The sequence below is a fragment of the Hypanus sabinus genome, chromosome 12, assembly GCF_030144855.1.
Source record: "Hypanus sabinus isolate sHypSab1 chromosome 12, sHypSab1.hap1, whole genome shotgun sequence".
Taxonomy (NCBI): domain Eukaryota; kingdom Metazoa; phylum Chordata; class Chondrichthyes; order Myliobatiformes; family Dasyatidae; genus Hypanus; species Hypanus sabinus.
Genome location: NC_082717.1, coordinates 5,324,262 through 5,468,440, shown reverse-complemented (window position 1 = coordinate 5,468,440; position 144,179 = coordinate 5,324,262). Strand labels below are relative to the sequence as shown.

General features: G+C 42.4%; 2 protein-coding genes across 2 annotated transcripts; one reads left to right on the top strand and one right to left on the bottom strand.

Annotated features, from left to right (window-relative positions):
• The first annotated feature begins 30,705 nt into the window (after window positions 1–30,705).
• On the top strand, window positions 30,706–44,042 carry LOC132403309 (uncharacterized). The gene is made up of 7 exons (XM_059986761.1): window positions 30,706–30,970; window positions 32,608–32,955; window positions 40,164–40,283; window positions 40,423–40,496; window positions 41,687–41,731; window positions 41,822–41,864; window positions 43,824–44,042. The coding sequence occupies exons 1-7, from the start codon at window positions 30,706–30,708 to the stop codon at window positions 43,850–43,852; spliced, it is 924 nt and encodes a 307-aa protein (XP_059842744.1). The 3' UTR covers window positions 43,853–44,042.
• A 13,090-nt stretch (window positions 44,043–57,132) lies between these two features.
• Window positions 57,133–93,621, bottom strand: LOC132402437 (uncharacterized). Its single transcript, XM_059985288.1, has 5 exons — window positions 93,331–93,621; window positions 83,329–83,473; window positions 76,082–76,125; window positions 75,557–75,600; window positions 57,133–58,300 (listed from the first exon to the last, which is right to left on the bottom strand). The coding sequence occupies exons 1-5, from the start codon at window positions 93,593–93,595 to the stop codon at window positions 58,184–58,186; spliced, it is 615 nt and encodes a 204-aa protein (XP_059841271.1). The 5' UTR covers window positions 93,596–93,621; the 3' UTR covers window positions 57,133–58,183.
• Window positions 93,622–144,179: the final 50,558 nt, after the last annotated feature.

Here is a 144,179-nt window from a genome sequence, read left to right as displayed (position 1 = left end):
GGGAGCTGAATGTCCAAGGTTACGCATTACATCGGAGGGATAGGAAGGCAGGCAGGGGGGTGGTGGGGCTCTACTGGTAAAGAACGGCATCAAATCAGTAGGAAGTTGTGATATAGGATTGGAGGATGTTGAATCCTTGTGGGTTGAGTTAAGAAACTGCAAGGGTAAAAGGACATTGATGGCAGTTATCTACAGGCCTCCACCTAACCAGTGGCTGGGAGGTGGACCGCAGTTACAACAGAAAATGAAAAAAGGCAAGTCAAACGGGCAATATTATGCTAGTCATGGGAGATTTTAACATGCAGGTTGATTCAGAAAATCAGGCTGGTAATGGATCTCAAGAGAGTGAGTTTGTTGAATGCCAATGAGATAGCTTTTTACAGCAGTTTGTTGTTGAACCTACTAGGGGATCAGCAATACTGAATTTGTTGTTGTAATGAACTGGAGGTGATTAGGGAGCTTAAGGTAAAATAACCCTAAGGAACCAGTGATCACAATATGATTGAGTTCAACTTGAAAACTGATGGGGAGAAAGTAGTCTGATGCAGCAGTATTTCAGTGGAGTAGGGGAAATTACAGTTGCATAAGAGAGGAGTTGGCCAAAGTAAATTGGAAGGAGCTGAAGGCAGCAATGTCAGCAGAGTAGCAATGGTGTGGGTTTCTGGGAAAAATGAGGAACGTGCAGGACATGTGTATTCCAACAATGAAGTAACACCGAAATGGTAAAATAGTACAACTGTGGTTGACAAGGGAAGTCAAAGCTATTGTAAAAGCAAAAGAACGGGCATACAACAAAGCAAAAAATTAGTGGGAAGATAGAGGTTTGGTAAGTTTTTAAAAAGCTACATAGCAACTAAGATCATTAGAAAGAAAAAGATGAAATACGAACACATGCTAGCAAATAATATCAAAGTGGATAGTAAAAGTTTTGGAAGTATGTAAAAGTTAAAAGAGAGATGAGAGTGGATAAAGGATCACTGGAAAATGAGGCAGGAGAAATAAAAACGGGGACAAGGAGATGGCTGATGAACTAAATGAGTATTTTGCATCCATCCTCACTGCGAAAGACACTAGCAATATGTCTGATGGTGTAGTGTGTGAAGGAAGAGAAGTGGGTGCAGTTACTGTTACAAGAGAGAAGGTGCTCAAAAAGCTGAAAGATCTAAAGGTACGTAAGTCACCCGGACCAGAGGAACTGCATCCTAGGGTTCTGGAAACTGCTTGAGAAACTGTGGTGGCATTAGAAATGATCTTTGAAAAATCTTTGGATTCTGGCAGGGTGCCAGTGGACTGGAAAATTGCAAATGTTACTCCACACTTTAAGAAAGGAGGAAGGCAGCAGAAAAGAAATTATAGGCCAGTTAGCCTGATCTCAGTAGTTGGGAAGATGTTAGAGTCAAGGATGAGGTGATGAAGTACTTGGTGACACAGGACAAGATAGTATAAAGTCAGCATGGTTATCTTCAGGGAAAATCCTACCTGATGAACCTGTCAGAATTCTTTGAGGAGATTACAAGTAGGATAGATAAAGGGCATGCAATGGATGTTGTATATTTGGACTTACAGAAGGGCTTTGACAAGGTGCCACACATGAGGCTGCTTACCAAGTTAAGAGCCCATGGTATTACCGGAAAGTTACTAAGATGGTTAGAGTATTGACTAATTGGTAGGAGGCAGCAAGTGGGAATAAAAGGATCCTTTTCTGGTTGGCTGCCAGTGACTAGTGGTGTTCTGCAGGGGTTGGTGTTGGGACAACTTCTTTTTATGCAGTATATAAATGATATAGATGATTGAATATTTGGCTTTGTTGTCAAGTTTGCAGATGATACAAAGCTTGGTGGAGGGGCAGGTAGTGTTGAGGAAACAGTTGGGATGCAGATGGTCTTAGACAGATTAGGAGAATGGTCAAGAAAGTGACAAATGAAATATAATGTTTGAAAATGCATGGTCATGCACTTTAGTAGTGGAAATAACTGTGCAGACTATTTTTTAAACGGGGAGAAAACCCAGGAATCTAAGATGCAGAGCGACTTGTCCTTTGTGTAGAACACCCTGAAAGTTAACTTGCAGACTGAGTTGGTGTTGGTAAATGCCATCTTAGCATTCATTTCCAAAGGTCTAGCATAGAAGAGCAAGGATGTGATGCTGAGGCTTAATAAGGCACTGGTGAGACCTTACCTTGAGTATCGTAAACAGTTTTGGTGCCCTCATCTTAGAAAAGATGTGTTGGCATTGGAGAGAGTACAGAGGAAGTTCACAAGGATAATTCCAGGAAGGAAATGGTTATCATAGGGAACATTTGATGGCTCTGGGTCTGTACTCACTGGAATGCAGAAGGATGGGGGGGGGGAGGGGATCTCATTGAAAACTTTTGAATGTTGAAAGGCCTAGACAGAGTAGATGTGGAATGAATTTTTCCCTAGGGTGTTAGAGTCTGGGATGACAGCGCACAGCCTCAAGGTTGAGGAGGAGACTTAAAAAAAGGATCAGCCATGATGGAATGATGGTGCAGACTTGATGGGCCAGATGGCCTAATTCTGGTCCTATGTCTTATGGTCTTTTGGAAAGAAGCTGGAGATCGAAGAGTACTGTGGGTCATGCATTCACTGCATATAGAGGAAGATGTTGCCTAGGAGGTCCACTCCGTTATCCCATTTGCAGAGAGCAGGGCACCGTGACCTGGTGTGTATTAATTTCCTGTCAATCGAGCCAGATGCCAGCAACATGGTGAATGTCTTGGTCATTATGGATCGCTACATCAGATAAGTGCAAGCTTTCCCTACCAAGGATCAGAGGGTGTCCACGGTGGCCAAAGTGTTATGGGAGAAGCATTACATTTATTATAGCCTGTGTAGGCAATGATCACAGTGATCAGGATTTTGAAAATATGATCGTACATGAGCTATTGAGCATGCGTGGGGTCGAGAAGTCTAGGACTATTCCTTATTACAGTAGGGTAATCCCCAGCCTGAGAGGTTTAATTAGACCTTGCTAGACATACCAGGAGCCTTTGAAATCAGCAAGAAGAAGTGGAGTCAACATATTGGACAACTGGTCCACTGCTACAACTGTATCTGAAATGAAGCTACCGGGTACTCGCCATATTATCTGATGTTTGATCTCAAGCCAAGGTTACCCAGCAACCTTTGTTTTGGGGCTGGCAAGGAAGACCTACACCAAAGATTTATCTGAAGTATGTGTCTGATATGAGAAGGGAGTAGAAAAAGGCTTATGAATTAGCTGTGGTCATGGCTGCCAAGCAGAATCAAGGAAATAAGAGGAAGTACGATCAAAATGTTAGTTCTCCCAACATGCCGGGAGACTGACTCCTCATAAGGAATTTTGGTTTACCTGAGGAGCATAAGTTGGCTGACTGCTGTGTGGCTACGCTTTATGTAATGGAGAGTCAGATGTCAAATGTACTAGCTTTCCAGGTGAAACCAGAGAATGGGAAAGGTCCTGTCAAGAATCTCCATCGGAACCACTTTCTGCCTCTGGGAGGTGAGGTGTGGGTTGACCCGAGCCCAACCTGGAGCCTGCACCTGGTAAGAAGACTCCACAGCAATACAGAGTGACTGAAGAACCAACAGCAGGAGATATTAGACTGGCCCCCACCCCTGAATGGGATGCAGTCTCGAAGGATGAGGAAACGGGGAGTGGGGGATATGCTGCATTCTGCTAATTCCCGACTGATTGAGGAAGAGATTCCCAACTCTTGTCATGCTGAGTCTGGTGAAATCGGGGGGTGGGGGGAACTATCTGTGGGCAGGCTGGGTTTCAGCAGGACCGTGAAAGGGATGAAGTGGGGCTCAGTCAATGGCCAGAATGATTCAAGTTACAGGAGGGCACGAGCGATAGACTGGGAGGGGCCTCATCAGATAGCCCAGCAGTACCTCATGGAGGGTTGGAACCTGAAGTAGATGACAGTGTGAGGAGGTCTCAGAGAATCAGGAGTCCCCAGACAGTCTGGCCTATGTAGCAATGGGGAACAGAGTGCCACGGCTATCCCCCTGGTGAGATATGTCACTAGCCTTTACAAATGGATTGGAGGTGCTGACATCACAAAACTCCTCTGAAAGCAGTGGTATTATTTCAAAGTCATTGAAACATGACTATTTTGGTGGGGAGAGAGTATAATGCCCTGGTTCATATTTTTCTCTGTAAAGCTGTTCTGTTCTGTGTACGCAGCTTGTTTGGTTACTGTTGAAGATTAAGGGATTGGAGAACTGTATCCCATCCAGTTAGGATGGCTGGATTTAAGGGAGGTTTCTCTGGTGAGGGACAGGAAGGCTGGGCTTGGAGCTTTATTGGGGAGAAGGGAGAAGGCAACAGAAGGAAGAGGTCATAGGAATCGACCCGGAGTGGGGCCGTGATTCAACAAAGCCCGGGAAGATTGAAGGAAGGTTGGTGAAGGGGAAACTGTCGGCTCTAACTTGTGCACATTAGATTGTTTCATTAAAATGGGTCCTTTTCCTTTTTGGCTTTTTCTTTATTAACTCTTTAGGCAAATGAATTATAAAGCTAAATCTTTTAATTTTATGAGGTGTACTGTCTGTTATTTCATGGTACTTATCTGTAACAGGGTAATGAATCACACAGCATCTACACAAACAAGTTGATTTTGGGGCTCGGTCTTCAATCTGTCACATTTGGTTGGTCCGGAGATTGTCATTCCCTGGGCTTGCGCAGCCAGCGGAACCAGAGTGTTTCATAGCCTTATCATGAAGAGCCCTACTGTCTGGAAGGGGAAACAGTTCACTTGGCTTGTTTCTCACCTTTGAATCTGATATTATGGATATAAGGAGTGAGTTTCAGTAACAGACATGTAAATGTGGATGAAAACATTCAGCTACTCTGCTGTTTGTTGGTATTTTATCAGCAGTTTTCACTGGACTGCCCACTTTCCCCCATCACTTCCTCTTCATACCCTGTGCCTTTGTGTTGCAGGGAAGTTGAAGAGGAATCAGTCACTTGTGAAATACCGACGGAGAATATTTGGTCTGAATGAGAAGAAATTCAGTTTTTAAAAAACAAACACGAAGAAATGTTTACAGCAATAATGGCAACCTTGACTCTGTCTGTCTGTGCAGTGGGTAAGTAAATTCCCAGAGTGGGGTCACCCAGTCTGAGATTGGTTTCATCTGCCTTTGAGTTTAATTGACCAGTTGTTGGTAATGGTACTGTGTACAGTTTTGATCATCCTGTTATAGAAAGGATGTTATTAAAATAGAAAGAGTGCAGAAACGATCCACCAGAATGTTGTCTGGTCCTGGGGGTCTGTGTCACAAGGACAGATTGGGAACTGTACTTCCCTCAATCACAGGACTCTGCAGAGAGTGGTGCAGACAGCCCAATGCACCTGTAGATGGGACCTTCCCACTATTCAAGACATTTACAAAGACAGGTGGTTAAAAAGGGCGCGAAGGATCATTGGGAACCTGAGTCACCACAACCACAAACTGTTCCAGCTGGTACCATCTGGGAAATGGTACCACCAGGACCAACAGGCTCTGGGACGTCTTCTTCCACCAAGCCATCAGACTGATTAATTCACATTGATACAATTGCATTTCTATGTTATATTGACCATCCTGTTTTACATACTATTTATTACAGATTACTATAAATTGCACTTTGCACATATAGAAAGACGTAATGTAAATATTTTTACTTCTAATGTATATGAAGGATGTAAGTAGTAAAGCCAATTCAATTCAATTCTGATTGTGTACACTAGGAACTTCCATCTTAAATATACCCATAGACCTGGACTCCACTGCAGTCTGTGATAGATTCACTACTCTCTGGCTAAAAATATTCCTCCTTATCTGTGTTCTAAAAGGTCGTTACTGAGGTTGTGTCCTCTAGTTCTGGATACCCCACCAAAGGAAACATCATCTCCACATACACCCACTCTAGTCCTTTCAACATTCAGTATGTTTCAATGAGATTGCCTTGCGCTCTTTAAATTCCAGTGAGTACAGGCTCAAAGTTGGTAAATGCTGCTCATACCTGAAACCTTTCATTCCCAGAATCATCCTTGTGAATCTCCTCTGGATTCTCTCCAATAACAGCACATCCTTTCTGAGACATGGAGCCCAAATCTGTTGACAATACTCCAAGTGTGGCCTGACTAGCGTCTTATAAAGGCTCAGCGTTATTACCTTGCTTTTATATTCTATTCCCCTGGAAGTAAATGCCAAAATTGCATTTGCCTTCTTTACCACAGACTCAAACTGCAAATTAACCTTCTGGGATACTTGGACAAGGACTCCTTAGCCCCTCTGTACCTCTGATGTCTGAACCTTCTCCCCATTCGGATTATAGTCCACATTATTGCTCTTTTTACCAAATATCGTTGTCATACATTTCCCAACTCATTCTTCCAATTTGTCTAAGTCCTGCTGCAATTGCATTGCTTCCTAATCTTTGTATCATCTGCAAACTTTCCACAAAGCTATCAATTCCATTATCTAAGTCTTTGACAAACAATGTGAAAAGCAGCGGTCCCAAAACTGACCCCTGAGGAATACCACTAGTCACCGGCAGTGAACTAGAAAAGGCCCATTTTATTCCCACTTGCTGCCTCCTGGCTGTCAGCCATTTCTCTATCCATGCCAGCATCTTCCTTGTAATGTCATAGGATTTTGTCTTGTTAAGCAGCCTCATGTGTGGCACCTTATCAAATGCCTTCTGAAAATCCAAGTAAAGGACATCAACTGCCTCTCCTTTGTCTATCCTGCTTGTTACTTCCTTGAACCTCCCTACATATATTAACACAAAAAAGGCTTATAAAGGGGTCAACTCACATCATATGAAAGTGTTGAATAAAAGTCTGATCAAATTTAATAGGAAGGTCATATATAACACTTCTAAGTTTAAACATATCATAGTTTGAGAAAACCAATGAAATATGGTGGGAGGATTCGTCTCCTTCCAATTCAACAAAATTGATCTTTTAGCCATTAAAGTAAGAAATGCAATCACTCTTTCCACCTCTGATCCCCCGATGAAGACTGGCTCATGGACCTCTGTTTTCCTCCTCCTGAAGTCAATAATCAGCTCCTTGTTTCAAAGTTTCAAGTGCAAAGTTCAAAGTAAAGTTTATTATCTGAGTACATACATGTCATCACGTATCAACCCTGAGATTCTCTTTCTGCAGGCATGCTTAGCAAATCTATAGAGCACTAACTGTAAACAGGATCAATGAACAACAAACTGTGAAAAAGCAATGTAAATAAATAGCAATAAATAATGAGAGCATGAAATAATAGTGCTGAGGAGGTTAAGTGGTGTGGTTCTATCATTGGTAAACCAAAAATTGCCGTAATAGGATGAAGTTGTAAATTAATATTCAAAACTGTTGAAATAATATCAAAGATTTCTGCCCAATATTTTTTCAAGGTGGAACATGACCAAAGCATGTGAGTTAAAGAAGAAAACTCAGAATGACATCTGTCACACATTGGATTTATATGAGAACAATAACGAGCTAATTTATCCTTAGACATGTGAGCCCTTTGCACTACTTTGAACTGTATCAGCGAATGTTTAGTACATATAGAGGATGAATTAACTAATTGAAATTTTTTTCCCATTTTTCAGTAGGTAAGGTAAGCTTAAGTTCCCTTTCCCAGTCATTTCTAATTTTATTAGATGCATCTGAACTGATTTTCATAATTATATTATAAATAGATGCTATTGATGCTATGTGAAGGATTTAAATCTAATTTTTTTTTCCAAATTATCTGTAGAGTATATATTCAGGAAAGTAGGAAGGATGGTATTTAAAAAGTTTCTAACGTAAATATCTAAAAAAACATGAGATCTAAGTAAATTATATTTATTAGATAATTGTTCAAATGACATGAAACAGTTATCCAAAAATAAATCACAAAATCATGAAATACCTTTAGTGTTCCAAATCAAATAGGCTTGATCTATAATAGAAGGATAAAAAAAATAGAAATAATAGGACTTGCTAGAACAAATTGATTTAACCCAAAAAATTTCTGAAATTGAAACCATATTCATAAAGTATGTTTAACTAATGGATTATCTAGTAGTTTATGCAATTTAGAAAGAGCAAAGGGAAGTGAGGTCCTCAGAAAAGAACCCAACAAAACCCCTTGTACCGACTTACATTCAAGGTTTACCCAGGGATGGCTTGAAGTTCTATCCAAGTCCCATAACCAAAATTTCAAATATCTAATATTAATTGTCCAATAATAAAATCTGACATTCGGCAATGCCAATCCACCCTCCTTTTTAGACTTCTGTAAATATTTTTTGGCTAACCTTGGATTTTTATTCTGCCAAATATAAGAAGAGATTTTAGAATTAACACTATCAAAAAAAGATTTCAGAATAAAAATTGGTACCGCTTGAAATAAATATAAAAATTTGGGTCATATAATCATCTTGATAGCATTGATCCGGCCTATCAATGACAAAGATACTGGTGATCAATTAGTAAATAATAATTTAATCTCATCAATTAAAGGTAAAAAGATAGCCTTAAATAAATATTTATGTTTTTTGGTAATATTAACCCCTAAATATATGAAATAATCAGTAACCAATTTAAAAGGCAAACATCCATATATTGGAACATACGGATTTAAAGGAAATAATTCATTCTTATTATAATTCAGTTTGTATCCCAAAAAATTACTGAACTGATCCAATAAAGATAAAACTGTGGGAATGGATTCCTCAGGATTAGAGATATACAATAATAAATCATCTGCATATAATGATAGGTTATGTATCTCATTCCCACGGGTAATACCAAAAATAAGAGATGATTCCCAAATAGCAATTGCTAAGGTTTCCAGAGTAATATCGAATAGTAATGGACTAAGAGGACAGCCTTGCCTAGTACCCTGAAATAAACAAAGAAAGGGAGCTCTTTGATTATTAGTATTAACCAAAGATACTGGGGTAAGATATATCAATTTAACCCAAGATATAAATGTCAAACTAAAATTAAATTTCTCAAATGCAGTAAATAAATATGGCCATTCAACTCTGTCAAATGCTTTCTCAGCATCTAATGAAATAACACATTCTGGAATGGTACATGAAGGAGTGTAAATGATATTCATTAATCTCCTAATATTAAAAGAAGAGTACCAGTTTTTAATAAATCCAGTTTGATCCATGGAAATAATTTGAGGTAACACCTTCTCCAACATAATCACCAATATCTCAGAAAAAATCTTGAAATCTACATTCAACAAGGATATCGGTCGGTATGATGCACACTCAATAGGATCTTTATTCTTTTTTAATATTAAAGAAATAGAAGCCCTATTATATAATTGTGGTAATTTACCCAATGTAATTGCTTCTTTAAAAACTCTGCCTAACCAAGGCGAGAGAATAGAAGAAAAACAGTTTTAAAATTCTGTTGTATAACCATCTGGACCTGGTGTTTTACCAGAATACATTGAACGAATGACATTTTTTTATTTCTTCATCTCTAATAGGAGTTTCTAACATTAAACGTTCTTCAGGTGATAATTTTGGTAAATTCTATTTTCTTAAGAAGTCATGCATAGTATTAGCATCATTAGGAAAATCAGATTTATACGAAGCAGTATAAAAATCTTGAAAAGATTTGTTTATTTCATCATGATTAACTGACAAATTATCATCTTGTTTATGTATCTTAAAGATTTGGCATTTAACCGAGGTAGTTTTTAATTGATTAGCTAATAATTTACCTGATTTATCACTATGGATGTAAAATTCACTTCTGGTCTTCATTAATCGGTTTTCAATCGAGGAAGTAAGTAATAAATTATATTCCATTTGAAGCTCGACTCTCTGTTTATAAAGTTCTTTACTAGGAAGAATAGAATATTTCTTATAGATTTCTTTTATCTTACCAACCAATAATGATGATTCCTTCTTGATATGTTTCTTCATACCAACAGAGTAAGAAATAACTTGTCCATGGATATATGCCTTAAAAGTTTCCCAAAGTGTCCTGCAGGAAATTTCTTCTATAAAATTAGTTGAAAAGAAAAAAATTTGTTCGTTCTTAACCTCAACAAAATCCGGGTCTTCAAGCAAATTGGAATTAAATTGCCATTGTCTGATGGTAGATGGTGTATCCATTAATTTGATCGAAAGTTTCATTGCAGCGTGATCGGAAATGGTGATAATGCCATAATTACAGTCAATCACAGATAGGATAAGGCGAGAGTCAATAATAAAGTAATCAATTCTAGAGTAAGAATGATACACGTGAAAAAAATGAAAACACTTTGTCCTTGAGGTGTAAGAATCTCCAAATATCCAGAGTTCCAGAGTCATTCATGAAAGAATTGTTAAGAGTAGCTGACTTGTTCGGTAAGACTTGAGTAGATATGGATCTGTCCATCGAAAGGTTCAAACAACAATTAAAATCACCACCCAATATCAGCATATATTCATTAAGATCAGGAAAAGCAGTAAATCAATTCTTTAAAAAAATTGGGGTAATCCACATTCGGAGCACAAACATTGACCATAAGCACTTTTTTATTAAAAAGTAACCCAGTAATAAATAAAAATCCACCATTTGGGTTGGAAATAGTATCACGATGAACAAATCTAATTGAGGGATCAATAAAAATTGGCACACCTCTTACTTTAGCCTGACAATTCGAGTGAAACGGAAATCCCTTCCAAAACCTAAATAAAATGCTCTTTCCTTACATGAGTTTCTTGTATAAAAATATTATGAGCATTTAGTCTTTGGAATACTTTAAAAATCTTCTTTTGTTTAAGTGAATGGTTTAAACCATTTGTATTCCAAGAGACAAAATTAATATTCAGAGCCATAATTATATAAGATCAACCCTTTGGTTTATAAAGAGTTAAGCATAATTCAAATTCCTGAACCCAGAAAAGGAACAAAAGCTCTGGGAGGAACCAAGGGTGACGGCACTGTATACATCTTTGCAATTCTAAATCAGCCCAAAAAAGAAAACTAAAAGAAAACTCATTCTCCACCCAGAAAGTTCCCAGACTAAGCCTCAAGAAGGCTAAAACAAGAAATGATACTAATTCTACCCCTATTTCTCCAGAAGGCAAATCCAAAAAAATATGTTGAAATAAGGACCACCCAAAATCCCAAAAAAAGACTAAAATATAACAACCATCATAAAATGATTTTTAAAAACAGAAAAAAATAAACGTCCACGTGTATTATAATTCAAAAACCAAGACACAAGGAATTAAAAATAGCATTTCAAAAAAAAAAAGAACCAAAGGCATTCTGGGAAGGAAAGTATAAAAAGAGAAAAAAAAGGCAGAATGGAAGAGCAAGAATATGGAATCAGAACAACGAACCGCCATCTTAATTATACAAAGCTAAAAGAGGACGAAGATATTCCTCTAAAAAAAATCCCCTTCGAACCATTAATAAAAATGACAAAAAATCAAAAAGATTAAACAAAAAATTATGAAATTTAAAGGGAGAAATGTAAAAAATAAGTATTTCAATTAAAAAAAACTGTAAATTAAAAAGTAAAATATCACTACTCTAGTTTATAAAGATCAAACTTTATAGAGAACTTATAAACTTTTCTTTTTTTAAAAAAAATAGAAAGGCACACAAGCACAGAACCAGAACTACATTACCATAGATTAATTAAAATTGAATGACTGATACTGATACATGTTCATGCAAAAAGCTTTGAGTGGCGGTGTAGTGAGGAAGACATGGCAATGCCCATCAGTAGTTGTGATTCTAAGCCACGCCTTATAGAGTAGCGTTGGTTTGGATCCCTTTTCATAATATTCTGACATCAGAGGTTTAAATGTAATTCGTGTCTTCATTACTTCTGGGCTGTAATCTTGCACAAGACGGAACTGGTAATTTATATAGTGGATCATACCTCGCTGCCGAGCACCTTGGAGAACATATTCTTTAACATGGACGTAATGGAACCGGACAATTACTGCTCTCAGTTTGGCCCCAGAGCTCAAATGTCGGGGAAGAGAGTGATATGCCCTTTCAATCAATGGAGGCCCATTTGGAAATACAGAGGTAAAAGCATCTTTTAAAATTTGAGAAAAGAATGTTACCGGATCTCCTTTCTCAATATCTTTGGGAAGTCCAATTATACATAGATTCTGTCTTCTGGATTGATTTTCAAGATCGATGATCTTAGATTTGCAACCCTCCAACTGTTTAACTGTCAAAGACAGAGTTTGTTACAAAGAATTGGTTTTTTGATCTTTCTTCCGAGCGTCGTCCCGTAGTTCTATAATATCAGTTTGTTGTTGTTTAGCTTCATGGTCGAGCGCAGCCAGAGAATCCTGAAGTACCTTAAGATCTTCTTTAATATTTTTTTTGTAGTTCAACAGATCCAACTTTGTCTCGTAAGTTAATTCAGGTTGCTTAAGTTCACCTCTTTTCTTTTTACTGTTTCTGTTAGAATCTTTCCCATTTTTGGAATCAGCCCCTTTAGTAGTCATCATATTCGATTCTGTGCACGATTCTTCAAAAGTTCTCAAAGTCCCAGAGAAAATTAAAACTAAGGGTCTTCTAGTGTAGCTAAAAGTGGGTTATATAAGAGTAATCCTGGGTTAAGAAAAGTAATGGTAATGGAGAGAAGCCAGATCCAACTTCACCCCATGAGTGCCTAGTGGAGGATCATGGTTAGGTTAGTTTTTTTGGGTGTATTTTTTTTTATTTTTTTTATTTTTCTTTTTCAGTTTTTTCTCTATTTTTTGTCTTTTTGGATAAATCATTTTTTTTCTTTTTTGTTAACTTTACATTTGTATTTTGAACATCCATGGGAGGTTTAATTCTTTTGCACTAACTGAATATGTAATTATATATGTCTTCTGTCAGCAATGTAATTTTAACAATTATTTACCAACACTATGTATATTCACTGTTTTGATAACAATAAAAAGATTGAAAAAGACTTTTGGATAGATACATGGAGCTGAGAGAAATAGAGGACTATGGGTGACCCGAGTAATTTCTAAGGTAGGGACATGTTCTGCACAACTTTGTTGGCCGAAGGGCCTGTATTGTGCCGTAGGTTTTCTATGTTTCTATGTTAACTTGTTGCTCTGTCTGCATTGTCTTGTCCTTCCTTACATTCCTGTTACATTCATTATCTACTTTTAAACCTGCTGGCTCATCCTCAGCTCTATCATACTGGTTCAAGTCCTTCTGCTATATTAGTTTAAACCACTCCCAAATGCTCTAGTAAATCTGCCTGTGAGAACATTATTGTGTCAGCTTGCAGTTATGGTGTTTTGTTTCTTTGAACATTGGGTGTTTGATGGTCTTTTTTGTTTATTATTTTGTCCCCTTAATTTTAATGGACATGATGTGTTTTTTTATTCTCTGCACATTTGGCTTCTTTGTTTCATGGCTGTATGTTAGGAGTTGAATCTCAAGGTTATATAATTCATACATACTTTGATAACTCAATCTACTGTGGTGAGCACTTGGTCCATAATGACAGACGAGGAAGCTCTTTAACTCAACAACAGTTTTATTGTGATAAGCGCAAAGAGTCTGGGCACCATGACCTGGAGGATGAATCCAACCACTCTCACGCAGACAGGACGTGACTTTCACACTCCCTGGTTACATTTATGGTGACCCACAAATACCACAAGCAAATAACTCTGTAACCCAAGCTAAAATGTAACAATAAACAAACTGGAACTTCCCACCATAATCCCACAAAAGCATTTTAAAACAAGAACAATAAGTAATACTAGTCATTAGAGATGCAGGCAAGGCTGTTAACACACCCCACCTAGAACGTCACAGTAGTTGAAAATTTTGACATTTTAGCAACATGTAAAAGACATCTAGAGAAGTACATGGATAGGAGAGGGTGAGTGGTCTGTGGACCAAATGCATGCTGGGTAACACAGTCTCTGTGAACAAGTTGAGCCAAAGGTCTTGTTTTTGTGCTGAACAATTTCAAGTGTCATGTGAAGCTGAGTTTGCAGTTTAAACATTGAGAGATGTTGGGTTTTTCTTGGCTCACACTGAGCTGAGACACTGAAGTAAAATCTTCTACAGTTCCTATTCAGCATGATAAACAGAGGTTTTACTCCCACTGATGTACTTGCTGCACACCTGTGACTGGAGCTCCAGTACCAGATTCAAGTTTGCTGATGACACCGCGGTTGTAGGCAAAGCCAAAGTGGGTGATGAATCAATATACAGATAGGACACTGAAAATCTGGTTGAGTGGTGTCACAACAACAACCTCTCACTCAACGTCAGCATGACTAAGGGGAGGGATTGTAGACTATCGGAGAAATCCACTCATCGGAAGAAAGAGGTGGAGAAGCTCATTGACTTTACATTCTTTGGTGACACTATCTCAGAGGACCTGTCCTGTCCCATCATATAAATGTAATTGCAAAGAAAGCATGACAGTACCTTAACTTCCTGAGAAGTCTGCTGAGATTCGGCATGTTAACAAAATCCTTGACAAGCTTCTACAGATACGAGAATGATTCCAGGAACGAAAGGGTTACTGTATGAGGAACATCTGGCAGCTCTTGGGCTGTATTCCCTGGAGCTCTAGAGAATGAGGGAGGATCCCGTAGAAAAATTCCGAATATTAAAAGGCCTGAACAGATTAGATATGTTAAATCCAGGACAAGAGGCCACAACTTCAAGACATCCATTTAGAACAGAGATGAGGAGAAATTACTTTAGTTAGAGATTGGTAAATCTCTGGAAATTGTTGCCATGAGCAGCTGTGGAGGACAAGTCATTGGGTGCATTTAAGGCAGGGTTAGACAGGTTCTTGATTAGCTAGGGCATCAAAGGGTTTGGGGTGAAGGCTGGGGAATGAGGAAGGCTGGAGGAATTGGACCATGATTGAATGGTGGAGCAGACTCGATGGGCCAAATAGCCTACTTCTGCTTTTATATCTTATGGTCTTATAGTCTTATGTGTGGTGAAAAGTGTTCTGACTGGCTGCATTAAGGCCTGGTATGTGAACACCAATGCCTTTAAGTGGAAAATCCTACAAAAGGTAGTGGATGTGACCCAGTACAACAGGTGTAAAACCCTATGAACCATTGAGAACATTTACACGAAATGTTGGTGTAGAAAAGCAGCATCCATCCATCACCAAAGTTCTTCACCAATCAGGGCATGCTCTTTGCATGCTGCAACCATCAGGTTAAAGGTACAAGAAGGCACAAGTGCCTCAGGGCTCTCACCACCAGGTTCAAAAACAGATACTACCCTTCAACCATCAGGCTGTTGAACAAATGAGGATAATTACACTCATTCTACTTCCAGTGATTTCACAAGCAATGATCTCGTGTTCAGGAGTCTTTATCTTGGTATTTATTGCTACAGGTGTCCCTCGCTTTATGAATGTTCGCTTAATGCTGCTTCACTTTTACAAAAGACATACATTAGTAACCTGTTTTTGCATTACAAGGAGAATTTTTGCTTTTACAAAAATTTTCCCATATAAATTAATGGTTCTTTGCTTTATACTATTTCAGCTTAAGAAAGCTTTCATAGGATGCTCTACCTTTGTAAGGGGGGGGGGGGAACCTGTATTTACTTATACTTGCATTTCCACACATTGTTGTCTTCTGTACTCTTGCACTTTCATTGATCCTGTTCACAGTTACTTTCCTATAGACTTGCTGAGTATGCACAGGTAAAAGAATCTTAGGGTTGTATATGGTGACATGTTTGTACTCTGGTAATATATTTTACTTTGAACTTTGGAAAGATTTCTCCAGGTTCCACAGATGTGAGCACACAAAACCTGAAGTAAAATTTCCAGCGGGCAGCGGAGTGAGAGGCAGCAGAGTGATAGAGCATTGGCTCAACGGGCTTAGGCAGTAACGAGTTGATGTAGGTTAACCTGGTGTAAACTGTGGAATGGAAGTAGTATGTGTGTGAGGCTGGTGTACTGTTCTCGGTGTCGAATGTGGGAGGTCCTGCAGTCTTCTAGTCTCCCAGATGGCCAGATCTCTACCTGGTGTGTCGAGCTGCAGCTTCTAAGGGACCAAGTTAGGGAACTGAGGATCCCGCTTGATGACCCTCGCCTGGTCAGGGAGAGTGAGGGGGTGATAGAAAGGAGCTATAGGCAGGTGGTCATACCGGGCCCACAAGAGACAGACAAGTGGGTCACAGTCAGGAGGCAGATGGGGAAGAGTCAGGTACAAGAGAGTACCCCTGCAGCTGTACCCCTTGAGAATAAGTACTCCTGTTTGAGTACTGTGGGGGGGGGAACAGCCTATATGGGGGAAGCAACAATGGCCATGCCTCTGGCACAGAGTCCGGCCCTGTGGTTCAGAAGGGTAGACAAAGGAAGAGTAAGGCAGTAGTGATAGGGGACTCTATAGTTATGGGGTTAGACAGGCGATTCTGTGGATGCAGAGAAGAAACTTGGATGATAGTTTGCTTCCCAGATCTTGTCCAAGATATCCCACAGGGCAGGGAGAACAGTCAGAGGTTGTGGTATGTATTGGTACCAATGACATAGGTAGGGAAAGGGAAGAGGTCCTGAAAAAAGACTACAGGGAGTTAGGAAGGAATTTGAGAAGCAGCACTGCAAAGGTAGTAATCTCTGGATCACTGCCTGTGCCACGCGACAGTGAGTGTAGGAAAAGAATGAGGTGGAAGATAAATGCATGGCTGAGGGATTGAAGCAAGTGTCAGGGATTCAGATGTCTGTATCATTGACACCTCTTTTGGGGCAGGAGAGACCTGTACAAAAAGGATGGGTTGCACTTGAATCCCAGTGGGACCAATATCCTGGTGGGGAGGTTTGCTAAGGCTACTGGGGAGAGTTGAAACTAGAATTGTTGGGGGGGGGTGGTGGGAACTGAACTGAAGAGACTAGGGGAGAGGCTCCTGGCTCACAAATAGAGTTATCTTGGAGACAGTCTGTGAGGGAGGATTGGTAGGTGATAGAGAAGGGATGCGCTCAGTCCAACGGTTTGAGATGAGTCTATTTTAATGCAAGAGTATTGTGAATGAAGCAGATGAGCTTAGAGTGTGGATCAGTACTTGGAGATATGATGTGGTGGCCATTACAGTGACTTGGATGGCTCAGGGGCAAGAATGGTTACTTCAAGTGCCGGGTTTTAGACATTTCAGAAAAGACAGGGAGGGAGGCAAAAGAGGTGGGATCATGACACTGTTGATCAGAGATATTGTCACGGCTGCAGAAAAGGAGGAAGCCATGGAGGGATTGTCTATGGAGTATCTGTGGGTGGAAGTTAGGAATAGGAAGGGGTAAATAACTCTACTGGGTATTTTTTATAGAACATTTAGAGAGGCATAAGATGATTAGGAATTGTCAGCATGGCTTTGTCAAGGGCAGGTCATGCTTTATGACCCTGTTTGAATTTTTTGAGGTTGTGACTAAACACATTGATGAAGAAAGAGCAGTAGCTGTAGTGTATATGGATGGATTTCAGGGGTAAATTTTTTACGTGGAAAGTGGTGAGTGCGTGGAATGGGCGACCAGCAACTGTGGTGGAGGCGGATATGATAGGAACTTTTAAGAGACTTTTGGATAAGTACACGGAGCTTAGAAAAATAGAGGACTATGTGTAAGCCTAGTAATTTCTAAGGTAGGGACCTGTTCAGCACAACTTTTTGGGCTGAAGGGCTTGGATTGTGCTGTAGGTTTTCTATTTTTCTATGTTTTTAAATCTGAAAGATGGGTAAAGAAACTAAAGAGAGAGAAAATGTCTGATATCAGCAATGTATGTAAGGAGGTAAACCTCAGGGGCCTTAACTTCTCAGATATATTTTAGTGACCAGATGCAGAAATGAGGAGTTGCATATAAAAGTAAATTGTCATTGACATTGTTATTTAAAGTAAAACTGCACTCTTACATTTCTAAACCCGTCAGCACGTGGCACTGGTAGCAATCCTGAGATTGCCGTGTGACGTGTAAGAACCTGTGTTGAAATTCTATGAATCTGAGAGACCCATCAAAATCTCATGTGATGTATCTCAAGCAGGCTTAGGGGCAGTATTAATGCAAAAACATGACAAGGAATGGCTACCAGTGGCACATGCATCTCATTCATTATCCGATCCAGAAACAAGATATGCCCAAGTTGAAAAGAATTGCTCAGCATTGCTTGTGACAGATTTCATCAGTTTGCGCCAGGGCAATCTATTGATGTTTAAACTGAACATAAGCCTCTGATGGCATTGTTTCACCAACCTTTAAGTGATTGACCTTTGTGAATTCAGCGAATGATGATCAAATTGCAAAGATATGCATTGAATGTATCATACACACCTGGAAAATTTATGTACATGGCTGACACACTTTCCAGAGCTGTGGATCCAACAACAAAAGACAGTCACAGGGACGCTGTTGATGTTCAAGCTTTTGTTGTTATGATCATAGAAACTGTACATGTTGCTGCCGACAAGTTGGAACTATTGCATCTTGAGACAGAGAAAGACAAATTTCTTAGTCAGGTAATACAAGTGGTGATGGATGGATGGCCAGATAATAGGCATGACTGTACCTCAGAAGTAAAAGAATATTGGAACCACAGATCAGAGCTGTCTGTTGTGGGTGGGATATTGTACAAAGGTAACAGAATTGTCATTCCTAAAAGTCTCTAGAAAAAACTGCTTGAGAAAATTCATGAAGGTTGCCTAGGTATTGAAAAATATAAGAGAGGGGTGCAGGAAGTGAGGTTTTGGGCCAGGATGAATCAATAAATTGCAGAATTGGTGTACCAACCTAGCAACCCTAAGGAGCCTCTGCATCCACATCCTAGTCCTCAGAGACCTTATCAGGAGGTAGGCGTTGATATTTTTGTAACTGACAATAAAGATTATCTGTTAATAACAGATTACTACTCATTGTATTGTGAAGTGTGTGGTTTGAGCAGAACAACAGCAGAGAATGTAATTACATGCATGAAATTAGTTTTTTCCAGACACAGTGTACCTGATGAAGTTTTCACAGACAATGGTCCACAATTCAATGGTGAATGCACAAGACATTTTGCTCATAAATGGGGCTTTGTTCATACAACATCTAGTCTATTTTTCTCTCAGTCCAATGGATTAGTTGAGAAGTCGGTAGAAATTATCAAGAAACTTATGCACAAAGCAAACGATAGTGGAGGTGATTTTTATAAAGCTTTGTTAGCCTATCGCAGTACTCCACTTGAATGTGGATTTTCACCTGCTCAGCTCTTGATGGGATGCCATTTGAGATCCAATATGCCAATAGATGAGAGCCTTCTGAGAACAGAGGGAGGTGAACAAGTGAGAAGATGGAAAGATGAACACAAAGCGAAGCAGAAAGCATACTTTGACAGATGTTCTTGTCCATTTCCTTAACTGCACCAAGGAAATGAAGTAAAGATACAAGACAAAATAAACACATGGACACAGAAAGCTACAGTACTTGAAGAAGTACAGCCCAGATCATATATGCTCCAAACAGAAGAAGGATCAGTGTTAAGAAGAAATTGCAAAGAGCTCAAGAAAGAGCCAACTTCAGAGTTTCAGTTAACTGATGCAGACCAGACAAAACATGGAAATAACAGGAAAACACAAGAACTGTGTGAACCACTTAGAAGATCTATTCATGTTCATACACCCCCAGAGTGACTGATACAGACATGTAAAATTATGTATTTGCTCTGGTCAATGTTGCTAATTGTTTTTCTTTTTAAGGAAAGGAAGATGTGGTGATTTGATATGTAAGAACATTATTGGAGAGAGTTCTGAGCATGCACAGGAATGATAGAAAGACCAAGAAAAAATGGTATTGTAAGAACGTGTGGTTGTTGTTAAATAAAAGTTATATTCTTCCAGAATATGGTTCTTTATTAGTAACCCACGGTACATATTAATATAAAGAACACAACAACAACAAAGCAAAGAACAGTGAGGATTGGGAAGTTTTTAAAACCTACAGAGAACAAGTAAAAAAAATCATTAGAAAGGAAAAAATGAAATATGAAAGCAAGCTAGCAAATAATATCAAAATGGATAGTAATTTTTTAAAAATACGATAAAAATAAAAGAGAAATGAGAGTGGATATAGGATCGATAGGAAATGAGGCAAGAGAAATAATAACGGGGACAAGGAGATGGCTGCTGAACTAAATGAGTATTCTGTATCAGTCTGCACTGTGGAAGACGCTAGCAGAATGCCTGATGTTGTAGTGTGTGAGGGAAGAGAAAAAGATTCAGCTACTGTTACAACAGAGAACGTTCTCAAAAAGCTGTAAGACATAAATGTATGTAAGTCACCCAGACCAGATGAAATGCACCTGGATTCTGAAAGAGATAGCATTAGTGATTGTGGTGGCGTCAATGGAAATTATCTTTTAAAAACCTAAGGTATTACAATCTAAGATACAGAGGAACTTGGGAGTCCTTGTGCAGAACACCCTGAAGGTCAACTTGCAGGTTGAGTTGGTGGTGAGGAAGGCAAATGCCATGTTAGCATTCATTTCAAGGGTTCGAGAACACAAGAGCAAGGATGTGATGCTGAGGCTTTATAAGGCACTGGTAGAACCTCACCTAGGGTATTGTGAACCGTTTTGGGCCCTTCATCTTAGAAAAGATGTGCTAGCATTGGAGAGGGTTCAGAGGAGGTTCACAAGAATGATTCCAAGAATGAAAGGGTTATCAAAAGAGGAACGTTTGATGGCTCTGGATCTGTACTTGTTGGAATTCAGAAGTATAAGGGGGCATCTCATTGCAACCTTTTAAATGTTGAAAGGCCTTGACGGTGTAGATGTGGAAAGGGTGGTTCCCATGGTGGGAGAGTCTACAACATGAGCGCATGGCCTCAGCCCAGAGGGGCACACTCTAAAAACAGATGTGGAGAAATTTCTTCAGCAAAATGGTGGTGAATTTATGGAATTTGTTGCCACATGCAGCTGTGGAGGCCAGGACATTGGGTGTATTTAAGGCAGAGACTGATAAATTCTTGATTGGACATGGGATCAAAGGTTACGGGAGAAAGCCAGGAACTGCGGTTGAGGAGGAGATAAAAAGAAAGGATCAACCATGATTGAGTGGCGGAGCAGACTCGATGGTCCATATGGCCTAATTCTGCATCTATGTTTAATGGTCTTATGATAGCTTTCCTCGTTGTCTGCTACAGCCCCAATCTTGGTGTCATCCACAAATTTGCTGATCCAGTTAATCACATTATCATGCTGATCGTTGATGTATATGACAAACAACAAATGACCCAATACCAATCTCCGTGGCACACCACTAGCCACTGGACTCCAGCTACCATCTACTACCACTCTCTGTCTTCTCCCATGATGCCAATGTCTAATCAAGTTTACTACCCTATCTTGAATGCCAAACCACTGTACATTCTTGACCATCCCCCCTTGTGGGATCTTATTAAGTGCCTTATTAAAGTTCATGTAGACAACATCCACTGCTTTGCCTTCATCCACTTTGCTGGTAACTTCCTCAAAATACTCTAGAAGATTTGCCAGACATGATCTAACATGCACAAAGCCATGTCTATCTAAATACTTACACAGTGCCAATAAAAAATATTTACCTTGCTTGGAAATGTTCATATTTTATTCTGCTACAACATTGAATCACAGTGGATTTTACTTGAGTATTTTTGACACTGATGAACAGAAACAGACAGACAGACATACTTTATTGATCCTGAGGGAAATTGGGTTTTGTTACAGTTACACCAAGAGTAGAGTAGAAATATAGCAAAAAAACCCCAGAAATAATTAAATAATAATAAGTTAATCATGCCAAGTGGAAATATGTCCAGGACCAGCCTATTGGCTCAGGGTGTCTGACACTCCGAGGGAAGAGTTGTAAAGTTTGATGGCCACAGGCAGGAATGACTTCCTATGTCGCTCAGTATTACATCTCGGTGAAATGAGTCTCTGGCTGAATGTACTCCTGTGCCTAACCAGTACATCATGGAGTGGATGGGAGACATTGTCCAAGATGACATGCAACTTAGACAGCATCCTCTTTTCAGACATCACCGTTAGAGAATCCAGTTCCAGCCCCACAACGTCACTGGCCTTACGAATGAGTTTGTTGATTCTGTTGGTGTCTGCTACCCTCAGCCTGCTGCCCCAGCACACAACAGCAAACATGATAGCACTGGCCACACAGCCTCGTAGAACATCCTCAGCATCATCTGGTGGATGTTAAAGGACCTCAGTCTCCTCAGGAAATAGAGACGGCTCTGACCCTTCTTGTAGACAGCCTCAGTGTTCTTTGCCCAGTCCAGTTTATTGTCAATTTGTATCCCCAGGTACTTGTAATCCTCCACCATGTCCACACTGACCCCTTGGATGGAAACAGGGGTCACGAGTGCCTTAGCCCTCCTCAGGTCCACCACCAGCTCCTTAGTCTTTTTCACATTAAGCTGCAGATGATTCTGCTCACACCATGTGACAAAGTTTCCCACCGTAGCCTTGTACTCAGCCTCATCTCCCTTGCTGATGAAACATGGCAAAAAACATGGCAGAGTCATCAGAAAATTTCTGAAGATGGCAAGACTCTGTGCGGTAGTTGAAGTCCGAGGTGTAGATGGTGAAGAGAAAGGGAGACAGGACAGTCCCCTGTGGAGCCCCAGTGCTGCTGACCACTCTGTCTGACACACAGTGTTGCAAGCGCACGTACTGTGGTCTGCCAGTCAGGTAATCAATAATCCATGACACCAGGGAAGCATCCACCTGTATCACTGTCAGCTTCTCACCTAGCAGAGCAGGGCGGATGGTGTTGAACGCACTGGAGAAGTCAAAAAACATGACCCTCACAGTGCTCGCCGGCTTGTCCAGGTGAGCGTAGACACGGTTCAGCAGGTAGACGATGGCATCCTCAACTCTTAGTTGGGGCTGGTAGGCGAACTGGAGGGGGTCTAAGTGTGGCCTAACCATAGGCCGGAGCTGCTCCAGAACAAGTCTCTCCAGGGTCTTCATGATGTGGGAGGACAATGTCACCGGTCTGTAATCATTGGAGCAACTGGAGTGTGGCATCTTCGGCACAGAGACTAGGCAGGACGTCTTCCACAGCACAGGAACCCTCTGGAGACTCAGGCTCAGGTTGAAGACATAGTGAAGTACTCCACATAGCTAGGGGGCACAGGCTTTGAGCACCCTGGAGCTGACACCATCCAGGCCTGCAGCCTTGCCTGGGTGGAGACGTTTCAGCTGTCTTCTCAAAAAAGACCCTTTCATGTCAAAGTGATAGCAAATCTCTACAGTGATCTAAATTAATTACAAATGTCAAGCACAAAATAATTGATTGCATAAGTATTCACACCCTTTAATATGGCACACCAAATCAACACTGGTGTAGCCAATTGCTTTTAGAAGTCACATAATTAGTTAAGTGGAGATCACTGTGTGAAGTTGAGGTGTTTCAATTGATTGTAGTAAAAATACACCTGGATCTGAAGGCCCAGCAGCTGGTGAATCGGTGTTCTGACAAAATCAACACCATGAAAACAAAAGAACACTCCAAGCAACTCCATGAAAAGGTTATTGAAAAGCACAAGTCAGGAGATGCATACAAGAATATTTCCAGGTCATTGCAGGACAGTTACGTCAGTCATCCAGAGGTGGATGGAATATGGCACAGCTGCAAATTTGACTAGAGCAGGCCATCCTCAAATCTGAGTGAGCGTGCAAGAAGGGGACTGGTAAGGACCTATGACAACTCTGACAACAAGGGACCTATGACAACTCTGAAGGAGTTACAAGTTTCAGCATATGATATGGGAGAGACTGTGAATACAACAACTGTTGCCTGGGTTCTTCACCAATCATAGTTTTATGGGACTGTGGCAAAGAGAAAGCATTGTAGAAAAAAAAAACACACCTGAAATCTTGGCCAGAGTTTGCCAAAAGACGCTGAAATCAGCTGGAAGAAGGTTCTATTGCCTGATGAAATCAAAATTGAGATTGTGGCTATCAGATGAAATGTTATGTTTGGCATAAGCCAAACTCAGCACGTCATCAAAAACACACCATCCCTACCATGATGCATGGTGGGGGCTGCATCATGCTGTGGGGATGCTTCCCTTCAGCAGGCCCTGGAAGGCTTGTGAAGGTAGAGGGTAAAATGAATGCAGCAAAATTCAGGGAAATCCTGGAGGAAAACATGATGCTGTCTGTAGGAGAACTGCAACTTGGGAGAAGATTTGTTTTCCAGCAAGACAATGCCCCTAAGTATAGAACCAAAGCTACATAGGAGTGGCTTAAAAACAACAAAGTTGACATTGTGGAGTGACCAAGTCAGGGTCCAGATCTCAAACCAATCGAGACTTTGTGGCTGGACTTGAAAAGAGATGTCCACTCACAATTTCCTAAATACTAACTTGAAAGGATGAGTAATAATGCAATCAGTTATTTTGTGTTTAATAACTGTAATAAATTTAGACCAATTTGCAGAAATTTGTTTTCATTTCGACACAAAAAAAAGTCTTTTCTGTAGATCAGTGTTAAAGGAGCCAAATTAAATCCTCTGAGATTTAATGTTGTAAAACATGATAAGTTCTAAGGCAGGGCATGGGGTGAATAATTTTTATAGGCACCGTATATTGATCCCTGAGAATACCTTCCCATAACTTTCCCTCAACTGATGTCAGACTCACCAGCCAATAATCTCCAGTTTCTGTTTAGAGCTTTAACCAGCAGAACAACATTTGCTATCCTCCAATCCTCTGATAGCTCTTCTGTCACTAAGGATGTTTTAAATATCTCTACTTGGGCCCCAGCAATTTCTGCAGTTGCCTCCCAAAGGGTCCAGGGAAACTCCTTGTCAGACCCTGGGGATTTACCCACGCTCATTTTCTTCAGGCTAGCAAGTACCTCCTCCTCTGTAATCTGTAGCAGTTCCATGAAGTTGATGCCACTTTGCTTCACTTCTCTGTGTCTGTCTCCCAAGTAAATACAAATGCCAAAAAGACATTTAAGATCTCCTACATGGATTAACATTCTGGACTTCCAAAGGACCAATTTTGTCACTTGGAATCCATTTGCTCTTAACATACCTGTAGAATCCTTTATGGTTCTCTTTCACCTTGTCTGCAACTTCATGCTTTCTAGTAGCCTTCCTGATTTCTTTCTTCAGTGTTCTCTTGCATTTCTTATACACCTTAAGCATCTCATTTTTTTCTGCCTGCTAAACACCCTTTTTCTCTGAACCAGGGCCTCTATATCTCTTGAAAATCAAGGCTTCATTTACTAGGGTCTGTGGCATTAGTCACAGAGTAATAAAGCACAGGCACAGGCCCTTCATCCTGACTGGTCAATGCTGACTACAGCATCCTCCCTGCTGGTCCTGAATTTTGACCACAAACCTCCAAGCACCTATTGAAATTACTCAGAAATTGCAATTGTATTCAGTTTGACCTCTTCCTCTGACATCTTGTTCCAGGTACTAAGTACCCCCAATGTAAAGAAGTTACCCCTCATGTCTATTTTACTGCCTCTTATCTTGTACCTGTCTCTTCGAGGTTTGGACTCTCCAACTCTGGGGAAAGAACTGTGACTGTCCATATTATCCATACTCCTCATGATTTTATAAAGTTCTCTGAGGTTACTTTTCGTTCTCTGGTTTTCCAAGGAATAAAGATCAAGTGTGACCAATCTCTCCCTATAACTCAGGCCCTCTAGTCCAGGCAGCATCTTCATAAATCTCTTCAGCACTGTCTCTAGCTTGAGATGTCCTTCTGCTAACAAAGTGACCAAAACTGTACACAATACTACAAGTCTCACCAATAATTTATACAAGTGGACCATACTCTGTTAACTCTTACTCTCAATGTCATGGCTGACGATTAAGCACTTTCTTCATCAAGCTGTCTACATGTGACGCCACTTTCAAAAATCTATCCACTTGTACTCCAAGATCCCTCTGTTCCATGACATTCCCTGGTGCTCTACTGTTCATAGTACAAGTCCTCTGCTCCATTACTCTCCTTGGCTCTCTACTGTTCATAGTACAATCCTCGCACTTTCCAAAATACATCACTTCACCCTTATCTAAGCTGAAGTCATAGGTTCAAAGTTCAAGTACATTTGTTATCAAAGTACGTATACATTATACAACCTTGAGATTCCTCTCCTAACAGGCAGCCACTTAACAAAGAAACCCAAAAGAAGCAATTTAAAAAAGACCGTCAAACACCCAATGTGCAGAGAAAACAAAAGATATCATGCGAACAATAAATGCAAACAAATAGTGTCCTGAACTGGTCTACAGAGAGAGTTTGTTCTTGGTCCCTTAGTTCAGCACAGAGCAGAACAACGAGCTGAATCTGCCCAACTCTCACCTTGGGCACAGACAGCCGGAACTTTTCAATGTGGCCCGGCACCTAAATCACCATCCAAACATCAGTTTCAGTCATTTTGGTATACTCCAGTACCTGGACCACAATGCCCCGATTTGGCCTGTACCCAACCTTTCTGATTTATCGGGTTTACCACCATTCCTCATCCCATCACTGACAAATCAGATCTCCGTGCAATCAATGAGGATCCGATTATATAAGTGCCAGTGCTGTGTAAATTACAGAAACAGTGTTTGGAGATCGGCTGGCCAAGTGTGTTTAGATTTACTGTATAAATTTGAATTGTAACCTTACGTTGCTGGAGACATTGTGAGGAACAGATCCCTTTAAATTTATGAATTATAGGCAATATCTAGTTTTGAGGTCTTTGCCTGCTCTGTGTTTGATCAGTACTAAAATCACAGTAATTCACTGTAATCTGCTTCACTATTAACAAGTTCCCTTAATTTAGTATCATTAGTAACTTTGTTAATCAGAATTCAGTCGGAGAATTGACCTGCAACCGTCACCCTCTACTTCCCATCATTGCACCAATTCTGAATGCACCTCACTAGCTCCCCCTGAATCCCATGCAACCCTACCTTTCAAGCCATCCTGATTTGCAGGAGCTTGTCAAAGTCCATATGGACAACATCCACTGCCCTACCTTCATCTACCATTTAAGTTACTTCTTTGAGAAAGAGCAAAAATTTTGTTAAAACATGACCTCCCATGCACGAAAACCATGCTGACTATTTCTGATCAGACCATAAAACCATGAAACATCATAGCAGAATTAGGTCACGGAGCCCTTCAAGTCTGCTGATAGCTGATCCATTTCCTGATCTGGCCTCAACAGCAGATTTGATAGAGGTTTACAAAATTATGGGGGGTATAGATAGAGTAAATGTGAGAGATAAATATGAGAGGACATGGCTTTAGGGTGAAAGGGGAAAGGTTTAGGGGGAACATTAAGGGGAACTTGTTCTCTCAGAGAGTGGTAGGAGTGTGGAACGAGCTGCCATCTGATGTGGTAAATGTGGGCTCACTCTTAAGTTTTAAGAGCAAATTGAACAGGTACTTGGATGGGAGAGGTCTGGAGGATTATGGACTGGGTGCAGGTCAATGGGACTAGCGGAATAATGTTTCAGCACAGACTAGAAGTGCTGTGATGTTCTCTGGTTCTATTGTTCTATCCAAGAATATTGTTCTATTCTATGTTGTGCCTTACTCTCCTCTTCGATCAGACCCGTCTTCCTCAGCTCTCTAGCTCTTACTCCCATCACCCAACATCCCTCTCAACTGGTCTCACGTAATCACCTGCCAGCTTGTATTCCTTCCTCTTTGACCTTTCTATTCTGGCTTCTTTCCCCTTTTTTTTCAGTCTTGCTGAAGGGTCTCGGCCTGAAATGATGACTGTTTTTTCCTCTCTGTAGGTGTTCTCTGACCTGCAGATTTAATCCACCATTCTATGTGTTGACACTGAGAATTCACTTCAGTAACTTTCCTATTACAGAATTCAGGCTCATCAGCCTGCAGTTCCCTGGCTGACCTTACTGGCCTTCTTGTAAGAACGGACCAACTCTAGCCACCCTCCAGTCTTATGGAACTTCACCAGTAGCTAAAAATAAAGCAAATATCTCTACAAGGAACTGATATATTCAATGGGTTACAGTGTAATTCCCCTTCATTCTTATAAATTCCTGTGAGTACATGCCCAGAACCATCAAATGTTCTTCGTATGTTAACCCTTTCAATCCTGGAATAATTTTCATGAACCAGCATTTCCTTTCATAAATAAGGGTCGTAAACTGCTCACCATATTAGAAACATAGAAAACCTACAGCACAATACAGGTCCTTCAGCCCACAAAGTTGTGCCGAACATGTCCCTACCTTAGAAATTACCTAGGGTTACCCATAGCCCTCTATTTTTCTAAGCTCCATGTACCTATCCAAAATTCTCTTAAAAGACCCTATCATATCCGCCTCCACCATTCTTGCCGGCAGCCCATTCCACACATTCACCACTCTCTGGGTAAAAAACTTACCCCTGCCATTTCCTCTGTACATACTCCCCAGCACCTTAAACCTGTGCCCTCTTGTGGCAACCATTTCAGCCCTGGGAAAAAGCCTCTGACTATCCACATGATCAATGCCTCTCATCATCTTATCCACCTCTATCAGGTCACCTCTCATACTCTGTCATTCCAAGGAGAAAAGGCCGAGTTCACTCAACCTATTCTCATAAGGCATGCTCCCCAATCCAGGCAACATCCTTGTAAATTTCTTCTGCACCCTTTCTATAGTTTCCACATCATTCATGTAGGGAGACAACCAGAACTGAGAACAGTATTCCAAGTGGGGTCTGACCAGGGTCCTATAATAGCTGCAACATTACCTCTAAATTCAGCTCCACGATTGATGAAGGCCAATACACCATATGCCTTCTTAACCACAGAGTCAACCTGCGCAGCTGCTTTGAGCGTCCTATGGACTTGGACCCCAAGATCCCTCTGATCCTCCACACTGCCAAGAGTCTTGCCATTAATACTATATTCTGCCGTCACATTGACCTACCAAAATGAACCACTTCACACTTACCTGGGTTGAACTCCATCTGCCACTTCTCAGCAGGGTTCTGCATCCTATCAATGTCCACCTGGAACCTCTGACAGCCCTCCACACTATCCACAACACCCCCAAACTTTGTGTCATCAGCAAACTTACTAACCCATCCCTCCACTTCCTCGTCCAGGTCATTTATAAAAATCACAAAGAGAAGGGGTCCCAGAACAGATCCCTGAGGCACTTCACTGGTCACCGACCTCCATGCAGAATATGACCCATCTACAACCACTCTTTGTCTTCTGTGGGCAAGCCAGTTTGGATGTACAAAGTAATGTCCCTTTGGATCCCATGCCTCTTTAATTTCTCAATAAACCTTGCATGGGGTACCTTATCAAATGCTTTGCTGAAATCCATATACACTACATCTACTGCTCTTCCTTTATCATTGTGTTTAGTCACATCCTCAAAAAATTCAATCAGGCTTGTAAGGCACGACCTGCCCTTGACAAAGCCATGCTGACTATTTCTAATCATATTACACTTCTCCAAATGTTCATAAATCCTGCCTCTCAGGATCTTCTCCATCAACTTACCAACTGCTGAAGTAGGATCTGAGAGCAGTTTGACCAATGTCCTATACAGCCTCAGTATTGCATCCTTTGACTGAATGTTGTGTGCAGCTCTGGTCACCTACCAAAGGAAATATAATAAGGCTGAAAGGATGCAGAGAAAATTGGAACATATGTTGCCAGTAGTTGAGGACTAAAGTATAGGGAAATGTTGAATAGGTTGGCTGCCTCTATGCCGTTGTGCTCCGTGACTCTAAGTCAGGTTGCTGATGTATAAATCTTTAGTCAGATCCACCTGACATATTGCAAACTGTTCCCATTGCCCTGTTGTGGTGAGGAAGCGAAGACTGGAAAGACTGCAGACGAGGTTCACTGAGACGCTGCCTGGATTGAAGGGAATGAAATACAAGGAAAGCTCGGTCAATCTCGGGTTGCTCCCACTCATGGTCAAACAACTGACATGATTTTAAGTTTAGAGCAGGTTTTAAGTTTAAAGGTCATGTTGTGTGTATGTAGTGAACAAAACAGTTCTGAATTGTCTTACCACTTATTTCTCAACTATCAGTGTCAAAACACTGCTTTTTGAACAAAAGCACATGCTTTGATGCTATTTAAAAACTATTCGCTTGAAGCAGTCCTGTCCCAATTAAGAGTCACAGTGTCCCAAATAAACAAAATGAATGCTGACTATTTTCTCAATTAGTTTTTGGTATTTATCAGATGTCCCAAATGAGTGGCTCCCTGATTAACCAATGGTTGAGTGAACCGGAATCTACTGTATCTGCCTGGAACAGGTTACTGGTTAGTAGTGGAGCAGGGAGTTTGTTAGACTTTAAGAGGATTTTAGATAGACACGTGATTACAAAGGGAATGGAGGAGTATGAATGATACATTGGAGGATATTAAACATAAATGAGCATCAATGTTGGCACAACATCAAGGCCAGATGTCCTGTCCAGTTCTGTACTGTTCCACATTCAATTCGAAGTGGATGGTGATCACTTGAAGCACATATTTATCACCCATCATTGGTTTTATCTGAACTCTGTAAACTTGGGAACAGCTGGAACATAATATTAACATTAGAAGCAATAAAGTGTTTGTACTTTCACAAGAGGTCATGTAACAAAAGTTTTCTGCTTCAAGAGGGGGTTGAAGTGACAATATTCTCCCTTACAGGTGCAGATGTTCCTGTCCTTATCCAGTCCCCGAGCATACAGCGTGTCACTGAGGGTCACACAGCGTGGTTATGGTGTACCATGAGCAAAGCCAGGCTGGAAGACACCGACGTCCACTGGTATCGGAAACTACCTGGGCAGGACATGGAGTGGGTTTTAACACACAGGGCAGGAGGCAGATCAGAGTTGGGATGGGGTTTCACTGGGAAATTCCAGTCTTACAGAGACACGTCCAACAGCAGCTTCATCCTGACAGTCACAGACGTGGTGCACAGTGATTCTGCTGTCTATTACTGCAGAGTGTGGGGGAACATCGATGGGAACAGCACCCAGCTCATCGTAACCAGTGAGTACAAGTTCTATTTATTCAGCAGTGTGTTCCTGCAGTGGGAGTTATTCCACCACCACTCACTTCCCCTGGCTGGGCACATTATAGTGAAGAACACACAGTGTCATACTGGAGCCCCGTCACTGGGACACGATCCAGAGCACTGTGCCCCCTAACTCATGGGTGGGGAGCACCAATATGGTGACTGACCGTCTGCTCTGTGTGTCCAGTTGGATATTTGAAAATAAATATCAATGTGGAATGTATCATCACAGGACAGAAAAGGAGAAACTTTTCAGTGTTCCGAGACATATATCAGGATCTCTTAAATCTAAACCTCTTTCAAAAGCTCCAAAAGTGTGGAATTCAGACCTGAAACAATAAGGGTTGTAGAATCAGTTATCACTTTTAACTGCCAGCTAAAAAAAACTATTTATTTAACCATTAACATCTTTACAAATTTCAAAGGAAATTTATTGTCAACGTCCATATATGTCACCATATTCAACCCTGAGATTCATTTTCCTGTGGTCATGCTCCATAAATCCACAACAGAGTAATCACCATTGTAGAATCAATGAAAGACTGCACCAACTTGGTCCTGGTTGCAAAATGGTGTCAGAGAATCATGATGACGTTCTCTGGGTTATGTGCAGCTTTTTGTCTTTAATTATAATGTATACTTCTATTTTTTCATTTTATTGTCATGTTTGCCCTTTCACTGTTTTTAAAGCGTTTTGAACTACACCATCTTTATGAAAAGTGCTCAACGAATAAGTTATTATTTCTATTACAGCTCAGCACTGTACAAAGGTGCCTGACTAAAAGTCTTGGTTGGTGATAGATTTAAATGAACCAACTCAATTTAAGAGGAGATTAGATAGATTTTTGCATAGTAGGGGAACTAAGGGTTATGGGGAAAAAGCAGGTAGGTGGAGATGAGTCCATGGCCAGATCAGCCATGATCTTCTTGAATGGTAGAATGGGTTTGGTGGTCTAGATGGCCGACTCCTGCTCCTTTTTCTTCTGTGTGTTAATTCTCCCTCCTCATTGAAACTTATTGATAATTCTATCACTCACTGAACAGAAATCTGGAAGTTGTTTAGGGACCACTTCCATGGGGTTCTGGATAGCTTTGTCCCACTGAGTCAGGGAAAGGGCAGCGTGAAGGAACCATGGTTGATGAGAAATGTGGAACATCTGGTCAAGAGGAAGAAAGAAGTACACTTAAAGTTTATGAAGTAAAACATCAGACTCTTGAGAGACATAAGGAAGGATATTCATTTGGGATCTGGGAGAGCTGGAAGGAGCCTTGGGAATTAGGAATAAGGAAACCCTCAAGATATTCTACACATACCTGAGGAACAGGGGAATGGCTAGTCTGAGGGGTGGACCAATCAGGGATAAAGGGAGAAATATTATCAACTGATGCAACATGCTCTTCAGAATTCTCTCCAAACTATAACAGCCCCCATGACTGTAGGGCAGCCAAACCATCAGAACCAGCCAGGTATAATTGAGCAGTAAAGAGGGTGTAAACTATTCTTGTGGTTACCATTAATTTAAATTTTAGAAATTGTAAAATGCTAGGGAAATATACTGCGTTGTATTGATCTCCATAAATATACATTAATATATCCATATCCAACACACAGATCCCGCAGATGATCCCGTCCTTGTGCAGTATCCACCGGTCAGCAAGGTGCCAGAGGGAGTAACTGTCCAGCTCCACTGTGCCTTGTATAACGCCAGTGTCAATGTCACCGATGTCCACTGGTACCACCAGCAGCCTGGGAACAAGAGCCAGTGGGTGTTGAGTCACTTTGTGAATGACTCGGTGAGCAGGTCCGGGGGTATCTCTGACCGTTTTCAGTCTCACAGGAATGGCGTGAGTAACAGTTACATTCTGACCATCAGCAACACATCTATTAGTGACACTGCAGTGTACAACTGCAGTGTGTGGAATTACATCTACGGAGGAGGAACGCAGCTCAATGTAACTGGTAAGTCAACGTCAGTTTACACTGACAATAACAGCATCTCAGTATCCAACCTTCACACGATGACTGTCAGACACAGGGGTTTCTGTAATGTCCCCAGTAGAGCAGAGAGTCGGATGTTTTCCCCTGGAGTGTAAACTGGTAACAGTTGGGAAATGGAAAAGTGGGAAAGGACAAGCACTCTGGAATAATATAGAAAATCTTGGCAAATCATTTTGCGGATGAACAAGTCTTTCTCTGGACCTCTGTACATGTGACGATAATAAACCAATTTACTGAAAGTTTGCCCTGTGGGTGTGAGTTGTCAGAACTGGACGATGTTCCAAAATGGAAAAACGGTCAGAACAAGTGGATGGGAGAAGAGGATAAAATGTTATGTGTAAAAGAAATAGACTGGCCATTCAATTCAAAGTAAGTAAGAAAATACAATTAATGGCAGAAGGAACATTATTAGAAGTCATCCAGTCATAGAAAATATAGCACTGAAACAGGCCTTCAGCCCATTTGTCTCTGCATACCCCAATCATCCAAACTTATCCAAATTTCTCTTAAATGTTGATATCAAATTCGCATGCACCACTTGCACTGGCAACTCATTCTACACTCTCATGACCCTCTGAGTGAAGGACATATCCCTCATGTTTTCCTTAAACTTTTCACCTTTCACCCTCAATCCATGTCATCCAGTAGCAGTCCCACACAACCTCAGTGGAAAAAGCATGTTTGCATTTATCCTATCTATACCCCCCACAATTATGTATACCTCTATCAAATCTCCCTCAATCTTTCACATTCTATGGAATGAAGACCTAGCCCATTAAATCTTTCCTCGGAGTTCAGGTTTTCTAGTCCTGGTGACATCCTTGAAAATATTCTCTGTATTCTTTCAAACTTATTTACATATTTCCTACAGGTAAGCAACCAAAATTGCACACAATACTCAAATTACGCCTCACCGACATCTTATACAAATTCAAAATAACATTCCATCTCCTGTACTCAATACTTTGATTTATGAATACAAGTTGAATAAGTTTCCTTTATGACCCAAACTACTTGTGATGCCTTCTGATGAATTATAGACCTGTATTCCCAGATCCCATTGTTCTACCACACGCGTCAGTGTCCTAAAATTCACAATGTAAGATCTACCCTGTTTGGTCCGACTGAATTGTAACACCTTGCACCTGTCTGCATTAGATATCATCTGCCATGTTTCAGCCCACTTTTTCAGCTGCACCAGATCCCACTGCAAATTTTGATAAAATTCCTTATTCTTCTGTGCACTCCTAATCTTGGTGTCATCTGTTAATCATTTATATTGAGGAAAATCAATAGACCCTGCACTGATCCCTACAGAATTCCACTGGTCACAGGTCTCCAGTCAGAGAGGCAATCATCTATTACCACCCTCTGTCTTCTTCTGCAAAGCCAAGATCAAATCCAAATTCAAATGCAGGAAATCAAAATTAACATACACAAGATGCTGGAGGAACTCAGCAGGTCAGGCAGCAAATATGGAGAAGAGTAAACAGTCAAAGTAAACAAGGGAAAATCTGCAGATGCTGGAAATCTGAGCTACACACACAAAATGCGGAAGGAACTTAATAGGCCAGGCAGCATCTATGGAGAAGAGTAGAGTCAATGTTTTGGGCTGAAACCCTTCTACAGGACTGGAGGAAAAAGGCTGATTTGAAAAGTGCAGGGAGGGGAGAGAGAAAAGCACAAGATAGGAGAAACCTAAACGGGGAAGGATGGGTGAAAGAGGTGGGAAGTTGAGTAGTAAAAGAGACAGAAAGCCATGCAAAAGAGAAATGAGGAGAGGAGCCCCAGAGGGAGGCAATGGGTGAGCAAGGAGATAAGGTGAGAGAGGGGAAAGGGGATGAGAAATGGTGCAGGAGGTGCGGGGTGTGGATAATTACCAGAAGTTTCAGGAATCAATGTTCATGCCATCAGGTTGGGGCTACCCAAACAGAATATAAGGTGTTGTACCTTCAACCTAAGCGTGGCCTTATCACAACAGCGGTTGAGTCTATGGATGGACATATCAGAATGGGAATAGGAAGTGGTATTAAAATGGGTGGCCACTGGGAGGTCCCAGTTTTTCTTGCAGACAGAACATCGGTGCTCGTCGAAGCAGTCTTCCACTTTAGAGTACCTTCCAATAACGTTCCCACCTCTGATGTCAGGCCCACCAGCCTATAATTTCCTGGTTTATTTTCAGAGCCTTTCTGAAACAGCGGAACAACATTAGCTATCCTCCAATCCTCCAGTCGTTCTCCGGTCACTGAGGATGATTTAAACATCTCTGATATCTGTTGCAATTTCTGCACTTGCCTCTCACAGGGTCTGAGGGAACACCTTGTTAGGCCCTGGGGATCTATCCACCCTAATTTGCCTCAAGACAGCAAACACCTCCTCCTCCTTTGTAATCTGTATAGGATTCATGAAGTTGATGCTGCTTTCCCTCACTGCTATGGATTCTGTGGCTGCTCCTGAGTAAATGCAGATGCAAAAAAATATTAATCTACCCCACCTCTTTTAGCTCCACACATGGATCACCATTCTGGTCTTCCAGAGGACCGATTTTGTCCCTTATAATATTTTTGCTCTTAGTGTATCTGTAGAATCACTTAGGATTCTCTTTCACCTTGTCTGCTTGGATGAGCTCATGCCTTCCTTTTGCCTTCCTGATTTCTTCTTCTCTTGCATTTTTTTTATATTCCATAAGTACCTCAATTGTTCCTACCTTCCTGTACTGGCTATGCACCTCCTTTTGTTTTCCTAAACAGGGCCTAATATCTCTTGAAATCCCAGGTTCTCTAAACCTGTTATCTTTACCTTTCATTCTGACAAACATATTCAAACTTTATACTCTCAAAATTTCACTTTTGAAGGCCTCCCACTTACCAAGTACACCTTTGCCAGAAAACCATCCACCCAGATCCTTTGTGATTAGTCAAAATTGGTCTTTCTCCAATTTAGAATCTCAGTCAATGGACCAGACCTATCCCTTTCCATACTTACTTTTAAACTATTGGCATTAAGATCATTAGATGCAAAGTGTTCCCCTACACAAACTTCTGCCTCATTCTTTAGTAACAGATCAAGCTTTATACACTCTCTCTTCTGATTGGGGAAACACATTTGACAAACTGTGTCCCATCCAGTCCTTTAACAGCATGGGATTCCTAGTCAGAATATGGAAAGTTGAAATCACCTTCTATAACAACCTTATGTTTCTTGAAGCAGTCTGCGATTTCTCTGAAAATGTGTTCCTCTAAATCCTGCAGACTGTTAGGTGTTCTGTAAAATAACCCCTTTAACGTGGTCAAATCTTTCTTTTTTTTCAGTTCCACCCCCATGCCTCACTACACGAGTTCTCCAATCTGTCCTGACTGAGCACTGCGGTGGCAATGTGCCTGAATGGTATTCTTGCCCCCACCTCATTTAATGGATCCTGCTCCATCACTTGTGGAACAACACAACCCCTGAGCTGCCACTCCTGCTCCTCCTGCAATCAAACCTTACTAATGACTACAACAAGATAATTCCAGCTGCTGATCCACATCCTGAGCTCACCTGCCTTTCATCCAATAATCCTTGCATTGAAATCCATGCAGCTGAGGACATTAGTCATCCTGTGGCCAACCTTTTGATTCCTGACTTTGTCTGCCATCTTAACATTTCTCTCCACAATGTCTACACTACCTGATCAGGCATTCTTATTCTCATTTCCAACAACTCTAGTTTAGTCCCTCTACCTCTGACTTCCGTACAGCACTATTGAATGTGGCTTTTGTTTTAGATTTTCATCAGTGACTCCTATCACCTTCTAGCCTCCATCTCACCTGTCTCTCCATCTCACGTGTCCCTTGATCCCTTTATTCTGGCTGTCTTCCCTCTGCACTCTCAGTTCTGATACAGGATCCCAGATTGAAGCGTCACAAATTCCTCCCTTCCGCTCGGACGCTCCTGACAAACCTTCGGCATGCTTTCTTCTTCCAAGTTTGGTTTCTGTGACAGATTCCAACATCCACAGCCTCTTTCTCACCGTGATCAGTTCTTTGCTTTTTGAGAGCAGTCTGATTGTTAGGCAATCCTTATTTGAATTTGAAAATGGGTTCATTCTTTGTATAATCACAATTTCCTTGTACATTAAAGGAGAGAGTGATTTCATGGGCTGTGGCCAAATACTAAAGAGATATTAACGGCAGTGTTTTTCCTTGAAAAGGATGTAGGATGCAAGTTTCCATGAAGAAGTGCAGCTTTCCTCTGACTCCTGGGAACCACTGGCCCTTGACCCAGGAAGCAATATTCAGGATGGTATTGAGAGCTTTGAGGCCATGCATTGGGAACACATGGAAACACTGCAGAAGGAGCACTGCCTTATAAACCATTACAGAATATTCTAGATCCACAGTCACCAGGATATCACATCACAACAGAAATATGTAGTTGAAACCTTTTCCCATGACGATTATCACATATTTACTCACTATACCTACATATCACCTTCATTACACAAGTAGGACATCCAGGTTCCTCTGGACACCAACACTTTTCAATCTCATTCTTCCCATCTCACAATTCACTCACCTGTTCTGTCTGTCTGAAATCTCTCCACATTCTCCTCATAGCCACACTGCAAATCAGTAACTTCATCCATCACACAGTCCTCTCACTGACATCACCGATCAATTCACTGTGATACCCCGACAGTCAGAGTCACACAATCCTAAAATGGCCATTGCTATTTCAGAAACTGGTTCTGAATAGTCTGTTTTCTGTTCATAACCAATCCACAGTCCACATTAGTATATTACCTCTCACACTGGGCACTGTAGTTTATTTAACAATCTGTGTGTGACTCCTCGCAGGAATCTCCTTTCACCCCTCTCCAATAGCACAACATTATTTCTTGGATAAGTGGCTCAGAAATATCAATCCACTCTTTAAGAAGGGATAGAAGCAAAAGAAAGGAAATTATAGGCCAGTTAGCCTGACTTCAGCGGTTGGGAAGATGTTGGAGTCCTTTATTAAGGACCAGGTTTTGGGCTACTTGGAGGCACATGATACCAGGATACCAGGCCAAAGTGTGCACGATTTCCTTGAGGGGATATCCTGCTTGACAGATCTGAGGAATTATTTGAGGAAATAACAGGCAGGGTAGAGAAAGGAGAATTGGTGTATATTGAGCCTTCAGATTTTCAGAAGGCCTTTGACAAGCTCCACATGAGGCTGATTAACAAGATAAGAGCCCATGGTATTTCAGGAAAGATACTATCATGGAGTGAGAATTGACTGATTGGCAGGAGGCAAAGAGCGGGAATAAACACAGTGACATTTACAATTTTACAGTCTTCCAGAACCATTTCAGAATCTAGTGAATCTTGAAAGATCATTACTAATGCCTCTGCAATCTCTTCAGCCACCATTTTCAGAACTCTCGGGTGTTGACCATGTGGTCCAGATGACTTACCTACTTTCATACCTTTCAGTGTCACAAGCACCTTTGCCTTAGTAATAGTTCAAGTTTAAGTTTATTGTGATTTGACTGTAAACTTATGCTGTATACAACCACATGACACAATGTCCCTCCACCATGGTGCACCTTCAAAACATATATCACACGCAGTGGAGATTTGGCTCCTACCCTCAGCTTTCAGTGGAATTTTGTAGACAGGACTTGTTCTCTCTACCTCTGTGTCTCAGGAACACTTTTCAAAACCACATTCCAAACACAGCAACTCTGTCCTCTACCCCTCAAGCTGGGATTGAAGTGATAATATTCTCCTTTACAGGTGCAGATGTTCCTGTCCTTATCCAGTCCCCGAGCATACAGCGTGTCACTGAGGGTCACACAGCGTGGTTATGGTGTACCATGAGCAAAGCCAGGCCGGAAAAGACTGACCTCCACTGGTATCGGAAACTACCTGGGCAGGACAAGCTGGTTCTAACACACAGGTCAGGAGGCAGCCCAGAGTGGGGACGGGGTTTCACTGAGAGGTTCCAGTCCTACAGAGACACGTCCAACAGCAGCTTCACCCTGACGGTCACTGACGTGGTGCACAGTGATTCTGCCATCTATTACTGCAGAGTATGGGGAGACATCGATGGGAACAGCACCCAGCTCATCGTAACCAGTGAGTACAAGTTCTATTTATTCAGCAGTGTGTTCCTGAATGGATTTATTAGATATAGTAAGCATAATATTGTGTGGGGAAAGTCACATCTCAACAGCTCGATTGAGTTTTCTAAGCAGGTGATGAAGATAATGGAGAGTTGGGAAGTGGATGTTGTGTACATTAACATTAGTAAATTTTTCAATCCTGTGACATGGTAGTGTGGTGGGTAGCATAACGATTTACAGTGCCAGTGATCGAGGTTCAATTCCCACAAAATGCTGGAGGAACTCAGCAGACCAGGCAGCGTCTATGGAAATGAGCACAATCCAGAGAACAAGGAATGGGAAGAGAGGGTGATTGTCTGGCTGAAAGACTGTCAGTAGTGGCTTGGATCAGGGCTGGGCCCCAACTCTGACAATCTGTATCAATGAGGGGACCAAGTGTATCCAAGCCTGTTGGGGATGCAGAGGTGGTGGCAATGTGATTGGTCAGGAGGGTGCAGAGACGTTCGGGGATGTAGACACACGGAGTGAATGTGCAAGGTGAAGACAGTTGGAATATCATGTGGACAAATGTGAGATCATTCTCTTGGGAGGAACAATAGAAACAGTGTAATTTTTGAATGGAGAGAGACTGAGGGATGTTCATGTCCTGGGGAATCTGGGTGGCCTTGTACGCAAAGATCAAACCCAGCATGCAGGTACAGCTGGTGATTCAGAAAGTAACCCCTTGTTCATTATTGTGGGACAGATTTGAGTACAAGAGTAACGATACCTTACTGGAATTCTGGTCTCCAGTGAGACGGCAACGAGGAACAGGATGTCTCTGAGGGTTGTGCTTTATTCAGTCACCCACTGGGTCAGTCGGTGCAGCAGCTGGAACAACATCATTCCTTCAGGGATTGGGTAAATGCTTGTAAAGAACTTTTCACAGGACTCTGGGGAATGAGGGGACTGGGATCAGTGATCACCTTTTTCAAAGAGCTGGCAGAGGAGGATGGGCCGAATGGATTCTTTCTACACTGACAGTGAGCTTCCCAGATGTTTACCCACTGATGTGATTTCCTTTCTGTTCCTCAAACAGAGATGTCCCGAGCCCCATCGTACCTGGCCTGGATCATTGTGGCTGTCGTGCTGGGAGTTCTCGCTGTCACTGGAGGCATTTTCCTCATCAGACGCAGAGCGTTTAGAAACCACCCGTCCCGTACGTGTGACTAAATGGTTCATTCTGATCCGATTGTTGTGTGGAGTTATTAAAATGTAACGGTCGGGGACTGATTGTGAAAGAGCCTGTTGTTGTGTTGTGACACAATGTTAATGATACTTTATACTCTATTTCACAGACCCACCCACAGCAACTGATCACCGGAGCCCAGGGGCAGATTATGAAAATGTTTCCATGACCAGGGGTGTCCCGGTGAGTTCTGGTACTTTTCTCAGAGAAGTAGGATTGTGTGGGGATCGCACTGGTATGTTCATGGCTTCTTACGTCAGGGATATTCCCCAGTGATATTGTGGTTCAGTGAATATTTCTGCAATGTCTGAATGATTTGCAACTGTATGTGGTGTAACTGTTCCTGGATATTGACCACAGACCGTACAGCTCTGCAGCACAGGAACAGGCCCTTCTGCCCATCATGGCTGTGCCAACTCAAATGCCACATGAAACTAATCCCAAGCAACACACATGAAATGCTGGAGAAACTCTGCAGGTCAGGCAGTATCTATGGAAAGGTGGGAGCTTCAGGCCGAGGCCCTTCATCAGCCCTTGAAAGGGAGAAGAAGCCACAATGAAAAGATAAGTGGGGGGGGGGGAATAAGCTGGAAGGTGATTGTTGAAGCCAAGTGAGTGGGGGAGGGGGATGCAATGAGTAGCTGAGTGGTGTCGGTGGAAAAGCTAAAGGACTGAAGACTCACAGGAAGAGGTGGTAGGCAAATAAGGAGGTAAGAAGAGAGCCGGAGTGGGGAATGGAAGAACAGGGAAGTGGGGTGTGAGAATTGACCAGAATATAGAGAAATCATTGTTCTCGCCATCAGTTTGGAGTCTGCCCAGATGGAATATGAGGTGATTCTCCTTCAACCTGAGAGTGGCCTCATCATTGTAGTAAAGACGGCCATGGATCAACAAGTTGGAATTGGAATGGGGATTGGAATCAAAGACGAGAGGACAGAAGGCCATGGAAGAAAGGAACGTGGGAGGATCACAAGAGGTTGGAGGCACCCAAGTGGAATATAAGGTGTTGGTTCTCCAACCTGAGTGTGGTCTCATCGTGACAGTAGAGTGACTTCAGACTAACATGTCGGAATGGAAATGTCCTTTCCTATCAGATTCCCTCTTCACCAGACCTGTAACTCTTTACTTCTCCCCACCACCCCTCCTAGTTTCTTCCATCATCCAGTGTTTCTTTATCCACTCCCCCCACTACTCCTCATCTTTTCTTCTCCAGGCCTGATAAAGGGTCTCAGGCGGAAATGTCAACTGTACTTTTTTCCATAGATACTGCCTGGCCTGCTGATTTCCTCCAGCATTTTGTGCGTGTTACTTGGATTTCCAGCATCTGCAGATTTTTCTCTTGTTTGTAAAGATTCAATTGTGTTCCGTCGTAGGTTTCAAGAGGTCACCAGGGGGTCGATTCAAACAACACCTACATGGTAAGGAAGGTCACCTCTGGAACATTGAAGCTTTTCCCACAGCATCAGCTGTCAAGCTGCTGTTCACACCATTTCTGTGTTCTCTACTAGGCTCTGCAACGTCCCACTCAGTCCATCTACGGTCATCTCCAAGGTACGTAGCAACATCTTTGGACAGGGTGACTAAACCATATCAACTGCTGTGGAAGAGTTGGGAATGTGGAGAAGTCTTTAGATGGAACACCCAGTGAGCAATGAGCCCAGTGTGGTAATGGGTCAGCGGGAGCTCAGTCTGATGACCAATGGGACCAGGGTGTGAATTCACACCTTTTACTGAATCAGGTCACTCAGCCGTGTACACACATCCTCACAGTCCTGGCAAAGCTGAGAATCTAAAAGACCTCCATTGGTTTCAAGGCTGAGCAAGTGTTGTCCCTGATTTTTCCAACAGGAGCTGTTACATGAGTTGCTGGAATTTGGAAGGTGATGACTGAGGCAAACCTCCCACTCACACTCGCCATCCTCTTCAGGATCCATCAGTAACTCCTCATGGAGACTTCGGGGAAAGGACATCAATCCCTGAGCAAGCTCACATTGTCATCTGAACCAGGTCTACTGGCAAGATGAGGCAGGGTTCGATGTTCCCAGCCACTTGCACAATTAGATTGCAGTGCTCTCAGTTTAGACAGTTTCAACAGGTTAGAAGAGTTTATTTTCAAGTTCAAGTTTCTTTAAGCTGGTCAATGGTGTAGTGGTATCAGCACTGGACTTCAATCAAATAGTCCCAGGTTTGAATTTGGCTGGTTCCTTGCACACTTCCCATCCGTGCACAGTGGAGTGCTCAGCTGACAACTCAACCTATGAAAAACAGATAAATGTTAACGAAATGGCTATATTGCCATCTGAAGCGCAACGAGCCATGGAGAGGAACCACAACCGGATGTATTCAGGACCTCGATGACAGTGGGGAGAAGCTGTTGTTGCACCTCGATGTGTGTAACTTCAGGCTCCTGTGCCTGCTACCTGAAGACAGCATTAAGTGGAAGATACAGCTGGATGGTGGGGTTCTCTGATGGATGGCACCTCCCTGAGACATCTTCTCTTGTAGATGTTCTCAATGGTGAGGAGAGCTGTACTCATGATGGAATTCGTTGAGTCCTGTTCTCTCTGTAGCCTCTTGTGTTCCTGTACACTGGAGATCACATACCAGAATGATGGACAACTAGGTGTGATATCACTGATCCTCTTGTGTTCCTGTACACTGGAGATCCCACACCAGAATGATGGACAACTAGGTGTGACCTCACTGATCCCCTTGTGTTCCTGTACACTGGAGATCCCACACCAGAATGATGGACAACTAGGTGTGACCTCACTGATCCCCTTGTGTTCCTGTACACTGGAGATCCCACACCAGAATGATGGACAACTAGGTGTGATATCACTGATCCTCTTGTGTTCCTGTACACTGGAGATCCCACACCTGAATGTGATATGAGCGGAGCTGCCAATGTCAATGGAGTCCATTCTGATGGATGTTGAGAAACCATTTGTTCTCATGGGGAATCCAGAACGTGGGGCAACTGTACAACATCACCATAGCCCAGCTGCTCTGGAAACACACTGGTGTTGCCATGGAGATGTGCAACACTATCCCAGCGCATGTGGGAATTCCCGTTTGGAAACGGTTGGAATTTGCTGGTTTTGGACTGTGAAAGTTGATTAGAGCTGAAACCCATCGGTCACTATCTGATCAAGTGACAGAACGGATTGGAGGGACTGAGTGGTCTGTTCTCCACATCTACTTTGCATTTTCTGTTCCGGGCCACTGATAAGAGTCCAGTAGCATTGTGTGCTGATAGAGTCCCCCACCCATGGGTGCTTCTGCCCTCAGCACCCTGCATCCATCAGTGGCCTGGGATGATGGTCATGTTGACAAATTCATTATCTCTGACCACAGGTTCATGCTCAGGGCCAGCAGAGGTGACTCAGCCCAGAGACCCAAATCCCTGATGGTCAGAGACTCGGGAAAACCACTCAGGCAGTGTCTGCCACTCAGTTTAACTCTCCCATTCTTCACTGGCTCACCTCACACAACTTGTTTTTGTTACAGCTGACAATAAACCACCGTCTACCAGCTGAACCACAGTGGGAATCGTCTGTGTGGCCTTACCTGGAGGGGAGGAACCCCGGATGGATTTCTGCACAGACACACTCATCAGACGTGGAAAAGTTTAAGGCCCAGACATTCTACTCATTCAACGTGTGAGACAAGAATTTCACCAGAGACAACATTTGGGGTGTTTCTATCAGGGGGAACCAACCCTGGTGGGAGGTCAAGATCGAGTGGGTGAAATGTGATCAGAATCCAGTTGTTACAACATAGAACAAGACATCACTGGACAGGCCATTCAGCCCACAATGCTGTGCTGACATTGGCGACAATTTGTACTAAATGTCCTCCTCCTGTGTATCATCCATATCCCTTCGTTCCCTTCAATGTCATTTTGAACGTCAGACACAGAACAATACTATACTGGAGCAGACCCTTCAGACTTGATGTGTTGAAATAATTAAAATTTACAATCAAATGCCCAGTGAAACTAATCACTTCTGCCCACACAATGTCCATATCCCTCCACTTCCTGCCACTTCATGTCTCTATCCAAACATGAACATCTCTGTCATGTTTGTCTCCACCCCCACCCCGGCAGTGAATTCCAGACAATTCTCCCGAGTATCTCCTTTGAAATCACCCTCTCTCACTTTCAATGCCTGGCCTCTGGGACGAGACATTTCACCAGTGGGGAAAAGACACTGGTAACTATCTGTGCCTACATAATATTATATAAATTAATATATTTGGGCACTACGGTTGGGTAGTGGTTAGTGTGATGCTATTTCAGCTCATGATGTTGGAGTTCAGCATCCAATCCCAGCATCCTCTCTGAGGATGCTGTACGTCCACCCTGTGGAATGCGTGAGTTTTCTCTGGGTGCTTCGGTTCCCACCCATAGTCCAATGATGTATCAGATAGGTTGATTGGTCATTGGAAATTGTTCTGGGCTGTTGGTAGTTGCTGGTCTACACAGGTCAATGGGCTGGAAGGGCCGACTTCAAACTGCATCTGTAAATAAATGAATAAACTTCTAACAAACCCAAATTTTGCAATTCACCAAGATCCAGGTCCCATCACGGTTCAGGTGGAGGAACTCAGCAGGCCAGGCAGCATCTGTGGATAAAAGCACAGTCAACATTTCAGGCTTGCTGCCTGTGCCATGTGTCAGTGAGGGTAAGAGTAGGATGCTCTGGCAGATGAACACGTGGCTGAGAAACTGATGTAGGGAGCAAGGTTTCAGATTTCTAGATCATTGGGACCTCTTCTAGGGCAGGTGGGGCCTGTACAAGAGAGATGGGTTACATCTGAACAACAAGGGAAACAATATACTTGCAGGGAGGTTTGCTAGTGTTATTGGGGGGGGGGTTAAACTAGATTTGCAGGGGGATGGGAACCAGAGTGCCTGAGTAGATAGTGGAATGGGGGTAAAAATAAATGATGTTAGTAGTTCATGCAAAGTCATAAATAGTAAGGTTGTGTGTGGTGGTAATAATCTTCTGAGGTGTGTATACTTCAATGCAAGGAGTATTGTGGGAAAGGCAGATGAACTGAGGGCCTGGATTGACACGTGGAATTATGACATCACAGCCATTACTGAAACTTGGCTACAGGAGGGGCAGGACTGGCAGCTCAATATTCCAGGGTTCCGATGTTTCAGGCGTGATAGAGGCAGAGGGATGAAGTGTGGGGGTGTGGCTTTGCTAGTCAGGGAAAATATTACACCAGTGCTTTGGCAGGAAAGATTAGAGGGCTTGTCTACTGAGACCATATGGGTGGAGCTGAGGAAAAGGAAAGGTATGACCTCATTAATAGGGTTGTATTATAGATCATCCAATAGTCAGCAAACATTGGAGGAGCAAATCTGCAGAGAGATAATAGACAACTGCAGGAGACAGAAAGTTGTGATTGTAGGGGATTTTAATTTAATGCATATTGATTGGGACTTCCATACTGTTAAAGGCCTAGATGGATTAGAGTTTGTGAAATGTGTTCAGGAAAGTTTTCTAAATCAACATATAGATGTACCAACTAGAGAGGATGCAATATTAGATCTCCTATTAGGAAATGAGTTAGGACAGGTGACGGAAGTGTGTGTAGAGGAACACTTTGGTTCCAGTGATCATAACGTCATTAGTGTTGACTTGATCATGGATAAAGATAGATCTGGTCCTCGGGTTGAAGTTCTAAAGTGGGAAAAGGCTAAATTTGAAGAAATGAGAAAGGATCTAAAAAGTGTAGATTGGGATAGGTTGTTCTCTGGCAAGGATGTGATTGGTAAGTGGGCGGCCTTCAAAGGAGAAATTTTGAGAGTGCAGAGTTTGTATGTTCCTGTCAGGGTTAAAGGCAAAATGAATAAGAATAAGGAATCTTGGTTCTCGAGGGATATTGGAAAAGAAGAAGATAAAGAAAGAAAAGAAGGGATAAAGAAGAAGAGAGAGATGTATAACATGTATAGGTAACAGGGAGGAAATAAGATGCTTGAAGAGTATAAAAAGAGTAAGAAAATACTTAAGAAAGAAATCAGGAGAGCTAAAAGAAGATGTGAGGTTGCTTTGGCAGTCAGGGTGAAGGATAATCCTAAGAGCTTCTACAGGTATGTTAAGAGCAAAAGGATAGTAAGGGATAAAATTGGTCCTGTTGAAGATCACCGTGGCCGGCAATGTATGGAACCAAAAGAAATGGGAGAGCTATTAAATGGGTTTTTTGCATCTGTACTTACTAAGGAAACTGGAATGGAGTCTATGGAAACAAGGCAAACAAGTAGGGAGGTCATGGAACTTATACAGATTAAAGAGGAGGAGGTGCTTGCTGTCTTGAGGCAAATCAGAGTAGATAAATCCCCAGGACCTGACAGGGTATTCCCTCGGACCTTGAGGGAGACTAGTGTTGAAATTGCAGGGGCCCTGGCCGAAATACTTAAAATGTCGATATCCATGGGTCAGGTGCTGGGGGATTGGAGGACAGCTCATGTAGTTCCGTTGTTTAAAAAAAGTCTCAAAAAGTAAGCAGGGAAATTATAGGCCGGTAAGTTTGACATCAGTAGTAGGTAATTTATTGGAAGGAATACTAAGAGATAGGATCAACAAGTATTTGGGTAGACAGGGACTTATTAGAACCAGTCAGCATGGCTTTGTGCATGGTAGGTCATGTTTCACCAATCTATTAGAGTTTTTGAAGAAGTTACCAGGCAAGTGGATGAAGGGAAGGCAATGGATGTTGTATACATGGACTTCAGTAAGGACTTTGACAAGGTCCCACATGGGAGGTTAGTTAGGAAGATTCAGTCGCTAGGTATACATGGAGAGGTAGTAAATTGGATTAGACATTGGCTCAATGGAAAAAGCCAGAGAGTGGTAGTGGAGGATTGCTACCCTGAGTGAAGGCCTGTGACTAGTGGTGTGCCACGGGGATCAGTGCTGGGTCCTTTGTTATTTGTCATCTATATCAATGATCTGGATGATAATGTGGCAAATTGGATCAGCAAATTTGCTGATGATACACAGATTGGAGGTGTAGTGGACAGTGAGGAAGGTTTTTAAAGCTTGCAGAGGGATTTAGACCAGTTGGAAGAATGGAGTTTAAAAGGCAGATGGAGTTTAATGCAAGCAAGTGTGAAGTATTGCACTTCAGAAGGTCCAACCAAGGTAGAACATGCAAGGTAAATGGTAGGACACTGAGGAGTGCAGTAGAACAGAGGGATCTGGGAGGACAGATACATAATTCCCTAAAAGTGGCATCACAAGTAGATAGGGTTGTAAAGAGAGCTTCGGGTACGTTGGCCTTTATAAATCAAAGTATTGAGTATAAGAGTTGGAATGTAATGGTGAGGTTGTATAAGACATTGGTGAGACTGAATTTGGAGTACTGTGTGCAGTTTTGGTCACCTAATTACAGAAAGGATATTAATAAGGTTGAAAGAGTGCAGAGAAGGTTTACAAGGATGTTGCCGGGACTTGAGAAACTGAGTTACAGATGTATAAAATTATGATGGGTATAGATAGAGTGAATGCAAGCAGGCTTTTTCCACTGAGGCCAGGGGAGAATAAAAACAGAGGGCATGGGTTAAGGGTGAAGGGGGAAAAGTTTAAAGGGAACATTGGGAGGGGGTCTTCTTCACAGAGAGTGGTGGGAGTGTGGAATGAGCTGCCAGATGAAGTGGTGAATCTGGGCTCACTTTTGACATTTAAGAAAAACTTGGGCAAGTATATGCATGAGAGGGGTTTGGAGGTATATGGCCCAGGTGCAGGTCAGTGGGACTAGGCAGAAAAATGGTTTGGCACAGTCAAGAAGGGCCAAAAGGCCTGTTTCTGTGCTGTAATGTTCTATGGTTCTATGGCTCGGATTTCCAGCATCTGTCACAACCACGGATTCGGCAGCACAGCAGATTCGGCAATTGCATTTGTGAATATGCACGTGTCATCTTATCATCATTTCATTATGGTAGTATTTAACTCCATTCATTCTGTCGCAGTTTATGTCGAGACTTGAACATAGCTGTGCTTCGTTATCTGCATTCGGCCTTGCCTGAGAAACTGGACTGTCGAGTCAACTGTCTCTGAAGACCAGTGGTATTCGTTTAATTCTTAGTTGTTCCTTTCAGCTGCAGTGTAGACGTTGCTTTCCATTTGAGAGTGTGGTAACTTCTACTTCGAAAAAGGACTACTCGACAACTGCATGCCCAAAGGAACAACTTTATCTGGATGGCAAAACCGATACTTATATACAGAGGCTTTCTCTTACATGGCAGAGAAGCTATACACATGCACACTGGACAAGTAAACGGAAGTAAAACCCCTCCAACCCCAGAACCAGCCTCTCTTTACAAACAGCATCCCCTAGCGGGAGAATGTAAGAATCTACTGATTCTTGAAAGATCATTGTTAACACCTCTGCAGTCTTTCCAGCCACTTCCTTCAGAACCCGAGGGTGCGTTCCATCAGGTCCAGGAGATTTATCCACCCTCAGACCATTAAGCTTCCTGAGCACCTTCTCAGTCGTAACTTTCACTGCACAGACCTCACTTCCCTGACACTCTTGAATGTTCGGTATATTGCTAATGTCTTCCACTATGAAGACTGATGCAAAATATGTATTCAGTTCCTCTGCCATCTCTGCATCTCTCTTTATAGTATCTCCTGTGTCATTTTCCATTGGTCCTATATCTACTCTCGACTCTCTTTTACCCTTTATATACTTAAAAAGATTTTAGTATCTTCTTTGATATCAGTCACCAGCTTCCCCTCATAATTCATCTTTTCCTTCCAAATGACCTTCTTACTTTCCTTCTGCAAGTTTTTAAAAGCTTCCCAATCCTTTATTTTCCCAGTACCTTTGGCTTCCATGCATGCCCTCTCTTTTGTTTTTACTTTGGCTCTGACTTCATTTGTCAGCCACGGCAGTGTCCTTCTTCCCTTTGAAAGTTTCTTCTTATTTCAAATGTATTTGTCTTGCACTTCCCTCATTGCAGAAACTCCAGCCATTGCTGCTCTGCTGTCCTTCCTGCAAGTGTCCCTTTCCAGTCAACTTCAGCCAGTTCCCCTCTCATGCCATTGTAATTTCCTTTATTCCATTGAAATACCGACATATTAGATTTTATTTTTTCCCTTTCAAATTTCAAAGTGAACTTGATCATATTGTGATCACTGTTCCCTAAGGGTTCCTGAACCTTATGCAGTGTCAATGTAAAAGAGTAAACAGTCGATGTTTCAGGCTGAGACATCAGGACACATTGAGGAAGGCTCATTCTCCATGTGGACACAAAAGGCTTCCCATGGACAAATATATTCAAGAGGAACTTGACTCAAGGTTTATCATCTCTCCACTTCTCCAGCAGGAGGATGATTCCATTTTGTAACCAAAAAGGATGGAAGCCTGAGACCTTGCATAGATTATAGGAGCATAAACAACATAACACTTAGGAATTGATACCACTTTGTATCTTCAGGTTAAGGATAGCAAAATATTCGACAAAAAATATTACTAATAGCACCCTGTCTTATGTAAATTGTGGTAAATTAACACCACAAACAATGAAGTGGTGAGCAAAGGCGAAGCATATTCGAGCGATGAACTGTAGTTCTATGCTGCAGAATCAGCGCAGGTGGAGTGAGCTATTCAGAGAGGAGAGTCAAGGCCAAAGAGCTCCCATGCCCGTACACCTGGCCTGGCTGTGAGGTTGGATTGCCCTGCTGGCCAAGCTGACTTGCTGATCTTCCATTCAAGCTAGGATTCTGGAAACTAGCCACTCAGTTTACCGGTCCCTTTAAAGTCATTAGGAAAATTAATTCGGTCACATGCAAGTTACAACTTCAATAGGTACATTTAATGTCAGCGAAATTTATACGATATAACACCCTGAAATCCTTTTTCTTTGCAAACATCCATGAAAACACAGAAGTGCCTCAAAGAATACATAATAGTTAAATGTTAGAATCCCAAAGCTCCCCTGAACTCCCCCTTCCCACTCATAAGCAGCAGCAAAGCACCGACATCCCCCTCCAGTAGCAAAATACATTGGCTCCTCCCTATTGAGCACTCAAGTGTGCAGCAAAGCACCATTAAAGACAGAAAGTTGCAGTACCCCAGAAACTGCTCCTTCACCCGGTAACCTGCTAAGCCTCCAGGTGCCCGCTGGAGAGAAGTTCTGTCACGACCTTGGGTATCGGTAGAATATTCAGAGAGCTCAGAGTTTTTGCTGTTGATCTTTTTTGTATTCCTTGCACGTTATTAACTATAATAATAGTTAACTATAATTGTTGCAGTTCGGGTTTGTTCTGTGTTATTGTTAGTTCTTCTCTAGTTTTAAGTTGTAATTGTGCTTGAATACTTCCAATTAATTCTCTGAACTTTACACATATCCAATCCTATGTTTCTAAGTATCCTTTGGCTTTTGTCTCTGATTAGAAAAGTCACTTGTAAACTTGTTATTTGTCAGGGAACAGATTTTTTGGTGCCCTGGAGTGTATTTCAAGAGGCAGTGCTAACCATATGTTGGCTCTGTTGTCCTGATCCTTGCCTAGTGAAGTTCTAGCCAAGTTATCTAAGACATTGGAAGTTCTACTCTTTTGCTTTTTCTCTTTCATAAATAACCCCTCCGAGTCTCTGTGTGATCCTGAACTCGGGTCCTAATATGCACCCTGACAAGAATCAATGCAAGATTTCAGCTGAGACCCACTGTGTGAAGTTCCATGTTGGGTGGGAATGTCAGCAGGTGATGTATGTCTGTCTGAAAGACGAGGATTTGGAACACACTTGCCTCTCTCAAAGTGGGACACAGGAGGGACTGTTACAAGGACACTGGAGTGCAGTAGCCCCAGGGATCCCAGGGCGAGGGAGACAGGCATTCCTGAAGTCTGCAGAGTTTCTGAGCCCCACCTGTCACTGTGGTGAGGACTTGATCAAATGTGTTCTCTTTATCTTTATCTGCTAGTGTGATGTTTCAGAAAGAATGAACAAACTTTCAGAAATGTAATTCTGGTGAGTATTGAATTAAAGATGACCACAGGCTCAAGGTGAATTAATGTCAGTTAGAAAAAACAATTCTATCAAAAGTGATGCTATTAGTATGGAAATTGATGAGGTGGAATTATTGCTGAAGAATGATGACTGGGGCAAGGCGTTAATTCAACCTCCAACGACAAGGGGTGTATATTCCCTGAAAGTGGTGATACAGGTAGAAGGGATGGTGAAGGAGGAACGCAAAGCTGGAGTGAAGACAAGTTATCCTCGAGCTTGGGCCATTCCTGAGAAAAGGCAGGTTCTGTCTCAGCTTGGTCCAACTTGTAACAATTAGTTTCAGCTCCACTCCCAACTCTGATTCTGAGCTGATGTGCTGTTTGAACACGTTCCCTTCCGTTCGGGTAATGTGCAGGACCCAGTGTCAATCCAGGTTGTGCATTAGACTGTGGGAGAATGGGGTAGGCCATTCAGCCCCTCAGACTGTCCCACTCCTCATTATGACCACGGATGGTCTACCCCAGGCCTTATCTCCCTTTTTGTCCACATCTCACAATTCTCTGAACTTTCAACAATCTGTCTGCTTTTCCTTTAACTACAGTGATTCAGCATCTGGAAGAACAGTTTTATTTGTACATGCAGCTGTCAAATCCCACATTGGTTCACAGACCGAGACTACAATATTCCTTGTTCAAAGTTCACAGTAAACTTATTATCAAATACATATCAGACATATCAGATACATCACCATATACAATCCAGAGATTAATTTCCTTGCAGGCATACTCAATAAATCCTTAATAGAATAATAACCATAATAGAATCAATGAAAGACCTCACCAATTTGAGCATTCAACCCTTGTGCAAAAGACAACAAACTGTGTAAATACAAAAAGAAAGAATAAATAATAATAAATAAATAAGCAGTAACTATCAAGAACCTGGATTGAATGGTCCTTGAAAGTGAGTCCATAGGTTGTGGGAACATTTCAATAATGGGATGAGTGAAGTTAACCAAGAACCTGATGGTTGAAGGGTAATAACTGTTCCTGATCCTGGTGGTGTTAGTCCTGAAGCTCTTGTACTTTCTAACTGATGGCAGTAGTCAGAAGAGGGCATGTCCTGGGCAGTGAGGTGGCAGTGGTCCCTGATGATGTTGCTTTTCTGTGACAATGCTTATGCTCTTGTTATTAGATCATATGACTTTCAGACATATGAGCAGAATTAAGCCATTCAGCCCATTGAACCTGATCTGCCATTCCATCATGGCTGATTTATCAACCCTCTCAATTCCATTCTCCTGTCTTTTTCCTATAGTCTTTAATACCTTGACTAATCAAGAAACTATTAACCTTTTCTTTTGAAATACTCAATCATTTGGACTCCACGACAGTCTATGGCAATGAATTCCACAGATGCACTGCTCTCTGGTTGAAAAATAAACTCTCCTCATCTCTGACCCAAAGGGACATCCCTCCATTAAAGGAATTGAATAGCAGAGATTCAGATTAGTTGGAACAAGATTAGACACATTATTACAGGACATTGAGGAAGATTATTTTTCTATCCCCTATCCTGAAAACACAAGTACGATAGGCCAAATGGCCATTGTCTATGTCACATAGTTGTGTGTTCCTGGAGGTACAGTGACTGTCTGAATAATCCATACTGATGTAAGGGTTCAGTCACTCCATATTATCCCAGCAGCTGGGTCGTTGGTTGGTTTCCCTCTCTCACTGTGTTTTGAAATTACTTCATCGAAAAGATATAGGTCATAGAAAACTACAGCACAGAAACAGGCCTTTCAGCCCATCTAGCTTCTGCTGAGCTATTAATCTTCTATCAAGCTGCTCCTGGACCAAAGCCTTCCAATAGCTCTCCCAGCCACGTTCCTATCCAAATTTCTCTTCAATTCTCAAATTGAAGCCATACCACACTCTCACCACCCTCTGAGTGAAGAAGTTCCCCCTCATGTTCCCCTTTAACATTTCACCTTTCAGCCTTAACCCATGACCTCTAGTTCCAGTTTCACCCAACCTCAGTGGAAATCTCAATGCATATTGGGAGACCGCTTCACTGAGCATCTACGCTTTGTCTGCCAGAACAAGTGGGGTCTCCCTGTTGCCACCCATTTTAATTCCACATCCATTCCCATTCCAATATGTATTCCATGGCCTCCTCCTTTGTCGTTATAGGACCACTCTTGGGTTGGAGGAACAACGCCTTATATTCTGTATGGGAGGTCCACAACAGTGATTTCTCAAACTTTCAGTAATGTCTCCCCACGCCTCACCATATCTTATCCCCTTTTTCCTCTCTCACTTTATCTCCTTGCCCACCAAATGCCTCCCTCTGGCGCTCCTCCCCCATGCTTTTTTCTTTCTTCCATGGCCTTCTGTCTCTTTCACCAATCAAGTTCCCAGCTCTTTGTATCATCCCTCCCCCACCAAATTTTACCTATCAACTGGTGTTTCTCTCTCCCCTCCCCCCCCATCTTTCAAATCTACTCCTCAACGTTATTCCTCCAGTCCTGCCAAAGGGTTTTGGCCCAAAACGTCGACTGTTTCTCTCCCCGTGATGCTGCCTGGTGGAAGAGAAGTGTTTGTCATGTAGCACAACCACCACCAGAGGGCAGTATCAGTCCATCATCCCAATCATCAGGGTGCATTTCTGTCCTGTGATCATTTGTCCCCGGAGCTCATAGACCCAAAAATGCCTCACCGGTCATTGAGACGAGGAGCAGCAAGTAGAAATATCTCAGTGGTTAGTGCTGATGTTCCACTACATGCTCCTGCTTGATGTATTATTGTAGTTTTGACTTTTACACATCAGCACTCACAGTGTCAGTCTTCAGACTCTCTGAGCCTGATCACACTGACAGCAGAACAAATAGATTCACAGAGTAATACAGCGAATCGGTGAACATTCAGCCCATCTAGTCCATACTGACAAGGATGCCCCTATCTGCATGGATCCCACTGGCCTGAATTTGGCCGATAACCCTCCAAAACCCTCCAGTACCAGAGGGCATGGATTGAGAATAAGAGGTCAGTTATTTAAAACAGAGTTGAGGAAAAACTTCTTCTCCCAGAGAGTTGTGGAGGTGTGGAATGCACTGCCTCGGAAGACGGTGGAGGCCAATTCTCTGGATGCTTTCAAGAAGGAGCTAGATAGATATCTGATGGATAGGGGAATCAAGGGATATGGGGACAAGGCAGGGACTGGGTATTGATAGTGAATGATCAGCCATGATCTCAGACTGAGGTGCAGACTCGAGGGGCCGACTGGTCTACTTCTGCACCTATTGTCTATTGTCTATTGTCAAAACATTCCTCTCCATGTACTTGTGCAAATGTTATTTTGATGTTGTAATTATACAAATCTACAGTTTGCTGTTGGTGTTGGATTGGAGATACATCTCCATCAAAGGAGGTGAAAAGGCACTCCTCCCCTCCACTACCTACAGGTCACCCTTGGGTACGGTGTAGCACCTGCTTTGCCCTCTCCCCCATCAGGGTCATGTGAAGCCAAGGGAGCAGTGGTGTATATCACAAGTCCTGGTTCTGTGACATATCAGAATGGGACGGCCATGGATAGACATAGCCATATCCATTTTGCTGAAACCTGACACAGACTGGGAGAGCATTTCGCTGAACACCTACGCTCTGTCCACCAGAGAAAGCAGGATCTCCCAGTGGCCACACATTTTAATCCCACATCCAATTCCCATTCTGATATGTCTATCCAATGCCACCTCTACTGTCGAGATGAAGCCACACTCAGGTTGGAGGAGCAACACCTGATATTCCATCTGGGTATCCTCCAACCTGATGGCATGAACACTGATTTCTCTAACTTCCGTTAATGCCTCCTCACCATCTTACCCTATGCCTTATTTATCTATTTATGTAGTTATTTATTTATTTAATTAATATTTATTTATTTATTTATTTAATATTTATTCATTTATCTATCTATCTATCTATCTATTTATTTATTTATTTATTTATTTATATTTATTATTATTTTTCCCCTTTTTTCTTTTCTCTCTTTTTTCTATCTCTCTCTGTCCCTCTCACAATCAGTCCTTGCCTCACTCCATCTCCCTCTGGTGCTCCCCTCCCCATTTCTTTCTCCCTAGGCCTCCTGTCCCATGATTCTTTCCTTTCTCCAGCTGTGTATCCCTTTTGCCAATCAACTTTCGAGCTCTTAGCTTCATCCCACCCCCTCTTGTCTTCTCCTATCATTTCGGTTCTCCCCCTCCCCCTCCCACTTTCAAATCTCTTATTATCTCTTCTTTCAGTTAGTCCTGACGAAGGGTCTCGGCCTGAAACTTTGACTGTACTTCTTCCTGTAGATTCTGCCTGGCCTGCTGTGTTCCACCAGCATTTTGTGTGTGTTCCTTGAATTTGCAGCATCTGCAGATTTCATCGTGTTTGCGAGGAAGGCATAGGTGGTGATTGGGCTATGTTGGTAAGAGTTAGTAACAGTTTTGGGCCCCTTATCTTGGAAAGCATGTATTATCATTGGAGATCATCCAGAGGAGGTTTTGTGAGAATGATTCTGGCATTGAAGTGGCTGGCATATGAAGAGCATTTGGCAGCTTTGGGCCTGTACTCACTGGAATTTAGAAGAATATGTGGGGATCTCATTGATACCAACCGAATGCTGAAAGGACTAGATAGGGTGGACGTGGAGAGGATGTTTCCTATGATGCGGGTATCCAGCACTAGAGGGCACAGCTTCAAAATTGAGGGTTAACCTTTCAAAATAGAAGTACAGAAGAATTCTTTTAGCCAGAGAGTAGTGAATCTATGGAATGCTCTGCCACAGACCGTGGTGGAGGCCAAGACCGTGGGTATATTTAAAGCAAAAAAATGATAGATTCATGATTAGTTGGAACATCAAAGGATATGGTGAGAGGGCAGGTGTATGGGGTTGAATGGGATCTGGGATCAGCCATGATGAAATGGCGGAACGGACTCGATGGGCTGAATGGACTAATTCTGCTTTTATGTCTTGAGGTCTAAAATAGGTTAATATGGATCTGTTGGGGGCAGCGATGGCAGTCACAGTGTCCCGTCATGGAAGTCCATCCTGGGCCCAATCAGCAGCGAGAGTGTGGCAGAGGAGGCCATTCATCATAGCCGTCATGGTAGAGTCTGTTATCCCCATCACCCCGTCACCTCCCAATCGCAACAGCATCTCTCTATAGTGCATGTGTTGTTCCACTTTTTCTCTGCTGGCAATGATAATTTCCTCTTGCTTTTGACTGTATAGGCTCTACATTTTCCATTGCTGACCATTCCTTCAGGTAAAAGCTGGCTGTGAAACCTTGTATCGGTATGATCCCTTTACGTTTACTCCTGTATTCGACCCCGGTAGATCTCTGAACCATCAGGATGACTGCAGAAACACAAGAGTTCTAGTCACCACCACCTTTTCACAGACAATTGAACACAGATGAACACAGCACAGGGACAAGCCATGCTGTTCACCGTGATACCAAATTGAACTCTCATTCTGCTGAACTGCTTCTCTACCCTTTCCAAACCTCCACCTCTGTGGTAAACCATGTATACCTGTCTGGCCACGCCCCTCTGCTGACTGCTGCTGTAGCTCCCCCCACAGACCGCTGTATAAAGGAGGTTGGGGCACTGCTCCTCCCTCAGTCTTCGAGATGTCGTGCTCCCTTTTTGCTGTTAATAAAATAATTTTATTAAGTTACTTAGAAAGCAATATCAATAATTGAAAGTAAGCTGCACACAGCTTTTCTTGTCAAAATTAATAAATTGCAATTTTTACACAATACAAATTGAGGGAGTAAACTCTTTTTCTACAAGCAGGATACATGCCTCATTAGTAGGCAGCGTCGTTCCCAGGGGATTGTGCCTCTGGTGGATCGTGACCTCTCCAGGACGCAATCCTGGGCGCGAAGATTTGAAGAACCGGCTGTCGCCCATGCAGCGGGCTCCCCCGTCCACGTCACTGACGTAGTCCAAGGGAAGGGCAAGCGCCAATACAGCTTGGCACCAGTGTCGTAAATTTGTAAACAACATCAGACTGGCTTAGGTAACCGAGTTCCGGATTTCTTCCTCAAGGTTTACTCCCAAAACCTTTCCCATGGGTGGGTATGGCCGCAAGGCAGCGGAGATTTAAAATCAGAGTTTTCCTTGGCCCAGGCAGGTTGCTGTCCAAGGCTGGCGAGCCCCACCTGCCCGAACATTACAGCAGTAATTGAGCTGAAGCCTCACCCACTTTCTTATAGGATCGGCTGTCAACAAGGTTTCACGTTACAGGAAATTGCAATGTGTTCGGTCTTCAATGAATGCTAACTCCCCACACCCCTCCACCATCTCCCGTAACATGGGGGTTGTCTGTATTTAATTAACAAAATGATCTATAAAGTTAGCAAATGATATCTATTTTCCTGGGTTCCTTTAAGGTTGTCGTAGCCAGGTGGGTGGTGGGGAGGGGGAAGTGGTATAGTGGGGATATGCTCACACTCCCTATCAAATGCTCCTATCCAAAGAGTGGCCAGTATATGAAATGAACTGCCAGAGCAAGTGGGTGAGGCAGGTACATTAATGATATTTAAAACGGCCTTTATCCTTGCTGTTTGACTGTGAATTTGTGAGAGGGTTTAATCTCCTGCAGCTGCAGGGGAAAGTCCCTGGAAATGGGAAGAAATGGGTGAGGAGAGATGGACAGACCAGGAAGTTGTAGACCCTGTGGAAAGCAGAAAGGGGTGGGGAGGGGAGGACGTGGTGATTGTGGGATCACGTTGTAGTTGGTGGAATGAGAGAGGTGTGACATTCCGGAGTCCCATGTGCTGATTTTTACCAGAAAGAAGCACACACATATTTAATAACTGGCTGCTGCTGAAGAATTATTTTTAGTCACTGGACGCGTTTGACCACGGCATATTCGGTTGTTTCCTCGGTGACTTCAATTTTTGGAGCTGTCTTCTGCCAGTGGAACTGAATATCAGCATAAAACATCTCTGGTTGCTCTGACTGGAACAGAAGAACACAGTCGTTTACAGTACTGAAACAAACCACTTACCCCCTGGTTTATATCTGACCCATCCCACAGGACATTGCTACATTTGGCTACTAAAGACACAGTCTCTGTTGTAACCTCAGGGATCTTAGACACCAGAGATACTGACGATGCAATTAGTTTGAAGCAACACACACACAATCCTGGAGGAATTCAGTGGATCAGGCAGCATCTATGGATGGGAATAAACAGTCAATATTTTGGATCATGAACTCTTCATCAGGGCTGGGAAGGAAGAGAGCAGAAGCCAGAATAAAAAGAGTAGAAGGGAGGTGGAGGAACACAAGTTGGCAGGTGATATGTGAGTCCAGGTTAGAGGGGAGGGTGAGAGAGGTAGTGGTGGAGGTGCGGGGAGGGGTTAAAGGATGATGTGAGAAGCTGGGAAGTGATGGTGGAAGGGGCAAGGGACTGAAGAAGAAGAAGGAATCTGATAGGAAACGGCAGCAGACTATGAATAAAGGCTGGGGAACCAGAGGGAGAAGGAGTGGGTGATGGGCAGATTATTATGCAGGTTTATTTCCAATTTTCTTTGTTCCATTAGGTCTTAATAAACCAATCTTGAAGCAACAGGTTTTGGGCCTCATTCCTGAATTCCAAAGGAACTTTGGATTAAAGCATTGAAATCCAACAACTCCCTTCCATCTCATACGGTCATCTAGTTGTACAGCAGAGAAATACAGCCATGCTGACCTTTTCCCCATCGACTGAATTCCATTTGTTCCGTATCCCTCTCTGTCTTATCTATTTGAGCGCCTGTTTAAATGTCTCTAAAACTTACAGATTGTATCTGATTCCAAAACCATCTCAGGCAGAGATCTGCAGATATTAACCAGATTTCTAAGTGTACTAAATGTTCAGATCACATTCAAAACTCCTTCTCCTCATACTGAACCCATGCACTCTTGCTTTTGAAGCCATTAGCATGGGACGAGAAAGTTTCTGACATTTTACATCAATCAAAATCACAATAATCCTTCCAACACCAGTCTCGATGGTACATCACTGATCACCTTGCAACCTCCAATCAGTAAAGCATCTCCCACCACAACCCTCTGCCTCCCATCACCAAGCCAATGTTGGATCCAACTGGGAAGTTCGCTTTGCAGCCCATTTGACTTCACTTTCCAGACCAGCCTCTCATTCAGGACCATTCCAAATGCCTTGCTAATGTCCAGAGTAAATTGCAGGGTGTGTTGGAGAACAGAAAGACCTAAGGGTACAAGTACACAATTCCCAGAAGGTGGTGACTCAGGTAGATATGATGGTGAAGAAGGATTTGGTACACCTGCCTTATTGGTCAGGACATTGAGTGTTCGAGTTGGGCCCTTACAGTTGCTTGATATAATAGGGAAGGGCAAGATGAGGCCAAAGTTGGTGAGTCAATAGTTCAAAGTTCAAGGTAAATTTATTATCAAAGTACATTTATGTCACCACATACGACCATGAGATTCATTTTTGTGGGCATTCACAGAAAATACAAAGAAACACAACTGAGTCAATGAAAGACCTCACCCAACAGGATGGACAAACAACCAATGTGTAAATTAGAACATGAGGCGAAGAGTCCTCGAAAGTGAGTCCATAGCTTTTGAGAACAATTCAGTGATAGGGCAAGTGAAGTTATAAGGCCATAAGATATAGGAGAAGAAGTAGGCCATTAGACCCACCGTTAGGGTTGACGTGGAGAAGACGTTGCCTCTGGTGGGAGTATCCAGAACTAGAGGAGACAGAGACCTTTTAGAGCAGAGGTAAAGAGGAAATTTGTTTGACAGAGACCATAAGGCCATAAGATATAGGAGCAGAAATAGGGCATTCAGTCATTGAGTCTGCTCCGCCATTCAATCATGGGCTGATCTAATTCTTCCAGTCATCCTCACTCCCCTGACTTCACCCCATACCCTTTGATGCCCTGGCTAATCAAGAACCTGTCTATCTCTGCCTTAAATACACCCAATGACTTGGTCTCCACAGCCACTCGTGGCAGCAAATTACACAGATTAGCCACTCTCTGACTAAAGTAAATTCTCTATATCACATCCCTGCTCTTATATTCTATACCTGTCGAAATGAGTGCCAACATTGCATTCACCTTCTTCACAACTGACTCAACCTGGAGGTTAAGCTTTAGTGTGTCTTAGTAATATAAAAACATGGAAAACATACAGCACATTACAGGCCTTTTGGCCCACAAAGTTGAGCCAAACGTGTCCCTCCCTTAGAAATTACTAGGCTTAACCATAGCCCTCTATTTTTCTAAGCTCCATGTACCTATCCAAAAGTCTGTTAAAAGACCCTATCGTATCTGCCTCCACCACTGTTGCTGGCACCCCATTCCATGAACTCACTACTCTCTGTGTAAAAATCTTACCCTTGACATCTCCTCTGTACCTACTCCCCAGCACCTTAAACCTGTGCCCTCTTGTGGCAACCATTTCAGCCCTGGGAAAAAGCCTCTGACTATCCACAGAATCAATGCCTCTCATCATCTTAGTTCACCTCTCATCCTCCGTCGCTCCAAGGAAAAAAGGCCGAGTTCACTCAACCTGTTTTCATAAGGCATGCTTCCTAATCCAGCCAACATACTTGTAAATGTCCTCTGCACTCTTTCTATGTCTTCCACATCCTCATCCTTCCTGTACTGAGGCAACTAGAACTGAGCACAGTACTCCAAGTGGGGTCTGACCAGGGTCCTATATAGCTGCAACATTACCTCTCGGCTCCTAAATTCAATTCCACGATTGATGAAGGCCAATACACCGTATACCTTCTTAACCACAGAGTAAACTTGCACAGCTGCTTTGAGCATCCTATGGGCTTGGACCCCAAGATCCCTCTGATCCTCCACATTGCCAAGAGTCTTATCATTAATACTATATTCTGCCATCATATTTGACCTAGCAAAATGAACCACTTATCTGGGTTAAACTCCATCTGCCACTTCTCAGCACAATTTTGCTTCCTATCAATGTCCCGCTGTAACCTCTGACAGCCCTCCACATTATCCACAACACCTCCAACCTTTGTGTCATCAGCAAACTTATTAACCCATCCCTTCACTTCCTCATCCAGGTCATTTATAAAAATCACAAAGAGTAAGGGTCCCAGAACAGATCCCTGAGGCACACTACTGGTCAGCGACCTCCATGCAGAATATGACCTGTCTACAACCACCACTTGCCTTCTGTGGGCAAGCCAGTTCTGGATCCACAAAGCATTGTCCCCTTGGATCCCATGCCTCCTTACTTTCTCAGTAAGCCTTGCATGGGGTACCTTACAAAATGCTTTGCAGAAATCCATATACACTACATCTACTACTCTTTCTTCATCAATGTGTTTAGTCACATCTTCATTCTTAATCATAGTATACCTTTCTAAATGTTCATCCTGCCTCTCAGGATTTTCTCTATCAACTTACCAACCACTGAGGAAAGACTCACTGGTTTATAATTTCCTGGGCTATCTCTACTCCCCAGCATCCACAACCCTCCAATCTTCCAGAACCTCTCCTATCCCCACTGATGATGCAAAGATCATCATCAGAGGCTCAGCAATCTCCTCCCTTGCCTCCCACAGGAGACTGGGGTACATCTCATCTGGTCCCAGTGACTTACCCAACTTAATGCTCTCCAAAAGCTCCAGCACATCCTCTTTCTTAATATCTGCATACTAAAGCTTTTTAGTCTGCGGTAAGTCATCATGACAATCACCAAGATCCTTTTCCATAGTGAATACTGAAGTAAAGTATTCATTAAGTATCTCTGCTATCTCCTCTGGTTCCATACACACTTTCCCACTGTCATACTTGATAGGTCCTATTCTTTCATTTCTTATCCTCTTGCTCTTCATATACTTGTAGAATGCCTTGGGGTTTTCCTTTATTCTGCCTGCCAAGGCCTTCTCATGATCCCTTCTGGTTCTCCTAATTTCTTATTTAAGCTCCTTCCTGTTAGACTTATAATCTTCTAGATCTCTAACATTACGTAGCTCTCTGAACTTTTGTAACCTTTTCTTTTCTTCTTGACTTGATTTATTACAGTCTTTGTACACCACGGTTCTTCTACCCTACCAGAACTTCCCTGTCTCATTGGAATGTACCTCTGTAGAAATTCACACAAATATCCCCTGAACATTTGCCACATTTCTTCCGCACTTTTCTCTGATTATATCTGTTCCCATTTTAATCTTCCAATTCCCTGCCTGATAGCCTCATAATTCCCCTTACTCCAATTAAATGCTTCTCTAACTTGTCCGTTCCTATCTCTCTCCAATGCTGTTGTAAAGGAGATAGAATTATCTTGCACAAGGTCTCACATGTCCTTTTGCATCTCTGCATTTTGAATTCTCTCCTAATCTAAATTAATAGGCTACCCATTTATTTCTTCCATCAAAGTATATGACCATACACTTGGCATCATTATATTTCATTTGCCACTTCTTTGCTCATTCCCCTAAACTATCTAAGCTTCTTTGCAGGCTCTCTGTTTCCTCAGCACTACCCGCTCCTCCACCTATCTTTGTATCATCAGCAAATTTAGCCCCAAACCCCTTAATACCATAGTCCAAATCATTGACATACATTGTAAAAAGCAACACCGAACCCTGTGGAAGTTACTCTAGCACACAGCTAGAGTAGGGTCCTTTTATCCAACTCTGTTTTCTGCCAACTAGCCAATGCCCCACCCATGCTCATAACTTCCCTGTAATTCCATGGGCTCTTACCTTACTAAGCAGCCTCATGCACGACACCTTGTCAAAAGTCTTCTGAAAATCCAAGTATACTACATCTACTACATCTCCTTTGTTTACCCTGCTTGTAATTTCCTGAAAGAATTGTAGTAGGTCTGTCAGACAGTATTTTCCTTTCAGGAATCCATGCTGACTTTGGCCTATCTTGTCATGGGGTAAGTTTTTTTTTAACACAGAATGTGGTGAGTGCGTGGAATGGGCTGCTGGCAATGGTGGTGGAGGTGGATACAATAGTGTCTTTTAAGAGTCTTTTGGATATGTACACAGAGCTTAGAAAAATAGAGGGTTATGGGTAACCCCAGTAATTTCTAAGGTAAGGACGTGTTCAGCACAATTTCATAGGCCGAAGGGCATGATTGTGCTGTAGGTTCTTTTATACTTCTATATGCCTCCAAGTAGTCTGTAATCTCATCCCTAGCAATTGCTTCCGACAGCTTTCCAACCACTGATGTCAAGCTAACAGATAAATAGATTTCTTTCTGCCTTTATAGTTTCCCCACCCTTCTTAAATAGCGGAATAACATTTGCAATTTTCCAGTCATCAGGCACAGTGCCAGAATCTATGGATTCTTGAAAGATCATTGTTAATGCCTCCACAATCTCTCCAGCTACTTCCTTCAGAACCCTAGGGTGCATTCCATCAGGTCCAGGAGATTTGTCCACTCTCAGACCATTAAACTTCCTGAGCACCCTTTATCTCCATTAATTCAAGCTTGGAGTTTGAAAGCCCGTAAGATTGAAGATCAAATTCAACTACTGCAGAGAGAGAGGTCCAAAAGATTATTGAGGTTCCTCACCACCCATCCCACAATCTCTTTGACTTTCTACTGTCAGGAAGGAGGTACAGGAGCATCAGGACTGGGACTGTCAGTCTGGGTAACAGCTTCTTCCCTCAGGCTGTGAGACTAATGGATACCCTGTCACCACTGAGGTCTCATCACCAGGACAGTGAGCTGTTTATTGTTTATTTGTGCAGAACAGCACACTACATGTACTACATGTAGAGCAAACTACATGCATTCTGAATGATATTTTATTCATGTACTGATGGTAATATTTCAGTTTTATGTGCTGAATGATAAATGTGTTGTGGGTGACGGTGGTCCAGAGGAACATTATTTCATTTAGTTGTAACCACGTGCAGTCAGATGACAACAAACTTGAACTTGAATGGAGTTCTGTTGAACATTGTGTGTTGGTTCTGTTGGCTTTGAATATGTGGTGACACTTGCGGGCTGCCCCAGCACATCCTTGGGTGTGTTGGTTGTTAATGTATATTTAATGTGCATTGATAAATAAATCTGAATGACATTTGCTAAATATTTCCCTGCAAGGTTATACTTCATAATAGATTGGCTCAGAACAGTTCACACGTGGAGTTTTTTAAAAACTGACATACAGTATGGAATAGGCCCTTTTGACCCCTCAACCATGACACTCAGCAGCCCACCTATTGAACCCTCACCTAATCACAGGGTAATTTCCTAACTGATACATCTTTGACTGTGGGTACAGAAGGCGATGTTCTTTTTAGAAGAGAGAAGGATTTTGACAGGCAACATGTTCCTTTGAACATGACTCAAAATCCATAATATATAGACACATTACAAGGACTCTACAAATCATGTTCTCAAATTTTATTGCTTTCTTATTAATAATGTTATTTTCTTTCTTTCCTTCTCTTATTTTATTTCCACTGTTTGTTGTCTTTTGGACTTTGGTTGTTTGTCCATCTTGTTGTCTGTGGTTTGTCATCAATTCAACACAGTATTTTTTTGTGAATGGACACTTGAAAGTGAATTTCAGGGCTGTTATGGGGACAGATATGTACTTGGAAAATAAATTTACTTTGAATTTTGAAGGAAATTCTGGAATTAGAATCTCCTATTAAAAATAAGAGTAAACCATTTTATTTAAAGATGAACAACAGAGAAACAGGCCCTTTGGCCCATCGAGTCCATGCTGAAACCATTTAAGCTGCCTTCACCCATTGGCCTGCTCCACACAGGACCATAGCCTTTCATACCCCTACCATCCATTCACCCATCCAAACTTCTCTTAAATTTTGAAATTGAGTTCCAATGCTGGCAACTCATTCCACACTCTCACAATTCTAGTGAAGAAGTTTCCCCCTACATAGCCCTTAAACTTTTCACTTTTCACCTTTAACTTATGACGTCCAGTTGTAGTTCCACCCAACCCCAGTGGAAAAAGTCTGTTTGTATTTACCCCTTGCACTTGTCTGCACAAAATTCCGTTTGTCGGTTTTCAGCCTATCTTTCCAGCTGATGCAGATCCCTCTTGGTGTCAAATTTGCTGATCCAGTTTATCATCCAGATCATTGACACAGATGGTAAACAACAAAGGAACCAGCTCAGATCCCTGCTACACACCACATGTCACAGGCCTCCAGTCAGAGAGGCAACCATCTGCTACCACTCCCTGGCTTTGATCAGCAGCCAGTTTGGACATTGGAAGTTTGGATTGGAGGGGACTTTACTCAAGTCTGCAGCTCGAGGATAAAAGAGAATAGTGTAGAGTATAAGAGCTTTAACCAGCAATCATTTGGTGTTTGGGATTGATTAGTAAGAGCAATTTAAAGGAAGGCAGGGGAAGTACAGTGGCTGTCGTTGCAGCGGCTGCCGGTCTGAGTGGGCAGGGTCAGAGTGGGCAGGGTGAGAGTGGGCACCGGTCTAAGTGGGCAGGGTCTGAGTGGGCGCTGGTCTGAGTGGGCAGGTTCAGCATGGGAGCCTGTCTGAGTGGGTAGAGTCAGAGTGGGTAGGGTCAGAGTGGGAGCCTGCCTCAGTGGGTAGCGTCTGAGTGGGCAGGGTCAGAGTGGGAAGGACCAGAGTGGGTAGGGTCTGAGTGGGCAGGGTCAGAGTGGGCAGGGTCTGAGTGGGCAGGGTCAGAGTGGGTAGGTTCTGAGTGGGCAGGATCAGAGTGGGTAGGGTCTGAGTGGGCAGGGTCAGAGTGGGAGCTTGTCTGAATGGGCAGGGTCAGAGAGGGAGCATGTCTGAATGGGCAGGGTCAGAGTGGGAGCCTGTCTGAGTGGGCAGGGTCAGAGTGGGAAGGACCAGAGTGGGTAGGGTCTGAGTGGGCAGGGTCAGAGTGGGCAGGGTCTGAGTGGGCAGGGTCAGAGTGGGAGCTTGTCTGAGTGGGCAGGGTCAGAGTGGGAGCCTGTCTGAGTGGGCAGGGTCAGAGTGGGAAGGACCAGAGTGGGTAGGGTCTGAGTGGGCAGGGTCAGAGTGGGCAGGTTCTGAGTGGGCAGGGTCAGAGTGGGCAGGGTCTGAGTGGGCAGGGTCAGAGTGGGAGCTTGTCTGAGTAGGCAGGTTCAGAGTGGGAGCTTGTCTGAGTGGGCAGGGTCAGAGTGGGCAGGACCAGAATGGGTAGGGTCTGAGTGGGCAGGGTCAGCATGGGAGCCTGTCAGAGTGGGCAGGGCTAGCATGGGCAGGGTCAGAGTGGGCAGGGTCTGAGTGGGCAGGGTCTGAGTAGGCAGGGTCTGAGTGGGCAGGGTCTGAGTGGGCAGGGTCTGAGTAGGCAGGGTCTGAGTGGGCAAGGTCAGGGTGCTGTTCCTGAGGTGCCAGTGAAGAGAAAGCAAAGGAAAGAACAGATCACATTTTTTCATTGTCTTCTTTATATCTGCTCAGCTTGGACAGTAGAGATGTCAGGCAGGATAGTGAAATGCTCCTCTTGGTGGATGGGGGAAGACAGGGGAGGTCCAGTGTCCCTGGGGTCTACAATGGCGAGAAGAGCATCCAGATGCAGCTTCTAACAAATGGCATTAATGAGCTGGAGCTGAACTGGATGAAGTCCAGATCATTTGGAAGGCTGAGGGTGTGATAGTTAGAACATATAGAGAGGTAGTTACACTCAAGGTGCAGGACACAGGAAACTGGGTGACAGTCAGGCAGGGGAAGGGGTTAAGGAGCCATTGCACTGTATCTCTGTGGCCAACCCCTCAATAACAGGTATATCACTTTGGATTCTGTTGGGAGGGTTGACCTGAGAGAGGAAAAACACGATGTGTGAGTCTCTGCCTCTGTGACTCAGAAGGGAAGGGGGGAGAAGAGGCTTGCTGTGTTGAAGAGGATTTGTTAGTTAGGGGAACGCACAAGAGGTTCTGTGGGTGTGAATGAGATTCCTGAATAGTATGTTGCCTCCTGGTGCCAGGGCCCAGGATGTATTGGTCATCTTTCTTAAATGGGAGAGTGATCAGCCAGAAATCATGGTTCGTGTAGGTACCAAGTACACAGGTCGGATGAGTGATGAGGTTCTGCACAGGAAGTTCAGTCAGTTAGGGGAAACGTTAAAGGGCAGGACCGCCAAAGTTGAGATCTCAGGATTGCTACCCATGCCACGTGCTAGAGAGGCCAAAACTAACAAGATTATACATTTTAATACATGGCTAAGGAGTTGGTGTAGGAAGGAGAGCAAAAGATTTTGGATCATTGGGCTCTCTCCCAGGGAAGGGGAGACCTGTACAGAATGGACAGATTGCATCTGAACTGGAGGGGGACTCAAATCCTAGTGGGAAGGTTTGTTAATGCTGCACAATGGTCTTTAAACTAGATCTGCAAGGGGATGGGAACCGGAGTGCCAGAACAATTAGTGGAAAGGTTGTGGAGGCAGCTGTTGGTAAGACCTCAGACAATCCTAGGAATCAAAAGATTGATCATGGTGTGACTAGTTTCTTGAGCTGTGTATATTTCAAAGCAAGAAATATCATATGAAAGGAAGATCATAGTGCTGAAGATGAGGTAGCTGGTTCACAAACAGAGGCAATGCGTAGTGAGGCTGATAATAGGGCAAAATTGCAGTCAAAGGGATGAGTTGCAACGTAAAAGGCGGACAAAATCAAAAAGAGTGAACACAGGTTTGAAAGAGTTGTATTTTAATGTGCACTGTATCTGGAATAAGGTAGATGAACTTGTAGCACAGTTGCAGATTGGCAGCTATGATGTTGTAGGCATCACTGAATCATTGGTGAAATATTTTAGCTGGGAGTTATAACCCAAGTATTGAAATTGTATGAAAAGGATAGGCAGGAAGGCAAAGGGTGCAGCGTTGCTCTGTCAGTAAAATAGGGCAATGTTACAATAGTCATGGGGGACTTCAATATGCAGGTCAATTGGGAAAATCAGGTTGTTACTGGATTCCACGAAGGAGAATTTCTAAAGTGCCAATAAGATGGCATTTTAGATCAGCTCGTGGTTGAGCAAGTGATTAGAATATGATGAAATACACCCTGAAATTTGAAAAGGAAAAGCTAAAGTCAGATGTATGAGCATTACATTAGAATAAAGGGAATTACAAGAGATATGAGAGAAAGGTTGGCCAGAATTGATTGGAAAATAACACTGACAGGGATGACGGCAGAGCAGCAATGACTGGAATTTCTGGAAGCAATTCGGAAGGTACAGGATATATACATCCCAAAGAAGAAGAAGTACTCTAACAAAAAGATGACACAAGCATGGCTAACAAGAGAAGCCAAGGCCAGAATAAAAGCCAAAGAGAAGGTGTATAATAGAGCAAAAATTAGTGGGAAGTTAAGGGATTGGGAACTTTTAAATGTCATCATAAGGCAGCAAAAAATGTCATTATGAAGGTATAGATGGAATACGAAATTAAGCTAGCCAATAATATTAAAGAGGATACTAAAAATTTCTTCAGATACATAAAGTGTAAAAGAGAAGGAAGATCAAATACTGGATGCCTGGAAAACAATACTAGAAAGGTAGTAATGGGGGACAATGAAATGGCAGACATGACAAACTAAATATGTATTTTGCATCACAGTGGAAGACACGAGCATGGTGAAAGTTCCAAGTGTCAGGGGTCATGAAGTGTATGAAGTCACTACTCTTGGAGAGAAGGTTCTTGGGAAACTGAAAGGACTGAAGATGGATAAGTCACCTGGACCAGGTAGTGTACACCCAAGTTCCCTGAAAGCAGAGGCTGAAGAGATTGTGCAGGCACTTGTAATGATCTTTCAATAATCACTTGATTCTAGAATGGTTGTGGAAGACTGGAAAATTGCAAATGTCACTCCACTTTACAAGAAGTGGGGTAGATAGATGAAAAGAAACTATAGGCCAGTTAGTTTGACCTCATTGGTTGAGAAGATGTTGGAGTTGATTTTAAGAGTGAGGTTCCAGGGTATTTGGAGGCAGATGATAAAATAGGCCATAGTCAGCATGGTTTCCTCAAGGAAAAATCTTACATGACAAATCTGTTGTAATTAAATAACAGGCAGGATAGACAAAGCAGAATTGGTGGATATTGTGTATTTGGATCTTCAGAAGGCTCTTGACAAAGTACCGTACATGAGGTTGTTTAACAAGCTACAAGCCCATGGTATGACAGGAAAAATTCTAGCATAGATAAAGCAGTGGCTTATTAACAGGAGGCAAAGAGTGGTGAAAAAAAGGAGCCTTTATTCAATCAGTCCTGGTAAAGGGTCTCAGCCTGATACATCGACTGTACACTGTCTTCCTGCCTGTGACTTGGTGTTCTTCAGGGCTCTGAGATGAGACTAATTCTTTTTATTTTATATGTAATTGATTTGGAATATGGAATTGATGGCTTTGTTTCAAAGTTTGCATTGTTTACATTGTTTACATTTACATTTACATCATTTATTACTATATTGTAATTTGCCCATTACTGTGTCTATTCTCTTGTTTATTAATTATTGTACTGTCTTGCACTGTTTTGTGCACTTTATGAAGTCCCATGTAGGTCTGAAGTCTAATGTAGTTCTCTGTCGTTTCACATAGTCTAGTGTAGTTTTTCTTTATTTCATGTCGCACCATGGTCCTGGAGGAACGTTGTTTCGTTTTTACTGTGTGCTGTACCAGCAGTTATGGTTGAAATGACAATAAAAGCGACTTGACTTGACTTGAAGATAAGTGGAGAGGCAGGTAGTTTTGAGGAAGTAGAGAGGCTACAGAAGAACTTAGACAGATTAGGAGAATGGGAAATGAAATGGCAGATGGGAGACAGTGTTGGGAAGAGTATGGTCATGCATGTTGCTAGAAGAAATGAAAGAATTAATTATTTTCTAAACAGAAAGAAAATACAAAAAACTGAGGCGCAAAGGGAGCCAGAAGTCCTTCTGCAGGATTCTGAGAAGATTAATTTACAGGTGAGACTGTGATGAGGAAGACAAATGCGGTGTTAGCATTCATTTCAAGTGCAATATTGTGCGCTGTTTGGGCCCTATATATTAGAGAGGATGTGCTAAAACTGGAGAGGGTTCAAAGGAGCTTCACAAAAATGATTTCAGGATAGTATGGCTTGTCCTATGAAAGGCGTTTAATGGTTCTGGGCCTCTATTTACTGGAATGCAGAAGAATGAGAGGTGACCTCATTAAAACCTATCGAAGGTGAAAGGCTTTGACAGAGTGGATGTGGTAAGGATGTTTCCTAAAGTGCGAGAGTCTAACACCTGAGGTCAGAGCCTCAGAATAGAGGGGCGTCCTTTTAGAACACAAGTGAGGAGGAATTTCTTTTGCCAGAGTGGTCAATCTGTGGAACTCTGTGTCACAGGCAGCTGTGGAGGGCAGGCCTTTATGTATATTTAAGGTAGATGTTGATAGATTCTTGATTGGCCTGAGCACGAAGGGACATGGGGAGCAGGCAGGAGTTTGGAGTTTGGGGAAAATTAGATCCGTCTTAATAAAATGGAGGAGCAGACTCAATGGGCCAAATGACCTAATTCTACTCCTATATCTTAAGGTCCTATGGCTTCTTCCACAAAGTGAATATCTCATCACATTTATTACCTCATTTTGAATGCTGAGCAACTGAACCTTCTTGACCAACCTCCCAAGCACCACCTTGTCATGTGCCTTGCAAAAGGACAACAGCCACTGCAAAGCATTCACCCACCTTCTTGATAACTTCTTCAAAAAACTCTGCAAGTTTGGCTAGGTTGACCTACCATGCACAAAACCATACAGATAATTCCTAATCAGTTCATGTTTATCCAAATTACTTAAATGTCTGGTCCATTCGAAAACCTTCCAATCACCTTCCAAGTGATTTCTCACTCAGTTGCCTATTATTCCCTGGTTTGTTTTTAGAGCCTTTTCATTAAACAGGCAATTTGATGTAATCTTCAGGTCTCTAGTACCTCTCCTGTCACCAACAAGGTTTCAAGTATCTCTGGCAAACACGAGGAAATCTGCAGATGCTGGAAATTCAAGCAACACACACAAAATGCTGGTAGAACACAGCAGGCCAGGCAGCATCTATAGGGAGAAGTGCTGTCGACGCTTCAGGCCGAGACCCTTCGTCAGGACTAACTGAAGGGAAAGATAGTAAGAGATTTGAAATTAGGAGGGGGAGGGGGAAATGCAAAATTATAGGAGAAGACCAGAGGGGGTGGGGTGAAACTGAGAGCCAGAAAGGTGATTGGCAAAAGGGACACAGAGCTAGAGAAGGGAAAGGATAATGGGACAGAAGGCCTAGGGAGCAAGAAAGGGGAAGGGGTGCTCCAGAGGGAGATGGAGAACAGGCAGAGAGATGGGCAGAGAGAAAGTAAAAAAAGGGGAAGGGAAAAAAAACTAAATATATCAGGGATGGGGTAAGAAGGGGAGGAGAGGCATTAACGGAAGTTAGAGAAGTCAATGTTCATGCCATCAGGTTGGAGGCTACCCAGCCGGTATATAAGGTACAAAAATACAACTGCAGATGCTGTGGATCAAAGAATACGTACACACCGCTGGAAGAACTCAGTAGGTCAGGCAGCATCCGTGAGAAAAGAGTAGCCAACGTTTCAGGCTGAGACCCTTCATCAGGAATGGGGGGGAAGAGAGGACCGAAGCCCAGTAATAGAGATAGGGAAGTGGGTAAGGCCTAGAGGCGCCAGGTTGAAAACCAATCAGAGGAAAGATAAAGGGTGGAGGGGGAGGGGATAAGCATGAAAGAACTGTAGAGATAAAGAAGCAGAAAGTTGAAAGGGGAGAGAGGCAGAGAGGGACCTGGGATAGGGGAAGGGGGATGGGGAGGGAATTACCGGAAACTGGAGAATTCAATGTTCATACCCCCAGGCTGGAGGCAACCCAGACGGTAGATGAGGTGTTGCTCCTCCAACCTGAGTTTGGCCTCATCATGGCAGTAGACGAGGCCATGTATGGACATATCCAAATGGGAATGTGAAGGAGAGTTGAAGTGGGTGGCAACCAGGAGGTCCTGTCTATAGTGACGGATGGAGAGGAGGTGCTCGACGAAGCGGTCCCCCAATCTGCGTCGGGTCTCGCCAATGTAGAGGAGGCCTCACCGGGAGCACCGGATGCAATAGACGACTCCAGCAGACTCACAGGTGAAGTGTTGCCTCACCTGGAAGGGCTGTCTAGGGCCCAGAATGGTGGTAAGGGGGGAGGTGTGGGGAAAGGTGTAGCATTTGTGTTTGCAGTGATAAGTGCCAGGTGGGAGATCTGTGGGGAGGGATATGTGGACCAGGTAGTCGCCGAGGGAATGATCCCTGTGAAAAGCTGAGAGGGGTAGGGAGGGAAAGATGTGCTCGGTGGTGGGTCCTGTTGAAGGTGGCGGAAGTTGCAGAGGATAATATGTTGGATCCAGAGGCTGTTGGGGTGGTAGGTGAGGACAAGGGGAAGTCCTGTTGTAGTGACGGGAGGATGGGTTGAGGGCTGAGTGGAGGAGATGCGGGTGAGGGCATCTTTGATGACGCCAGAAGGGAAACCACGATCCTGAAAGAAAGAGGACATTTGAGAAGACCTGGAATGGAAAGCCTCCTCCTGGGAGCAGATGCGGTGGAGATGGAGGAACTGGGAATAGGGAAAGGCACTTTTGCATTGGGCAGGGTGGGAAGAGGTATAGCCAATATGTTTATCGGAGTCAGTGAGTTTGTAGAAGGTGTCAGTAGACAGTCTGTCTCCAGAGATGGAGACCGAGAGATCAAGGAAGGGGAGAGAAGTGTCCGAGATGGACCAAGTGAATTTAAGGGCTGGGTGAAAATTAAAGGCAAAGTTGATGAAATTGACGAGCTCAGCATGGGTGCAGGAAGCAGCACCAATGTAGTCGTCGATGTAGCGGAGGAAAAGTTGGGGAGTGGTACCGGTATAGATTTGGAGCATAGACTGTTCCACAAAGAGGCAGGCATAGCTGGGGCCCATGCGAGTGCCCATGGCTACACCCTTTATCTGGAGAAAGTGGGAAGAACCAAAGGAGAAGTTATTGAGAGTTAGAACAAGCTCCGCCAACCAGAGGGATGTGGTGGTACTGGGGAACTGGTGGGGTCTGTTATCCAATACAGTTCTTTCATGCTTATCCCCTCCCCCTCCCCTTTCATCTTTCCTCTGACTGGCTTTCCACCTGGCGCCTCTAGGCCCTACCCCTTCCCCTATCTCTATTACTGGGCTTCCTCTCCTCCCCCCCATTCCTGATGAAGGGCCCGAAACGTTGGCTACTATTTTCTCACAGATGCTGCCTGACCTGCTGAGTTCTCCCAGCGGTGTGTTTGTATTTTTCGGTATATAAGCTGTTGTTCCTCCAACCTGAGTGTGGCTTCACCTTGACAGTAGAGGAGGCCATGGATAGACATATCAGAATGGGAATGGGACGTGGAATTAAAATGTGTGGCCACTGGGAGATCCTGCTTTCTCTGGCAAACAGAGCGTAGGTGTTCAGCGAAACGGTCTCCCAGTCTGTATCAGGACTCACCAATATATAAAAGGCCACAATGGGAGCACCAGACGCAGTATACCACACCAGCCGACTCACAAGTGAAGGGTCACCTCACCTGGAAGGACTGTCTGGGGCCCTGAATGGGCCTGAAGTGTAAGGGCAGGTGTAGCACTTGTTCCACTTGCAAGGATAAGTGCCAGGAGGGAGATCGGTGGGAAGGGATGGGGGGTGGGGGGGGTGGTGAATGGACAAGGGAGTCGCGTAGGGAGCGATTCCTGCGGAAAGCAGGAAGGGAGGGGAGGGAAAGATGTGCTTGGTAGTGGGATCCCGTTGGACGTGGTGGAAGTTATGGAGAATTATACGTTGGATCTGGAGGCTGGTGGGGTGGTAGGTGAGGACAAGGGGGACCCTATCCTGAGTGGGGTAGTGGAAGGGCCCCGGCAATTTCTGCACTTGCTTCTCACAGGGTTTGAGGGAGCACCTTGTAAGGATCTGGAGATTTACCCACGTGAATTTGCCTCAGGATTTGTAGAGGAGAGGATTTTATTATTCTCTGAGCATTGAGTCTTTGGCCTCTTTACCTCAAAGGGCATTGGAAGTAGAGCCTTTGAATCTTTAAAACAGAAAGAGATGGTCTCTTGATAAGCAAAGGGAAGTTACTGGGAGGAGATGGGATCATGGAGCTACAGTTACAATTGAACCACCTTGACCTTAATAAACAAGAGGGCAGGTCTGAGGGTAAATTGTTAAACTGGTTTATCATTGCCAGATGTACTGAGGTAGAGTGAAGTACATACACACTGTTCACACAGATCAAATCATTACCATAGTGCGCTGAGGTAGGACAAAATAAACCAATAACAGAGTGCAGAATAAAGTGTGACGGTCACAGAGAGAGTGCAGTGCAGACAGACAATAGAGTAGAAGGTCATAACGAGGTAGATTGTGAGTCAAGGGTCTTATCCTACAGGGGGTCCTTTCAAGATTCAAAATTGTTCAACATCATTTCCATTTCACAAGTGTGAAGCAGAATGAAATAACTGTTACTCTGGATCTGATGCAGCACAAAAACACAAGAAGATAAAGAACACAACAATAAAAATATACAATAAATATAAATACTTATATAAATAGTTTATATATATAGATTGATTGCATATCCAAAAAGTGACATTAGGCACAAGACAGTCTGTACATAAGGAGACAGTCAGGAAATGATAAAGTAGTGGTGGTTGTGGGTGTGGAGGGGTGGGTTAGTGGGTTGAGGTGTTGATCAGTCTTACTACTTGGGGGAAGTAACTGTTTCCTGACGAGTGTGGGACAAACAGTCCATGAGCAGGGTGGGAGGGATCCTTCATGATGTTCCTGGCCCTGTTGTAGCACCTTTCTGTATCTGTGTCCTTGATGGAGGGTAGCTGGTGCTGGTGAAGTGTTGGACAGTTTGGACTGCCTGTTGTAGATCTTTCCTGTCCACAGCAGTGCAGTTTCTGTACCGTGCAGTGATGCAGTTTGTTAGGATGTTCTCTACTGTACATCTGTAGAATGACATGAGTATGGATGTGCAAAGTCCAGCTCTCTTCAGCCTCCTCAGAAAGTAGAGGTGAAATAGGCGAGTAGAGGAGAGTAGAAATAGTCTGACAACAGCGGGGCAGAAGGACCTGTTCCTACTGCTGATTCATATTATTGTCTAAATGAAAGGTTAAAGAGGAAGTAATGGTGTTTATCGAACAGACTTTCATTATTTGTCTATTAGGAAGTAAAAGTGTTCATGGAAAACATTCGTCAGTGTTATATTGAAGAAGGTTACTTACCACAGTAACATTTGTGGCTGCCTGTGTATCTACCTCAGTTTCAGCTGAAATAAAATGAGAATTTGTTTGAGAACTAACAACTGATGGTATACCAGCCTGTGTCTGTAGGCAGAATGCACAGTGCACTGTAGCAGACTGTCCTCTAGTTTGAAACAGATTTGAGTGCTTACATTTGGATTGTTTGGATACAGGATATGATTGGAATTGAGACTTAATAGTGTAGAGATTTTCACTCCATATCTACTGCTCGGTATGGTCTGTGTGTACGGGTGTCCGTTATTTAGGACAAAGTTGCGATGAATTTTCTTTAATGTGGCTTGTGAATCTTTATCCTTCTCTACCTCAGAGGATGAGGAATGTTTATTTGTCTGCATATATTAAAGAGAAATGAAAAAGCAGGACTGGAGTTGCTGTTGAGGATGATGAAACGATTGATGACTCCCTTGTCCTGCAATGGGAATCATTGTTGAACATAACTATCATGTGAAGTAATTCCCGATATGAGCACTCAAATGAACTTTTTACCTGTAACATTGGCATACACTGTGTTCTGATCTTCAGTAGAGCACCTGGGGAAATGGTGAAGATAACGTTAGTGAATTAGTTATATGATAAAGCATAGAAACATAGAAAACCTACAGCACAATACAGGACCTTTAGTCCACAAAGTTGTACCGAACATGTCCCTACCTTAGAAATTACTAGACTTAACCATAGGCCTCTATTTTTCTAAGCTCCATCTACCTATCCAAAAGTCTCTTAAAAGACCCTATCATATCCGCCTCCACAACTGTTGCCAGCAGCCCATTCCACGTACTCACCACTCTAAAAACTGACCCCTGGCATCTCCTCTGTACCTTCTCCCCAGTACCTTAAACCTGTGTCCTCTTGTGGCAACCATTTCAGCCCTGGGAAAAAACTCTGACTATCCACTGTTACGTCCATAGCCCCCTCCTTTGTGAGAATCGCAAGATCACTTGTTGGGTTGGGAAAAGAAACGTGCAGGCTGGCTTGTTTCTCCGGCGATGTAAAGCTACGGGACATGGCCATTGTCTCTTGGAGACAGATTTGTGGATTGAGATGCTCTGCTACGTGGATGCCCTCGGGCAAAGAGATTGCATCACCCCCAACCTGATTGACATCTACAACCCTGCGAGTCAGAATAAAAGAGGGGCTGTAGGAACAACCCCTCAGACGCACCAGAAGAAACGTTAAGCGACCATGTAACAGCAGATGGTCATCGGAAACCAAGCCACGTGCGTTCAATTCCGTGGCTGGAATTGGTGGCTGAAACCACGGAAAACAGCTTTTTAGCTAACAAAGGGGAAACCCGCTCCCCTGACTCAATGGATTAGCATCATAAAAGACTTGGGCAAGTTTAAACTCCTCCCTCTCTTAAACCCAAAACGCTGCAGCCTGAACGAGCTATGACTTTTATATTTCCATCGGACAATACATTATCCCCTAGACAATGATAGAGTTACGCTTTATTGGTTATGATCATACCTGTGCTTTAGATTTAGTATTGACGACGTATATTATCTGTATGTTTGCATTAATCTTATTTTTGTGCCCCTTTATCAATAAATACTTTTAAAAATAGTACCATCAGACTTCAATGGACCTCCCTATCTTTGCTGGTAAGTGATCCAGTTACGGGAATTCATAACACCACATGATCAATGCCTCTCATCATATTATACACCTCAATCAGGTCACCTCTCATCCTTCGTTGCTCCAAGGAGAAAACGCCGAGTTCACTCAATCTTCTTTCATACGGCATGCTACCCAATCCAGGCAATATCCTTATAAATCTCATCTGCACCCTTTCTATGGCTTCCACATCCTTCCTGTAGTGAGGCGACCAGAACTGAGCACAGTACTCCAAGTGGGGTCTGACCAGGGTCCCATATAGCTGCAACATTACCTTTCACCTCCTAAATTCAATTCCACAATTAATGAAACCCAATACACCATACACCTTTTTAACCATTGAGTCAAGCTGTGCAGCTGCTTTGAGCGTCCTATGGACTTGGACCCCAAGATCTCTCTGATCCTCCACACTGCCAAGAGTCTTACCATTAATACTATATTCTGCCATCATATTTGACCTAGCAAAATAAACCACTTTACACTTATCTGGGTTGAACTCCATCTGTCACTTCTCAGCCCAGTTTTGCATCCTATCAATGTCCCACTGTAACCTCTGACAGCCCTCCACACTATCCACAACTTCTCCAACCTTTGTGCATTCGGCAAACTTACTAACCCATCTCGCACTTCCTCATCCAGGTCATTTGTAAAAATCATAAGTAGTAAGGGTCCCACAACAGATCACTGAGGCACACGACTGGTCACCGACCTGCATGCAGAATATGACCCGTCCACAATCACTCTTTGCCTTCTGTGGGCAAGCCAGTTCAGGATCCACAAAGCAATGTGCCCTTGGATCCCATGCCACCTTACTTCCTCAACTTGTTATTATTTAATTATTTATGGTTTTATATTGCTATATTTCTACACTATTCTTTGTTGGTGCGGTTGTAACGAAACCTAATTTCCCTCGGGATCAATAAAGTATGTCTGTCTGTCTGTCAATAAGCCTTGCATTGGGTACCTAATCAAATGCCTTGCTGAAATCCATATACACTTCATCTACTGCTCTTCCTTGATCAATGTGTTTAGTCACATCCTCAAAAAATTCAATCAGGCTCATGAAGCACAACCTGCCATAGAACCATAGAACATTACAGCACAGAAACAGGTCTTTTGGCCCTTTTTAGCTGTGCTGAAACATTTTTCCACCTAGTCCCGCTGACCTGCACCTGGACCATATCCCTCCATACACCTCTCATCCATATACCTGTCCAAGTTTTTCTTAGATGTTAAAAGTGAGCCCACACTTACTACTTCATCTGGCAGCTCATTCCACACTCCCACCACTCTCTGTGTGAAGAAGTGCCCCCAATATTCCCTTTAAACTTTTCCCCCTTCACCCTGAACCCATGTCCTCTGTTTTTTATCCCCTAGTCTCTGTGTAAAAAGCCTGTTTGCATTCACTCTCTCTATACCCATTATAATTTTATATACTTTATCAAATATCCCCTCATTCTTCTACGCTCCAGGGAATAAAGTCCTAACCTATTCAACCTTTCTCTGTAACTGAGTTTCTCAAGTCCCGGAAACATCCTTGTAAACGTTCTCATGTCCTTGACAAAGCCATGCTGACTATTCCTAATCATATTATACCTATCTGAATGTTCATGAATCCTGCCTCTAAGGATCTTCTGCATCAACTTACCAACCACTGAAGTAAGACTCTCTGGTCTATAATTTCCTGGGCTATCTCTACTCCCTTTCTTGTGTAAAGGATAATGTTAACTGATAAAGGTTAATGTCTGAAAAACAATTTGACAACTATACGAGCAGTTAGTCAGATTATTTTTTCTGGTATAATAAAGTTTTGTGAATGCAGCAGTTGTCTGATTCATGTCGGTTTTAGTACTCCTGATGGAATTGGATTAATCTCACCCTCAATACACGACACAGCAGGGTTGCCAGGATTTAGATAGGGATGGGCTAGATGATTTCAAAAAAAGGGGAGATTCTGCAGGTGCTTGAAATCCAAGATAATCCACACAAAATGCAGAAGGTCAGGAAGTATCTATGGAGTGGAATATACTGAAGACATTTCAAGATGACACCCTTCATCAGGACTGGAATGGAATGGGGAAGATGCCAGAATAAAAAGGTGGGGAGAGAGGAAGAAGGACATTCTGATAGTAGGGACGAGGCATCAGCAGTTCAGCTCAGGTACCTGGTCAGCACAAAGGCTGATGTTTATATGGGTATATTGGATAGAGTCATACTGTACAGAAACAGGTCCTTCAGCCCACCCTATACATTCTAACCCATCTCTTCATCAATTCCATTCCCAGCCCTTTGTTGATGGTCTCAGTAATTCAAACACTTAGTGAGATACTTCTCAATGGCAGTGTAATAGTGAACACAATGCGTTACAGTACCAGTAAGCTGAGTTCAATTCCTGCTGTTGCCTGGAAGGATTTTGTACATTCTCCCCATGTCTGTGTGAATGTTAAACAGGTGTTCCTGTTTCCTTCCACAGTCCAAAGACATAGTGGTTGGGAGGTTAATTGGTGATCATCCCATGATTAGGATAAAACTTAAATCAGGGGTTTGCTGGGCAGCACAGCTCGAAGGGCTGGAAGGGCCTATTCTGTTCCGTATCTCAATAAATAAATAAAATGTTGTGAGAGACACTTACTCCACCACTCTCTCAGGCAGAGCATTCCAATTGCCAGCTACTCTCTGGGTGGAAAAGTTGATTTTATACCCCTCTTAACTGTCTCAGCTGGAAACATTGACTGCTTATTCCTCTCCATAGACGCTGCCTAACCTGCTGAGTTCCTCTAGCATTTTGTGTCCCTTCTTTCTGTCACACAAATCATTGTCTGTCTCTTAGGTTACTCCTCAACCTTCTCTGCTCAAGGGAAAACAAATCTAGACTCTCCATTCTTAGCCTACAACTGAAGCGCTCCATCACTGGTAATATCCTAGTGAATCTTCTCTGCACTTTTTACATCAATGTCCCTGCATTCCTCAATACTTGTTAGCATCCGGACATTCATTGCATATGCCCCATCCTTCTCCTGATGATCCAAAATGAAGCATTCAATTCCATCTACCATGGCACTGCCCAGACAGCCTGCTGATCAACATTCCTTATCTTCCACACTGCCAAATTTGAGTCAAGTGCTAATTCCAGCAGTTTCTGTTCAGCAGAAGATGGCAAAGGTAAAGCAGCATTGATAATGATGGGACTGAGACACACGTGGAGATATTGGAGAAAAGGAGCGAAACAGCCTGACTGACTGGCTTTAGGGAGTGGTGATCCTCACTGGGACACACTGACTTTTACTCCTTTTCACCTTGTAGCTAAATAAACAAAATTAACAAAAACGTCCTTAAATCAGACATGCCTATATTAAATATTCATTCTTAGAGACCTTGTGAAGGGAGTTCACTGTCACCTTCAATTGCTACAGTCTGTCCAGTGAACAATTTATTTCATGTGAGGTGATCTGGGGTTCAAAGTCATCGACAATGAAGGAATGACATTGTATCTCCAAGTGAGGGTTGCGTTGGCCCTCTGCTGGTATTCCATGTGCTCGATGTCCTTCTGGGTGACAGAGGTCGGGGCTTTACACAAGAGCTTTCAAAGGAAGTGATGAAGGGATCAGCAGTGGAAAGAGTGAGCAGCTTTACGTTCCTCGGTGTCAGCATCTCAGAAGGTGGCAGCATGGTAGTGTAGTGGTTAGCACAACGCTTTACAGTATCAGTGACCCAGGTTCAATTCCCACTGCTGACTGTACGGAGTTCACACATTCAACACCGTGATGGCGTGGGCTTCCTCCGGATGCTCCCGATTCCTCACATAGTCCAAAGACGTTAACTGATCCTTGTAAATTATTCCATGACTAGGCTAGGGTTAAATTGTGGAATAACATGGTGGCATAGCCCAAAGGGCCAGAAGGGCCAACTCCATACTCTATCACAATTAGTAAATAAATAAAAGATCTATCTGTGGTGCAACACATTGATTCAGTCATGAAGAGGACATGCCAGCAGTTCAGAGAAAATAGGAGTCTGAGGAGATTTGGTATGTCACCAAAAGCTCTTGCAAATTTCTACAGATGGATGGTGGAGAGCATTGTGACTCGTTGTACAACAGACTGATAGAGAGGCTCCAACACACACATTGCAAGAGGGTTGTAGACTCAGCCAGCTGGGGAACAGAACCGTCCCCATCATCGAGGACTATTAAAGAGGCAGGGCCTCAAGAAGGTGGCATCATCATTCAGGACCCTCACCTTCCAGACATCCCCCAGCTTGTGAAATCCATTATTCAGGACCCTCACCTTCCAGACATCCCTCGGCTTGTGAAATCCATTATTCAGGACCCCCACCATCCAGACATCCCCCTTGTGAAATCCATCATTCAGGACCCTCACCATCCAGACATCCCCCGGCTTGTGAAATCCATCATTCAGGACCCTCACCATCCAGACATCCCCCGGCTTGTGAAATCCATCATTCAGGACCCTCACCATCCAGACATCCCCTGGCTTGTGAAATCCATCATTCAGGACCCTCACCATCCAGACATCCCCCGGCTTGTGAAATCCATCATTCAGGACCCTCACCATCCAGACATCCCCCGGCTTGTGAAATCCATCATTCAGGACCCTCACCATCCAGACATCCCCCGGTTTGTGAAATCCATCATTCAGGACCCTCACCATCCAGACATCCCCCGGCTTGTGAAATCCATCATTCAGGACCCTCACCATCCAGACATCCCCCGGCTTGTGAAATCCATCATTCAGGACCCTCACCATCCAGACATCCCCCTTGTGAAATCCATCATTCAGGACCCTCACCATCCAGACATCCCCCGGTTTGTGAAATCCATCATTCAGGACCCTCATCATCCAGACATCCCCCGGCTTGTGAAATCCATCATTCAGGACCCTCACCATCCAGGCATCCTCCAGCTTGTGAAATCCATCATTCAGGACCCTCACCATCCAGACATCCCCCGGTTTGTGAAATCCATCATTCAGGACCCTCACCATCCAGACATCCCCCGGCTTGTTACCACCGTCAGGGAGAATCAGAATCAGGTGTAATGTCACTGGCATGTGTCATGAAATTTGTTGTCTTGTGGCGGCAGTACATTACAATGCATAATAATCATAAACTATAATTTACAATAAGTTTACATATACAACATACAATAAGACGTATACATATCATTTCAAATTAACTAAGACGTACAAGAAGAGAGCAAAAAAAAAAGTGAGGTGCAATTCATGGGTTCATTGTCCATTCAGAAGTCTGATGGCAGAGGTGAAGGTGATCCTGAAATGTTGAGAGTGTGTCTTCAGAGTGTGCCTTTGGGCCTGTGTGGGGCACTGGAGAATGTTGGATGCTGAGGTTTCTCAAGCACCTGAATTAGCTAACTGTTGTTTAATGAAACCTGTTAAACACTTCGAGTTCCTTGTGTTTTACCTGAAAGATCTGCTCTTTGTAATACTGTTTCCTGGTGTTTCCTGTTTAAACTTGTTAAGGTTAGGGATTCAGAAATGGTTTCTAAAGTCTGCCATCAGATTCCTGAATGGTCTCTTGACACTGTTTTGTTATGCATTGTTTCACACTTTTCATTTTGAAATTACAGAAATTTTATGTGTTTGCACTGCATGCGACCAATATTGACCCTTCCATAGTAATCCCATCACCTGGCACCTTGTCCATCGCCCTCTCCGCCTAAGTGTCCATTCTGAGTGCTGCCAGTGACCCAGTTTCAGCCTCACTCGGACAATGTGTTCTGGTACTCCTGCTCTCTCGTTGAAGAGGCCCTGGCATATCCCCTCTGAGTCTCTTCCCCCTCACCTTAATTACATTTTCTCAAATTTTATCAACCCTGATATGGGGATGAGTTTTCTGCAAACTATACCCTATCTATTCCCTTCATAACTTTGTACACCTCAATCACCCCCCTTGAGCTCCTGGCCAAGGGAGACCAGACTCAGCTTCTCCTGTCTCTCCTCATTACTGAACTGATTCATCCCAGACAACATCCTAGTGGAACTTCTGTGTTCTATGACTTTTTCATTCAGATTAATCTCCTTTTCCTTCGAAGGTTTAATTCAATATTGTTGAAACAAGATGCAAAATCAAATGTTATTTACCCTTCTGGCATCAATCTCTGTTGAAAAGATGCCAATTTTTTCACATAGCATCTTGCTGTAACTAAAATGCAGAATAAGAGGACGAGTACGAGGATACTGGTGAGAATACTGGCCAAGACTTTCCAAGACCCACCTTCAGCTGCTTCTGAAAAATAGCAAAGATTGATGTACAGTTTAACACCGGTAATGTGAATTGTCCTTTGAATGACAGGTTTAATATGTGAACATTGGAGGCTGATAGTTCTCCCTTAGACGCCTCATTTACAGTCAGTAAGGGAGGAGAGCACCGTGCTGAAGGATGGACTTACTGAGCTGCTATTGTAGGGAAGGAAAGAAACATCAAGATGACCAATAATAATAATAACTCATTTAAAGAGGACTTTTCCTGCAGACAATATAGACAATGGGATAAAGTACAAATATGAAAATAGATTAGAAGCATGTGTAACACTTTGAGAAAGGTTTCATTGCTAATGTAATGGTGTTTCTCAAGCAGCAATGCTCGGGTTATGGCTAGAGCTAACGCGGGATTTGGAATGTGCGCCATCCAATGAAAGGAGGTTTTTTTGTTTGCCTGCGACAAAGGTGATCTGGGTCTTTTGTTCAGCGGAAGATGAAGAGAGAAGATGTCATAGACACCAGAAAGGAGTGGACTTGAGTGGGGCTGGCAGTCGACGAAGCCCAGGGAAATCAATGGAAGACCAGCAGAAGGGAAATCGTGAGCTCCAACATACACATTAGACTGTTACATTAAAATGGGCCCTTTTCTTTTTGTTTTATTCTAATAACCCTTTTGTCAACTTAAAAAACTATAAAGCTAAGTTGTTTAGTTGCATAAGAGCTTAGGTGATAATGGGTTGAGGCGAGGTTGAGTTACTTGTGAAGAATAGAGACAGGAAGTATGGCTGTGAGGCCAATGTTCTGTATTGGGTGTCAGATGTGGGATGTCTGGGAGACCCCCAGTCTCCCGGATGACCACATCTGTGCCAGGTGCAGCTGGATGTAGCTCCTTAGGGACTCGGTTAAGGAAGTGGAGATGCAGCTCGATGATCTTCACTGGTCAGGGAAAGTGAGGAGCTAATAGAGAGGAGCTATAGGCAAGTAGTCACACCGGGGCCTCGGGAGACAGATAAGAGGGTAACAATCAGGAGAGGGAAGGGCAAAAGAGTACCCCAATGGCTATCCACCTTAACAATAAGTACTCCTCTTATAGTACTGTTGGGGGAGATGATCAACCTGGGGGAAGCAACAGTGGCTGCACCTCTGGCGCAGAGTCTGGCCCTGTGGCTTAGAAGGGTAGGGAAAGGAAGATGTCAGCTGTAATAGAGGACTCTATAGTTATGGAGTGATTCTGTGGACTTAGGAAAGAAACACAGATGGTAGTTTGCCTCCCATGTGCCAGGGTCCGGGATATTTCTGATCCTATCTACAACACCCTGAAGTGAGAAGATGAACTGCCAGAGGTTGTAGTACATATTGATACCAACGACATAGGTAGAAAAATGGAGGACACCCTGAAAACAGACTACAGGGAGTTTGGAAGGAAGTTCAGAAGCAGGAAGACAAAGGTAGTAATCTCAGGGTTACTGCCTGTGGCACGTGACAGTGTGTATAGGAATAGAATGGAGTGGAGGATAAATGTGTTGCTGAGCGATTGGAGCAGGGGTCAGGGATTCAGTTTTCAGAAAGGTTACAGGGAGGAAGGCAAAAGAGGTGGGGGGCGTGGCTCTGCTGATCAGAGATAGTGTCACAGCTGGAGGAAGTCATGGAGGGATTGTCTACAGAGTCTCTGTGGGTGGAAGTTAAGAATAGGAAGGGGTCAATAACTCTTCTGGGTGTTCTTTATAGACCACCCAATAGTAACAGGGACATCGAGGAGCTGATAGGGAGACAGATTCTGGAAAGATGTAATAATAATAGAGTTGCTGTGGTGGGAGATTTTAATTTCCCAAATATTGATTGGCATCTCCCTACAGCAAGGGGTTTAAATGGGGTAGAGTTAGTTAGATGTGTTCAAGAAGGTTTCTTGACACAATATGTTGCATTGACCTAGAATCTGCCTGCCTCCGGACCTACGAAAACCCGGCACCCTGAAGGTGCGTTAGTCTTACAGGCCACATCATCGGCAACAAGGCCATCTACTCTATCATCTAAATCATTGATATACAGCATAAAAAAAAGTGGTCCCAACACCGACTCCTATTGAACATCACTACTCACTGGCAGCCAAGCAGTAAAATCTCAGTACACCCAAGGGTTCTGAAAGAGGCAGCTGAATAGATTCTGAAGTCATTAGTAATGATCAATAGTAAGTCAATAGTATTGATTAGTAAAGGCCTTTGACAAGGTGCCACATATGAGGCTGCTTAACAAGCTATGATCACATGGTGTTACATGAAAGGTTCTAGCATGGAGAGAGCAGTGGATGATTAGCTGAACACAAAGAGTGCTTTGAGAGGGCTTTGTTGCAATATTCACAGAAAAGATGAAAATATGAAGATAGGTGGAGGGGCAGGTAGATTTAAGGAAGTAAAGAGGTTACAGAAGGATTTAGGCAGATTAGGAGAATGAGCAAAGAAATGACAAATTGAATACGGTGTCAGGAAGTGTAAGTTCATGCACTTTGGTAGAAGACCATAAGACAATATGATACAGAAGCAGAAATAGAGATTCAGACAATGGATTCTGCTCCGACATTCCATCATAGTTGCTCCCGGATCCCATTTAACATCATACAGTTACCTTCCCGCCATATCCTTTGATGCCCTGACCGATCAGGAAACAATAAACTTTTGCATTAAATACACCCACAGACCTGGCTGCATAGCAACCTGTGGCAGAGCATTCCACAGATTCACCACTCAATGGTGAAAAAATCTCTCCTCACTTCTGTTGTGAAAATTCATCCCTCAATCCTGAGGTTTTCCCCTCTAACTCTGGATAACGTCACCATAGGAAACATCTTCTCCACATCCACATTACCTAGTCCTTGCAAAATTTAGTTGGTTTCAATTAGGTTTCCACGCATCCTTCTGAATTCCAGTGAGTACAGGCCTAAAGCCAACATATTCTTTCTGAGATGTAGGGCCCAAAACTGTTGACAATACTCCAAGTGCTGGCTGCCTAGTGTCTTATAAAGGCTCAGCATTATCTCCTTGCCTTTATATTCTACTCTCCTTGAAATAAATGCCAACATTATATTTGCCTTCTTTACCACAAACTCACCTTCTGGAAGACTTGCATGAGAACTTCTAAGTCCCATTTGACCTCTGTTGAATATTCTCCTCATTTAGATAGTAGCCTGCACTATTGTTCCTTTTACCAAAATGCATTATCATTCATCTCCCAAAACTGTATTTTGTCCTCCACTTTTTTTTTACCCATTCTTTTTTTACCCATTTTCTACCCAGTCTTGCTGCAATCACATTGTTTCCTCAGCACTACCTGCCCCTCCACCTATCTTTGATTCCTTCACAAACTTTGCCACAAAGTCATCAGTTCCATTATCCAAATCATTGACAAACAATGTGAAAAATGGCAGTTCAAATCAAGACTCCTGGGGGACACTGCTAGTCACAGGCAGCCAAGTAGAAAAAGCCCCTTTTATTCACACTCACTGCCTCCTGTCTGTTAGCCATTCCTCTATCCATGCCAGTATCTTTTCTCTGACGCCATTGCATTTAATCTTGCTAAGTAGCCTCATATATGGCACCTTGTCAAATGCCTTCCAAGTCCAAGTAAATGACATCCACTGCCTCTCCTTTGTCCACACTACTTGTTACTTCCTTGAAGAACTCTAACAGGTTTGTCAGGCAAGATTTCCTTTCACAGAAACCATGTTAACTTTATCATATTTTATCATTTCATGTCACATGCTGATGATAATAAATGTGATTCTGATTTAAGTACCCCAAAACCTCATCCTTAATAACAGACTCCAACAGTTTCCCAAAGCTCTAAGGTTATGCTAACTGGTCTATAATTTCCTTTCTTTTGCCTTCCTCCCTTTTTAAAGAGCAGAGTGGCATTTGCAGTTTTCCAGTCCTCTGAGATCATGCCAGAAACTAGTGTTTTTTTTGTAAAATCATGACTGATGCATCAGTTATCTCTTCAGCAACCTCTCTCAGTACTCTGGGATGGGTTTGCCTTGCACTTTTTCATTTGTAATAGCCCCTCAGGGCTGTGTACTAAGCCCCTTCCTTTACTCCCTGTATACCCATGTCTGTGTCACCACAAATTTGCCAATGATACTACATTGATTGGCGTAATCTCAAACAACAGTGAGGTGGCCTACAGGGGACAAGTCATCACCTTGACACAGTTGTGTCAAGAAAACTACCTCTCCCTCAATGTCACAAAAACAAAGGAGTTGGTTGTGGACTACAGGAGGAATGGGGACAGGCTAACACCTATTGACATCAATGGATCTGGGATTGAGAGGGTGAACAGCTTTAAGTTCCTCAGCATCCACATCACCGAGGACCTCATGTGGTCTGTACACACCAGCTGTGTGGTGCAAAAAGCACAACAGTGCCTTTTTCACCGGAGACAGCTGTGGAAGTTTGATATTGGCTAACAGATCCTCAGAACTTTCTACAGGGGCACAATTGAGAGCATCCTGACTGGCTGCATTACTGCCTGGTATGGAAATTGTATCTCCCTTAATCACAGGATTCTGCAGAAAGTGGTGTGGACAGCCCAGTGCATCTGTAGTTGTGAACTTCCGATGATTCTGGACATTTACAAAAACAGCTGTGTAAAAATGGCCAGTATGATCATTGGGCACCCAAGTCACCCCAACCACAAACTGTTCCAGGTGCTACCATCCAGGAAATGATACCGCAACGTAAAAGCCAGGACCAACAGGCTCCGGGACAGCTTCTTCCACTAGGCCATCAGACTGATTAATTCACATTGATTTTATGTCTCATTGACTGTTCTAATTATTATAAATTGCTATGATTGTGCATTGCACACTTAGATGGAGACATAACGTAAAGATTTTTACTCCTCGTGTATTTGAAGGATGTAAGAAATAAAGCCAGTTCAATTCAATTCAATGGCATTCACTGCTGCTCCGACACTCACAGACCACTGGCACACTGCTAGTGTCTTCCACAATTAGGTATGTCTGCAATTTTTTTGTCCTCCATTACTGCCTCATCAGCATCATTTTCCAATGGTCCAATATCAACTCTCACCTCCTTTTTATTCTTTATAGAACTGAGAAAACTTTTAGTATCTTGCGTAACTTTTGTAATATTGTTTAGTTTGTCTGCGTATTTCACCATTACCCTTCTCATAGCTTTCTTAGTTGCCTTTTTCTCAATTTTGAATGCTTCCCAAACACAGTTTTTCTACCTTATATGCCATTTCCTTGGCTATTATACAGTCCTTAACTTCCTATGTCAAGACACGGTTACCTACTCTGCCATTTGAGAACCACTTCTTCTTTGGGTCTGTGCCTTGTGATCTATTCCCAGAAGTTTAAGCCATCTCTGCTCTGCTGTCATCCCCACCCCTCAAATCCACCTGCACAAGCTCTTCTCTGATGACTTTGTAATTCCCTTTATGTTATTACGATACTAATACATGTGAATTATGCTTCTCCTTCTCAAACTGTAGTATGAATTCAACCATTTTATGATCACTTACTCCTGAGGGTTCCTTTGCCTTAAACTCCCTAATAACATCTGGGTTTTTACACAGTCTAAGATAGCCTTTCCCCTAGTTGGCTCAGGCATAAGCTGCTCTAAAAACCATCTCATAGGCATTCAACAAATTCACTCTCTTGGAATCTGACACCCAACCTGATTTTCCCAATCTCCTTGTATGCCTTTTCCAGGTCCCTTTGCAATCTCAAATGCACATTTTGGTTATTATTTGGAGGCATGATCATTCCCATAATGATAATTTTCACCCTTGTAGTTTCTTAACTCCTCCCACAAAGATTCAACATTCTCTGATCCTATGCCACTTCCTTTTAAAGACGTAATTCCATCCCTTACCAACAGAGCATCCCAAAAAGAAATGAAAGGGTTGACTATTTTCCAAATGCAGAGAAAATACAAAGAACTGGTGCAAAGGGACTTTGGAGTCCTTATGCATGGTTCCCTGAAGACCAATTTGCAGGTTGAATGTGGTAAGGAAGGCAAATGTAACACATGTACTCATATCTAGTACTCAGACTAGAATATAAAAGCAAGGGTATGGGATCAGGATGTTTCCTGTGGGGGGAGGGTCTAAGACCAGAGGACACAATCTCAGAATAGAGGGACATCCTTTTAGATTGGTTAAGAGGAGAAATTGCTTTTTCCAGAGAATGGTGAATCTGTGGAATTCTTTGCCACAGGCATCTGTGAACGGCAGTGTTCATATACTTTTGAGGCAGACGTTGATAGATTCTTGATTGGTCAGGGCATGAAGGGGAAAAGGCAGGAGATGGGAGCTGAGAGGAAAATTGGGTCAGCCATGTTGAAATGACAGAGGGAACTTGACGGGCCAAATAGCCTAATTCTGCTCCTATGTTTTATGATGTAATACTGGATTCAATTAGTTGTATGGTTGTATCATTGTGTGGTACAAAGCTGCAAGACCCTAAAAATCACTGAGATGATCATTGGGGTCTCCCTCCTCCCCATTTATGATATTTACCGGGAGTGTTGCAGACAAAAGGCCTGAAGTACTGTTGATGATCCCCACCACCCATCCCACAATCTCTTTGACCCACTACCATCAAGAAAGAGGTACAGGAGCATCAGGACAAGGACAGCCAGACTGGGGGACAGCTTCTTCCCGCAGGCTGTGAGATGAATTAATACCCTGTCACCACCGAGGACTCATCACTTGGACAGTGAGTTGGTTACTGTTTACTGTGCTGTGGTCTACATGCATTTTGAATGATATTTTATTAATATATTGATGGTAATATTTTGTTTTATCTGCTGTGATAAATGATTTGTGTGTGCACTGTGGTCTGGAGGAACGTTGTGTCATGTGATTGTATATATGTTTACTGTCAAGTCACAATAAACTTGAACTACTACAAAAGCAATGGTGCTTACAATGCTGAAAGGTATGAAAGTAGTCAACTGGACCACAAGGTCAACACCCGAGGGTTCTGAAAGTGGTGGCTGAAGACATTGCAGCCATTAGTAATGATCTTCCAAGATTCACTGGATTCTGGAATGGTTCTGGAAGACTGCAAAATTGTAAATGTCACTCCATTTATTCCCACACTTTGCCTCCTGCCAATCAGTCAATTCTTACTCCACATATCTTTCCTGTAATACAATGAGATCTTATCTTGTTAAACAGCCTCATGTGGACCTTGTCAAAGGCCTTCAGAAAATCTGAGGGCTCGATATCCACTGATTCTCCTTTCTCTACCCTACCTGTTATTTCCTCAAAGAATTCCACAGATTTGTCAGGAAGGATAACCCCTTAAGGAAACCATGCTGACTTTGGCCTATTTTATCATGTGCCTCCAAGTAGCCCGAAACCTCACCCTTAATTATGGGCTCCAACATCTCCCCAACCATTGAAGTCAGGCTAACTGGCCTATAATTTCCTTTCTTTTGCTTTCCTCCCTTCTTAAAGAGTGGAGTGAGATTTTTGGGCCACTTATCCAAGAAGGAATGTCATGTTATTGGAGAGGGTCGAGAAGAGATTTTGATCTCAGAATGGCGGTGCAGGCTGGAAGGGCTGAATGGTCTACTTCTGCACCTATTGTCTATTGTCTATTGAGATTCCTGTGAGGAGTCAAACACACATTGTTATATAAACTACAGTGCACCGTATGAGAGGTAATATGCTAATGTGGATTGTGGATTGGTTATGCGCAGAAAACAGTCTGTTCAGAACCAGTTTCTGAAACAGAAATGGCCATTTTAAGATTGTGTGACTCTGACTGTTCGGGTATCACAGTGAATTGATCGGTGATGTCAGTGAGAGGACTGTGTGATGGATGAAGTTACTGATTGGCAGTGTGTCTATGAGGAGAATGTGGAGAGATTTCAGACAGACAGAACAGGTGAGTGAATTGTCAGATGGAAAGAATGAGATTGAAAAGTGTTGGTGTCCAGAGGAACCTGGATGTCCTACTTGTGTAATGAAGGTGATATGTAGGTATGGTGAGTAAATATGTGATAATCTTCATGTCAATAGGTTTCAACTACAGATTTCTGTTGTGATGTGATATCCTGGTGACTGTGGATCTGGAATATTGTATAATAGTTTATAAGGTCGTGCTTCTTCAGCAGTTTTTCCGTGTGTTCGCAATGCATGGCCTCAAAGTTCTTGATACCATCCTGAATATTGTTTCCTGTGTCAAGGGCCAGTGGTTCCCAGGAGTCAGTGGGAAGCTGCATTTCTTCACAGAGCAAAGTACTAACCCCACAGACAGGTTCGCTCATCCTCTCTATTCCTCAAAGAATTTCCCATGTTCAGGGAGTCTAGGAAAAGAGGGCAAGACTTCAGGATTGAAGGACGACCACTTAGAACAGAGATGCAGAGAAACTACTTGTCAGAGGATTGTAAATCTTTGAAATTTGTTGCCATGAGAGGCTGTGGAGGCCAAATCATTGGGTGTATTTAGGATGGAGATAGATGGGTTCTTGATTAGCCAGAGCATGAAAGGGTATGGAGAGAAGACAGGGATGGGGATGGCTGGAAGAATTGAAACAGATCACGATTGAATGGTGGAGCAGACTCAATGGGCCGAATGGCCTGTTTCTGCTCCTGTATCTTATGGTCTTAATAGGTTAGATCTTCATTCCTTAGGATGTAGAAAATTGAGGGGCGATTTGATAGAGGTATTCAAAAGTGAGAGATGTCTGCATTATAGTGCATATTCAAGAGTGTCAAGGAAGTGAAGTTTGTGTGGTGAAAATTACAACTGAGAAGGTGCTCAGGAAGCTTAATGGTCTGAGGGTGGATAAGTCTCCTGAACTTGGTGTTTTGCACCCTCGGGTTCTGAAGGAAGTAGCTTGAGAGATTGCAGAGGCATTAACGATGATCTTTGAAGAATTGATTGATTCTGGCATTATACAGGATGACTGGAAAATTGCAAATGTTACTTTGCTATTTAAGAAGGGTGGGAGGCAGCAGAAAGGAAACTATAGATCTGTTAGCCTGACATCATTGGTTGGGAAGTTGTTGAAATTGATTGTTAGGGATGAGATCACAGAGTAGCTGGAGGCACATAACAATATAGGCCAAAGCCACCATGGTTTTCTGAAAAGAAAATCCTGCCTGGCACACCTACTGCAATTCTTTGAGGAAACTACAAGCAGGGTAGACAAAGGAAATACAGTAGATGTTGTGTACTTGGATTTTCAGAAGGCCTTTGACAAGGTGCTGCACATGAGGATGCTTAGAAAGGTAAGACCCCATGGAATTACAAGGAAGTTACTAGCAGTGTGGAGTATTGGCTGGTCAGCAGAAAACAGAGAGTGGAAATAAAGGGATCCCATTCTGGATGGCTGCCCACGAGAAAATGAATCTCAGAGCTGAATATGGTGGCATATATGGACTTTAACGATAAGCTTACTTTGATCTATTAAAAGACTTTAATTGCTAAATAATTAGTTTTTTGAGCTGGCATTTAAAAGTGTTAACTGATTCTACATCTCTTAGCATTTCAAGTTTTGAATTCCACATTTTTGCGTCATTTGAAGGAGGTGGTTTTGATTTAAGTGGCCCTGATCTATGACTCTGAACACTGAAGAGTTTCTCCTTTTCTCTCCTGTGATGACACACTCCACATTGACATTTATTTTCAAATATCCAACTTGACGCACAGAGCAGACGGTCAGTCACCATGTTGGTGCTCCCCACCCATGAGTTAGGGGCCACAGTGCTCTGGATCGTGTCCCAGTGACGGGGCTCCAGTATTACACTGTGTGTTCTTCACTACAATGTGCCCAGCCACGGGAAGTGAGTGGTGGTGGAATAACTCCCAATGCAGGGACACACTGCTGAATAAATAGAACTTGTACTCACTGGTTATGATGAGCTGGGTGCCGTTCCCATCGATGTCTCCCCACACTCTGCAGTAATAGACGGCAGAATCACTGTGCACCACGTCTGTGACCGTCAGGGTGAAGCTGCTGTTGGACGTGTCTCTGTAGGACTGGAACCTCTCAGTGATACCCCATCCCCACTCTGGGCTGCCTCCTGCCCTGTGTGTTAAAACCCACTCCATGTCCTGCCCAGGTAGTTTCCGATACCAGTGGACGTCGGTGTCTTCCAGCCTGGCTTTGCTCATGGTACACCATAACCACGCTGTGTGACCCTCAGTGACACGCTGTATGCTCGGGGACTGGATAAGGACAGGAACATCTGCACCTGTAAGGGAGAATATCGTCACTTCAACCCCAGCTTGAAGCAGCCATCTTTTGTTACATGACCTCTTGTGAAAGTACAAACACTTTATTGCTTCTGATATTAATATTATGTTCCAGCTGTTCCCGAGTTTACAGAGTTCAGATGAGGCCAAGGTTGGGTGATAAATATGTGCTTCAAGTAATTACCACCCACTCTAAATTGAACATGGAACAGTACAGAACTGGACAGGACATCTAGCCTTGATGTTGTGCTGATCTTGATGCTCATTTATGTTAAATATCCTCCTCCTATGTATCATTCATATCCCTCCATTCCCTTTGTATTCACGTGTCTATCTGAAATCCTCTTAAAATCAAACAAACTCCCTGCTTCCACGACTACCCCAGTAATCTATTCCAGGCAGATACAATAGATTCCGGTTCATTGGGCTGCCGGTTAATCAGGGAACTGCTTATTTGGGACATCTCTTAAAACACAAAAACTAATTGAGAAAATAGCCTGGATTCAATTTGTTTATTTGAGGCACTATGTTGCATAATTGGGACAGGAAGTTGTTGCTAAACAGTTTCTAACAGGCGTCAATAGTGTGCACTTGTAAGGCTGTTATGCAACACTGCTTCTAATGAATAGTTTTTAAATAGTATCAAAGCGTGTGTTTTTGTTCAAGGAGCAGTGATTTTCCCACTGATAATTGACGAGAAACAAGCAGGAACACAATCTAAAACTGTTTTGTTCACTGCATATTGTTACATACCCCATGGGTATCTATGACTGTCTTATGACCATGACATAATTGAACATCTGGACAGCATGATGCAATGGTCTTGTGACGGTGGGGTGATATAATTTCCCTCCAGTGTGAGGTCACATGATGTAATTTTCCCGACAGTGAGATGTTATGTGATGGCCTATCCCAACAGGTATAAAACAGGAAAGTCTTGCTGTGATGCAGGTTAGTTCATTGTTTAATTCATCAGTTTCTCCGTTATGCTGCATATTCATCTCATGACACAGTTTTGTTTTAAAGTGCAGTTTTACTTTCTACTGTAAGTTGTGCCCACAGTTTTTAAAATTACTGCCGGTTAATTTTGATTTTAAAGTTTAAATATTGGAGAGTGAATATTTACAGAAGTATGGGAACCTGAAGGGTCGAGTAAAGTTGGTGTCAGCACTGGTATTACAGGATCAAATTTATTGGATATTTGTTCAAAGAGATAGTAACCTGCATCTGAGATAATCCCTGCTGTAAGAGCAGAAAGGGTTGGGTGCAGTGTTATTCACCAAGGAAAAGGTCAGTTCCTTTAAGCCATTTTTACTTCCTTCACCGTAAGTCCTTTGGGCAAGGCATATTTGGCTGGGATCAGCAGTAACGTCACATCATTGAGGAATTCGGTACTTCAGGAAAGTCTCTCCTAATTGACTGTATAGATCGTTTGGACTTTCGCATTTTCCACTTTAAGAACTGAGTTTGCATTTATTGCTTTAGGAACAGTTTGAGTTGCTATATAGCAGTTAACCTCCGGTTAAGTTAGTGATTTTTTTACTTTTTATTTTTATTGAGCAGTGTTTCTTTCTTTTCAAACCTTTTTATTGCATTATAATTTGTTAAATGAGCATATCAATAATAACAATATCAAGAAAACAAAATTACAATAATAGCTACAACCCATGCAACATGAGTTCCAAATATCATATCCAGACATGTCCACCCGATCTCTTGATATATGAAACAAGAAAAAGTTCAAAGGATTTGTTCAGAAAAAACAAACAAAAAATAAAAATCCCCTAAACTAAGCAGAAAACAAAACAAAAGAAGAAAGATAAAAACTGGGCTGGTATAATTTGTTAATTATAATTATTCTGTCCTTGACTCCATTCCTCCTTCCAAAAACAGTTAATAGGAAAAAGGATTAAAAATAAGAAAAAAATCAACTTAAGTCATATGTATGGAAATATTGAATAAAAGACTCCCAAGTTTCCTTGAACTTAATTGAGGAATTAACCGTGCCACTCCTATTTTTTTCTAGGTTTAAACAAGCTATAGTTTGAGAAAACCATTGTAGTAAGGGGATCAGAATCTTTCCATTTAAATAAAATAGATCTTTTGGCCATCAGTGTAACAAATGCTATCAAATGGCAGGCCGAAGATAATAAATAACAATAATCCATCATTGGTAATCCAAAAATTGCAGTAATAGGATGGAGTTGTAGATCAATATCTAAAACTGTGTAGCGTTCTCGTTCGGGTGTAACTGAAACGCCGAATTAAACGCCGAGATAAACCGTAGTCAATGAGAACAAGGTCGCAACAAGATTAACCATTTACTGTTCACTCTTCATATTAACATATGGTGAAAACTGTTGATAAAACAATACAAGATTGATACAGTATTTGTTCCTTTCTTAATATCACATTTCCATTGAAAATACTTGTAAAAGTAAATGTAACTACATTACATTAAAGTGTAGTATACAGGCAGAGTTTACCTACGCCATTGACCACTTTAAATACACTTCAATGCAAACTATCCGCAACTCTTTAACTAACAAAAACATAAACATTATCGACCGTCGTTACTTTTAACAGGATCGGCGTTAACATTTTAATTCAACATATCGATTATCTATTAACTTACAGCATTGCTCTCACTGTGATTTCTAATGCTTGCAAAACAACTTCTACTCGGGTCTGCCTCGTGGTGAGCCCCCACCCTCCTGTCGATCTCAAACCGGTATTTTCCCACAAGACGCGGCGAAACCGGATGTGACGTCATTGCATGCCGATATATTTTACAGGCAATGAATATACTTTAAACACTTCTAATTCTAACTAGAAAATACTAACAAATGAATTACTAAGCAAAAATATTATAAACTAAATAACTGCCATAAAGACAACACAATGGAGTTGTAGATCAATATCCAAAACTGCTGAAACAATATCAAAGATGTCTTTCCAATATTTTGTCAAAAGAGGGCAGGACCAAAACATATGGATTAAAGAAGTAACCTCAGAGTTACATCTGTCACTCATAGGATTTATATGGGAATAAAAACGGGCCAGTTTGTCTTTTGACATATATGTTCTATGAACCACTTTAAATTGTGTTAAAGTACGTCTAGCACACATTGAAGAAGTATTAACTAATTTAAGAAACGTTTCCCATTCTTCAATGGATATACTTACTTTAAGTTCTCGTTCCCATTCACTCTTTATTTTATCAGATATACTTCAAGAGATTTTTATGATCAAATTGTAGATAGTTGGTAATACACTGATTTGAAAGGGATTTAAACTTAATATTTTTTTCCATAATTTCATCTTGCTATTCCATCGGAAATGTAGGCAAAATAACATTCAAAAAATTTCTAATCTGTAGATATCTAAAAAGTGTGATCTAGGCAAATTGTATTTTTTAGAAAACTGTTCAAAAGACATAAACAGTTATCTGTAAATAAATCACAAAGACAGTTTATTCCTTTCATTTTCCAAAGATGAAAGGCTTGATCAATTCTGGATGGTTGAAAAAAAATAAATAAAATAGGACTAGAAAGGGTAAATTTATTCAAATCAAAAAATTACAAAATTGAAACCATATTAGCATTGTATATTTAATTATTGGGTTAGTAATTTGTTTGTTCAAATTAGTAAATGCAAAGCCGAGTGAAGCTCCTAAAATTGATGCAAATGAAAATCCTTGCACAGACTCATGTTCAAGATTCAACCACCTTGGCCTTTGGGTTTTATCTATCTCTTGGGTCCAAAATGCTAAATTTTGGATATTAATTGCCCAATAATGGAATCTAAAATTTAGCATTGCAAAACCACCATCTTTTTGGATTTCTGTAAATATTTCTTACTCAACCTTGGATTTTTGCCCTGCCATATATATGAAGAAATTTTGGAATCAATACTATCAAAAAAAGATTTAGGAATAAAAATTGGTACTACCTGAAATAAATAAAGAAACTTAGGTAAAACTATCATCTTAATAGCATTGATTCAGCCAACTAATGATAAGGACATTGGAGACCATTTAGTTAATAATTGTTTAATATGATCATTTAAAGGTAAGAAATTAGCCTTAAATAGGTCCAGATTTTTCTAAGTAACTTTAACCCCTAAATATATAAGGTGATCTGTAGCCAATCTGAATGGCAGACTTCTGTAAATTGAAGTTTGTATATTTAATGGGAATAACTCACTCTTATCAAAACTTAATTTATAACCAGAAAAGCTACTAAATTGAACAAGTAATGATATTACTGAAGGAAGGGATTTCACTGGATTAGAAATATATAATAACAAGTCATCTGCTTATAAAGATACCTTATGTGTTTTGTTGCCCCGCATAATGCCAAATAAATTTGGTGAAACTCGAAAAGTAGTTGCCAGGGATTCTAAAGCAATGTCAAATAGTAAAGAACATAAAGGGTAGCCCTGCCTAGTACCACGAAAAAGCCTAAAAAAGGGAGATCTCTGACTGTTTGTAACTACAGAGGCCAAAAGAGTGTGATATATCATTTTAATCCAGGTTATAAACTTTGGACTAAAATTAAATTTCTCAAGTGTACAAAACAAATATTTACATTCAATTCTGTCAAATACCTTCTCAGCGTCCAATGAAATAATACAATCTGGAATTTTAGGTGAGGAAGTATATATAATATTTAACAATCTCCTAACGTTAAAGTATGAGTAATGATTTTTTTTATAAATCCTGTCTGATTTTAGAACCATAGAACCATAGAACATTACAGCACAGAAACAGGTCTTTTGGCCCTTCTTGGCTGTGCAGAACCATTTTCTGACTAGTCCCACTGACTTGCACCCGGGCCATATCCCTCCAAACACTTCTCATCAATGTACCTGTCCAAGTTTTTCTTAAATATCAAAAATGAGCCTGCATTCACCCTTCACCTGGCAGCTCATTCCACACTCCCACCACTCTCTGCATGAAGAAGCCCCCCCCCCCAATGTCCCTTTAAACTTTTCCCCCTTCACCCTTAACCCATGACCTCTGGTTTTTTTTTCCCCTTGCCTCCGTGGAAAAAGCCTGCTTGCATTCAATCTATCTATACCCATCATAATTTTATACACCTCTATGAAATCGCCCCTCATTCTCCTACACTCCAGGGAATAAAGTCCTAACCTATTCAACATTTCTCTGTAACTCAGTTTCTCAAGTCCAAGTAACATCCTTGTAAACCTTTTCTGCACTCTTTCAACCTTATTGATATCCTTCCTGTAGTTACGTGAATGAAACTGCACACAATACTCCAAATTCGGTCTCACCAATGTCTTATACAACCACACCATTACATTCCAACTCTTAGACTCAATTCTTTGATTTATAAAGTCCCAAAAGCTCTCTTTCTCACCCTATCCACCTGTGATGCCACATTTAGGGAATTATGAATCTGTACTCCCAGATCCCTCTGTTCTAATGCACTCCACAATGTCCTACCATTTACCTTGCATGTTCTACCTTGGTTTGACCTTCCAATGTGCAATATCTCACACTTGTCCACATTAAACTCCATTGCCATTTTGCAGCCCATTCTTCCAACTGATCCAAATCCTTCTGCAAGCTTTGAAAACATTCCTCACTCTCCACTACACCTCCAGTCTTTGTATCATCAGCAAATTTGCTGATCCAATTTGCCACATTATCATCCAGATCATTGATATAGATGACAAATAACAATGGACCCAGCACTGATCCCTGTGGCACACTACTAGTCACAGGCCTCCACTCAGAGTAGTAATCCTCCACTACCACTCTCTGGCTTTTTCCATTGAGCCAATGTCTAATCCAATTTACTACATCTCCATGTATGCCTAGTGACTGAATCTTCCTAACTAACCTCCCATGCAGGACTTTGTCAACGGTTTTACAACATCCACTGCCTTCCCTTCATCCACTTGCCTGCTACCTTCCTCGAAAAATTCTAATAGATTGGTTAGTCATGACCTACCACACACAAAGCCATGGTGACTTTTTCTAAAAAGTCCCTGTCTATCCAATTACTTGTAGATCCTATCTCTTAATATTCCTTCCAATAATTTACCTACTACCGAAGTAAAATTTACTGGCCTATAATTTCCTGGCTTACTTTTTGAGCCTTTTTTAAATAACGGAACTACATGAGCTATCCTCCAATCCACTGGCACCTGACCCGTGGATATCGACATTTTAAATATTTCTGTCAGGGCCCCTGCAATTTCAACACTAGTCTCTCTCAAGGTCCGAGGGAACACCCTGTCAGGTCCTGGGGATTTCTTCTTTGATATTAGTCGCCAACTTCCTTTCATAATCCATCATTTCCTTCCTAATGAGCTTCTTAGTTTCCTTCTGCAAATCTTTAAAAGCTTCCCAATCCTCTAGCTTCCCATTACCCCTGGCTTCCTTGTATGCTGTCTCCGTTGCTTTTAATCTGGCTTTGACTTCACTTGTCAGCCACAGTTTTGTCCTTACTCCATTCGACAATTTCTTCTTATCTGGAATATATCTGTCTTGTACTTCCCTCATTTTTCACAGAAACTCTAGCGATTTCTGCCCTGCTGTCCTTCCTACTAATCTCCCTGTCCAGTTAACCTTGGCAAGCTCCCCACTCATGCCATTGTAATTTTCTTTATTCTACAGAAATTCGGACACATTGGAATTTATTTTCTCCTTCTCAAATTTGAAAGTGAACTCAATCATATTGTGATCACTGTTCCCTAAGGGTTCCTTAAACTTAAGCTCTCTTATTACAGCTGGATCATTGCACAGCACCCAATCGAGCACAACAGATCCCCTAGTGGGCTCAACAGCAAGCTGTTCTATAAAGCCATTGCTTAGACATTCTACACGTTCTCTGTCTTGAGGTCTAGCACTGGCCTGCTTTTCCCAATCCACTCTCATGTTAAAGTCCCCAACAGTTATCATGACATTGCTCTTCTGATATGCCTTTTCTATCCCCTGCTGTAATTTGTAATCTATATCCTGGCTGCTGCTTGGAGGCCTGTATACAACTGTAATTAGGAATCCTTTTACCTTTGAGACTCTACAACTTCTGAACCTGTTATCCCCTTCTAATTATTTAACATTATTTATTATACACAGTGCCACACCACCTGCTCTGCCTACTGATCTTTCTTTCCAATACACCATAAATCTTTGGACTTTCAGCTCCCAATGGCAGCCATGCTTTAACGAAGTTTTGGAGATGGTCACAATGTCATATTTGCCAATCTATAGCTGAATTTCATGATTGTCCATTTTATTCTTTATGCTGTGTGCGTTCAAATATAACACTTGCAGTCCAGTATTTGCTGCTTTCTGTTTTAACTGCACTACACCTCTAATTCCCTGTAACTCCTCCCACTGGCTGTGATTAAGCCTCATCTCCTGCCTGTCCTTTCTATCATCTCTATTGCACACTATCTTCAATTTATTTCTGTTCTCCCCTTCCTCAGCCCTATCACCCCAGTTCCCATTCCCCTGCCAAATTAGTTTAAACCCTCCCTTGTACTATTTGTACTATGAACAGTAGAGCACCAGGAGTGTAATGGAATAGAGGGATCTCAGAGTACAAGTGTATAGTTTGCTGGAAGTGGCATCACAGGTGGTCAGCTTGGTGAAGAAAGTATTTAGCCATCAGCCAGGACATTGAGTGTAAGAGTTGAGGGAGGATGTTCTACATGTGTAAATTATTGGTGAGACTTGGAGTATTGTGTACAGTTTAGGTCACTCTGTTAGCAGAAGGACGTTGCCAAGCTGGAGACAGTGCTGAAGAGATTTATGTGGATGCTGCCTGGATGAGAGGGCCTGAGTTACAGGGAGGTGTTGGCCACACTCGATCTTTATTCCCTGGAAAACTGGAGAATGAGTGGTCACCTCAAAGAAGTTTATAAAATCATGAAGAGTATAGATAATTTGGACAGTCCAGTCATTTGCTGAGAGTTGGGAAGTCCAAACCTCAAAGAGATGGGTACAAGATAAGAGGCATTAAAAGAGACCTGAGGGGTAACTTCTTCACTCTAAGGGTACTTAGTACCTGGAATGAGATGTCAGAGGAAGAGGTCAAGGTGGATCCAATTGCACCTTCTAAGCAGTTTCAGTTGGTGCTTGGAGGTTTATGGTCCAAACACAGGTAACTAGGACCAGCAGGAAGGATGCTGTCATCAGCATTGACCAGTCAGGCTGAAGGGTCTGTGTCTGTGCTGTATTACTCTGGCACTAATGCCAGAGACCCTAGTGAATGAAACCTTGGTTTCAAAAGACATTGAGGGCCTGGTTCGGAGAATAAAGGTATATAGCAGGTATAGGCAGGTAGGAACACATGAGGTGCTTATGGTGTATAAGAAATGCAAGAGAACACTTAAGAAAGAAATCAGGAAGGCTAAAAGAAGGCATGAAGTTGCAGACAAGGTGAAGGAGAAACCTAAGGGATTCTACAGGTATTTTATGTAGGGTAACTTTTCTTGTTTTACAACCTTGAACCACAGAGGATTTAATTTGGCTCTTTTGATGCTGGTCAATGGAAAAAACCTTTTCATTTCAAAGTGAAAACAAAGTTCTACAAATGCCTAAATTTATTGCAGTTAATAAACACAAAATAATTGATTGCATAATTACTCATTCCTTCAAGTCTGTATTTGCTAGATTGTGAGTGAACATCTCTTTTCAAGTCCAGCCACAAATTCTCAATTGGTTTGAGATCTGGACTGTGACTTGGTCACTCCACAATGTCAACTTTGTTGTTTTTAAGCCACTCCTATGTAGCTTTGGCTTGATGCTTAGTGTCATTGTTTTGCTGGAAAACTAGTCTTCTCCCAAGTTGCATTTCTCCTACAGACTGCATCCTGTTTTCCTCCAGGATATGCTTGTACTTTGCTGCATTTGTTTTATCCTCTATCTTCACAAGCCTTTCAGGACCTGCTGCAGTGAAGCATCCCGAGAGCATGATGTAGCCACCACCATGCATCATGGTAGGGATAGTGTGTTTCTGATTATGTGCTAAGTTTGGCTTATGCCAAACATAACATTTAGTCTGATGGCCAATAATCTAAATTTTGATTTCATCAGGCCATAGAACCTTCCTCCAGCCGATTTATACACCTTCTGGCAAACTCTGTCCAAGATTTCATTGAGTTTTTTTCAACAGTGCCTTTCTCTTTGCCACTCTCCTATAAAGCTGCAACTAGTGAGGCACCCAGGCAACAGTTGTTGTTTGCACAGTCTCTCCTGAATCAGCCACTGAAGCTTGTAACTCCTCCAGAGGTATCATAGGTCTCTTCATGGCCTCCGTCACTAGTCACATTTTTGCATTGTCACTCAGTTTTTGAGGACAGCCTGCTCTAGGCAGATGTACAGCTGTGTCATATTCTTCCCTTTTCTAAATGATTGATGTAACTGTACTCCAAGGGATATTCGATGACTTGGAAATGTTCTTGTATCCTTTTCAATAACCTTTTCATGGAGTTGCTTGGAGTGTTCTTTTGTCTTCATGGTGTAGTTTTTACCAGGATACTGATTCACCAGAAGCTGGACCTTTACATACAGGTGTATTTTTACTATAATTGAAACAACTTGACTGCACACAGTGATCTCCATTTAACTAATTATGTTACTTCTGAAACCAATTAGCTGCACCAGTGCAGATGTGGTGTGTCATATTAATGGGGATAAATACTTATGCAATCAATTATTTTGTGCTTTACTTTTGTAATTAATATAGATCACTTTGTCCGCATCTGTTTTCACTTTAACACAAAAGAGTCTTTTTCTGTTGATCAGTGTCAAAAAACCCAAGTAAAATGCTCTGTGGTTCAATGTTGTAACACAATAAAATATGAAAACTTCCAGCGGAGGTAAAGTATTTGGATAGAGACAGACTGATTGAGGATAGTCAGCAAGGCTTTGTGCATGGTAGGTCATTTCTAACTAAACTCACAGTGTTTATTGAGGAAGTTACCAGGAAAGTGGATAAAGACAAAACAGTGGATATTGTCTACATGGAATTTAGAAAGATATTTGACAAGGTCCCTCGAAAGGGTGGCTGGGCAAGAGGGTTCAGTCATTTGGCATTCAGGATGGGGTAGTAAGGGTGTTAAGAATTGGCAGTATAAATGGTTTTGACATCGACTATGTGGGCTGAAGGACCTCCTATGTGGTCCTTCTCTATGAGTCTACAACTGTTACTTCTTTCTTTATCAATCTTTTTATTAATTAAAAAAGTATATATGTAAGCAGGAGAATTATCTCAAATATCTGCATTGATAACAATTCATATAAAAGGTAAAATATACATTATCAAAATCATGCATAGTATTAATCTAATAGTATATAATAAAAATAAGAGAATCGATTTTCCTCTTATCATTCCATGAAAAGAATAAAAAAGATAAAGAAACTTTTATAATTTTTATATACATAAAATACCCCACTAATCAAAAAAAAAATAAGAAAAAGAGGAAAAAAAGAACTGGGCATCTCATACTGAGAGGAAAAGCAAGAAAAAAGAGAAACATTCTGATCAAATCAAACATTTTGAGAAAGTAACCAGAAGAGCAATGAACCAAACCATATGCAAATACTGAATAAAAGGTCACCAGGTTTCTTCAAATTTAAAGGATGTATCAAAGGTTTGACTTCTTATTTTCTCTAAACTTAGACAGGAGATAATGGAAGTAAGCCAATAAAAAGCAGTAGGTGGATTAGAATCTTTCCATTTAAGCAAAATGGCTCTTCTAGCCAATAAAGTTGTAAAAGTGATCATCCGTGGAGCAGAAACAGGAATATACCCTGCTTCCGGTGGAGTGATCCCAAAAAATTGTTGTAAGTAATTTTGGTTGTAGGTCCAAATTCAAGACTTTTGATAAAGTTTTAAAGATGTCTTTCCAAAAATTAACTATCTTGATACAAGCAAAATATATGTGTTAAAGTAGCCACTTCAATATTACATCTTTCACAATTAGGATTCATATTGGAAAAGATACGAGCTAATTTATCCTTTGACATATGTGCCCTGTCTACTACCTTGAACTGTAACAAGCAATGACGGGCACAAGTAGATGAAATATTTAACAAATGAAAAATTTTATCCCATTGATTATCTGAAAGTGACTCTCGAAATTCCAATTCCCCTGCTGCTTCAATTTTATTGTTAGATTACATTCACAAATTCAATAACCATTTATAAATTATAGCTATCAGTCCTTTTTGAAATGGTTTAACCTGAAAAAGAGTATCTATTATATTGGGTGAATAAGTACAAGGAAAATTTGGAAGTAAACTATGTAGAAAATTCCTAATTTGTAAATATCTAAAAAAGTGTGCATTAGATAGGTCATATTTGTCCTCTAACTGAGTGAAAGTCATTAAACAATCCCCCATAAACAAGTCTAATAAAGTTATTATTCCTTTGGTTTTCCGAATTAAAAAGGTCTAATCGGAAATCGATGGTTTAAAAAATAATTAAGATGGATTTTACTGGTATGAACAAAATTATTAAACTCAAAGAATCTAGGAAACTGAAACCAAATTCTTAATGTATGTTTAATAATGGGATTGCAGTCTTGACTACCGATCTTAGAAAGCAAGAAAGGAAGAGGAGCTCCCTGTAAAGAGGCCAAAGAATACCCCTTCACCAAGTTTTTCTCCATATCCATCAAGGACAGTCATGTATGTCTGAGTAATGAATCCAAAAAGAAATACATCAAATATTAATTTCCCAGTAATACATTCTAAAATTTGGCAAAGCCATACCACCATACTTATTTAATTTCTCCAATAAAGGTTTACTCAATCTAGGATTTTTATTATACCAAATGGAAGATAGAATTTTAGAGTCTATTCTATCAAAAAATGATTCAGGAACAAAGGAAGGGATTACTTGGAATACATATAAGAACGTCGGTAACACTTATCATTTTAATAGCATTAATTCCACCAATTAATGATAATGTCAGAGGAGACCATTTAGAATTGCATGTATGCAATTAATGGAAGTAAGTTATACTTATACAGGTCCTTAAAATTTTTAGTAACTTTAATACCAAGATAAGTAAAATTATTTTTAGCAATGCTAAGAGGAATTTTGTCATATTGATCCAAGTAATTATTAATAGAAAATAACTCACTTTAGTGCAAATTTAATTTATATCCAGAAAAGCTAGTAAATTCAGAAAATAGAGATAACATAGCAGGAATAGATTTATTAGGATCTGAAATATAAACTAACAAGTCATCTGCGTACAACAAAGCCTCAAGCGCTTTATCTCCTCTCTTAATACCTTGCACCTCTTTGGAGTCCTGAAGAGCAATAGCAAGAGTTTCTAAAGCCAGGTTGAATAACAGTGGAGAAGAGGACAACCCTGCCAGATAGCCTAAAAGAAGGAGATTTTTGATTTTTAGTTCTGACTGCTGCCATAGAGGGTTAATAGATCAGCTTAATCCAGGAAATAAAACCTGGACCAAAATTAAATCTTTCTAAAACTGTGAATAAATAGGACCATTCTACCCTATCAAAAGCTTTCTCTGCATCAAGGGAAACAACACATTTTGATTTTTTAAATGGAAAGGAGTGAATAATGTTCAATAATCTCTGAATATTAAAATATGAATATCTATTCTTAATAAATCCAGTTTTATCCTTAGAATTAACCTTAGGTAAAAATTCTCGATCCTGTTAGCCAAAATCTTAGAAAAAATATTAGAATCCACGTTTAATAAGGAAATTGGTCTGTAAGATAAATCTTTTTCTTTTTTGGGAATTAATGAAATTGATGCCTCATAGAAAGTTTTTGGGAGGGTCCCAGAAGATATAGAATATAGAATCAGTGAAAATTTGGCATAAATAAGGTGTAGGTATTTCAGTAAATGTCTTAAAAATTTCTACAGTAAATCCATCCGGTCCTGGAATTTTACCTGATTGAAAAGAGGATATAGCCCTTGTTATTTTCTCTCATTTAATAGGTGCATCTAATGCATTCATATCTTGAATAGAAAATTTGGGTATATTCAACCTTTGCAGGAATCTATTCAGAAAAGTAGTGTTGTCTGGAAAATCAGATTGATAAAGGTTCAAGTAAAAATCCAAAAATACCTTATTAATTTCCTGACAATCTGATGTTTCAGTTCTATAATTTCTTCATATTTTCAAAATCTGCCTTCTAGCCATAGTTGCTTTAAGTTGAGTGGCCAACAATTTACCTGACTTATCTCCATGTATATAAAATTGACTTTTAGATTTCAAAAGTTGCTGCTCAATGGGAAAAGTCAAAAGCAGATCATGCTGTGTTTGAAATTGCACACTTTCTTATATAGATCTTCACTAGGTGTTACTGAATAAACTTTATCTATTTATTTAATCCTGTTAGTAATTACTAAAAGCTCCACTTTAGTTTTCCTTCTTAAATCTACTGAATATGAAATTATCTGTCCTCTAAGAAAAGATTTCATTGCATCCCAAATAACCACGTATCCTCAGTAGTATTTAATTCAAAAAATAAAGAAATTTGCACTTTAATAAAATTTACAATTGCTGAATTATGCAGCAGTGTAGCATTAAATTTCCACTGAGGTGCATTTGGTATATTATCAGGGAACTTCAGTACTAGTTTCATGGGTGCATGATCTAACAGTGCAATAGTGTCATACAAAAGGCAACAAAAGGCACCAATCGTGTATCCAACAAAAAATAATAAATTCTTGAATATTTATGATGCACATGTGAAAAAAAGAAACATCCTTATTTTTAAGATCAAGCAATCTCCAAATATCAATCAAACTGTATTCTAGTAAAAAGGACTTAATACAGGACGCAGCCTTATTCGGAAGGCACGGATTGGTTGATGACCTATCAAACGAGGGATTGAGACAACAGTTAATGTCACCGCCCATAATCAACTTATATTCATTTAAATTTGGCAATGCAGAAAATAACCTCTTAAAAAATTCAGGGCTACCTACATTAGGTGCATACACACACACCAAAGCCACCTTTTGACCACCAAACAAACCAGTAACAATTAAGTATTTTCCAACTGAATCAGTGACAGTATTAAAATGTACAAAAGAGATTTTAAAATTATAAAAATAGATACCACTCTAATTTTAGTTACTGATGAAGAATGAAACTGAGAGTCCCTCCAAAATTTAAAAAAAGTTTTCATCCTCCCTACAGATATGGGTCACTTGCACAAAAATAATATCAGCTTGGAGTGTTTTTAACTTCTTAAAGATCTTTCTACATTTAATAGTTTGGTTTAAAGCCATTCGGGTTCCAAGAAGTTATATTAATTTTATTAACATTGATAATGTTTTAATTTAAATTTTTATAAAATAAGTTAGTGCTCCAACACAGACCAAACCCGCAGTGAAGAACAAATTATGGATTTGATCAGAGAAAAAAAAACATGATAGATAGGGAAACCGCTCAGAACTGCCCAGTCAATAGAGCCTAAACTATTAGTCCTATCCCTCTCCCCCCAAGCCAGAAAAAAAACATCCACTAGTCGGACAGGATGCTAATCTAAACACCCTAAACCCTTTGTCTCTAATAGGCAGACTCTTTTTTAAAAAAATATATTATATGCTGACACCACTGACTAAACACACAACAACAGATATGTAAAGAAATAAACAAATTCCAAATGGTTTAACATTATGTCTAACAGAGGCTAGAACATAGCTAGCAGCGGTCAACTTAAATTCATTTAATAAAAATTGATCATATATTCAAAAAAAGATAGATCCAACTAAATAATATGTTATGACTGGTGTTAAACTCTTACAAATCCTAAAAGAAAAACAAAAATAAAACAATTGGGTGGACTATAATATAATTCCATTCATGTGATCAGCCATTTCCTATTTGTCTTTCCACCCATATAGGTTTAGTACATGAGTTTTTGCATCTGTCCTGACTGAGCAATGCAGTGTCATTTTCTTGACTAGTAATGTTACCCCACCCCCTTTAATCTCCCTCACTCTTTCACATCTAAAATAACAGAACCCTAGAACACTGAGCTGCCAGTCCTGCCCCTCCTGCAACAATCTCACTAATGACCACAATATCACAATTCTACACACTGATCCATGCCCTGAGCTCATCTGCTTTCCCTGCAATACTCTTTATATTGGAATATGTGCAGTTCAGAACATTCGTCCCATCATGTTTGACTCCTTACTTTGTATGTGGGCATCACAATATCATTCTCCACAATCACTCCATTAGCTGCTTTGGCAGCCTGGTTCCCATCCACCTGCAACTCTGGATTGTATTCAAAACTGGCTTGGCCACAGAGGACAGGGAAGTGGTGAAGGGCTGGTTACTGTGACAAGTGGTTTCTGAAAGGTCCTCTATTGGGGCCTCGGTTTCTTAGTGATATTGTTTGAAAATAAATGTGGGCTGATATGTTAGTTTGCCGATGACACAAAAATAGAAATATGTGGCATTGTGGGTTGTTTAGAAGAGTGTCAATGGGTGCTGAGGGATCCAAGCTGCAGATTTCAGCTGAAGATTGGGAAAGAGAGATCAATCTGTACAAGTGTGAGTTACTACACTTTGGGAGGTTAAATCTACGTGACAGTGTATGGTAACTGGATGGACCACTTGGTGTATTGGTGTCCAGGGGAATCTCGTGGTACAAATCAATTGTTACCTGGAAGTGGCAATACAGCCCTGAAGAAAGGTCTCAGCCTGAAACATGGACTCTTTATTCCTCTCCATGGATGCTGGTAGACCTGCCGAGTCCCTCTAGCATTGTGTGTGTGTGTTGCCCTGGATTTCCATGATCTGCAGAATCTCTTGTGTTTATGATTGCAAGTAAAGACTGCATAAGGCATGTTTGCCTCATGGTCAGGGTGTTGATCATGGAGTCATGCAGCAGCTGGGTAAAGTTCTGCTTTGTGAACATTTCCTGTACAATTCTGGTTGCCCCATTACAGGAAGGATGTGGAGCCTTTGGAGAGGAGGCAGAAGAGGTTCGCCACGATGTGGCCTGGATTGCAGAGCTTTAGTTATATGGGAGGTCAGACTGACTTGGGTTGCTTTCTCAGATATTCAGAGTCTGAGCTGTGACTCTGTAGTTAAGTAAAACATAGAAAGGGTCGATAGAGACACATGGGATTCTGCAGACCATAAACTTAAGAAAGCCTGCAGATGCTGGAGTAACATATAAAATGCTGAAGGGTCTCAGCAAGTCAGGCAACATTTATGGAAATGAATACAGTAAACAGCTGATGTTTCGGGTAGAGACCCTTCATCAGGCCTGGCAAGGAAGGAGGAAGATGCCAGAATAAAAATGTGGAGGGACGGGAAGGAAGATATAGAAGACAATAGGTGAAGCCAGATGGGTGGGAAAGATAACAGTCTAGAGAAGAAGGAATCTGATAGGAGAGGAGGGTGGACCATAGGAGAAGCAGAAGGAGGGGATGCAGGGGGAGGTGATAGGCAGGTGAGAAGAGGGAAAAGGCCAGAGTGCACAATAGAAGAGGGGGGTAAAACCCTGCAGTCATTGAAAAAATAGTCTAAAATGCACAATACTGGGGGTGGGTTCAGCAGATCTGGCAGTATTTCTGACGAGCAAAAAAGTCTTAACATTTTGACCCAAGTCCTTTCATTAGGACCTCAGCCCAAAACGTTCACTCTTTCTTCCTCTCTGTAGATCTTGTCTGATCTATTGAGTTCCACCATCATTTTGTGAGTTTAGCTGGGTACAAATGTCAAATACTAGAGTGCATAGGTTTAAGATGAGAGGGAGAAAGTTTATTGATGTTCTCCAATGCCAACACATATTTTCTTAGATAAGGGGCCAAAATCTCCTCATAATACATTGTTTGAATCATGCCTTCAATCCAGTCTATGTCCTGCTTTATTCAGATGGTATCTGCAATTACGCTGGGTGCTTTTGTTTTTCAGCACCTGAGGCCGTGCAATGGTTGTCCCTCACCTTGCATTTGTCTATTCACAGGACACAAACACCAGCATTTATCCTCTTTCCCTGATTACCCCTGAAGTCAAGAGCCTGTGAAGAGTCATCCACTTCATTCAGTAAAAAATCCATTTGGCCTACTCTTTATTCTGCAGCAGAAACTAATATTAACCAGTATTTCTATAAATCTAAAAACATGGTGTCATTGTTATTTGTACAGAAACATGACTCAAAATACAACCAACATGAAGTACTCACTGGTCACATTCAGCTTGGTTCCATTTCCAAAGACCTTCCCCCAAATGCCACAGATATAAAGTTTAGAGTCGGTGATCCTCACGTTGCTGATGGTCAGTGAGTAGCTGTTAGTGCTGACATTCCTGGAAACCTGAAATCGATCAGATAAGCCCTTTGATCTGTGAACGTGGCCATTAACGTAAAGACTAACTACTCGTCCTTTATCTGTCAGTTTATTGTGTGAGTTGTACCAGTGTACATCATATTTATCCACAGTGTAATCCACATTGTCACTTTCCAGGACACACTGTATCAGCACCGTTCCACCTTCACGCTCCTTCACAACTCCTGGTGATTGGATCAGGACTGTCCCTCCATTTACACCTGTGGGCAGTAAAGAACTGAAGATCAGGGCAGATAAAGATCTCCAAAAACCATCATACTGTAATAATTTGAATTTTACAAAAAATATTTATGAATATTTTGTGCATTGAATATCAACTTGCAGTTCAACTGTTTCCATCCTGAGGCTCAGTTCTTTCACTTTGTTCTGAACTGTCCTGCAATCTCCCAGTTGCTGCAGCCAGCACAGAAGTAGAAATATTGAACATGAATTCAGAAATCTTGGCCAATGTAAAATTTTATAGACTGCACTCAAAATTGCAAATGTCACTCCATTCTTCAAGAAGGAAGAGAGGCAGAAGAAAGGAAATTATAGTCCAGTAAATTTGACCTCTGTGGCTGGGAAGGTGTTGGCTTTGATTGTTAAGGATGTAGTTTCAGGGCATTTGGAGGCACATGATAAAATAGGCAAAAGTCAGATTGTTTCCTGAGGGAAAATCTTGCCTGAGAAATCTGTTGGAATTCTTTGAAGCAAAAACAAGCAGGCTGGACAAAAGAGAATCGGTGGATGTTGTGTACATGGATTTTTGAAGGATTTGACAAGGTGCCACACATGAAGATGTTTAACAAGTTAAGAGCCCATGGTATTACAGGAAAGATACTAGCATGGATAGAGTTTTGGCAGCAGGAAAAGAATGGGAATATAGGGAGGCTTTTCTGGTTGGCTGCCATTGACTAGTGGTGTTCTACAGGGGTCTGTGTTGGGACCAATCCTTCTTATGTTAAAAGTCAATGACATGGAAGATGGAATTGATAGCTTTATTGTAAAGGTTGCAGACAGTATGAAGGTAGATGGAAAGGTGGGTAGTTTTAAGGAAGAAGAGAGGCTACAGAAGGACTTGGGCAGATTAGGAGAATGGGCAAAGAAGTGACAGATGAAATACAGTGTCAGAAAGTGTATGATCATACACTTTGGTAGAAGAAATAAAAGGGTGGACCATTTTCTAAATGGAGAGAAAATTCAAAATGTGAGCCGCAAAGGGACTTGGGAGTTCCCATGCAGGATTCCCTAAAAGTTAATTTGCAAGATGAGTTGCTGATGAGGAAGGTCAAAGCAATGTTAGCATTCATTTAAAGAGGACCAGAATATAAAAGCAAAGCTGTAACGTTGAGGATTTATAAAGCACTGGTGAGGCCTCACTTGGTGTATTTGGAACCCTTATCTAAGGAAACATGTGTTGATATTGGAGAGTCTTTAAAGGAGATTCATGAAAGTGATTCTGGATTTGAATGGCTTCTCATATGAAAGGCTTTGATGTCCCTGTCCCTGTATTCACTGGAATTCAGAAGAATGGGTGGTGACTTCATTTAAACCTAATGAAAGATGAAAGGCCACAAAAGAGTAGATGTGGAGAGGGTGTTTCTTATAGTGGGAGAGTCTAAGATCAGAGAACACAGCCTCAGAATAGAGGGCCGTCCTTTTAAAATGGAGGTACAGAGGAACTTCTTGAACTAGAGAATGATGAATCTGTGGAATTTGTTGTCACTGGTAGCTGTGGAGGACTTCTTTGTGTATTTATGGCAGAGGTTGATAGATCATTGATTAGTTAGGGCATGAAGGGATAAAGGGAGAAGGCAGGAGATCTGGCCTGAAAGGAAAATAGATTAACCATATTTATATGGTGGAGTAGACCCAATGGGTCAATGGGTCAAATGGCCTAATTCTGGTCCTACATCTGATGGTTTTATAGTCTTAATTGTGCATTAAGTTACAATAAATCAGAATCAGAATCAAGTTAAATATTGTTAACATGTGTTGTGAATTTGTTGTTATGTTGCAGCAGTACATTGTAATACTGTATTTAATTATAAAATCTATGAATTACTGTAAGAAGTATATATATATATCTTAAAATTAAGTTAAGCAGTACAAAAGGAAAAAGCAACAGTAGGAAGATCGTGTTCATGGGTTCCATGTCCATTCAGAAATGGGATGGCAGACGGGAACAAACTGTTCCTGAATCGCTGAGTGTGTGCTTTCAGTTTCCTGAACCCCATCCTTGATGGTGGCAATGAGAATGTGGGCAGACGGGGAGGAGTGGCCCTGTTGGTGAGGAATGAGATTCAATCCTTTGCAAGGGGGGACATAAAATCAGGAGAAGTAGAGTCTGTGTGGATAGAACTGAGGAACAGTAAGGGCAAAAAGACCCTAATGGGTGTCGTCTACAGGGCACCAAACAGTAGCATGGATATTGGATGCAAGCTGAATAGGGAGTTAACATTGGCATGTGGCAAAGGTAATGTCGCAGTAGTTATGGGGGATTTCAACATGCAGGTGAACTGGGAGAATCAGGTTGGTGCTGGACCCCAGGATAGGGAGTTTGTAGAGTGCCTATGGGATGCATTCTTGGAACAGCTTGTACGAGAGCTGACCAGGGACAAGGCTATTCTGGATTTAGTGTTGTGTAATGAACAGGATTTGATAAGTGATCTTGAAGTAAAGGAGCCATTAGGAGGTAGTGACCATAATATGATAAGTTTTTATCAGCAATTTGTGAAGGGTACGGGCAGATTGGAAGTGTCAGAGTTGCAATTGAACAAAGGAGACTATGGAGCCATGAGGGAGGAGCTGGCCAAAGTTAACTGGACGGATATCCTAGCAGAAAAGACAGTGGAACAGCAATGGCAGGTATTCTTGGGAATAATGCACAAGGTGCAAAATCAGTTCATCCCCTGCTGAAGGAAGGATTCAAAGGTGGGAAAGGGGCCACAGTGGTTGACAAAGGATGTCAGAGATTGCATAGCATTAAAAAAAAGGAAGTATGACAGAGCTAAGGTGAGTGGGAGGACAGATGATTGGGTAACTTTTAATGAACAACAGAACTTAACTAAAAAGGCAATACGGGGAGAAAAAATGAGGTACGAACACCAAGCTAGCCAGGAATATAAAGGAGGATAGCAAAAGCTTTTTTAGGTACGTGAAGAGAAAGAAGATAATTAAAAACAATGTTGGGCCCTTGAAGAAGGAATTGGGTGAAATTGTTAAGGGAAACAAAGAAATGGCAGAAGAATTTATTAAGTACTTTAGATCTGTCTTCACTAGGGAAGACACAAGCAATCTCCCAGATGTATGGATGGGCCAAGGACATATGGTAACAGAGGAAATGAAACAGACTGACATTAGGAAGGAAATGGTGATGAGTAGACTGATGGGACTGAAGGCTGACAAATCCCCAGGTCCAGATGGTCTGCATCCTAGGGTACTAAAGGAGGTGGCTCTGGAAATTGTGGATGCATTGGTAATCATTTTCCAATGTTCCTTAGATTCAGGATCAGTTCCTGAGGATTGGAGAATGGCTAATGTTATCCCACTTTTTAAGAAAGGAGGGAGGGAGAAAACAGAGAACAATCATCCTGTCAGCCTAACATCAGTAGTGGGGAAGATGCTAGAGTCCATTATTAAAGAAGAAATAGTGGCATATCTAGATAGCAGTGATAGGATTGGGCAGAGCCAGCATGGATTCACCAAGAGTAAATCATGCTTGACTAATCTATTGGAGTTTTTCAAGGATGTAACCAGGAAGTTAGGCAAGGGAGATCCAGTGTATGTAGTGTACCTTGATTTTCAGAAGGCATTTGATAAGGTCCCACACAGGAGATTGGTGGGTAAAATCAGAGCTCATGGCATTGGGGGGAAGATATTGACATGGATAGAAAACTGGTTGGCAGATAGAAAGGAAAGGGTGTTTCTCGGAATGGCAGGTGGTGACTAGTGGGGTGCCACAGGGCTCGGTATTGGGACCACACCTGTTTAGGATTTGCATCAACGATTTACATGAAGGCATTGAGAATAACATCAGCAAATTTGCTGATGATACTAAACTGGGTGGCGGTGTGACGTGATGAGGATGTTAGGAGAATACAGGGTGACTTGGATAGGCTGGGTGAGTGGGCAGATACTTGGCAGATGACGTTTAATGTGAATAAGTGTGAGGTTATCCACTTTGGGAGTAAGAACAGGAAGGCAGATTATTATCTGAATGGTGTAGAGTTAGGTAAGGGAGAAATACAAAGAGATCTCGGAGTCCTTGTTCATCAGTCACTGAAGGTGAATGAGCAAGTGCAGCAGGCAGTGAAAAAGCCTAATGGAATGTTGGCCTTTATTACAAAGGGAATTGAGTACAAGAGCAAGGAAATCCTTTTGCATTTGTACAGGGCCCTGGTGAGATCACACCTGGAGTATTGTGTACAGTTTTGGTCTCCAGGGTTAAGGAAGGACATCCTGGCTGTAGTGGAAGTACAGCGTAGATTCACGAGGTTAATTTCTGGGATGTCTGGACTGTCTTACACAGAGAGGTTAGAGAGACTGGGCTTGTACACGCTGGAATTAAGGAGGTTGAGAGGGGATCTGATTGCAACATATAAGATTATTAAGGGATTGGACAAGATAGAGCAGGAAATATGTTCCAGATGCTGGGAAAGTCCAGTACCAGAGGGCATGGTTTGAGAATAAGGGGTAGGTCATTTAGGACAGAGTTAAGGAAAAACTTCTTCTCCCAGAGAGTTGTGGGGGTCTGGAATGTGCTGCTTTGGAAGGCAGTGGAGGACAATTCTCTGGATGCTTTCAAGAAGGAGCTAGATAGGTATCTTATGGATAGGGGAATCAAGGGATATGGGGACAAGGCAGCAACCGGGTATTGAGAGTAGATGATCAGCCATGATCTCAGAATGGCAGTGCAGGCTTGAAGGGCCGAATGGTCTACTTCTGCACCTATTGTCTATTGTCTATTGAGAAGAAGTTTTGTCCCAGCAGATATGGGACCTTCATGAAGGATTCTACCTGTTGTGACATTGCTCATTGAAGATGACCTGGTTGCTACAGAGGCAGAACATCCAGGACAAAGCTTTGCTCTGTATATCTTCCAGACAGATCTTTCCAAACACCGGCACATCAAGAAAATGCAGCAACTGCATTGCAGAAAATAGCATCAAAGTTACAGAGAAAGTTCAAGTTTCAAAGTTGAAATTGAGATTTATTATCAGAGTGCATGGACATCAGCACATATAACCCTGTGATTCTTCTTCCGTGGGCAGACTTAGCAAAGCTATAGAACATTAACTGTGAACAGGATCAATGGACAACAAACTGTGCAGATACAAATATAAATAAATAGCAATAAATAATGAGGATGAAATAACAAATAGAGTCCCTAAATGAGTATAATTATCCCCTGAGGAATGAGAGATGCTGTTGCGCTTTCTTTGCAATTATATTTATGTGGTGTTTCCAGGATAGTTCTTCTGAGATAGTGACACACTTGAATTTAAATTTACTGACAGTCTTCACCTCTGATCCTCCAATGATTACTGGCTTATGGACCTCTGGTTTCCATCGTTTGAAGACTACAACCAGCTCCTTGGTGTTGTTGACATTGAGTGAGAAGTACAGGGTAGGTAGGCATAAATGTGACATTAGAATGAGAGATCAAGGGTAAGTCTTTATTATACAAGAGGTCCACTCAAGAATTTTATCTAAGTATAGAAATTGTACTATCCCCAGTATCTTTTTTCCCATCGGGACTGGGGAGACTATAAGTATGTCCAGGGTAGGAGGGGTTTTTGATTACGTTGTCTGCAGTTCTTACTGAGTGCTGTGTACAACGTACTACCAACTCCAACAAGCCTGCGGTACTGGGGAACAGAAGACCCGACGTGCCATCTGTGCCAGAAACCAGCCAACCCAGAGAATAATCTTTCTTCATGCCAGGTTGCCATTTCCCAAGAACAGTACAAATGGAGACACGGTCAGGTTTTGAGAGCACTTGCCCACACTTTGGAGACAGAGAGGAAGAAGGACCACAAACAGGACAGCCAACCAAACTTCATCAACTTCATCAAGACCGGGGAACATGCTGCAGCAACAAACAAGTGCAGAGACGGTATCCTAAGAATGGCAAACGACTGGGAGATAAATGTCGATCTTTTTTTTTATTCGGAGCAAGAAGGCAGCGGGAGAGCACCTAAAGATTTCCAGTGTGAAGACATTTTGAGTTCTCGGGGGAAGAGAGAGGCTAGACTGTGTAGGAGCACGATATCAGCCAGCTGAGCATGATCAGTTTAAAAAGAAGACAGCCATATCCTGTGTGCAGAGTTGGGAGCAGGCAACGGAGTGAGAGGCAACAGAGTGAAAGGGTTTTGGCCCCACGGGTTTCTGCGGTAATGGGACGAGGTGAGTCAGTTGTTGATTGCAAAAGGAGGTAGTATGTGTGTGAGGACAGTTTTCTGATGTCGATGTCAGATATGGAGGTCCTGGAGTCTCCCAGCATCCTGGAGATGTCCGCACCTGGTGCATTGAGATGCAACTTCAGGACAGGTCTTAGAATTAGCGGGTACCCATTTAAAACAGAAATGAGGAAAAAAATTTTTAGCCAGAGGGTCGTGGATTTATGGAATTCATTGCCACATACAGCTGTGGAGGCCCAGTTATTGAGGGTTTTTAAGGAGGAGATTGACAGGTATCTAGTCAGGGTATCAAGGAAATTTGGGAAAAAGCTAGAAATTGGAACTAGATAGGAGAATAGTTTAGCTCATGGTGAAGTGGCGGAGCATACTCGATGGGCCAAATGGCCTACTTCTGCTCATTTGTCTTGTGATCTTGTGATCTAAGGGACCGGGTTAGGGAACTGGAGCTGCAGCTCGATGATCTTCATCTGGTCAGGGAGAGTGAGGAGGTGATAGAGAGGAGTTACAGGCAGGCGGTCACTCCGGGGCCACGGGGGACAGAGAAATGGGTCACAGTCAAGAGAGGGAAGGGAAGAGTCAGGTACTAAAGAGTACCCCTGTAGCTGTACCCCTTGACAATAAGTACTCCTGTTTGTGTACTGTTCTGGGGGACAACCTACCTGGGGGAAGTGACAGTGGCCGTGCCTCTGGCACAGAGTCTGGCCCTGTGGATCAGAAGGGTAGGGAAAGGAAGAGGAAGGCAGTAGTGATAGGGGACTCTATAGTCAGGGGTTCAAACAGGCGAATCTGTGGACACAGGAAAGAAACTCGGATGGTAGTTTGCCTCCCAGGTGCCAGGGTCTGGGACATTTCTGATCATGTCCAAGATATCCTGCGGTGGGAGGGAGAACAGCCACAGGTCGTGGTACATATTGGTACCAATGACATAGGTAGGAAAAGGGAAGAGGTCCTGAAAGAAGACTACAGGGAGTTAGGAAGGAAGTTGAAAAGCAGGACTTCAAAGGTAGTAATCTTGGGATTACCGCCTGTGCCACGCGACAGTGAGAATAGTAATAGATTAAGGTGGAGGATAAATGCGTGGCTGAGGGATTGGAGCGGGGGTAGGGATTCAGATTTCTGGATCATTGGGACCTCTTTTGGGGCGGGTGTGACCTGTACAAAAAGGACAGGTTGCACTTGAATCCCAGGGGGACCAATATCCTGGTAGGCAGGTTTGATAAAGGTGTTGGGGAGGGTTTAACCTTGTTTGGCAGAGGGGTGGGAATCAGAACGTGAGTGCAGGGATTAAGGTAGAAGACAAGAGCATGATGCTAAGAGTTCTGAGTTGATGAGGAAGGACAGGCAGGGGACAGAACATAATTGGAGCCAGCTAAAGAGGTTGAAATGTGACTTTTTTTTTGTAATTTATTTTTTTATTGAAGTTCATCAAACAAACATTTCCATAAGATATAAAAGGTACATTATTAATATTGATAACCCATGGGTGAAATTGACTCTTAAAATATCAGAAACTACTATAAAAGAATATAATCTAGAGGGAGATACTGCAGTTCTTAAATGGTGTGCATATGACTCGGATTTTACACCAAATAAATTGGATGCTAGATTTAAGGACTGGACAGCTAAAGGAATAACAGTTCTTTGCAACATAATAAAAGAAGGAACACTGTTCAGTTTTGAAATGCCTAAAGAGAAACACTTATTAGAAAAACAAGATCTTTATCAGTATTTACAGATGAAACAAAATGTTAATAAGATGCTTAAAAATGTAACCCAGGCAAATACATGCTTGATAGAACTCTTTAGAAAAGCATATAATTCAGATAATGGTAGTAGAATAATTTCAAACATGTATAAGGGTTTGTCAAATCTTAAAATACATTCAACTTCATACATTAAAAACAAAATGGGAGAAGGAAGGAGGGATAATTATATCTGAGGAAGAATGGACAACAATATGGAAATATCAAAGGAAGTGTACCAGTTCACAGAAAGGGAGGGAGTTTGGATGGAAAAACTTGATAAAACATTTTATTGCACCCTCTCAGAAATCCCATTATGATAGAAATGTGACTATTTCAATGCTAGGAGTATTAGGAACAAGGAGCATGCCACTCCTGATGAAGGGTTTTGGCTCGAAACTTTGTCACTACCTCCTCCCATAGATGCTGTCTGGCCTGCTGAGTTCTGCCAGCATTTTGTGTTTTTATTAGAATTAACTAACAGCATGGATTAGTACGTGGACTATGATGTTGTGACCATTACTGAAACTTGGTTGGAGGAAGGACAGGATTGGATGATGCAGATCCCGGGGTTCAGGTGTTTTAAAAGGAATAGGATGGGAGGTAGAAAACGGGGGGTGGGGGGGGAGGGAGTGGCACTGCTGCTCAGGGATAGTATCACGGCTATAGAAAGGGAGGACGCTGCAGAAGGAGTGTCCGCGGAGTCAGACTGGGTGGAAGTCAGAAATAGGAAGGGATCAATCACTGGGCTGGGAGTAATCTATAGGCCCCCAGATAGCCCTCGGGACACCGAGGAGCAGATAAGCAGGTAGATTTTAGAATGGTGCAGGAAATACAGGGTAGTAGTTATGGGTGATTTCAACTTCCCTCATATTGACTGGCACCTCCTGAGTGAAAGGAGTGAAAAGATGGGGCTGAATTTGTCAGGTGTGTTCAAGAAGGATTCCTGACACAGTATGTGGACAGGCCAATGAGAGGAGAGGCTATACTGCATCTAGTTCTGGGTAATGAACCTGGTCAGGTGACAGACCTCTTGGTGGGGGAGCATTTTGGTGAGAGTGACCACATTTCTCTTAGCTTCAGCATAGCTATGGAAAGGGATAAAATCAGATGAAATGATAAAGTGCTTAACTGGGGAAGGGCTAACTTTGAAGGGATGAGGCAGGAACTAGCGAGAGTAAATTGGAAACAGATGTTCAAAGGGGAAAGCACAGAAGTAATGTGGGAGAAGTTTAGGGACCACTTGAGCTGGGTTCGAGATAGGATTGTCCCACTGAGGCAAGGAAAAAATGGTAGGAAAAGGGAACCGTGGCTGACGAAACACATGAGGCAACTCATCAAGAGGGAAAAGGAAGCATATGTTAGATATTAGAAGCAGGAAGTAGGAGGGGCTTATGAAAAATATAGGGTAGCCATGAAGGAGCTAAAGAAAGGACTTAGGAGAGCTCGAAGGGGCCATGAGAAGGCCTTGGCATGTAGGATTAAGGAGAACCCCAAGGCGTTCTATGCATATGTGAAGAATAGGAGGATGACGAGAATGAAGGTGGGACCACTAAAGGATAAAGAGGGTTGTTGAAGGTTACATGGGTTATGGGGTAGTGTGTGTTTAGTACTTTTTTTTAAGGATTATATGTGTTGGCACAACATAGAAGGCGGAAGGGCCTGTACTGTGCTGTAGTGTTCTATGGTTGTCTGGTTAAAAGAAGCTGGTGTTCCCACCAATAGCAGAGACCACACTTCGACCAGGTGTTTTACTATTGTCAAAGAGTACAAATAAGCTCATGGTGATAGAGCTAACAGTACCATGGGAGACCCAATGCCAAGAGGCCCACGAGAGGAACCTGGCGAGGTATGAAGACTTGGTGATGGACTGCAGATGGCAAGGCTGGCAGACGTGGAACTTCCCTGTTGAAGTGGGGGCAAGAGGATTTCCCGCCATGTCTTGCTGGAAGATGATGGCAGCTTTAAGGATACAAGGGAGAACCAGGAAGAGAGCCGTTAACACCATGGCTCAAGCAGCAGAGAGCATCCATTTGGCTTTGACTGCCAAGGGATGATAGTAGCTGGAAGTCTGACCATCGGGGGTAGATGACTGATCATCTTCTGCTGTCTCACCATCCCGAGGATGTTCTGCGTTAGGGGATGAAACGTCTGGAAATGGATGGACCCGGCTGATGTCTCGATGGTCCAGCAGCAGAAACATCACAGCTGTTTAAGGTAATTCTGCTCTCCCGAGGCACAGAGAATTGTATGGAGGCGGGTGGATTTTGCCAGGAACTGAGTTGTCTTCATAACTCTGCAATTTGAATACTGTCTTGGAGAGAGCAGTTGACATATGAGTCTGTGATGCATCGAGGTTACATCAGGAAGGGGTCAATAACCCTACTTTTTTTTTATAGGCTGCCCAATAGTAACAGAGATATCGAGGAGCAGAAAGGGAAACAGATCCTGGAAAGGAGTAATAATAAGAGTTGTCGTGGTGGGAGATTTTAATTCTCCAAATATCGATTGGCATCTCCCTAGAGCAAGGGGTGGAGTTTGTTAGGTGTGTGCAGGAAGTTTTCTTGACACAATATGTAGATAAGCCTACAAGAGGAGAGACTGTACTTGATTTGGTATTGGAAAATGAACCAGGTCAGGTGTCAGATCTCTCAGTGGGAGAGCATTTTGGAGATGGTGATCATAATTCTTTCCCCTTTACAATAGCATTGGAGAGAGATAGGAACAGACAAGTTAGAAAAGCTTTTAATTGGAGTAAGGGAATTATAATGCTATCAGGCAGGAACTTGGAAGCTTAAATTGGAAACAAATGTTCTCAGAGAAAGGTACGGAAGAAATGTGGCAAATGTTCAAGGGATATTTGTATGGAGATCTGCATAGGTACATTTCAATGAAACAGGGAAGTTGTGGTAGGGTACAGGAACCATGATGTACAAAGGCTCCAGTAAATCTAGTCAAGAAGAAAGGAAAAGCTTATGAAAGTTTCAAAGAGCTAGAACATCTGGAACATTATAAGGCCAACAATAAGAAGCTTAAGAAGGAAATTAGGAGATCCAGAAGGGGCCATGAGAAGGCCTTGGTGGACAGGATTAAGGAAAACCTCAAGGGATTCTACAAGTATGTGAAGAGTAAGTGGATAAGACATGAAAGAATAGAACCTTTCAGCTGTGACAGTGGGAAACTATGTATGGAACCTGAGGAAGTAGCAGAGATAATTAATGAATATTTCATTATTCACTGGGGAAAGGGATCTTGGTGATTGTAGTGATGCTTTGCAGCAGACTGAAAAGCTGAAAAGCTTGAGCATGTAGATATTAAGAAAGAGGATGTGAGGGAACCTTTGGAGGGCATCAAGTTGGATAAGTCACCAGGACCAGATGAGATGTACCACAGGCTACAGTGGGAGGTGAGGGAGGAGACTGCTGAACCTTTTGCAATTATCTTTGCATCATCATTGGGGATGGGAGAGGTTCCGGAGGACTGGAGCTTTCCAGAAGTTGTTCCCTCATTCAAGAAAGGGAGTAGAGGTAGCTGAGGAAATTATGTACCAGTGAGTCTTACTTCAGTGGTTGGTAAGTTGGTGGAGAAGATCCTGAGAGGCAGGATTTATGAACATTTGGAGAGGTATACTATGATTAGGAATAGTCAGCATGGCTTTGTCAAGGGCAGGTCGTGCCTTACGAGCCTGATTGAATTTTTTGAGGATGTGACTAAACACATTGATGAAAGAAGAACAATAGATGTAGCGTATATGGATTTCAGCAAAGGGTTTGATGACGTACCCCATGCAAGGCTTATTGAGAAAGTAAGGAGACATGGGATCCAAGAAGATATTGCTTTCTGGATCCAGAACTGGCTTGCCCACAGAAGGCAAAGAGTGGTTCTAGATGGGTCATATTCTGCACGGAGTTTGGTGACCAGTGGTGTGTCTCAGTGATCTGTTCCGGGATGCTTACTCTTTGTGATTGTTATAAATGACCTGGATGAGGAAGTGGAGGGATGGATTAGTAAGTTTGCTGATGTCACAAAGGTTGGAGGTGTTGTGGATAGTGTGGAGAGGTTACAGTGGGACATCGATAGGATGCAAGATTGGACTGAGAAATAGCAGATGGAGTTCACCCCAGATAAGTGTGAAGTGGTTCATTTTGGTAAGTCAAATGTGATGGCAGAATATAGTATTAATGGTAAGACACTTGCCAGTCTGGAGGATCAGAGAGATCTTGGAGTCCGAGTCCATAGGACACTCAAAACAGCTGTGCAGGTTCGCTCTGTGGTTAAGAAGGCATATGGTGTATTGGCCTTCATCAATAGTGGAATTGAATTTAGGAGCTGAGATGTAATGTTGCAGCTATATAGGACCCTGGTCAGACCCCACTTGGAGTACTGTGCTCAGTTCTGGTCACCTCACTACAGGAAGAGGTCTGAAAACTATAGAAAAGTTGCACAGGAGATTTACAAGGATGTTGCATGGATTGGGGAGCATGCCATATGAAACAGGTTGAATGAACTCTGCCTTTTCTCCTTGGAGCAACGGAGGATGAGAGGTGACCTGATAGAGAGATATAAAATGATGAGAGGCATTGATCATGTGGATTGTCAGAGGCTTTTTCCCAGGGCTGAAATGGCTGCCGCAAGAGGGCACAGGTTTAAAGTGCTGAGGAGCACGTACAGAGGGGATGTCAGGGGTAGGTTTTTACGTAGAGAGTGGTGAATGCTTGGAATGGGCTGCCGGCAACTGTGTTTGAGGCAGATATGTTAGGGGCTTTTAAGAGACTTTTGGATATGTACATGGAGCTTAGAGAAATAGAGGACTATGAGTAACCCTAGTAATTTCTAAGGTATGGACGTGTTTGGCACAACTTTTTGGGCTGAAGGGCCTGTATTGTGCTGTAGGTTTTCTATGTTTCTATGAGACAGACTGCTCAGTATAAAAATCAGTGAGGGTCTTTGGGAATACATCAGATTTCATTAGACTTCTGAGGAAGAAGACATGATAATGTACCTTCTTCAACATAGGATCTGTATGGTTGGTTCAGCCAGGCCTCTCAAAACTTAGAGCTAACCACCATCTTCACCTTGGCATCATTGATTCATGTGGGGACGTACACTGCACCTGTTTCCTCAATAATCAGTGCTTTCATTTTGCTCCCGCTGAGTAATGGTCATTGTCCTGACCCAATACCATTCAGCTTTCAACCTCCTTCCTGTCCTCTGTCTTGTCATTGCCTGAGATTAAGCCCACTATAGTGGAGTCATCTGCGAGCTTGTGACTGAACTTCTGTTGACACTGGCCATTTATAGTAAAGAATGGTGTCTCTATGAGTTTGAATTTTAAAGTGAGATTTTGACTGCAGAATCCTGTAATGTGTTGGATTGGTTCTGGTTTGTCTTGGCATTTTCTGCATTTATCATCTTGAAGTTGTTGATTTTTGATTATATATTTTATGTGTGTTAACCACCTGGTCATATTGCTATAAGGAATTGCTCTATTTTTCAGAAAAGGTCTCCAATGCTGAGCCGGATGTTCAATATTTCCTTGTCATCATCTTCATGGGGTTGTCTTGCATGGAAGATACACTCTTCCATTGCTTACCTTTTCTTCTCTAGTGATAATTTCTTCATTTTCTCTGGGGCGTGCTCTCAGTTAAGTTCAGTGACATATACTTCTGATCAGAATTCCATTTGCTGTGTGGAGGACTGAATCCTATTTTCGTTGATGAAAATATATCCTTAGAAGTTTTAGTAATACACACAAAATGCTAGAGAAACTTAGCGGGCCAGACTGCTGCTCTGTAAGTTTTTTTATGTCTATTATTCTTCTTCCTCTTCCTGTCCATGGTAGTGTAAATCCAAGCATGTTTTAGTGTATATTTTGCTTTCTAAAATCTTGTCATTTCAGTATGTAAATTATCCAGATGAATTTCAGACCAAGATATTCTGTCAAAAGAATACATTAATATGGGCACAGTGAAAGTGTTTATTGTCTTTGTTTTCCCTTTAACAGAGTTTGATCTTTTTTCTTTGCTTGTTGATATTCATCCATGTGTGTATTGTATCCTTCTTCTCTATTTTGTATTCTACTAGTTCGATTACACCTCCCTTTATGTTTAATGTCCCGTACTTGTCCAGTCCAAAATTCATGTTTATATCTTCAGAAAATTATGATGATATTTTTCCTTTGTATTTGCACAGCTTGTTGTCTTTGACACACTAGTTGGTGTGGTCATTCACTGGTCCTATTATGTTTATTAGATTTATTGAGTATGCCCAGGAGAAGATGAATCCCAATGTTGAATCTGGTGACATATATGTACTTGATAATCAATTTACTTTGAACTATGGGATTATGGTATTGAAGTTGCACTGGTGTTCAGAAATGGATGTATGTGTTTTTATTACCCAGACGTTCCGGAGAGGGTATCTGGTGTGGACTTCTTTTGGCAGCAGGTCAATTGCAGTGGTTGAGTTTGTCTGGGAGGCCGGAGCTGATATGTGTAATGACCAGCCTCTGGAGGCACTTCATGATGGTGGATATCAGAGCCATTAGCTGGCACATTAGCTTATTTTTCTGAGGTACCAGGATGATTGTGATTCCTTTAAGCAAATCAAACTATCATATTGGAGGAGGGATACGTTAAAGACCCCTCCTCATACCTCCCCCTTGAGGAGGAAACTCCTCCAGACCATCAGAAATTTCTCTCTGACACCATCACTGACCTCTTCTTCTCTGAGGAATTTCCATCCACTGCCACCAAATTCATAGATTCCTTACCCTGGAACTACCCACTTCTATCTCCTACTGAAGATACACAAAGTGGACTGCAGGGCTATTCATTCTGTCTGTTCCTACCCCACTAAAGTCGTATCCTCATAACTTGATTCCATTCTATTCCCCCTGGTTCAATCCCTTCCCACTTACATCTGCGGCACTTCTGTCATCCGCAATTTCATCAGTGACTTTCAATTCCCTGGCCCGACAGCCTAATTCTCACTATGGATGTTCAGTCCCTGTACCCTTCTATCCCCCATCAAGAAGACCTCAAATCTTTCTGCTTCTTTCTTGAGAAAAGAACCAATCAATTCCCCTTCAACTCCACCCTCCTCTGCCTGGCAGGACTGCTCCTCATTCTTTACAAATTTTCCTTCAGCTTCTCCCACTTTATCTAAATTCAATAGGTAGCCATGGGCACCTGTATGGGCCCCAGGTATGTTGCCACTTTGTTGGCTACATAGAACAATCCATGTTCTGAGCCTTCCCAACAATACTTCCCTTCTGCTAAATTGAGCACTGCATTGACAACTGCATTGGTGCTGCTTCGTGCACCCATGCTGAGCTTGTCAATTTCATCATTCTGGCCTCTAACATCCACCCTGCCTCAAATTCACTTGGTCCATCACTGACCTTTCCTCCCCTTTCTCAATCTCTATCTTCATCTCTGGAGACAAACTGTCAGCTGACACCTTTTATAAACCTACTGATTCCATTGGTTAACTTGACTGTGCTATCACATGTAAAAATACAATTCTTGGCACATGGCCAAGTGGTTAAGGTGTTTGTCTAGTAATCAGAAGTTCGCTAGTTTGAGCCTTGGCTGAAGCTGTGTGTGTGTGTGTGTGTCCTTGAGCAAGGCACTTAACCACACATTGCTTTGCAATGACTCTGGTGCCAAGCTGTATGGGTCCTAATGCCCTTCCCTTGGACAACGTTGGTGGCATGGAGAGGGGAGACTTACAGCTTAGGCAAGTGTTGTTCTTCCATACAACCTGGCCCAGGCTTGCGCCCTCGAAACTTTCCAAGGCGCAAATCCATGGTCTCATGAGACTAATGGAGGCCTACTAAAAAAATACAATTCCTCTTTCCTCTGTTCCTTCACCTCTGGCACATCTGTTCCCAGGACTCATCTTACCGATCCAGGACATCAGAGATGTCTTCCTTCTTCAAAGAATGAGGTTTCCTTCCTCCACTATTGATGCTGCTGTCACCCGCATCTCCTCCATTTCCCAAGCATCTGCTCTCATCCCATCTTCCCACCACCTTAACAGTGGTAAAGTTCCTCTTGTCCTTGCCTACCACCCCATTGGTCTTCACATCCAATAGATCACGTTTGACACTAAACACTAGACTACTACAGCACAGTACAGGCCCTTTGGCCCTCGATGTTTTGCCGACCCATATATTCCTTAAAAAAAGTACTAAACCCACACTACCCCATAACCCTCTATTTTTCTGTCATCCATGTGCCTATCCAAGAGGCTGTTAAATACCCCTAAATTTTTAGCCTCTACCACCATCCCTGGCAAGTCATTCCAGGCAACCGTAACCCTCTGTGTAAAAAGTTACCCCTGATGTCTCCCCTGAACTCCCATCCCTTAACTTTGTACTGCCCTCTGGTGTTTGCTATTGGTGCCCTAGGAAACAGGTACTGGCTATCCACCCTATCTATGCCTCTCATAATCTTGTAGACCTCTATCAAGTCCCCTCTCATTCTTCTATGCTCCAAAGAGAAAAGTCCCAGCTCTGCTAACCTGGCCTCATAAGACTTGTTTTCCAATCCAGGCAACATCCTGGTAAATCTCTGCACTCTCTCCATAGCTTCCACATACCTTCCTATAATAAGGTGACCAGAACTGAACACAATACTCTAAGTGCGGTCTCACCAGAGATTTGTAGAGTTGCAACGTGACCTCTCTACTCTTGAACTCAATCCCCCTATTAATGAAGCCTAGCATCCCATAGGCCTTCTTAACTATCCTATCAACCTACGCGGCAACCTTGAGGGATGTATGGATTTGAATCTCAAGGTCACTCTGTTCATTCACATTCATAAGTAACCGACCATTAACCCTGTACTCAGCCTTCTGGTTTGTGATTCCAAATCCATCACCTCACACTTATCCAGATTGAACTCCATCTGCCACTTTTCTGCCCAACTCTGCATCCTGTCTATATCCTCTTGTAACTTTCAACAACCTACAGCTCCATCCGCATGCCATTGGGAGCATCTAATAGGTAGTGGGAGCTTATCCCCATTATCATCCTCAGATATAGCAACCTTAAGGAAATATTGATTGTAAAAGGGAACTTTCTGTATTTGGGTAACAGGGGCAATGTACTTTTCAGTATTGCTGGAGTGACTGTAATTGCTGTCTTTAAATGTGCCTAGCATCCTGAATACAGTGAACAAACACATGGCACAATTAGAGATTGGTCGGTATGACGTTCTGGGCATCACTGAGTCGTGGCTGAAAGTAGGCCATTGTGTGTGTGTGGCCTCCGTTGGTCGATCATGGGTACTGTGCCTCCGGTAGTCACTGGTTTGTCGAGTAGCATCAACTGTGGCTATTGAGGCCAATCCTGGAACAGTAGGCTCTGCCACAGTTGCTGCATGTGTAGGGTGTCATGGAATCATTGTCCGCTGTCCGCTGTGCTCTCCATTTAGCTCTCCGCTCCGCAAACTGACTCAGGATCACTCTTTCGCCTTGCTCTAGGTGTTGCTGAAGAGTACCTCGACATTTGTTGCGGTCATCTGCTGTGTCCTCCCAGCACCCTGTGTTGATTTTTAAGGCTTTCATGTTGAGCTTGCAGAGGTTCTTGAAGTGAAACTGGGGTCTACCAACGTTCCTCTTGCCTGTTGCTACTTCTTTGTAGAGGATTCCTTTGGCAGTCTACCATTCTTCATACAATGGACATGGCCCTGCCAGTGCAGTCTGCATTGTTTTAAAAGTGTGAGCATTGTGGGAAGTCCAGTGGACCTCAGAGCTTGGGATTTTGTCTCTCCAGGTGATGCTGAGGATGCAGCAAAGGCTGCGCAGGTGAAAACTATTGAGTTTTCTCTCCTGTTTGAAGTAGATGGTCCAAGTCTCGCTAAAGTACAGGAGGGTGCTGATGACACATGCATTGTACATGGCAGTCTTGGTCTTTGTAGTGAGTTTCGGATTCTCTCAGACCCGCGAGGAGAGTCGAGCAAGGTTCAATTTTGCTTTACCTATATGCCTATTGATTTCAGTAGCGAGGGAGAGAGTGTCGCTAATGGTCAACCCCAAGTATGTGAACTCGTGGACAACTTCTAGATCATAATTGTAGTTGGTAAAGACCGGTGCCTCCACTATGTTCTGGGCAAGGACATTTGTTTTCTTTAGGCTGATGGTAAGCCCAAAGTCCTTGCATGTCTTAGAGAAGTGGTCCATGAGAATTTATAGTTGCTGTTTGGTGTGCGAGGTTATAGCAGCGTCATTGGCAAAGAGCATGTCACATATTAAGATCTTTCGCACCTTTGTTTTTGCTCTCAGACATGCAGGGTTGAACAGTCGCCCGTCAAACCTGGTGTACATGTGCCAGTAGGTGCCTTCTGTCGATGCGTGATTCAATAGCTTAGAGAAGAAGATGCCAAATAAAGTTGGGGCCAACATGCATCCTATTTGACTCCACTATGAATAGCGAAGGCTTCTGATGAACTGCCATTGTTCTGAACAGTAGCCCTCATGTCATCATGGAATGCCTTGATGATACTTTGGAGTTTCGGGGACAGCCGATCTTGAGGAAATTCTGAAAGAGTCCATCCCTGCTGACAAAGTCAATTGCCTTGGTAAAGACAATGAAAGCAAGATAGAGGGGTTTCTGTTGTTCCCTGCATACCTTCTGGAATTGGTGGAGTGAGAAAATCATGTCGACAGTTGACCTCCTTGTGCGAAAACCACATTGGGACTCAAGGTAGACCTGTTCTGCCAGAGTTTGTAGATGTGCCAGAGTTACATGAGCAAAGAGTTTGCCCACAATACTCAGGAGGGAGATACTTTCAGAGTCCTGAAAGAGGTTGCTGCAGAGATAATGGGTGCATTGGTCATGATCTGTCAAGAATCACTCAATTCTGGCATGGTCCTGGTGGACTGGAAGATTGCAAATGCCTCTGCATTCTGAAAGAAGGGAGGAAGGCGAAACAAAGGAACTGATAAGCCAGTTAGCCTAAGTTCAGTGGTTTAGGAATCGTTGGAGACTATTATGAAGGATATAGTTTCGGGGTATTTGGAGATGAATGATAAGATAAGTCAAAGTCAGCATGGTTTCTGAGAAGGGAAATCTTGTGTGACAAATCAGAGTTCTTCAAGGAAGTAACAAGCAGGGTGGACAAAGAAGAGGCAGTTGATGTAATTGGATTTTCAGAAGGCATTTGATAAGGTGTCACACATGAGGCTGTTAATAAAGATAAAATCTTATGGTATTACAAGAAAGATACTTGCATGGATAGAGGAATAGCTGAAAGGCAGGTGGCAGTGAAAGGGAATAAAAGGGTTTTTTCTAGTTGGCTGCCAACGATTAGTGATGTTCCTCAGGGGTCAGTATTGGGACCGCTACTTCTCACGTTGTTAGTCAATGCTTTGGATAATGGAATTGATGGCTTTGTAGAAAGTTGCAGATGATATGAAGATAGGTGGAGGGTTTGGTAGTGCGGAGGAAGCAATACAATTGCAGCAGGACTTAGACAAATTGGAAGAACGAGCAAGAATGTGGCAGATGGAATACAGTGTTGGGAAATGTATGATAATGCATTTTGGTAAAAGGAACAACAGTGTGGAATATTATCTAAATAGGGAGAAGGTTCAAACATCAGAGGTGCAGAGGGACTTAGGAATCCTTCTGCAAGACTCCCAGAAAGTTAATTTACAGGTTGCGTCTGTGGTAAAGAAGGTAAGTGCAATGTTGGCATTTATTTCAATGGGAATAGAATATAAAAGCAAGCAGATAATGCTGAGCTTGTATAAGACACTATTCAGGCCGCACCTGGAGTATTGTCAACAACATTGAGCCCCACACCTTAGAAAGGATGTACTGTCATTGTCCAGAGGAGATTCACGATGATGATTTTGGGAATGAAAGGGTTCCGACATGAGAAGCATTTAACAGCTTTGGGCCTGTACTCACTGGAATTTAACTGGAAGAATGTGTGGCAATCTCATTGAAACCAACTTAATGTTGTAAGGACTAGATTGGGTGGAAGTGGGGAGGATGTTTCTTATAGTGAACGAGAGGGCACAATCTCAGAATTGAGTGACAACTTTTTCGAACTGTTGCAAGGACATGGCTGGGGATGAACTCAGGTGCTGGACACAGGCACTGAGGCAGAGTTGTTAGGTGTTAGCACCACTGCAAGCGGATAGCCGGTATCTCTGGGAGTCTTTATACAGAAACAAGGTTCACGTGGAGAATCCAGAAGGCGATGTAGAACTTAGAACTGAGAGTACTAAAGGACCATGAAATGAGATTACTCATATGAGTTGACCAACAAACTGATGAATTGTTGTGATTCCAGGGTTTTTGTCCTGCAGTTACTGATGGGAAGCAGGTGTATATAATTTGCTGAACTGGGAATGATTGAAAATCAGGCAAGGGGGGTTAGGGCCCATTTAAAAAGGTAATGGGGAATTGCAAGACAGGACCATGACAAGAACACAGATAAGGAGGAACTTTTTCAGGCAGAGAGCAGTGAATCTAGCACAGACTGCAATGGAGTCCAAGTCCATGGGTATATTTAAGACAGAAAGAAGTTCCTCGTGTACACAATCTGAATTGAATTGAATTGGCTTTATTACTTACATCCTTCATATGCATGAGAAGGAAAAATCTTTGCATTAAATTTCCATCTATATGTGAAATGTGCAATTTATAGTAATTTATAATAAATATTATGTGCAATGGGACAGTCAATATAACATAGAACTACAAGTGCATCAGCTTGTATTAATCAGACTGATGGTTTAGTGGAAGAAGCTGTCCCAGAGCCCGTTGGTCAAGAACCGGATGGTAGCAGCTGGAGTAGTTTGTGGTTGTGGTGACTTTGGTCCCCAATAATCCTTCAGGCCCTTTTTACACACCTGTCTTTGTAAATGTCCTGAATAGTGGGAAGTTCATACCTACAGATGTGTTGGGCTGTCTGCACCACTCTGTACACCAAAACCGTACACATTACCACTACCAACAACTGGTCAATTAAACTCAAAGGCAGATGAAACCAACCTCAGACTGGGTGACCCCACTCTGGGAATTTACTTACCCACTGCAGAGACGGACAGAGTCAAAGTTGTGAATATCGTTACAAACATTTCTTCTCACTTGTTTTATAAAAACTGAATTTCTGCTCATTCGGACCTGATGTTCCCCATTGGTATTTCACAAATGACTGATTCCCTTTCAATTTCCCAACGTCCTTATTTGAGCACAAAGGCACAGGGTGTGAGAGGAAGTGATGGGGGAAAGTGGGCAGCCCTGTGGAAACTGCTGAAAAAGTACTAACAAACTGCAGAGTATCTGAATGTTTTCATCCACATTCACATGACTGATACTGAAACTCACTCCTTATGACCACACACCATTATCAGATTGAAATGTGAGAAACAAGCCAAGTGCACTGTTTCCCTTCCTGACAGTAGGGCTGCTTGTGGTGAGGCTGCAAACACCGGCCCAACACCAGGCAAAACAGACGATTATCTGTATGACAGTATGACAGTTAATGAAAAGTTCAAAGTGTATGAATGTCTGGTACTCCTTCCCTCTGCTAGTCTGCAGGTCACCCTTGGGCAAGGTGTAGTTCCTTCTTAATCCCCTGAACAGGAGTGTGTGTGTGTGTGTGTGTGTGTGTGTGTGTGTGTGTGCGTGTGTGTGTGTGTGTGTGTGTGTGTGTGTGTGTGTGTGTGTGTGTGCGTGCGCGCGTGTGTGTATGTGTGTGACGCCTTCTTTCTGCCAAAAGGCAGGTTGCCCTTGGGCGATGTGTAATACCTGCTTAGCCACCTCCTGCCCCCGATCAGAGTCACGTGAAGCCATGGGAACAACTGGTGGATGGTCGTATGAGCAACTTGTACATGTCACAGTTCCTGGATATGTGACCACTGGCATCAGGCAGACAATCTCTGAAGAGTACTGACAATGGTTGGGATGACACCATCTTGTAAAAACACTGCCCAGAAGAAGGCAATGGCATACTGCTTCTCCGGAAAAATGAGTCAAGAACAATCACAGACAGGAGACCATGATCACCCGTGTCATACATCATGGCACATAACGAATGATCAAATGATATATATGTCACCATATACCACCCAGAGTTTCATTTGCTTGTGGGGATTCATTACAAATAAAAAGAAACACAATAGTGTCAATGAAAACCTGCACACAACAGAGACACAGAACATAGAGTTCACAATGGTGCATTGAACCAATTCTATTAGTTTATTATTGTCACAAGTACCAAGATACAATGAAAATCTTGTCTTGCAATCTGTTCATATAGATCAATTCATTAACCGTTGAACTGAATTACTTAGAGTCCCAAACAGGAGTCCCTAAGGCAGTTGGACGTTCAGTTCAATGCTGACTGGTAACTCTCGTGATACTTCTGGTGTCAGACTGATTCGGTCTGTACTGTTTCTTTGAGTTCATCAGATGCTTGGAGAGGGGGAGCTTGCTACATGGGCAACAGCTTGCTCTCCATATTGTACTGCCCAGGCTCACACATCCAGACAGCTAGGACGCAATATCCATGGTCAACCCTGAATGATGGGGCCTCATAGCACAGTACAGACCCTTTGGCCCAAATTGCTGTGCCAAATGTTTAATCTACTCCAAAGTCCATGTAACCCTTGCTTCTGATACAGACCATAAAGCTTCATTTTTATTTAATCTATGTGTTTATGTAATGTATCATATAACCATATAATCATATAACAATCACAGCACGGAAACAGGCCATCTCGGCCCTCCTAGTCCATGCCGAACCATTAATCTCACCTAGTCCCACCTACCCGCACTCAGCCCATAACCCTCCACTCCTTTGCTGTCCATATACCTATCCAATTTAACCTTAAATGACACAACTGAACTGGCCTCTACTACTTCTACAGGAAGCTCATTCCACACAGCAAATCAGTTTCTAAAATGTCCCCGATGTATTAGCCTCTACCACCAGCCCTGGAAGCACAGTCCAGGCACTTTCTGTGTGGAAAAAGCACCTCTGACACATGTATCCCCTTTCATTTCTGCACTCACCTTCAGAGCATGCCAGTCACTGCGACCTTTCCCCGAACGGGGTGTCCTCTGTCATTCGGATGGTGTGGCGAGTGCTCTTGAAACAACCGACATCAAACTCGTCAGTTGAAGCAACATCTTCCAGCTTCAACATCTCTATCAACTTCCTCTTCCAATCTCCAGGTAACAGGGCGTCCCCAAAGTTGAATGACTCAGCAGTCATCTTCCCTCTTTTTGGAAAGAGTTTCTCCCCGGCTTGTCTCTCAGGGACACCAGACATTACCGTCACCGGGAAGAGGTATGCCAGTGGCTGTCCCCTTTAACAATAGTACTCCTGTCTGAGTACTGTTGGAGGGGGGACGGACTACCTGGGGAAGCAAAGCGGCTCAGAAGGGTAGGGAAAGGAAGAGGATGGCCTCAGTAATAGAGGACTCTATGAATAGGAGGTCAGACAGGCGATTCCGTGGATGCAGGACAGAAACACGGATGGCAGTTTGCCTCCCAGATGCCAGGGTCTGGGATGTTTCTGATCATGTCCACGACATCCTGCACTGGGAAGCAGAATAGCTGGAGGTCGTGGTACATGTTGGTACCAACGACATAGGTAGGAAAAGGGAGGAGGTCCTGAAAACAGACAGCAGGGAGTTAGGAAGGAAGTTGAGAAGCAGGACCTCAAAGATAGTAATCTCGGGATTACTGCCTGTGACACGTGATAGTGAGTATCGGAATAGAATGAGGTGGAGGACAAATGCGTAGATGAGGGATTGGAGCAGGGGACAGTGATTCAGGTTTCTGGATCATTGGGACCTCTTTTGGAGCAGGGGTGACCTGTACAAAAAGCATAGGATTCACTTGAATCCCAGGGGGACCAATATCCTGGCGGGAATGATTACAACAGCTGTTGTGGGGAGTTTAAACCAGAATTTCTGGGGGGGGGGGGTGCGCTGAACTGGAGGAAGAGGCAGTCAGCTCACTAATAGAGAAAGCTTGTGGACAGTGCGAGGGGGAGGATAGGCAGGTGATAGAGAACGGATGCGCTCAGACTGATGGTTCAGGAGTAAGGAGTATTAAGAATAAAGGGGATGAGCTTAGAGCGTGTATCAAAACTTTGAGCTATGATGCTCTGGCTATTACAGAGACTTGGATGGCTCAGGGGCAGCAATGGTTACTTAGATTGCCAGGCTATAGATGTTTCAGAAAGGAAAGGGAGGGAGGCAAAAGAGGTGGGGGCATTTTACTGATGATCAGTGGTACTGTCGCGGCTGCAGTAAAGCAGAATATCATGGAGGGATTGTCTGCAGAGTCTCTGTTGGTGGAAGTTAGGAACAGGAAGGGGTCAATAACTCTACTGAGTGTTTTTTATATCCACCTAAGAGTAAAAGGGACATCAAGGAACAGATAGGTTGACAGATTCTGGAAAGGTGTAATAATAACAGTGTTGTCGTAGTGGAAGATTTTAATTTCCCTAGGCATCTCCCTAGAGCTGGTTTAGATGGTGTGAAGTTTGTTAGATGTGTTCAGGAAGGTTTCTTGACACAATATGAAGGTAAGCCTACAAGAGGAGAGGCTGTACTTGATATGGTATTAGGAAATGAACCCGGTCAGTTAACAGATCTTTAGTGGGAGAGCATTTTGCAGATAGTGATCACAATTCTATCTCCTTTACCATAGCATTGGAGAGAGATAGGAACAGACAAGTTAGGAAAGTGTTGAATTGGAGTAAGGTGAAATATGAGGCTAACAGACAGGAACTTGGAAGCATAAGTTGGGAACAGATGTTCTCAGGGTAACATACAGCAGAAATGTGGCAAATGTTCAGGGGATATTTGCGTGGAGTTCTGCACAGGTACGTTCAATTGAGACAGGGAAAGGATGGTAGGGTACAGGAACCCTGTTGTACAAAGGCTGTTGTAAATCCAGTCAAGAAGTAAGGTAAAGCTTATGAAAGTTTCAAATCACTAGATAATGATAGAGATCTAGAACGTTATAAGGCTCGCAGGAAGGAGCTTGAGAATAAAATCAGGAAAGCCAGAATGGTCCATGAGAAGGCTTTGGTGAGCAGGATAAGGAAAACCTGAAGGCATTCTACATTAAGAGCAAGAGGATAAGATGTGAGAGAATAGGACAAATCAAGTGTGACAGTGGAAAAGTGTGTCTGGAACCAGAGGAGATAGCAGAGGTACTTAATGAGTACTTTGCTTCAGTATTCACTACGGAAAAAGATCTTGACAATTGTAGGGATGACTTGCAGTGGAGTGAAAACCTTGAGCATGTAGATATTAAGAAAGAGGATCTACTAGAGCTTTCGGAAAGCATCAAGGTGGATAAGTCACTGGGACCGGACGAGATGTACCCAATCCAACTGTGGGAAAAGAGGGAGGAGATTGCTGAGCCTCCAGTGATGATCTTTGCATAATCAATGGGGATGGGAGAGGTTCTAGAGGATTGGAGGGTTGTGGATGTTACTCCATTATTCAAGAAAGGGAGCAGAGAATATTTGGAGAGGCATAATATGATGAGGAATAGGCAGTATTGCTTTGTGAAAGGCCGGTCGTGCCTTAAGAGCCTGATTAAATTTTTTGAGAATGTGACTAAACTCGATCATGGTACAGTAGATGTAGTGTAAATGGAATTCAGCAAAGCATTTGACAAGGTACCCCGTGTAAAGTTTATTGAGAAAGTAAAGAGGCATGGGATCCAAGGGGAAATTGTTCTGTGGATCCAGAGCTGGCTTGCCCACAGAAGGCCAAGAATGGTTGTAGACAGGTCATATTCTAAATGGAGGTCGGTACGGGTCAACATCAACTCAGATTACTCACCCCTTGCACTTGAACTCATTACAACTTCCAGATCAGACCCTCCTTCCACTCGCTCCATAGAAACAAGAGTGGCTTGTCTTTAAAGTCTCCACCCCCAGATACAGGAAACTCGGTTTCCAATTTGGCACCCTTGCCTTCAGTCTCCTCTTCTCCGAAAATATGCAGAGTCCATGGCCACCCTTCTCTTAAAGTCCCAATACTACCAGACAGTTCCACTGTGGTTATGTCAGTGCTTGTCTGAACTAAAACGATATCTTTGCCTGCCATCTTATCAAACCTCCGCTTCTTGATTGTAATTAGTCCTAAAGCTGTAGTGGCACCTAAAGTCAAAATCAGCAATTCAGCAATCACTGGGACTATGAATCTCCACTCCACTCAATACACACACTTTTTCTGCCAGGAATTCTGTTGTTTTGCACCATTACTCAACCCCTTCAGCGTCCATAGCCATGTATCTAAATCACTTTAATAGACAATAGTTTAACACAAGCTTAAACACACAACCCACTGGATCAATGCTCAACTAGCCAAACTCCGTCCCAGATGAGTGCCGACAATGAACTCCTTTCATTCCGGTTATCTCTGGAAATGGCTAGTGAGCCCCCCATGGCAGTCTCTCAATGATGATCCATTGTTCTCATCCGTGTATGTCTAGAGATTACTGTGGTGAACTATGTGCCTGTCTGGACACGCCCCTGCTGACTGCTCCTGTGGCTCCTCCCACAGGCCCCTGTATAAAGGCGATCTGAGGCCTGACGCTCGGCCTCAGTCTCCAGGTCATAGTATGATGGACACTCACTCCTGGTTCCTTCTTCCAGTCAATAAAAGCCGATATCTCGCCTTACGTCTCAGTGTGAGTTATTGATGGTGCATCAATTACACACCCCAGTCCCACCAAATCTGTGAGATTGGGATGTCTCTCCCACCCAAACCCTAGCTTGGGTAAATGCTGTGTATTTTGCTGCTCTGTTGCAACTTGTTGCCAGGAAAAAACAGAGCACACACTGCATTTAATTAAAGGACGTATATTTATGAATATTAACTTATTTAAAGAGAGTAAAGGGGAAAAAAGGAAAAGAAAAAAAAAGGGCCAATTATAATTAAACAATCAAATGTGCCCAGGTTGGCGCTCAACTCTTCCAAAAGTCATATTCACCAATCCTCAGTAGACTCCCGCACCTTGCTCCATCCAATCACGGTTCCCACTGGATCGAATCCTAAGACCGGTTCTCTACGATGTCTTCTCTCTTCATCCCCCACTGAACAATGACCCCGGTTCACATCAGTGTCAGGCATGAAAAAGTCCAGTTTACCCAGCTTCTCTCCTGATTGGGAGGCTCACATTCCTCAGCCCGTTATCACTAACGATAATCCAAACACTGCTTCTGCAGAACGACCATTTCATGAATTACCCCGCAATATTATCAGTGAAACCTTTACCAGGGCATTGCAGAGTGGCCTGCAAACTCTGCCACAGCTGTTGTGCATCTGATTGTGTCTCTGACCACATGCAATTGCCTTTTTTGCTCTCAGTGATTGGTCGAACCTGGACTTCTTGTTTGGGTCCGGATTGCTGGTCTTGAGCACAGTCAGCTGACTGTGAATTTCCTGGTTCATCCTGGGCTTCTGGTATCGAAAGACTCAATACATTCTCAAAGACATCCAAACATAAATTCCTGAAGATGGTCAAGTCCACTGATTCAAAGCAGTCCTGTAAATGCTCCTCCATCTCCCATAATCCTACCTTTGCGGTTCTCAGCACTGGTGCTGTGCTCTTTATGTTGGAGTAGAAGTACAGCCAGGAGATCGATCTCGCCAGAGTTTCTCTGCAGGATGGCCCAGTAAGTGTTCATCGAGGTGTGGCTCCTCTGGTTCCCAGGTGACGTGTCAGTGGTAGTTTGTCAGAGAATTCTTCAAGCTGGCCTCGAGGGGAATCTCTGAACTTCCTGTTGCTTTCCATTTTCATTCCCCATCCCACTCACACTCTGACCTCCCAGTCTGTGACCTCCTGTGCTATTGCAGAGATGTAATGCCTCAACTTCCATCTGGGCATGTTGTAGACTTTGACAATGAACATCAAATTTCCAATTTCAGGTAACTTCCTTGTGCTAAACTATTGTCCGTGTAGCAGGCTCCCCCTCTCCACACAGATGATGAATCCAAAGGAACGGCAGAGACCAATACAGTTTGGAACCAGTGATGTTGCAGGAGTTGCCATTCAGTATTGATCTCCAAGTCAGACTGCCGTAGGGACTTCTGGTCTGGACTTCTCCATTGGGGTTTTCTTCCCGAGACTTTGCCATGAGTGGGCATAGCCACAAGGCAGTGGAGGTTTGAGATCAGAGTCTTCCTTCTCCCAGATGAGCTGCCAACTACAGCTAACAAGTCCCACCTGCCTGGAGTGACGGGTTTTTAGTAACCCAACGTTTCTCACAACCCCCTCCAGCTATGAAACCCTTTAGGAACTGACATCATCTTATAGTTTTAGAAATCACCAGTTTGGCTGCACTTGGAGCACTGTGCACAGTTCGGGACTTGTGGGATTAGTATAGAAACACATTGTTGTGGGCCAAAGGGCCTGTTTCTCTGTTGTAAACTATATATCCATGAGAAGACCTAACCGATCCTGTGGGGCAGGAAGGGGAGCTGTGTGACCTTGTGGTCAGTACATTCTCACTCATGGAGCTCCAAAGTCCACTCTTCATCAGGACTATATCTGCAGCCTCATGTTTCCACAGGAAACTCAGTTCCAAAATCTAAAATAACCACTCACAGATGAAGAATTTGGGAAGAATAGTGAGACTGTGGGAGATGAAAAGTGGAGTGATGTTGTTTGAGGCTAGAAGAGGGACATGGAATGAGAGGGACTTCTCATCGACTTCCCGTGTGGATAGTCAGAGGCTTTTTCCCAGGGCTGATATGGCTAACATGAGACGGCACAGTTCTAAGGTGCTTAGAAGAAGGTACAGAGGAGATGTCGGGGGTAAGTTTTTTATGCAGAGAGTGGTGAGTGCGTGGAATGGGCTGCCGGCAATGGTGGTGGAGGTGGATATGATAGGATCTTTTAAGAGACTCCTGGATAGGTACATGGAGCTTAGAAAATAGAGGGCTATGTGTAACCCTAAGTAATCTCTAAAATAAGTGTATTTTCAGCCTGTATTATGGCGTAGGTTTTCTATGTTTCTATTATGTCACTGTTTGGCTATTATGTTGGATTTGGAATCTATTTTTATGGTATCGGTTCTGTTTCTATCATGGTGAATTTTCCCTTGTTTCTGTATATTATCATTTGGGACATAATAAGAGCTTCTTTTTGTGCAACAACTTCTAAAGGTAACCTGACCAAACTTTGCAGAACAATGTTGTAGTAAACTAAGGAGTTGGCTCAGATTCAGCATGTCATCTAAAACTGACAAACTGCTATAGATAGGCACAGTGCAGAGTATCCTGACTGGTTGCCCCACATCCTGGTATAGAACCACCAACATTCAGGAACAGAAAGCCTACAACATTAGTGAATTCAGCCCAATCCATCGCAGAAAATGTCCATCACCTCTCCCCATTGAGCACTGCTTCAAGAAAGCAGCATATATTATCAAGAACCACTATCATCAAGGCCATGCTTACTTCTCACTGCTGCCATCACAAAGGAGATGCAGAAGCCTTTGGTCCCACACCACCAGGTTCAGGAATGGTTATCACCTCTTAACCAGCAGGCACCTGAACCAGCATGGATAGCTTCACTCACCTCAACACTGAACTGATTCCACAATCCATGGGCTCACATGGTACACAGTAGCGTAGTGGTTAGCACAATGCTTTACAGTGCAGATGATCCTGGTTCAATTCCTGCCCCTACCTGTAATTAATTTGTATTTCTCCCTGTAACCGAGTTGGTTTCCTCCTGGTGATCTGGTTTCATCCCACAGTTCAAAGGAGTTCTTGTTAGTAGATTGATTGGTCATTGTAATTTGCCCCTTGATTGAGCGAGGATTAAATTGGGATGTTGCTGAGTGACGTGGCTCAAAAGGCCAGAAGGGCTGACTCCAGACTGCACCCCAATAATAATGAAAACAAATGCAGAATCTATTCATATTGGGAAATCGATATAGAAGCAGAGAAGCAAGTCAAGCCACATCTGCTTACGTATTTTGCAGGTGCTATTTCCAAATGTTGTTATTGAGGCTTTGATGTGTGTGACGTGTAGACTTGATAAAATAGCAGGTTAACGTTTTCTGCATTATTGATGGAAAGGATTCAGCAAGTGCCTCTTGCAAACAATCAGTCCAGTAATATATCTCAGAAAGTGGAAGTAGAATGCAAATACTGTTGCAAGAGTTCCAGTTTTATTCTAAATGTTTTAGCAATTTAACTGAAGAGGAAGTAATGACTTTATAAGTTAGCATACCCATTACTTCAACATTACAAAGATACTGGTTTCTCCCTCGGCCTGGCTGCTGAACTATTCAGGTGCCTGTCCAGTCAGTCTCCCACCCTCCATCAACTTCAAACAAACTGACCGTCACGACGGGCGCTGGCAATGTTGGAACCCAAGTGTGCAGGAAAGACAGACTCTGGTTAGAGATGATAGCCAGAGTTTATTCATAATAATTGTAAGAATATCAGCAGCTCAGCCAGGTGACACCAAAAGTACCATTCTCAAAACCAGGACTCTGCGATTATCAGAAATCACAATATGATTGAGTTTGACTTGAAATTTCATATGGAGAAAGTAAAGTCTGATGTAACAGCATTCCAGTGGAGTAAAGGAAATTACAGTAGCATAAGAGAGGAATTGGCCAAAGTATAACAGAAGCAGATGCTGGAAGGGATGACAGCAGAGCAGCAATAGCATGAGTTTCAAGGAAACATGAGGAAGATGCAGGATAGCTGTATTCCAAAAACAAAGAAATAGTCAAAATGGCAAAATAGTACAACTGTGGCTGATAAGGAAAGTCAAAGTTAATGTAAAAGCAAAAGAGAGGGCATACAACAAAGCAAAAATTAGTCAGAAGACAGAAGATTGGGAAGCTTTTAAAAACCCACAGAGAGCAACTAAAATAATCAGAAGGAGGGAAAAGATGAAATATGAAAGCAAGCTAGCAAACAATGTCAAAGTGGATATGTTATGATCCCAGCCCCCTCCTTTGTGAGAATTGCAAGAGCACCCGTTGGGGGGGGGGGTCAGTAGACCCAGGAAGTGAGAGAGAGAGAGAAACGTGTCAAATTGCACGTCCCACCCGGGATACAGAATAAGATGACAGCGACTATTGTCTCATGGAGACCACGTGAAAAGCCCTCGGGCAAGGTGGGCTGGTTGAGAGAGAGATTGCATCATCCCAACCTGATTGACAACTGCGACCCCGTGAGGAAGTATAAAGGAGAGTCTCAGGGGGACAGCCCCCTCAGACGCACCAAGAAGACACGAGAGAGTGATCCAGCAGCAGCGGGAAGCCATTCTGAAGGAAGCCACGTGCGTTAGATTCCGGGATTGGAATCTGTGGCTGGAATCACAGAAAACCGCTTTTAACTAACATCAGGGAGAGGAAACCAACGCTCCCCCGATTTCACGGAAGATTCATCGAGACTCGGCAAGTTCTTTCTCTTCTCCCCCAATCTCTCTCTCTCGGTCGCCCCACGTGAAACCCAGCGATTTTCAAAGGGCTGAGGCCTGCAGACTTTCTGAGTGACTTTTATATTTCCAATGGACAATCTATTAACCCCTAGACAACAGCAGAGCTCACTTCTTAATGATGATTATTACTATACCCGTGCTTTAGATTGAGTGTTGACAATGTGCACTATCTGAATGTATGTATTAACCCTACTTTTGTGTCCCTTTATAAATAAAACATTTGAAAATAGTGACATCAGACTTCAACGGACCTCTCTATCTTTGCTGGTAAGTTCTCCAGTTACGGGATTCATAACAGTTGGGGGCTCATCCGGGATTTGACACCAAATTGGGAGGCCAGTGAATTGGGCTTGTAAATCAAAAACTTGAATCTGGTTACGCAGGTAGCCAGACAGGAAACCAGCAAAGACGGACCTGGGTGAATTTATGGAAAACCCGACGGTGGGGGTGCTAGAGGTGGCCACAAAATCAGACTTGTTAAATTTAGTGAAGGGGTTGAACCTCACAGAAGTGAGGTCGTCCATGAAAAAGCGGGAGGTACGAAGGGCCATAACTCAGTATTACGTTGAGAAGAATGTGTTTGAAGATGAGGTATTGGAAGATATCCCTGACAAAGTACCATCAAGGGGGACGGTTCAGTTAGAGGTGGAGAAATTAAAGTTGGAACGTGAAATTAAGTTAAAAGAGCTGGAAGTGGCTGAGAGAGAGAGAGGGGGAAAGGCAAGAGAGAGCCGAGGGTAGACAGAGTACGAGAAGGCTCTGGGAGTTGTCTGTCACACGGAACCATGTCTGTGACGGAGGGAGACACACCAGTTCCCGTACGAATCTGGAGGGATACGGGGGCTGACCTATCCCTGGTTAGCCGTAAGGTACTAGAATTTGGTCGGGAAACGGGCATGGTAAAGGTGGAAGGAATAAATAAACGGATAGAAATGGTACCCTTATATAAGGTCATCCTGGATTGTGAGCTGGTGTATGGATCAGTTGAAATAGGGGTGCCCTCAGAATTCCCGAAAGCTGACGTGGACATGCTGCTGGGAAACAACTTAGCAGGGGGTAAGGTTTGGTTAGCCATGCTGCCGACCTGGTGACCGGCGAGTATGGTGGCCCCATCCCTAGCGCCCAAGGACCATCTCGCCGGCGCGGTCACTTGCAGCCTGTTGAGAGAGAGAGCTGTGAACGAGAGCAGTTTAAATCTGGCCAGTTTTGATTTGGCCGAGACGTCTTTGCCGACCCTGTGCCATGACGGTTTAGAGGGTGGTAAGACGAAGGGTAGTAAAGTGAAAGGGCGTAAGGGAAAGGAGATAGATCTGACTTTAGTGAAGAGAAAGGTCCTAAAGGTAGGAAATAAAGATGAGAAACAGGTAAAGCTGTTAAAAGGTCCAGAGTTGGACATGGATGATCTGTCTGGTTTGGCAGAATTGTTTGAAGAACTTCAGAGTTCTAAAGGTGTTCCCGATAATGAGAGGAGGGCAGTCCTAGATGGAAAGGATACCCTTGCCTCGAAGGGGTCTGCTGAAAGGGCTGAGGAGGTTGTTTCAGC

Coding starts and splice junctions, on each gene's coding strand:
- LOC132402437 (XM_059985288.1), bottom strand. CDS start 93,595: ATGAGCAAAGCCAGGCTGGAAGACACCGACGTCCACTGGTATCGGAAA. Junction 75,601..76,081: donor AGTGTATGCCAATGTTACAG/GTAAAAAGTTCA, acceptor ATTTTATTTCAG/CTGAAACTGAGGTAGATACA. Junction 58,301..75,556: donor CAGCCACAAATGTTACTGTG/GTAAGTAACCTT, acceptor CTTCTGTTCCAG/TCAGAGCAACCAGAGATGTT.
- LOC132403309 (XM_059986761.1), top strand. CDS start 30,706: ATGAGCAAAGCCAGGCTGGAAGACACCGACGTCCACTGGTATCGGAAA. Junction 30,971..32,607: donor CACCCAGCTCATCGTAACCA/GTGAGTACAAGT, acceptor TCCAACACACAG/ATCCCGCAGATGATCCCGTC. Junction 41,865..43,823: donor CATCTACGGTCATCTCCAAG/GTACGTAGCAAC, acceptor TTTTTGTTACAG/CTGACAATAAACCACCGTCT.